The sequence below is a fragment of the Tamandua tetradactyla genome, chromosome 18, assembly GCF_023851605.1.
Source record: "Tamandua tetradactyla isolate mTamTet1 chromosome 18, mTamTet1.pri, whole genome shotgun sequence".
In the NCBI taxonomy this organism is placed as follows: Eukaryota; Metazoa; Chordata; class Mammalia; order Pilosa; family Myrmecophagidae; genus Tamandua; species Tamandua tetradactyla.
In genome coordinates, this window is record NC_135344.1 from 10,143,249 (window position 1) to 10,287,427 (window position 144,179).

At 36.7% G+C, this 144,179-nt stretch overlaps 1 long non-coding RNA gene across 1 annotated transcript; it reads left to right on the top strand.

The window, feature by feature from the left end:
• Nucleotides 1-18,193: 18,193 nt before the first annotated feature.
• On the top strand, nt 18,194-71,671 carry LOC143662515 (uncharacterized). Its single transcript, XR_013165374.1, has 3 exons — nt 18,194-18,426; nt 36,413-36,490; nt 71,561-71,671. It is a non-coding gene; the product is annotated as an uncharacterized LOC143662515 (long non-coding RNA).
• The last annotated feature ends 72,508 nt before the right edge of the window (nt 71,672-144,179 follow it).

Below are 144,179 nucleotides of genomic sequence, written 5' to 3' on the forward strand. Positions count from 1 at the left end.
ATTTACCTAACACTGATTTGCTAAAGCATACCTCCAGTGTTTAAGGAAAGAAAAGATCCAGGAAGTGCTTTGGCTTTCATAAAAAGTCTTTGTAAAATTAATTTAACACACTTGATGCATTCTTAGTATTTGAGATGTCAGGTTGAAAACAGTGGGATGTCACAATGTCTTCAAGTACAATTTCAGGCGAGATTGTGGAATATTTTTTTCTTTGGCTGGATATGTGTTGTGAATAATAACTATGGAACCCATATGCGTTAAGAAGGATCTGGCATTTTCTTTGAACACTGGGGCACTTTGATGAATTAGTTTTCTAGCTAAAAATCAAAAGGAGAAAATGATTAATGAGCAATAGAACCAATCATTGCGTTATAAAAGCTAAGAGAACGTTTTAATATTAGTATTAAGTCTATATTTAAAGAGACTGCAAAGCACGGTATAATAGAAAACCTCTCAATCATTTACATTTCTTGCTGGTTTTATTTTCAACCTGCATGTGACACCTGCTGACTGAGGTCCTAGGAAGGCTGCACAGTGTAGTGGGCTGCTCTTGACCATTGCTTCCCAGACCTCGCTGTTGAGTTCCATGCTACTAAGCTTCAGCTGTGTTCGCTCAAAACCTGGCTGTCAACTGACCTTGCCATTGTATTTTTGCAATTGAATTGCATGTCTTACATATGAGTGCAAGCGATCAATGTTTCTGTGCAAATCAAATAGAATGTACTGAGGCAATCAGTTCATGTGAACCTTCCAATAAACAGATCTCCAATTCCATGTAGAGGACACAAATGTAAATTTTCTAGTGAAAAATACAGACCAATGAATGCAGACTCTTTTTTGTTGCTGTTTCTGATTTATTCTTATTTTCAAACACCTTTATGGAAATCAGATTTACACACCATAACCTGCACATACTTAACACACGGCATTTAGTATGTTTTGACATATATATATATATATATATATATATATACACACACACACTGATGAAACCATCACCACAATCAAGACAATGGAGATATCCATACTATACCAAAGTTTCCTCCTGCTCTTGGGTAACCAGAACGGAAATCTGGAGATTTGTTTTTTTTCTATTTTTAAAAGTTTTATTTAAATGGAATCATATTGTATGTACTTTATTGTCCTGTTTCTTTCACTCAGCATCATTATTTTGAGATTCGTTCATGTTACCCTGTCTATTCATAATTCACTCCTTTTTAATGTCAAGTGTAGTCTATTGTATGGGCTTACCACGATTTGTTTATCCACTCACCTATTGGTGATTTTTAGGCTGTTTCCAGATTTGGTCACTATCAATAAAGCTGTATTGAAAATCTGTGCACAGGTCTTTGTATGGGTAGATGATCTCTTTTTTGGGGGGGAGGGGTTTATAGAGAGGTGGATTGGTTGAATCATATGGCACATGTTATGTTTAACTTTTTGAGAAATCAGCAAATTGTTTTCCAAAGAAGTTGCAGCATTTTACATTCTCACTGGCAAGTATGAATTTCATTTCCTCCACATCCTCACCAAAATATGGTGTGCTCTGCCTTTTCAATTTTGGCTATTCTTTATAGAGCTTTTAGGATCTCATGTGACCTTAGGTTGCCTTCTGCTAATGGTTAATGATACTGAGCCATGTTTTCATCTGCTTATCTGACATCCTTATATCTTTGGTTTTTTCCATTTTCCTGTGCTGAGCACAAGGGACAAAACGTAGAAAGTGTCTGCCTGGGTTGCCACCCAGAGAGGTGGGCTGCCCCCAGCCTGGGACTCTGACCCAGTTGCAGTCAAGATTCATTACAACAGAAACTAAAGTGATTCTCTACCAACAATAAACCAAACCCAAGCTGTTAAAAATAAAACACAAGCAAAACCTACATCAACAGTATGTCTTTAGACATATTTACAAGTTGGAAAAATGTGTTTTAGGTATAACACCAAAAACATTATAGGAAAAAAAAAAGGTTAAGTGAACTTCATCAAAAATAAAAATTTTTGCTCTTTAAATGACTGTTAATGGAATGAAAAGACTAACCAAAGGCTGAAAGAAATATTCGCAAACCATATACATGATAAAAACTTGTATTCATAATAAATAAAATTTGATAATAAGAAAGCAAACAACACAATTTAAAAATAGGCAAAAGATGTGTGTCAACCTCTCTCATCAGCCACCCCTGTATTTCCACAAATGCCTTATAAATGCTGAAACCACATTGTCAGAAATGGAGCCTACTGAAGGTCCCAACCACGTGTGTACCCACCTACTAAGTCTGATGCAGTTACTGTGGCTGGTGAAGGCTATAGTGCCATCAGTGAATCCAGTGCTAACCCTTGCTATGACACCTCCTACAGAAAGACCATCCAGCCACTTGGTGGCCAATTGATAGCATCAGGCCCCTCTCACACATTTGAAATTGGATTTGACATGTTACCAATACAAGTTTGCATTTCTGCCTTCAATAGCTACTTCACTATCTCAGAATGTTTGATCTTTATAACACTGCCTTTTGGCCAAAGGACCCCATTACAGTCTTCTCAGATAGGCAGCCTGTTAAAGGAGAGGAATGGCTTTGTAAAGACGCACCTGAGGCATCAGCTTGGAGAACTCCATAGTGAAGCTCACCATCCATCAGCAGAAGGAAGGTGCCCTATAGTGATGACCTTCGTAGGGACCCTGCAGACCAGCCGATGAAATACTACCGCATGGCTTCAGCAGACTGCATGTTGATGCGTCTTCCCGGATGAGGGCTGCCCAGATCCTGTCTCATGACATCAGGAGAGGTGATGAAGTTTAGCTTTCTAAGCTGCTAACTTTTATGATAATGTGTTGTGCAGCTATAACGAAAATTTAAAACACATGTCATTGACTTTGGGCTCATAAGGCAGGCGGGACAAGACTCAATGAAATAATCTGGAAGGATCTCAAGGAGATGGCTAGGGAAAAATTAAAGGAGAGTGAATAAAACATTACTGGAGGCTGGACTAAAGTGCAACTTTTTAATATAGTGCTGGAAATTTGGTAGGGTAAATAGAAAGAGTGTATTATGAACTCATGGTTTTGGCTGGGAAGATTTCCAAGCTGAATAAAGAGTCAGCCTATTTCTAGTTGCCTCTGATAAAATATGAAGAAGGGAGAATACCTAGAGGAATAATTGTATAGGTTTCATGGAGAAATTAGAGTAAATATAAAGGGGCTGGGGCTTGCTGGTTTTGAAAATGAAAGTTATCCATCCTCATTTGTTCCTGGAAAAAAAAATCCTCAAAGAAAGAAATGGCCTAGAGTATAGACCCCAAGACTGTGCTGTAAGACCCTCTGTTGAGACCTCAGAAACATCTAAAAGCACACCTAACGGGACCTCCAAGGCTTTGGTGGTGTGCCTCATAAATCCTTTTAACTACACAAGAAAAGGCTTCTGAGGACACACAGGGCATTTCTCACTGTTCCCGGTTTCTCAGCTAAGGGAAGTGAAGAGCCTGCATCAGACACAAATGTGGGTGTTTGTTGCATCTACTGCAGTAAATTATAACTTGATAATTGAATCATACACATTTTCTAAATTAATTATACCAGCTTGTGTTCAAAGGGACAGAGAAACCATAAAATGAAAACAGGCATTTGGCCCTCCAAACCTCTACAGGCAGGGAGCAGACCCAAAATTCCACTAAATTTCAAATACTGGGTATTTTTATTATGGAATACTAATAAGCAATAAGAATAACACCAGTTATTTTTATTATTATTATCATGGAGAAGGAAGTGGACTCCGAGGAAATAATGACAGGCCACAGTGACTCATTCCCAGAGGCAAGACTGGGCCCTAATCCAGGAACTGTTTACCTATGCCTGACTAGATCACATGTGATTCTGATGTGATTTTCTCCTTTATGAAAGAGAGTGCCTATTACAGTTTTCACATGCCCATCTCTACGTTGAATTTTGAGGGTCATGGGGAAGATACCTTGTCTGGTCATAGGTTTTCGAGTTGAGATGTATAATACTTGAGGAGCTCGAAGGGGCCTCATCTACACATGGAGCTGTTCAACACATCACAGTCCTAACTTCAAACTGATTCTGTATTGGGGTGAGAAGTGTTGGGCTTTGGGAGGGGCAAGGATATTTTCCCACAAGGGGGGGACTGTAAATAATCTGTGGCCCAATTACAGATAGTGGTAGATGAAAATGTTACAGATATCTTGCTTTCCTTCCTATTGAGAGGTAGGATTGTCTTGCCTTCCCTTGACTCTGGCCTTAACATCTTGTTTGACCAATAGAATATGGCAGAATTGACGCTCGGGGATTTTTAAAGTTAGGTCATAAGAAGATTTGAGTTTCTATTGGGGTCTTTTGGAAGGTTATATCTGGGAGCCCAGAGTCACCATGCAGGAAAGGTCATCTGTTGGCATTCTGGAAAGAGAATCAGCTTGTCCCAGCTTTCCAGGCAGTGCCACTGAAGTGTACAAGATATGATCAAAATCATCCTGGATCTTCCTTACCAGCCCACATGCCAGCTGGATACCCTGAAGGGCCCACGCTGATGCTGTAGGGGACATGGGGGTGGTCGTTTTTTGCATATTGCTCTAACATTGCTCTTGTAAGTTTCTCTAGGAAAGGAAACCAAATGGAATCTTGAAGAAGCTGTTCCCAGATGGAATGAACTTGCTACAAGAAGTACTTAGATCCAAAACACGATACATGCTATGTTTCATTCGATTCCATGCTGGAGCTGAAGCTGTCTTTTCTCCAGCTCCTGCAAGACACAGCTGCGTCTCTTTCTGGGACTTGTCAGTGGATGAAGACAGCTTCTTCACTCAGGTGTGGGGCCGTCACATGTCAGAACTGGTGGGTCAGGGGCCACGCAGGCCCAGGTTCTCTGCCTCAACCTGACTTGGTCTTAGAAACTGTAGAGCTGGGTTTAGGGCTAAGTGCCACTTTGACTTTAACCACGTGGTTCATTTCTGTACATATAGGGGGTGCTTGGTGATTGTGTTTGACTCGGGTTTTCAAAATATTTAGAAAATAACTTTTAACTAAACTGTATTTAATCTATATGTATACATCTTAGTTTTGTTGCTTTTACTTTTGATCAGTTCAAGAAAAACTACTGGAAAGCATCCTTGAAACTTTTATCTAAATCAGTGCCTAAAACTCAGTGGTATATTTTTATTTGTTGACACAAAATATGCAGTGTATTTTTAGAGTAACTTCTCATTCTTGTACAGTACATTCCATTTTTATGTTTTCCCCCTCTTTCCCCTAATAATTTTGTAGTGCTTACTCCTTTAATTAGGATCATTTTTCCTTATTACCATGTATTTAAAATGTGATTATCTAAGAAAAAAAGTCACTTTGACTTTCCCCCCTTAGAGACAAGACTAAGGATGACTAAGCTGCAGTGGGAATCTTCTAACTCCCCCAAATTCATCCAAGAGGTAAAAGGAGTAGAAATAATATCTATAGTATTAAAACAACCAAACAGGTCACCGTCTTCTTCTCTCACCTCTCTCTGGTTTATTCACATAGAAATAGGTGGAGGCCTAAAACATAAGCCAGATCATATCACTGTATTCCTCTCTTGCTTGATGGAGAACCCTGACAGGCCACTGCCAGGTGCCAGGTGATCTGCTCACCTGATTCCAGAGACCCCGTCTGCCTGTGGTTGGGAAACACTCAGGCACCATTTTGCCAGAGAATCTTTGTTCCAGGTGTTGCCCCACCTGCAGCCCTCTTCTCCCAGGGATCATTTGTGGAATTCTTTCACCTCCTTCTAGTTTTTTGTTTAACATCTCCTTCTCCATGAGAACTTTACTAAGCATGTGCTAACCTGCTGTCACACCTGCACTCCCAGTACTACCTGCCCTAGTCTACTTCTTTATTTCCCCCGAAACATTTATCTTATTCCAACATAATACATATTTATTAAGTTTGTTATAAATATTATGTAATATTTATATGTTATGTCCATTTATTTTTTCTGCCTTCCCCTTCCCACTAGAATGTGAGAGCCGCAAGAGCAGTGATTGCTGTTTCATTTATTGATGTAATTTAGATGTACAAGGAAGGCCTTCAACCAACATTGATTTACTGAATGCTCCACACAGGTGTTTGCACTGACATGGACATTTTACACGCTCTCCCAAGTACTGTTTAATATATGAATGCAAAAAGACCTGACTGTGGGCTCTGCAGATGCAGCAGCCATGTTTTTGCTGTTCTGGAATGAGACTAAAGTCCAGGCACAAAGGAAATGTTAAATACACATTTAATAAAGGAGAGAATCAGTTTTTAGCCCCAATTGTTTCACAGGTGAAGAATCAGGTTTTAAAAAGGCTTAAAGACTTCCCAGAACCAATCAGTTAGTAAAGGGAAAGGATAAGAAGTCCAATAGGTATATTTTTTTCATTATATAGGCACATCTTTAGTGTGAAACTGATTTAAAAATTAATCCAAATATTTAAAAATGTGACTAGTGATATAAAATTTTACTAGTTACAGAGCAGGCCTAACACATCGGTGGCAATAAACAGCTAACTTTGATGCTTTCTTTTACCATTAATAACCACTTGATAAAGGAAGGGAAAGTGCTAATATTGTATATGCATCAGCATAGTATCGGGGTCAGGTAATTTGCATAACAATTCTTCAGGTTCCCTAATGAGAGGCCATTTCTTTTGAGTTCTTCTGGAAAAATGCTAACATTTGATCTGCTGTGCATGTGCACTAATAATTCATAATGAAATACTGAAAGCAGTGCCTAACTAATATCATCTTTGGAGCACAAGGTGCCAGGAGCAAAAGAATGCAAATTAAAACCATCATTTCCTCCTTCCTACCGTTCTGTAGCCACAGGAGAAGGCAAATAATGTTACTGCCCTTTGGAGCCCAAGGACATTGTGCCTTTTTTCTTTTATTGGTGACATTCAGGGGTCAGGTCTTCCTTTTAATAACATACTATTCTGTAAGTAATTAATTTTTATTTAAATGCTGAATTTCTTTAAAATTGTAGGTACAATGTATAAGAGTACTGCAATCTAGGTCTTTTGAGGATTTTTGTTAAAAGCTTCAATATTTTGTTAAAGCTAGATTTTACATTATTCATCACTGTTTTGGGGGCAAAAACATACTGGTTTGCCATAATCCTCAATTAATTATTATCCAGAAGAATCAGGTTGACTAAACATGTGAAAAGGGTGAAACAGGGGGCAGATGTTTCACGTCTTACAGGGAATAATGTGGGTCTTCCTGATTATTTTCTTGCAAAGAAAATCACATCTCCTTTATTTTGAAAATAGGCCACTGCAAAAGGAAACTTAACTTATTTGTAGATTTTTTTTTCATCATGAAATTCCCCATAATTTAGGGTTTTTAGACTGTGGAATACAGAAATAAAGACATTCTATGTGGAACATTTTATTATAAACTTTACTTAAGGACTCACAAACAATACATACATATAAGCATCAATATTAACATCTGTGTTATAGGGATGAATTAAAGAGTGGTTCTAGAACTAAGAAAAATGGGACTGTTAAATATTAGGGATGGGGTTTATAACTGGTAAACTTTATCTGTCAATATATAAATTTAAGCTATGCTTAAAGATATTATTTTGAATAAAGAGCATATCGGGTTTTCTTTATGTGTTCACTATTATTGGCTAAACATATTTTGTAGGTTCTCAAATGTTTCAGGTAGCCACATTTCTTAAATTAGTTCTATTACGTCGTTTTGTTGGCAGGCAATAGATTTCAGTAATGCTTACATTATATAAATGCAAAGGGTCCTGGGGGAAACAATCAGATTTAGGGCCTAGGAATTAGTCAAATTTAAAAGTATGAACATAGATTTCTGCTTTAAAATCTATGGATCCCTGCTTTAGAATCCTTACACAGTCATAGCCATTGGAAACTCTTGTACAACTCTGAATACAAAGCCTCATATTTTCGGAAAGTGTCAAAATACAAATCTTACGATGAATTCATCAAAATTGTAAGGATTCATATCTGGTGGAGTCCACTGAAACTTCTTCCTTTGACTTTTATCTGGATCAATTTGGTTCTCATTGCTATGAACAGGGAAAATAATACCTTCTGCATATGAGAGAGACAAACACACACACACATATATACACATACATAATGGGAGTGAGAGAGAGAGATTGATTTGAATTTTACAAAATTCATTTATAGCCTGATTTTTTAAAATCATATTTGAAATGATACATTTTTATAGGTTTTTAATTTATAGATAAAAATAAGGATACTAATCAAAAGGATTCAAATATTGACTTCAACATCTTAAAATCAATGGATAAGGGAAAATAAAGATTGGCACATTAAATTATTTTGTTTTTGTTTTAATTGATGAGTAAACTATACCTAGTTTCTCAAAGGAGAACAAAGTTAAATTCTAAAAGAAATGTCATATACTAAGTATGGTAGAGGAAATACTGGGTGATATAATTGTCAGTTTTAATAGCTTGGTTAAATGTAAATTTATATAGTGTGTTTGTTTGTTAAGCTGCCAGTGTACAATATTCCAGAAATGGAATGTTTTTTTTTTTTTTTTTTTTTACATGGGCCAACACCAGGAATCGAACCTGGGTCTCCAGCATGGCAGGAAGAATTCTGTCACTAAGCCACCATCACATTGCCCCAGAATGGCTTTCAAAAAGGGAATTTAATAAGTGACAAGTTTACACTTCTAAAGCTGGGAAAATGTCCAACATGAGGCACTAACAAGAGGTTACCTTCACTCCAAAAAGGCTGATGCTGCTCAGAACAGCTCTGTCAGCTGAGAAGGCACATGCCCTGTGCCTGCTGATCCTCCCTCCTGGTTCTGCTGCTTCCAGCTTCTGATGCCAGTGGTTTCCTGTCTACCCATCTGTGGGCCTTCGCTCACTTTCTCTGGGACATAACTCTGGATTCTGGCTTGCTCTGCATCTCATGGGGAAGCACATGGCAATGTCTGCTGGCCTTCAAGCATTTCCAAACATCCATATCTCTGCAGGTCTGAAGCAGCCCTTCTCCAAGTGTATCAGCGTCAGCGCGGAACTCTCTCCAATGCGTTTCCTGTTTTAAAGGGCTGCAGTAAACGAATCAAGGGCCATCTGGAATGGGCGGAGTCACATTTTCATCTAATCAAAAGGTCACACCTGCAATCAGACACGCCACCTCTCCTCTGTGGAGATAATCCAATCAAAATGTTCTGCCCTGAGCTGTCGTCAGAATTAAAATAAACAGCTGCCCCCGCAAGATTAGAGGTTTTTCTGAGATACATGATAGATTCAAATTGGCACATGCAGGAATTTCTTTTGTCTATAAACGATGCAAATATGTGGATAGATTCGCGGCTCAGTGCAGGTGCTTCTATGAAGAACTAAATTAATTTATTCCACAGAAATAATCATCCAACTTGAGACAAACAGAATTTAATGTGCCAAGATATCCTTAATATATACTATCAGTTTTCTCAAAGATAATTTGATAGCATCTAAATCTTTAGAGTTAACAATTAAAACCGTTTCTGATAAGAACATGTCTTTCTGATATCCTATCTTGCTAACTAAGGACAGACTTGCACGTTTTGGAAAATAAAATAACCAGGTGGCGTGGTTGACAGAGCATTTTGAGATGTATGTTTTTGAGACAGATGCAGGGACAGCCGGGGAGGGGGTAGGGCCTCTCAGGGGCGGCCTGAGCTGCATCGGGTCTTGCGCAGGCAGGTGATGGAGTCCCCGACGCACCTCTCAGCACAGCCTGGCGGGAAGATTTAGGCCTGGAAACAGGTAAAAGCAGGTGTTAGCCGTAACGGGCCCCAGTCTAGAGCGAGCCCAGCAGTGCTCCGTGCTCATCTGCTGTGGGACACTGCTGCTTCTCCACGCCTGCCACGGGAAGTGGCAGTAAAACGGCTTTGTAAGTAAAGGCACCGACTTGGTGGAATTAATCACTGAATTCTGAAATATATACGTCAAATCTGATAGTTTTATCTTTAGCATTTTTTCAAGGCTGTAAACGCTGAGAACAGTGTTTTGCTGCAATTCTGGCTTTCTATTAATAAATTGACGGCATTAGTTTGAAGGAGGATATTTGTTTCTTTTATCTTTTGTGGACAGGATTGCATGCAACTCATAAAGTGTTTTAAAATCTTTAATATACACATTTAAAGCAAGATATACAATATTTTAAAATACAATAATGTTTTATCTATTGAGATCTTTATCTGGGAAGGCAGGAAAGCAGACCTGCCTTTGTTGATTCTGATGGTTGTGGAAACTTGGATATTTAATTTTGGGCATTAACTAAGGATCTATGTAATATTCACGTTACTCATTCCACAGTCAGCTGCTGCCCAAAATCAAAGGGCATTTAAAAATCAATAAGAGAAGCAATTCTTGCTAGGTTATTTTTCTAGCAAGAAATTTCTTCAGGTGATGGTTAAATTTCTTCAGGCAGTGGTTAAATTTCCTCAGGTGGTAATTTGGAATAAACCGAGATCAATAAATAGTGTAGTGAGCTGGCTGACAGCTATCTGTTTCTCAGGTAAAGGAATTGACTGAACATTTTGTCATGTTTTTCATGCTTTTCATGAGAAAGCTTTGGTACTTCTCTCTGCTTCCACACCCCTCCCCCATTAATTAGGGGTAGATGATTTGTGGGCTGTCACACTTTCATCCATCCACAGTGACTAAGCCAGCGGAAAAAGCTTTAAGCAGTCCTAGCCTTTAGAGAGTCCCACAGCCCACTCCCCATTGAGTGTCTGGGGGCTGTTTGCGTCAAGTGCGAGCAGAGGAGAGCGTGGCAGGTCCCCCTGGGGAGGGACATTCCACAGAAATAGATGCAGGAGGGGGCAAGACTGTGCTTTAAAAGAGGGACAGGACTGTGCTCTAAAAGCTGGTGAACCTTAGAGTGCTTGAGTTACTTAAAATAAGTCTGAAACCAAAATCACTGGCAGTACCTTGGAAAATGTAATTACCCTAATGGAAAGAAATAGATACACAGATCGAGCACTCCACTGTCCCAGAGTTGTACTTTGTTGACCATAACTCCTATCGGAGGTACCAAATCTCACAGCACACAGCTGCAAAACCTGGTGCTATCATATCTCCAGCACCACACCCTGCCTGCCCAGTTATGGGCATCCCATGAGTCTGTGTGTGTGCGTGAGTATGTGTCAGGCAATGCCTTTTGGAGTCAGATAAATCAACTTGCCCCTTCAAATTTCATATTTTGGCTGGGGGTAGGGAGTTTATCTCGTTCTGTTTATTCTGGACTCCTGGAGCCTCTAAGTGCTGAAGGATCCAGGTTTTCTCTCTGCCTGGATTTCCAGTCTGTGGACAATTAGAGAAATATCCAGAGTGGCATAGGGGCTAAAACTGGGAATGATAATTTGCATCCGTCTGAATGACTTGAAGAATCATCACTAATTGGAAGCACTTATTGCCTAAAGCTGTATAGATTGGAGAGCTGTGGCTTTGCTCCCTCTTGAAGTTTCTAAGAGAAAAAGTCCCAAAGAGACCTGCGATTCGGCCTGAATCCACCTAACCTTAGATATCTGGGGCCATTTCATACCTGAAGTTTCTGAACCGGAGGTGGGGGAAAGTGGAGGTGGGGAACCCGTAGTCAGGTTTGTTTCAGGAGACCTGGCCTGAGGGTCTCCTGGCTTATACCATGTTTTATACACTTTCAAGTCTCATGGAACTTGGAGAAGATGAACCATGTTCTGTACTGTCTTTGACATTCTGCTTTTGAATCTCTTTGTATTTTTTTCACTAATTCAGTAATTCCTTTGTCATTTCAATCAAGCATCTGTGAGAATAAATCCATTATATGGGATCTTGGCTCAAGATTGGTATGATGCTTTTCCTGCTTCTGAAGCCACCCAGCAGGTCTGTGAGCTGAACACAAACACAGATGAGGTGACCTTACAGGTAAATTGGCCACAGCGTTTCATAATAGTGCTAATAAAAGGATTACTTTGATATAATAATATTTAAATAAAGCAAGGCTTTCAACATAAGCATTTATTTAACATGATACTTCAAATGATCAGAAATGAAAACTAAAAGAAGTGTGGTTCCTCATGCTATGCCAGGATCTGAGCTGGGTGTGTGCATAAGACCCTTATGAGTTGGCACACTATTCTTCCCATTTGGGGGTGAGGAAACTCACACATCATCCTGTCCTGACCTGCCCACTGCACATGTCCACTAAAGTGGATCTGGGCTCTTTGCAGAATTCTAACCTACTCGTAGCTTATGCTCTTATCTTTCCATTTCCTGCCTCTCAGGAGGGGAACTGCATTCTAAGTGATTTCATATAAAGGGTATCAGATTCTCACTTTGGGAAATGTAAACATTTTGTGAGAAAAGGGTCATTGGGCTGAGGACAATAAGCAAACTTCTGTTTTAAACCTGCTGCACATTTCGGTATCAGAAGAAATTGAATCTGGGGGTACTGCTGATAAGGCATTTTCTTGTGCTCTCCCAGGTTCCTGTATATCCTTGAAATAATTCTTTGTCGCTAAAGATGATCCCTATAGAGCTTTTTTTTCAGACGTAAAAGCATGACAAAAAAAAACCCCACAACAACTATATGACTTTAAAAGAGGCAAATTGCAATTTTAATCAAATAATTACCTGAACGTTATCTGTGATGTTTTAGCCCTCAATTGGTTAAAACAAACAAACAAAACACACGACAATCAAAATGAAAGAAATGTACAGAAACTTGCTTTCATTATCCACCTATACCCTCTTTACGGGGTGAAAAATTGACTTCAGAGCTTCTACGAAGCACTTCTGAAATGGGAGGGGCCCTTCTTATTTATGATGTTTTTGGGAAATGCCCCTGCTACTTTTTTCCCCTTAACTCATGTGAAATCATGAGTTTCTTTAAACAGATTTCTTTGACTGCTTTTTCACAGTGGTGCCTACTTCCTACTTTCCTTCATTCAGAGATCCTTCTTAACATTTCTCCTTTCTTTGACTCTCTTCTCTCTTTAAGTGAGTGCAGGGGAACATGGAAGGGAAAGGAAACCAGGTGGTTAAGAAAGAGCAGAAAAGTTAAATAATAAATTGTTGGAAAAAGTGTTAAAATGAAATGTGATATTTCATATCTCTGATTTCCCTATGTTAGCTTGACTCTCAAGACCTTTGGAATTATTACAAAGGGATTTAAAGACATAGAATGAAAAAGAGAAGAATGAGGTTGTTCCATTTGTGAAATGTGATGTGCGGGTTTTGGGAGTCAGAGTGGGTGAGTGGCTCATCTGAAGCTTTTGGTGTTTTCTCTTTATCTGACAAACTTGTTTCCAGACTTACCTGTAACTTCAAGCTATGACATTAAGCTGTCTTTATCAACAGTCCAGGGTTTCCATAAAATATCCCAAAAGCTCAAGTGCATCGATTAGGAAGTGTCAGGAGACATTTCACACTCAGGGATTCTATGGTATTTCAATTCCATGCTCAAGGTCCACTTTATTTTTGAGTATAGAAAATCCAGCATCTTTAACAGGGCCCGATTAAGAGCTGGCCTAAGGAAATCCTAAGGAAAATAGAGAATAGTAACTTAAGGGGAAGAAAGTTATTTCCCTGGCAGTTTCCATAATTGATCATATTTTATTTAATTTTGGAAAGGATCGCTACAAGGCACAATTTTTGGTGATAGATACACAGTAAAGTGGATTTAATAAAGCTCTAGATAAAATTAATAAAATTTGTTCAGAAGTATTTCTAGATATTGCTAATCATGCTGCAAAATGAAATACAATATTATTGTTTAAATATTCTATATAGACAATAATACTTGGTAAATATGAAGGGTTTTTGACCCTTATTTTACTTTCTTCCAACTTCTCTAAATGGGCTTTTGTGTCTTTTTAATCATTTAAAGCCAGAATTACCGTTTTGAAATATTTGTTATGGAATGTAATACTCTGATACTTGGCATCATTCCCTTCTATATGGTCTACTTAGATCTTCATTCGGTGTGATAGATAAACAATATTCTTACTGTTTTGTAGAAGAAACACTTTTTTCCCCATATGATTACAGGATGTGGGTGTTATTTAAAGGTCTCTACTAGCAAAAGTATGTGGTACATTATTGTTAATATAAACCTTTATTGATTGACGTCTATTTAGCCAAAAAGAAAACAAGTCCAAGTTTTAGTCCTTCTGGTAAACTTAATTATGTTCCCAATTTAGACATGTTTTGAATTTTAGTCTGCATTCCTGAGGGCATGAAACCATTCAAGGAGCGCCGAGGATTTCAGGCAGCCAGCCTGAGAATGGTGCAGGCCATGGGGAGAAAGGCAGCCTTGTCAATACCTGGATTTTGGACCTCTTCTAGCCTCAAAACTGTGAGCCAATAAATTCCTGTTGTACGAGTCAACCGGTTGTGTGGTGTTTGTCACAGCAGCCTGGAAAACTAAGACAGTGCTCAAGTAGCTTCAAATTTTACTGTGTATGCTGAAGCAGATACAGAAAGTACCCATCAGCTAACGTTCCTATGATATAATTTAAAGTAAATAAAATGTGCGAAGTGAGTTGCCCAGTGTTTATACGTAACTCACAGTTATTAATGTTATTAGATAATAGATATAAAAATACGGTGCGCCTTGCATTTATTTGAACTGCATCATCCACTTTCTTAACACAGCTTTTGTGAGATATAATTCACATGCCATAAAACTCACCATTTTCAAGTATAAAATTTGGTTATTTTAGTCATTACCAGTAATTTCAGAATGTTTTCATCCCCCAAAAGAGACTCATATCCATTGACAGTCACGCCCAATTCCCTCCTGCCCCCCAGCTCCTGACAACCTGCATCCTCTTTGTCTCCATGAATTTGCCTATTCTGGAAACTGCATGTCAATGAATTTATACAACAGGGAATTTTCTCTGTTACTTCATTTTGCATAATGCTTTTGTTCATGGTTCATCCATGTTGAAGCGTGTATTAGTATTTCGTTACTTTTTATTACCAAATAATATTACATTGTATAGACAGACATTTTGTTTATCCATTCATCTTTGATGGTCATTTGGTTTATTTCCACCTTTCAGCTATTGCTATAAATATTTGCAAACAAATTTTTGTGTGAGCACATGTCTTCATTTATCTTGGGAATATATCTAGTTGAATCTCTGGGTCTTGAGGTAACCCTGTGTTTAACTTTTTGAGGAACTACCAAACCATTTTCCAAAGCAGCTGCACCATTTTACATTTCCAAAAGCAGTATATGATAGTTGCAATTCCTCCATATCCTCACTGACATTTGTTATTGACAGTCTTTTTGATTATAGCCATCTTAGTGAATGTGAAGTCTTATCTTAATGTGGTTTTGATTCACATTTCCCTAATGACTAATGATAGTCAGCATCTTTTCATGTGCTTACTGGCTGTTTGTATATTTTCCATGGAGGAATGTCTATTGAAATTCTTTGTTCATGTTTTAATTGGGTTATTCATGTTTTTATTGCTGAGTTGAAAGAGTTCTTTATATATTCTAGAGATAAGTTCTTTATGTGACATATGAGCTGCAAATATTTGCTCCTATTTTGTGGGTTGCAGTTCCCATTTCTTAACTGCATCCTTTGATGCACAAAAGGTTTCCATTTTAAGGAAGTATGTCATCCATTTCTGAAGAGAGGTTCTTCTTTCATAAATAACTAATGCCTGGTGTATTAATATTCATAATATAAGAACTTGGAATAAACCATTAGGACTAAAAACATCTGAAAAGGTGTGTATGAAATACTGCTGAGCTGATGCTTGTGGGGAGACCAATGGGGTAACAATTGGGAATAAGAGCACACACTATGCTAAAGAAGATAAAACAAAAATAACAGTCTAGGTGAGACAAATATTACCATAATGACATAAAAGTGTGGAAGTCATTAAATTTTATTTGGTGCACTTTATATGTAAAAAGAGTGCTGTAATAGTAAGAAAATCAGGAAATGCAAACTAATATATACACTATTTTATGCTGTATATACATAATACAAATTATTTAGATGTAAACATTGTCTTCTTTAAAGTAATTTGGTTGCTGAGTGATCCTACGTTTCTTTTGCATGCAAAATTTTCTTGTCCAAAGTTGGAACTGCAAGGAGACATTTTCCTTCCCTTTTGGCTCATATTTTTCGGATGTTGTGATGAACACTTTACTGAGATGATGCCCTTCTTTCCTTATTTGCTTTATATTATTAAGACCATTCACATCAAAAGGAATGGCCATTTTAAAAACATAGGTATATACACATATACTTGGGCTATATTATGTAGTTATAATTATAGTAGATAGATAGCCAAGTAGATGAGAGATATTGAATATATACACATGAAAATAAATATACACACATATACAATTAAAAACATTTTATTAAGTTAGATGAACAGAATATGTTATACTATAAAATATCACTGTGACTGGCCAGTCATTTTAGGTATAATCTACTATCATAGCTTCCCATAGCATCTACACATTTTACTCAAATGTGAAATATCTTATTTTTGTAAATTTCTTAAATACAGGTCAATAACACACATTTTGTGTAAATCTTATGAGGGTCTGGATTATGCTTTCTTATTCAGCAGCATTTGGCAAATTGGGGTAGCGTAAGTAACCATAAATAGTATTTCCTGATTGCCTTGGTGACCTCAAGAGCTGTTCTCTACTCCTGGTTATTGGAGATAATTTCCTAAAATCTGAACAAACAGATGTCCATTGGAGGGATCAAAAGAAACAAGGCTATTTTGAAAAGGAATCTATAAAACTGAGCCAAACAAAGAATCTCTCAGTCTCTTATGTAAGGGGGAAACTCGTTTTAATTTGAGGTTAGCTACACTCCATCTTTCTGTCTCCCCTTTCAGTTCTCAGAAGTTATTTTTATGATTTATAAATCCTTCAAGAAGGTTGCATTTTTCAATTTAAGTCCTGTGTAGGCAGGTTTCTGAAGGATTTGCTGCATTTTTAATATCTTTAATTTTCTTATCCAAAGTTGGAACTGCAAGGAGACATTTTCCTTCCGTTTTGGTTCACATTTTTAGGGTATCGTGATGAACACTTTACTGAGATGATGCCCTCCTTTCCCTTATTTGCTTCATAGTTCATGTCTGACATGTGACCTTGGATGTGACTAGGTGGGTACTGAGGGGTGAGGGCTTGTGCAGATGTTGGTGGCTCAGATAGAGACACGGCTGCACTGAGAAGGCAGACCCCACCTTCAGGCAGAGACAGCAGGCACACGTGTGGACTCTACTCTCATACAGCTGAGCTTTCCTGTTTTGAACTTCTTGATGATCTCAACTCTTTATTTTTCCATGTGGCTCTATGGTTCAATTAAGGTTTGGTGGCCAGTGATACTACAATGTGGGGGAAGTGTCTAATTATATTATATTTGAGAGAAAAACGTATCCCTTTTATCTGAGAAAAAAGGCCTCACAGTCCCTTCTTATATGAAGATGTGTCATTTGTGTCTCTGTGCTCTCTAGATTGCATGTTAGATCCCAGAATGAACAGTAATACAAATGGTGTTAGGGTTTGGCTGTTTTAACAGAAAAACAAACAAACAAAAAGACTAGGCTTTCTCTGGTTTAAATTAGAATCAAAGCTTTTTCTTTTCCTGCTGCTTAGGAACACATAAGCAGAATAGTTTTGGGTAGCAACCTTATTGATTTAAGACACTTATATGGATGCAGGATATTCTCAACTTTGGTCCTATAATCACTAAGTCTGTAAGCTGGTATTTATCCAATTTTCTTCTCATCCTCTATCACAACTTTAATTTTGCTTCTTCTCGTTTATATAGTCTGTGACCCCCTACCTCCTATTAAATTATACCTTATCCTCAGCCTTTCAAAACCCTCTGAGTTCTTTTTCTGAAATGGATATCAAATATTGCATTCCTTAAATATTCTCTCACATGCAAACAAACCTCATCCACTCCCTTTCTCCAAAAAACTTTTTGGCTTTTCTCTCTACCTGGAATGACTTACTCTAATCTTATCAATAAGAATTTCACTCAACTTCTGTAAGGCAGCTTAAGTACATATTCTTTGGAGAAGCATGGCTGTCTTGTTTGCTTGTGGCTAGCCCTGAAGTGTGGGTGCTGGTGTGCCCAGGCAGAGGTGGGGCTGGGATTCTGACCTTTGCTGTCTCAGTGGTTATTCTCAAATGCTTCCAGTGGCACACTGTGCTTAGAGTCTGGCCTCATTTTCCTCAGTTTCCCCCAATGCCTGGGCCCCACCTGCCCCCTCCCTGGCCAACCCCTGCTCTGCTCCCCAGACAGGACTGTCCCTCGGAGCTGTGCCCAGGTGCCTGCCGCTCGTCTTGCTTGGCTCTCATCAGTGTGGGGCTCTGGGCTGAGGAGGACAAGCTGCCTTGGGTTTCCTGACCAAGCCTCCATCTCAGGTAGGCATCGTGTACCTGGTCTCAGGTGTGTGGCGTCCCCAAGACACTCCAGCCTCAGCTCCAGTTCAGTGCTGGGCATAGACTCTACCCCTGCTTTCCTCCCAGTACAGCTTTTTTGTGTTTCTCTCTCCTCCACCATCTCCACTGGGTTTCCAGCTGCAACATAAGGCATCAGCTTTTACGGAGCTGACGTGTCCGTGGCCCCGGGGTGCTTCCCACTCTCAGGGCACCCTACATGCACCCCTAGCAACTTGGGGAAAACAGAGAACTTCTTTCCAGCTCCCTCTCCCTCTCCTTCTCCCAGATTTGGGTTAGCTGTTTGTGCTTAGACCTCAGCACCCTGATAGATCCCAAAAGTTAAGTTTGTAGTTTGACCAATTCTTTCTTGTCTCTGTTTCTGAGCTGAAGTCATATGTAAAGGATGGTATTTTCAATTCGGCAAAATATGCTTTGAGTCCTTTGAATGTTTATAGAAATTTCATTTTACTGATTAATATCCCATTTGTAATATATTATTCATATACCTGCTTAATATCATTTACCTGATTTTAAGACTTAACATTTCAGTTTTCTGAAGGAAGAAACTTTCTATCAAATGTCTTGGCATTTCCCCTAGATCAATTAGCATGTAATACATGCTCAGTAAACATGCACTGGATGAAAGGAATGCAAAACATAAAAAGGCAAAATAAACCAATAACCACAACAAAACCAAATCACATTTGTTACATTTAAGCATGCATACTTCTAGATGATATATTGCCATAAATGCCTTTGAAAACTGGCTATTCTTTTTAGTTTGTGTTGGTATAAAGTAGATATATTTAGAGTAATAAAACAAAGGGTGGGCTAGCATGCAAAAAGTTTAAAATTCTCATAACCAGCAATGCCAAAAATAATGCTTACGAAGTCTTAAAGGAAAATTTTCTAACTGTTGAGCTAAGTCTGTCCCTCCATCTGATATGTGAACAGAGAACCTGTATACCTGATAAATATTTAGGACGTTTGCTAAAGTTTTCTACGAAAGTGTGTATGTGCACACAAGTGAGCACAATGAATTTAAGCGTTTGCATTATTGTGATTTTACAAAGGTTTCAGAGGAGCACCTGACACAGTTCAGACTATTTCTAATGATTTACTTCTCTGGAAAGGCATGGTGATTTACGACCACTGTCAGCTGGAGAGAGTTTCTCTATGCCCATAACACAGTGAATTTGATATCATGCCCAGAAATGCCATCATTGGCAAATGCTTCTCTTCAAACACTAGAACATTATTGTGGAAATTCCCCGCAGAGCTATATTCTAAATTGTCAGAGAAAGTAGAGTGGGAATGACCAAAACAAAGAAAAAAATGTTTTTCTTACCTTTATGATGGCAAGAAGAAAGAATTTGATGGTTGGAAGATGGGTCTAGGAAAATAAAAGGGAGATGACCTTCATTTATAATTTGCATTTTTCTCTCTGTCCTCAGCTGGATTTATTTTGCACATTTGCATTCTGGATTTTCAAAGCCTCTCATTTCCCATTATCAATGCGCAGAGTTCTTGCTAGAACAGGGATTATGATTATTATTAGTTTTTTTTTTTTCAGACCAAATGCAAAAAACCTTGTCCACAAAAAGCTTGAGATCTTAAGTAGAGAGGGCTCATGGTGCAGTTGATGGCTGTTAATTAAAACACTCCTCCAATGCTGCAGTTCCGGCGCTTTTTAAAATGGACACTAAAGTTCTTAGATATGGTTTCTATCAGTGAAAAACTATATGCCATGGGGAAATGTTTCATAGTGATGTTCTGTGCCATCACTAATGGCTCTGCCTTGCAACTGTCAAATTGTGTATCATGTGCTCTAGTTTCTGTCCTCTGAAAAGCTGATACACGGTTGCATGGAGAAGAGAAGCAAAGACATTACAATGCCTTGCAATGTTCAGGTTGTCTCCACCCCTGGTTATTGCAGCTCTTCTTCATGACAACTCAGGAAAAAATTAAAGTAGTTTTGTGTAATCAAACTGCAGTCCAGTCCAGTCCAACTTAAAATTAAAATCTTACATTTAATCAAGTTTTGTCCTGTGCCCACGCAGGCCTTTTCTGTGGTTGGAGATCATGACAGAGAAAGATAATACAGGCTATGTGCAGAAGTTGAAAACGCCTCCAAAATTAAATTTCTTCAGCTGCGTTTCCTGCAGCAAGACGGTGAAGCAGGAGGCCTTGGGGCAGCCCTTGGAGAGCAAGGCCAAGGGCGACAACGAGGTGGCAGTCACCACGGGGGACAAAACTGCACCCGACGCACACCGGCCACACGCTGGGGCAGCGGGAGGGGACCGGCCAGGCCAGCGCGCCCAGGGCCCCCCGTGAGCTGCAGGGCCCACCCCCACAGGCCAGTGCTCCAAAGGGAGAGGTGACCTCGCCGACCAGGCGCGTAGAAGCCTGAAGCTTCTGCTCCCAGATCTCATACACCTTTTGGGAGACAAGACAAGCAGATCTGCGGCGTCTGGGGTGGGCGGCAGGCGCACAGGCCAAGTCCCTGCTAGATGCCCCAGTTCTTCAGCGAGCTCTTGGGGCGCCCTCCAGGCCCTGAGCCCCACGCCACCCGCAGCCGCTGCTCAGGGAGGGGCTGGTGCGGGGAAGTCGGCCTGGCCTCGGGCTCCATCCCGGGTCTATGAGTGCTGCTTTGGCCCTGCGTTCCCATCGCCTTTGTAGGGGAGACCCCCCCCGGGTCATCCTGTTCGCAGGTATGAGCCCAAGGCCACCAGGTGGTGCCGGGCGGCCACTGCGACCCCAGGAGGAGAGAGCGCCCGCGACCCCAGGCGCACCAGGGAGCAGCAGAGCCTCCCCCGAGGGCAGGCGCGACTCTCGGGGCCTTTCCACTGTCCACCTGGAGCCCTGGAGCTTGTCTTGGTCTCCCGTTAGGCTTGCAGACGGGGGCAGGGGTCTGCGTGGGGGCTTGACCACAGGTTCTGCTCCACCGACGGAGGAAAAGCAGAGAGGCTGGGCTGGGGGCCAGGTACAGGCGTTCCGGAGGGGGCGCAGCTCAGTGCGGGTGGGGGGTTTTGGGAGGACCTCAAGAAGCTGGGTCATCAAGGACACTTAAACCTGGCCTCCCTGTAGCCCAAAGGCAGGTTGGGGCTGGGGCTCGCCCCCTTTCCAACTCTTGTCTGGAATAAAACATGTTAAAGACATTCATGTAAGTCAAATATATATATATATATATATATATATATATATATATATATATATAATTTGATTCTACCAGCTCTATGGAGTCATGAGTTGTGGAAACTGGACTGAGGAGTGCATCCTCTCGTGCCTCTGGGAAGTGAGAACGCAGTGATGTGAACCTGACCTGGACTCTGTACCATAAGGTCACCAGCCTGTGGGGTAAGAGGCAATTTAGTTCAGTGGAGGTGACAGCAAACCTATAATTGTGTGTCCTTGAAATCACTCTCTTGTTATCTCCGATGTCCACTCCTCCATATCTCCCCAGTGACTTGTAAGTGCCAATTTCCCTTAATTAAATGCTTTTCCACCCTTCCTGTGTTGCCTCCTAAAGCTCCCTTCAGGTCCTGTCCTTGGCAGAATGCATCTGACAATCTAGTCTTCAGCTTCCCTCACTTTGAAGGCTGCTTATTTTCAGGAAGTCCGTTTCAAAAGATTTAAGCCCAGGGCATCCCTTTTGGCTACAGGAAATTGAGACAGGCAGTGGAGGTGAAGTTGTACACATTTTAAGCCACTCTTCTCACTAAGCTATTGCAGACTGAAAAAGCTGATCTTCTGCCTCCAGGATTCTGGTTGCAGCACCAGTGTCTGTGGTTAGGTAAGCCCTCATCCTCAGGGGACGCTGGCAGTCCCACCCGGAATTATTCTCTTGTGTTCTGCACTGATGGTTGCTCTGTCATGGGCCCAGGGAAGGGAGCTGCTAGTCTGCTCTGCAAGCAGCACTCCCAGGCACACGCATTTTTTGGAAGGAAGAGGGAGCTGAGTCCCTTCTCTGATCCTTCCTATTCCTTTCAAATGAGTCATTTAAAATATACATGTATATGCATGTATATATTTATATATATATATACCCACACATACTTACATATATATTTAATATTCTTATATGTAAATGACATTGGAAAGTGGTTGCTAAGATCTTTTGTCATTGTACTCCGAGAAAAGGAAATAAAAAACAGTTCTCACATTTAGATCTTTTAGAAAAGTCCCATCAGTGTCCTATTTTTGCACCTATACAGTTATAAATTTTGGTTATAAACATTTCGCTATGATAATGACAATATGTAGTGAAGAAGAATTAGTAAAGACAGAGAATAGCAGTATTGAACTTAAAAACATTTACCCAGTTAATAGACATCCCAGAATACTTATTTCTATATCCAGGACAGATTTGGCTAGGCAAAATTGTCAGTTGTAGATTTTTTATAGTGAAAGATGATCTCAGGGGTCTTCTGGTGCAAATTGCTCATTGTACAGAGAAGGTGAATCAAGTCCAGAAAGATGCGGCATGTTGCTTTAGTCATGCATGCACTTAGAGCAACCCTGAGAGATACGTGAGTAGAATCCTGACTCTTCAAAGTCTTTAGGTCCATGCACCAGAATGATTGTCGTAGCTCATTTATTCTTTCTTTAGCTTTTCTCTTCCTCTGTCCATTTCTTTATTCTTACTCAGGGCCAAGTGTCTACTTGACATCTGGAATTTACTTATATTCAAGAGAGTTGGAGAACATAAGCAAATACATTGAGGATAATAGATGGAAAATCCTTCACTGTTAGAGAAAAAAGTTACAAATATGAAAATGGAGGAGGCAAGAGTAAGCTGGTAGTTTCGGATTTGAGTATTGGATATTAAGGTAAACTTGTGAATTTCAATCTAGGTTTGAATTTATATCCAAATGTATGCATATAAAATTATATATATATTTATTTATATTTTTATTTACTTATATTTATGTCCATATTTATTAACACAATCTGCAGATTCTGCTTTCAAATACCATTCTGTACTGAAAAGAACCAGCAATCCTAAGTGAAATGATGTTTCCTGGGCAGGGCTGAAATAATTTCAAGATAAGTATAGAATATTTTGTGCTAGAAAGTAAGGGTAGCACTTCATAAGGAATAATCAGGACCTATCCAAAGAACACAGGAGCTAGATTTAAAGCAGCACCATGCAGTCAGTCTTAGGACAATTTGAGTATCAAAATAAATAGACAGTAATAGATTGCAACAGGGTGAGAAAAAGTGGAATCTATAAGTTCATGGTGACATAAAGGTATAAAATGAATTAATAAATAAGTGGGAGAGGACAGAGAGCTCTACCATACAGAATACCAACTAAAGTGTGTCGAAGGACTGAGAGATTTGGGAAATCACCATTTGACAACCACCATAGTAACCATAGGCTGAAGCAACGATCATCAATGATGCCAAAACTGGTTGGCAGAGATTTTATTAAGATAGGGGCAAGTTCATAATTTCAAAATATCTCCCTGAAAAATACTTATCAAACACTGACCAATGCATAAGCTCAACATCATTGTTGACCTATTGTTTACAAAGGAGAAATCTGCCAGGTCCCATTTTTTAACCATGAAACCTAACCTCTAGGGATAAATTGACATTGCGGGCCTCCTGATATGATGTATTGAGAAAAGCACATCATTGCTTCCACGGTATTATGGACAAGGGGCATAAATCACAAGGAATCATAACACAGACCCAAATGCAGGGATATCCTTCACAGTAGCTATCCTTCATGCCTCAAAAATGTCAGCTCAGAAAGGAAGAAGCACAGCTCAGAAATTGTTCCAGATGGCAGGAAACTAAAGATGCAAGACACCTAAAAGCCATGCATGATTCAGGAATGTATCCATGATCTATAAATGATGCCTTGGGGTCAAGTGGTGAAATGAAATTGAGTTCTGTGGATTAAATATAATACTGAATCAAGTTGAGCTCTGAGTCTATAAGAGCTTGTTGTTCTTAGGAAATACACACTGAAGATTTAAGAGATAAAGGGCATCACTCCTGCACAAAGCCTGAAAGATATGTGGCAGTTTTATATAGTATTTCTGCAGCTCTTATGCAAATTTAAAATTATTTAATATTGAAAACAAGAAAGAGAAAATAGACAGAGAGAGGAGATTGGCGACCCAGAGAAGAAATAACTCTGTGTCTCAGTGTGATCATTTTTGTGGTCTTCTTTTAAAATTCTAATTCTTCAGAGTCCTTTTCATTTAGGCAGCTATATTAGATCCCTGCAGAGTTCAGTTAGCACATGGAATTTCCCAGTGTTCCTAGTTAAAATATCTGTAGCCAAAAGACTAATGTCAGTACTCTTTTGCTAATATACCTGTGCAATTTTCAAAGCAGGGTTTTTATTTCACTAGAAATCCAGGAACTGTGAGAGAAGCAATATGGGAAATAAGTTTTGAATCTCTGTTATTTACACTGATCCTGTAAAACCTTTCCTTGGAACGCTTCTCTGCATAGAAGTGTGTTTGTTGAGTGGAACATTTGAGTCTGCTGGAGGATGGGTTATCCATATCGTCGAAGTTACAGCCCCATGAATGGGAGATGATCTGTTCTGGAAGAGGACAGTTTCTTTCTTAGTTTATTATCTCTTCTCATATTTTATCACAATTAGAAGAAATCACTTTGGACTCTCTACATTCTGCCTAGAATTTTCTAGCCATATCCACAAATTCACTAGATACACTTTCCATTTTCCACGTTATGCATATTCTTGGTTGCTCTTAGCTTTAGCCTCAAACAACAATTCCTAATTGTCCCCTCAGAGCCCCTCCATCTCAGGAACCATCTCTTCTTAAGCCCCTTTAAGCTTCTGAGTGTTCTCCAATCTAAAAGTTAGAGCTGTTATTGGGTTAATGTTAGGCAACAAATTCCATATACCAAAATATGTTCCAGTGATCCATTGCTGCATTGCAAATACCTCAAATCTTAGTGATTTAAAATAAGGATATTTCGGTCTATAGTGCAAACTCCTAGCTCAGGCATTTGGGCAGGGATCATGTGAGCATTTCTGCCCCAGGGAGTGTAATCAAGATATCACCTGTCGGTGTACAGTGGTGGATGGATTTGGAGGCTCCAAAATAGATAATTGGTGGTATACTCAAACGATGAAATACTATTGAACATCAAAACCAATGAGCAGCATGGATGAATCATAATAATGTACCGTTGAGAGAAGTAGACATAAAAGAAAGGACTCTATGTTTGGTTACATTTATATGAGTTTAAAGAACAAACAAAGCTATTTTATGGTAATAGAAAGCATTACCTTAGTTGCCTGTGGGGAAATGAGAATTGACTGGAAGGAAGCAAAAAGGAATTTTCTGTTTCTACATCTTGATAGAGATGTTTGTTATATGGAAATACTTTTGTCAAACATATGAAAATGCACATTTAACGAAACTGTACAAATTTATATATTTTATCTCAGTGACAAAAACTAACAATATTCCATAAGGAATTTTAAATTTATTTATATCCTAACAGTGTAACACAGCTGTATTGAAAAGTCAGAAAGGTTGTGGTGAGTATATGAATGCACAACAAGGGATTAAAACAATCAGTTGAATTAATTAACTAATTGTCCCTTATTGGAATATCATTTTAATGAGCATACTTGTAATTTTCCTTCCATATCTTTAATTGCAAACTTACTGAGGATAGAAAGTTTTATTATGGTTGCTTTATATTCCTTACCCTCTTTTTCAGTTTCTTTAATATATTTCCAGACAAAAGTTATTAAAATTTTCAGCCTCCAAATTAAATATTAATAATTACTATGTTTTGAGTTTCTAGTATTTGACATCATTTTTATAGCAGCTTTACATGTACTAACTGGTTTAACTTTTAAGGCTATCTTTTGAAGTTGCTCTTTATCATATCCCTTATTACAGAAGCTGTTCTCCAGATCTGTGAATTATCTGATTTGAGGTAAACAATAATAAATGGAAGATGAGAAAATTGAATCAGGAATGTAAGTTTAAAGCCCACGTTTTTATCCAAAATACTGCCCTAAATCTATAACTATTCCTGTCACTATCTGGAGAGCAAGGAGACAGAACAACTCTCGTGATCCATTTCCCCTCTGCTATTGAAGAGAAGCCACGGAGGGAAAAGTAAACGTGTGCTATTTGGTCACCCTGTCAACACAAGGCATGAATTTCTCGGTAAATAGGTGGTTGATATTTGCAAGGAGTCCTTATCTATGGAATGTTCTCAGCAGAATGTCCCTAGATATAGTTGCTTTATAATACATAAACTCAGAATCTTGATACATAAGGCCTGGCTGCATGGAAAATATTGTGTAAAGTGGAATAAGAAATGGAGATGTTTCATAAGCTTAACACTCCACTCTGCTGTGTGAATTTATTCTGCAAAATCTTTTTTGGACACCTCTTCCATTGCACTGCTCCAGAGACTGCATTACAAGGCAGAGAGGAAGGACATAGGGATTCATCATTAAAGTCCCAGACATCTCCCTGCTTTTCTGTCTGAGCCCCCTGATAACCGTATCCTTGAAACTATTAACAAAGTGTGGTACTGAGTAAAAATTTGTATAGCTTTAAGTCTTATTTTATAATCCTACCATTATATTAGCTCAATTACTAAGGGAACATTAGCTCTTCCTAGCCATGCATATATTTCAAAATCATTTGCTGTAAATAACATTTTCAATTGACAGATTAATATCAAGCAACATTATTCTCTAGATCAGATAAATTATACACACAAGTTTGCCTTCTTTCTGTATTCTTGCTCACATTAGCATAGAAATAAATGCCCTCCTATAATGCTATTGCTTCTTCATAGTCCTTAGAATTCTTTTAAAATCACCACATTGATTTATATTTTATTATATTTCTATTTAAATTTAAATTTCTTAGTTATCAAGATTATTTTTAAAGTTTAGGGCTATCCTTTTTCTCTCCTACATCCTCTCTGGATGAGAAATATCTTTTTTATTTCCATCCTTTAAGTGGACTTTTGAGTCATCATCAATTTCTCTCTCTGTCACACATTTTCTGGTTATCATAAAGTTTGTGTTCTCTACATTCCAAACATGCTGAGAAACCACTTCTTCTCACTCTCCCTGTATCATCCTGGGGTAAGTCTCCACAATTCTTGCTTAGAATAATGCAAAAGCTTCCTAACCGGTTTCCCAGCTTTCATACATGCTTCTCTAAAGTTTATGTTGGACACAGCACTCAGAGTAATTCTTTTAAAGTGTGAGTCAGATTTGATTCCTCCTCCACTCCAACCCTTCATTGACCCCTCCTCGTATTGAGAATGAATCTCAAAGTCTTTGCAATCCGCTAGACTGCTCTACCTGCGAGGGGGCATGTGAAGACCCCCTGTGACCTTACCTCCTGGTGTGCGTGCTTACTCTTCCTGTCTTCTTGCTCTGCTGCTTACTCTTCACTTCAGACTTGTGCCCAGCCTTCACGGCTTCACCCCAGAGGTCTTGGGCCTTCTGATGTCTCCCTCAGTGTTTTTCCCTCTCCTAACTCTAAATCCTTATGGATCACACTGGCCAACCGCTGCTCAAGTGACTCCACGTGGGACTCTTAATTGATCCTCAAAATATTGTCAAATTATGTGTAAGTGAATCTACTAGGACAATTGTGGAGAAAATGCAACCCAAACACCTAAGTCAGTCGACCCTTAACCAAAGGGTGGTAACGTCTGAGAATAAAACTATGTTAATCATAATCTGGTATCTACCAAAAAGAGACTCTTGGCTTTGAAGATTTCAATTATTTTATCGTTAATACATGTTAAACATGTTCTCCTAGTTGAAAATAAAATAGAAATTAATTTTCTTTTATAACAAGGTCAAATGACATATTCTCTAAATATTATCCCCTTTCCTTCTGTATTGACACACAGCAATCTTGCACGTCCCCGACCCCCACATTTTCCGTTTGGTTCTTGTTTGGGAACAAATACTACTAGTTTTATGTGAGTCTTACCAATAGATTCAAACTGATTTAAAAGAAATTTACTTTAAAACCAATTGACAGTATCTATATTACAATTTCTGTTTTTTTTTTTTTTTGCGGTCCTATTCCGCCAAATTTGTACTCATCAATCATACGAGGAAGCTGACTTATATTCTCCACACTACACCACTAACTGGATTACAGAGCTGAAAAACTTACTCAAAGTTTAAAATGTGATAAACATAATCAAATTGCTCGAGTCGAATTCTAACAGTGGTGAATAGATGACACTAATTACCTTTTCTTATTATGCTACAAATGTGGTTTACTCCATCTTTATTCATGAAGATATATCATGTAGCCCACTAAGGAGGCTGCAGCAGGATGTAATATTGGCTTATTTGTTTCCTTAGTTTTACTTGTTTCTTTTATCAACATCCAAGAGATGTAATTTTAAGCTGCAATGTATTTATATGCAGTAGATTTTTACCCACTTTGGAGGTTCGTTGTTACCCACTGCAGAGCCTCACAATTCCATATAAACAAGTGGTTTCAGAGCTCCAGTAAAATAATATAACTTTTTTTGTGGAGGCGTATTTTTGATTTGGAGGAAGCAAAATTGTGTTAATTCAGTTAACACAGAAGACAAATGGGACACGTGCAAGGGAAATGCATGAAGATGAGAGAGATTGTAGCATTCTTTCCAGAAATGTATGAAAATGCACTGCTTTAAAAACATATTCTACATTTTTTTATGTGAGGAAATTTCTCAGCAGTTCATCCTCACAAATAGTTTACAGAAAATAGCTAGCCAACCATGCTTAAATGCTGTGTCCTTAATAAATTACATACTTCTTTCCATTGGTCAGGCAGTTTCAGAATTAACACTTAATGGTTTCATACTCATTCTCCACGTTGAATATTCTACTAAGGAAATTTATCTGCAAAGGTTTGTGTTCCGTTGGCTTAGGTAACCAACCTCTGCTTTGTTTTCCTACTTGTAAAGTAAAATCGACATGAGTATTTCCTCCATAAAAATCACAGATATGAAAAATGAGTATCGATTAATGTTAGAATTTTGGAATTTTGAACATGTCGACAGGAAGTATATATGGAATTTAAAGAAGGGATTTAAATCAGAAGAAGAATTTGGAAGTTATCAACATACCCATGAAATGAAATCCATGAGAGTAGTTTGTGATTCTCCCGGAAAGAGTTCATGTAGGATTATGAGATGAGGACTAACTTAAAACCTAGAAAATAACTGATGCCTGTTGCACTGGTTTAATTATTAATAACATTTCCTTTCAGTTTTAAAAGGGTTCTGGTCTAGGTCCTAAATTAGGCAAGGCACCATATTTATAAGCAATGGAAATGGAATTGTATTTTCAAAGCAAGTGAAAACTTAGAAGGGTTTTAAGTAGGGGGTTCTGGATGTAATTTATATTGTAAAACCATTTGATGTTGGGTGTAAATAGACTGGAAGGAGCAAGGAATAGAAGGCTGAGAGTGGGTAAAGGGAAGGTGGCATTTGATTAAGTCAGAGAGTAGAAAGACCCAGATAGTGTCCTTTTTTTTTTTTTTTTGTATGGACAGGCTTCAGGAATCGAACCTGGGTCTCCGGCATGGAAGCGAGAACTCTGCTTCTGAGCCACCATGGCCCGCCCGATAGTGTCATTCTTAATAAGCCGGTTTCGCCTAGCAGGTGACACAGTAATTCGCTCTTGAAACCAGTGGGATATTTTCGTTATTCTCAAATTTCAATAACTTAATCAAGATATGCTTTCCAGATGGTTAGATGAAAACAATCTAATTGGTATAGTGTGTACTTTCCAATTCTACGTTCAGGTCTTCCTTTATTTTGAAGAGACTTTCCTATATATTTAAGTATGTTTCCTTTTAAGGCATTCTGTGTACTTCTTTTGGAAAATTAATATTCTATATGCAGGCTCTCTAGCATTAATGATTTCATATCTGAGGTCTTGCTTCTAATTAGTGTAATCTTTTTGTCCTTTTTTCCTGCATTAGGAAAAAATAAATTAAAGCAAACCTCCATGTGACCAGTTTAATTTTCTCCAGTTTGTTTTATATTTTTTAACACTTTAATCTGGCTATAGGTACTTTCATGTCACTACCATACATTTATTTTATTCATCAGTTCACTGAGATCTGATTTTTTTAAACCCAATTATATTTCTCCTTTCTGTTCTGTAATCATTTATTTCTTAAAACCTCTGCTTTCTGTAATTTTCTCAGAAAAGGAAGGATATTTTGACTATTTCTCAATTTGATAATATAAGAATCACTCAAAGGAATGTTCTTCATCTCATTCTCTTAAATGCTGTTTTACTTTCTATCATTTTAGAATTTATATCCAATGTTTAATATCATTAATAGGTTTTTAAAAGGTTTAATATTAATCCACACTTTGCTTCAAAACTATTTTAATAGATTTTCCTTAACTCTTTTCTGTATTTGCATTTGCAACATTTGAAACTTGATTGGTTGACAGATTGTATTACCTACCATATCATTCATCCAATTCAGGAGTATTGGGAAAATCAGAAGACATAGCCACTGCATGCGCTTTCTTAAATGTTTACAAACCCATAAAGAACTACAATGTCTGACTTAGGGACCTGATTAGATTTTCCCTCCTACTAAGGTCGAATTGGACGTTTTATTGAGAATGTTGGTATACGGAGAAAGCTCACACCTCCTGGTTCCTAGTTGGATGCAGGCATATAGTTGGTATCTGCTTGTATGTTACTGACAATGAGTCCCTAAAAATGGGTCCCATCACCCAACAAAGCAGGAAAACGTGAGCATGTCTATGGTGTTTATATTGCACTTTCAGAATTTAGTGTATCTCCTTACAGAAAAATCTATGATTTGTGTACTTCACATTCTCCTCTAGTTTACTTGGACTCTTTCTATTGAACTTATAACCCCAAATTAAGAAGCTGGTGAAGAAGAGAGGTTCCTTCAGTTCTCTCCTGACTGAGTCCTGGGGTGCCTGGGCCCTATGAGAAAGGCTGAGATTCAGAGAGTCTGGGCCTCTTTCAAATTTGAACTATAAAATGACTTTGGGGCAGTCTTACGATTTTTTGCCCTGTTGCACAAAAAATTCCAATAAGTCTCCGAAAGCGATTGATTTATGTCTTGAACATGTTCTGTCGCAAAAATATTATGGAGGTATTTTAGAATAATTTCAAAGGAAAATTTGACCAATTTTCATTAATAATTGGTCCTCAGAGTCCTTTTCTTTTGAGTGTATCTGAGGAAAAATTGAATATTAAAAAAAATAAAGAAGTATAATACCATAGGCCAAGTATATCAGTTAATATTTATTTATTATTGTCATGAAATATTATGACTTATGTGAAGAGCATTTTATACATACAGCAAGATTTTATATACATCCTTGACAGAGATGCTGAGGGAACTTCTTCCAATCCGGTTTTGTGTCGTCCCTTCCTGGGTCTTTCTGGACGGGCAGCCCCCACCCCAAGGCTGCAGGTGGCATCTCATTAGCATATGACCTATCAGGAAGTCCTGGGCCCACCCAGAATAACAAAGGACAGACCTATCACAGGAAAGTCCACAGATTCGGAGGTACCCTCTAGGAACTAAAAGTCTCTCGTCTCATTGCATGCACATCAAAAGAAAAAAACAATAATGAGAAGAAAAAAATAGAGACTTTTAAATGCAGAATAGGGCATCAAAGAATGTCTACTTGAAATAAAGAAATCAGAAAACATCTAAGTAGAAACATCTAAAGAAAAAGTAAAAGTGATTAAGAAATACAGTAAAAAGTAGGTACATATCCTGGATAAATTCCTAAAAGTGGAGTTGCTGGGTCATAGACATTTTAAGGAGATATCTTCCATCTGATCTTGCCCAATTTGCACTGACTGATTCTTCTTCAGTATGGAATGGGAGTACTGTTTTCTGTTTATTTTCATCAAACCTTCATCTTTAATTGTTTCCTTATTTGCCAAACTAAAAAATTCAAGACGTGTAATTCCATTTCTGGTATTGTTTGTTATATTCCAAAAGCATAAGCTGATTCTGCCCAAATTTCTCCTTTATACCAATTCAAGATAGCATACAATTTTGAGAAAATGTAAGCAGTTTATTAATCTACATTATATTATGTACCTTAAATAGTCTATGTGTAGACATCCCAAGGTTCATATTTGTAGAAGTAAATGGGTACACTTCAGAAATGCATTCAAGTCTAAAGCCTGCCACCTGTTACCTAATAGTGTTAAAGTGCAGAATGAGTTTATATGTTAACAAGCTGATTGTTTCTGTTGCTATTTTTACTTATTTTCATTGGTTGGGGGACTGTATGCACTATCTTATGAAGACGGTGAAAACAATGCCCAGCTAAAACTTGAGGAAACAGGGTAAACAACACAATCAACAAAATTTGTGAAAAACCTTAGCCTTAGATTAACATGGTTAGATGTTCAAAAGAAAGAGTAAAAGCAATGAAAGAAGGGAAGGAGGGAGAAGGGGAGAAAGGAAAGGATGTGAGAAAGGAGGGAGGGATGGAGGAAAGGAGGAAGGAAAAAATAAGAGGTAAGGAGAGAAAGAAGGGTCAACAAGCTATCATTTTTACTTATTGAAAATGCGGTTAGGGAGCACGATGGAAGGATGAAATGAAGAAATGTCAGAATAAAATGGTTAGAATAGGGAGGTCTTGAATACTTTTAAAAAGAGTATAATTCCATTACTGGTATTGTTTGTTATATTCCAAAAGCATAAGCTGAGTTTACAATTCTTTTTCACGAGAGTATTTAACTAATGCTATTGAGTGTAAATTGTATAGCTGGGATTATGTTAAATAGTGAGGATTTAACACTAAGCAAAACATTATCCTTGTCCTAAATCCTTACTTTATAGCATGAAAAATACATTTTAACTTATTTTAAACATGCAATTGGCATATCTATTCAGAATAATACAGAATTCTATAAGATATTTCCCTGCACACAGCACTCCTCTTCACTCCTTTTCCTGAGAAACGTTTAACAGGTGACCTTGGCAAAATAAATCCTGCTGTCTACCTAGTTTCTTCATCTACACTTCACCCCAAGATGCAATGGAAATTAGGTTTCTGCCACCACCACTGCAATGAAACTGCTTGTATGAAAGCACAATAAGGCCTAATTAAAATGAAATATACCACAATATTTGGAAACTATTTAAAAACATACATTATAAATGCAAACATATATACATACAGAAGTAATTTGTAAAAAATGATTCCTATTCACATCAAGGAAACAGAAACAATGTTTAAAACAACTTTACTGAATTACAATTAGCACACCACCAATCATAGCCATTGCATGTACGATTCAGTGCTGTCATAACTTTAATCACGTAGTACAACAATCACTGCAGAGCATCCTGGAATATTTTTAATGCTCCCATGCAATGGAATATTATTCAGCAATAGAAAGGAAGAACTGACATGCCACGTTGCCGGTGAACCTCAAAACCATTATGGAAAGTGAACGGAGAGAATGAAGGATGCAGAGACCACTAAGCTAGTATGATTCCACAATCGTTGGTTAGTAGTTGTTCTCAAACAAATGCAGGTTCCCTGCCCAGTGCACAGAACAGCCACTCTATGCCACCAGGGTTTCAGAGAGAGAGAAAGACTTGATTGCAATGCACAAAGCAGGAAATCAGATGGCCTCTCTGCCTAAATATCTGACTTGAACACTGTAAGCAGTTTAAGTTTTTAGGATTCAAAGAAGGGGAGATGAAGTTGTTAAAGTATAAACAGTTACAATTTACAAATATGGAGGAATGGAGCTAAGCTAGAACACAAGTTAACAAAAACAAGTCAATGGGCGGGCTACAGTGGCTCAGTGGCACAGTTCTTGCCTGCTATGCCGGAGACCTGGATTCGATTCCCGGTGCCTGCCCATGTGAAAACAAACAAACAAAAAATAACAAGTCAACGTTTAGTTCTGGGTTGACTCAAGTTCCTTCATTAACATCAGGGTACTGTCTTTGTAATAAGACTCTAAAAGTTGTCAAACAAGATAAAGGGATCAAGCCGGATTCTACAATTTGCAATTCAGTGGATTTCAGTAATTTCAGGTATTCTCTTTTGGCTATTCTATACTATCCTAGAAAGTAAGAAAAAGGCATCTATATAATGACACAATCATCACAATTATTTGTTAAATCTCAATTTTTCGTTTACATTTTTTGTCTTTTCAATGTATGCATTCTTTATCTGCATTATTTTATTCTTTTGTGTATACCATGGGCACAAATTTCCGTTATGCCTTTTTATTTAAATGTGTTAAAATATATATCAACACAGGTTTTTTTCTTTAACATTTTTTTCATAAGTTATTGCAATACCTTGTATAATGTTCCACAGAGGGTATAAACACCATTTCTTGAAACATTCCCCTACAATTTGACATTCAGGTTGCTGAACGGAAGTGTTCCAACCTTTTATTATTTGCTAGATATCTCTGCTATCACTCCCTGAAGTAATGACATTAGTATTCTGGATTTTCTTCTCTGGCTCTAATAGATTCCTTCCTCAGCTAATTAGTCTTCAGTCCCCATGTGTGTCATGGCCACATCTTGTGCCGTCTCGCAGCCTTCCCCTCCCTTTTGTATTATGGGCATTTAAACATGCTTCCATTCCACAGCTCGGTGAAGATGTTAGGTCTATTGGGTCAGCCTGACCCTACCCTGAACCAGGATCAGGGTTCCAGCAGCCCCAACTGCTTATCAGGGTGGAAACTCACAGTGGCAGGGCCACTTCTCCTGGTCCCCAAACAACAGCGTTTGTCTCTTCCCCTCCCTTCTGAGGCAGCATGCGGAGCTGCCATCCACCCACCTGTGCATTTCCATCCACCCACCCTGATCTGAGCAGTTTGGCCTCCCCTGGAGACTGGCCTTAATGGGATCTCTCCCCTGCTCATTTGGACCATTCATGCTGTGCCATTTGCTGAAAAGTTCTCTTGCGTCTAAGCCTGGGTTTCCACAATGCACAAAGTAGCAATTTGCTCCACAGTGTCCTCCGGTATCATTTATGAAATTTCCTGCTAGACATATTTGTTTGCTTAGCATATGTGGATAGAAAACTCAATATGACCCAAAATTAATCCACTGTTTCAAAATCTTCTCCTCTCTCCACACCATCCATGCAATATATATGCCTCCCTCACATTCCATTTTTTCCCATATCATTTCTACTCACGCCATCACTCAATGTAGGGAAAGTGGTTATCACAGACCCCTTCCCCCCACAGCAGTATGGTCAAATATTTTCTTTCTCTCTCCTTCCTACCATTCCTACAGTTAAACCTGGTGCTGAGACTTTTGTTGTTTCTTGGCTGAATGATTTCCCAGTGCACATTGACATAGTAATGCCCCATTTGTCATAAGAAATCTTCTATTTCTATGTCTAAGTGAACTGCATTGGCTTCTACCTGAGAAACCTCGATGCCTCTCTGAGTGATGACATAAGGTGTATTCATCCTCTCTCCATCAAGTTCAAGGTTCTTTTGTCTAAGCCTAGGCTGAAAAGTCTAGAGAGAGGACAGAAAATGCATTTGACAACATTTTAAAGAAATTTTAAGTGGATAATGAAGACTAAACAGTCCTGAATTGCTTGAATCTAGTTTCATTTTTATAGAAAATAAGCAAACATTGGAAACATATATTTGTTGCACAAATATAGGTTGCTCTAATTAATAGTCCTTGCTCATAGAAAGAAACTGTGGAAGTAAAAACATAACCAACATCCCATTTTCATGAAGAGCATCTGCCTGTACAAAGAGCAAATTAAGTTTCCTAAAAAGAGGGTAATTTTTATATTCATCAAAATAGTTAGACTTTACAATGTACCTATCTGTCTACTTCCTAAACACTTGTCCTAACTTAGGCACAAATAGTTGCAGATGCTTCAACATGAAAAGGAATCAATTTGTCTTTAACTCTACTTTCTTAAAACCTTTTTTTTTTAACAGAGAAGATGGACACCATTGATTTTGTGTCTGGAGCACAGTTCTTATGTGGTTTTTTCATAATGACATCTGGTTGAGCAGGTAAGGGAAAAAAACACTCAAGAGCAAAGTATACTTTAATTAACTGTGAATACTTCTCAAGGCCATCTTTAAACACTTGTACTTCATTGCAAGAGAGAGAAAAGTTAATTAATAAAAGAGTCTCTTTAGAAGAGAAATTAGTCAGAAATAATTCTTTGCTAAAATTGCAGGCATTGACTCTCTCCAGAGCGACAGGAGCTGGCTGCCTGCATCTGCTCTTCTCTCAATCTCTCCTCCCAGGACACTGCTCTGAGACTGTCCTCTCCCTTCCTGGTATGAAATAAGCAGCAACCAACAACTCCATTGAGTAAATGCCAGTGTGGATAACATTGGATACGCATGAATAACTGGATAAAATCATTCTCTGTCCCTGTGCTGTTTATTTATTGTTCAGAATTTATATCTGGGCTTATAAAGGCAGTGCATTCACCCAGTGATACAACGTTGGAGTTCAATTTCTATTTCATTAGAAGTAGAAAAAAATGGGTTTGCATTAATGGCTACCTATCTAAAACATTAATTTGTTCAACAATGGCGTTAAAATCCTGTTGGCTTTATTAATGAATTATTATCAGGAGTGATAACATTTAAAATCAAACTAAATATATTTTGCCTTAAGCAGCAAGAACAATATAAAGGATAACATCTTAGTATGTTCTGAATTAGTTTTAAATCCAGTTTCTCTTGAAGAATGGCTGATATTTCTGAAGTGGATTGCCCCCTTTTTTCTCCCTAATATTACATCCCATTAAAACATCCTTTTCAACTTGTTTCAAATATAATAATATAAAAGAAAGGACTGAAAACTGAACATGTTCACATGGGTAAATTTAGACTAAAAAGATTTTGAAGAGTTTCAAAGAAATATAAAAGCCTGCAGCAAACCTTCCATAAAAAATCTCCAGTGCACATAAATTAGTTGCAAGACAAGAAAAAAACGTGATCTCCAGAGATTAATACTTGACAAAAAACTTTAGTGAATAAGTGGTCTTCTTTTATTGTTACCATTGCTAATGATCTTTTATTGATTGGCATTATGGAAATTAATAAGAAAATTAGGAGTTCTAAAGAGAGATGAATTTTAGTTTCAACATCTAGTTTGAACTGTGAGGCACATGGTCAAGGTAGCCGAATGTCATGGATGTGACATCATGACGTAAAGAAGTAAAATTGTCGGTGGAATCACTCAATGTCTAATAGTATACTGAAGCCCTAAGTATGGTACCTGACAATGTGCCTTGATTATTCATAGTAAATCCAGGCTGGAGAGGGAGGAAAGGAGAGAAGTAAAGAAAGTCAAGCAATGGTTGATCTGCTCTAACCAATATTATCTAAAACTGGGCAAAGTTGAGTATTTATATGGGCACAGGAGAGTGAGATGGGGCCAAATGCTTGCTTACATCATGTATACGTCTGCAAGTCAAGTCCTGGTAATGAAATGTTCTAAACACGCTGATGTTCTAAATATGTCCTCTTGGGAGTTGGATGCTAAGAAAGCCTGGGATATTGAATGGGTAGGAGGTGGACACAGAACAGAGAGCCTCTGCTGGATGGAACGTTGCTGCTCAAGTCACCCAAAGACTTTTACTTCCTGATTTACCAGTCTTTATCCTACTTGATTAAATTTTCTATCTTTTTTCTTCATTGGAAATTTGTACATACGCTTCATTTTTCCTCAATGTTCCCTCACTACAACTCTCAGTGACTGACTCAAATATCACCTCTTTGAAGGATTCTGAGCACACTTCTTATAGTGCCCCACAATTATTCTCCATCACTTCCATTTGTTTTTCTGTTGCTCTGTAAACACATTTATTTCCTATTTTCAATGTTATTTGGTGGTCTAGAATATAAGTTCCATGAAAGCAGAGATTGTTTATCCTAGTCACTATTCATTCTTCAGCATGGGCAGAGTGACTGACATGTGATTCGTGCTCTATAACTTACTAATTGAAAAAGTAAAAAAAGATGATTTTTAGTCGCCAGCAGAGAATATCATATTAGCTTTATTAAAAATGCAGAGAAAACATGAAGGTAGAGAAAAATGGATCAAGCAGGCAAAAATATGAGCAGATCAAAATTGATGAAAAAAAAACACAAAACCAGAATACTCTTTCAAACAGCTTTCCCTCTAAACCTATACCTAGATAGTTTTTTGGATGAACTCTTGAAAATTTAGTGGAATTCATAACTCCAGACTGTTTATACTATTCAATAGCACTTGGGAAAAAGACAGCCTCTCAAAATATTTACAAAACAGTGCTATGCTGACAAGGATGGCACATAGAGAATATTTTACTTACAAATACTGATATGAAGTACTAAATAAAGCAATACCACATGGAATCAAATAAAACATCACATGACTAGTACACCCAAACTTAAGGACTTATTTTGCCATGATAAGTCTGGTTCAAAACAAGGACATGAACTGGATATATTTTACAATATTAATTGTTCAAATTAAGAAAAAAATATATATATATTTTTGGATTTATCGGGGCATCTCTCTGGACAAACCTACAAAATCTCATGCTTTTCTCAATGTTCCATGTACTATGGTGTTCAATTAAGCTGTCCACATAAGTTACATTATGAAATGCACTCATCAAAATATAAATTTTGTACCAATTAAACATTTTTTGCTTTAGTCTCACTCATAAATTAAAATTTTAAAATATTAATTACCATCTATTTTCAACACCCTGCAGTATTGACATTCCTTACCTCTTCTTCATGCAAAAACATTTTTAAATTTGTACATTTAGTCACTATCATTATACACTCTAGGCATTTCTAGATTATAACATTTTTACTGATGTGGTGAAAACATATCTGCCAAAATAACCAACTAAAATATGAATGAAAGAATTCTCCCTTAGCGTGATAAAAACTTGTTCAATAAAATCTAGAATGTTTAATGGTGAGGCATGAGAAACATGCTAATTACAGAATTTTAATGTAAGGGTTTTCTGAAATTGCTAACCAATGCAAGATGATACAGAAATCATATCTAAAAATGCATATTTTAAAATGAAGAAAGATCAATATAATAATATAAAAATGAAATAATTTAGGCAGTGTTCTAGTCATAAAATAAATAATTTTCTCATGTGCGGTACAAATATATCAATAGAGAAAATCCCATCCACAATAATAAATGCAATATAAATGAAAATAAACATAGCAAAACATAGGCACAACATATATAATCATGTATGCAGAGAGGAGTGAAACCATTGTATAAGTGAATAAGAATATTTTTGTTTGAATGATTAAATATGGTGTGTGTTAATTCTCTTCAAGTTAATTGGATGTCCGTGAAAACCACATTATTAAAAATGAAAGGACTATTCATTAATTTTGAAGAATAATCGTAATACTTGGGAAAGATTATATATCATAGTAGGCATCTTGGTATGCCATGTATTAAAACATTAAAAAGCTCCAATTAAGCAAAGAATCTAGTACTGAATCATTATTACATAGGTTAAGGGTATAGTTAAATGAGCAGAAAAGAAGATTTAAGAATATGTATAAATTAAATCTCTCATTAATTAATTTTACATCACGGGTAAAGCATAATTGATGCTGGAACCCCTGACTCACTTTAGTCATTGCAGCAACGACAACAAAAATAAATCCTCCAGAAACCATCAGATGGTAAAGTACGGTGATCTATTTAAAGCATGACAGAAAAAAATGTGAATACACACACGGTCATAATTTGAGAAAAGCATCTTTAAGCTTATTCAGCAACCATCAATGAAATACTAATGATACATTTCAATATTTTAAGCATAGTATTAATAATTTGAAAATTTAGGTATTAAAATGTCCCAACAAAAGTCTAGAAGATGGGCACCATCCTTGGGAAAATATTTTTAACATGTAAGGAACAGGTGGTAAATGGACTGAAAAGCAAGGAAATACTGCTAGTCAATTAAAAAGAACAGCAACAATATAAAAACAGGGCAAGCACAAGTCACAAAAGAAAATGCCCAGAGTCCAATTAAAAAAATGAAAGGCTATTAAAAGGCATTGCTCATTAAATAAATACTCAAAAAAGATGGGCATCAAATGTGGAAATCTGTGAGTAAGGTTGTGGGGAAGGAAACAGTTATTCCAGACGTGACATAACTATGAGGAGTTAGAAAAACATCCCTAAGAATGCTATGTTAGTGTTGCCATAGCCTGAACGTACAGGTGTTCAAAACTTACTGTAGAATAAAAAAGTCAATAGAACATAGGTTGCCTGATCTTGTTTATGTTACACTATGTTACTAATAAAAACACACGGTGAACTGCTTGGAGGAATGCTCAGAAAACTATCAACATCCTTTTTTCCTAGGAAATGGCATTTCAGGGCTTTGTTTTGTTTGATTTTGCATTGAAATTGCACTGATTTAATTATTTCCTCCTGGTCATTTTTCTGAACAGAATTTCTTTTTAAGTTTTCCTTTTGTGAGGAAAAACTGTTTCATTAAAAATTACAATACATTTAAAATTCTTGTATCTCAACATTGATTTTTAATTGTCTTGTGTTTTGATATTTAAAAATATACATTATGGATTGAAGATGTAACTAGTCAATCTATTGATTGGATATTGTTTCTCATTTTTTTTCTAAAACTGCTTATGCTGAATATAGAAATTTTCACACTAGATAGAATGCTCTCTTTTGCTTCTTACTCAACTTTAAGCATTTAATTATCTATGGGATATCTTGTAAATCTCAACAGTAAAATGCAAGTGAAATAATCACTGTATAAATATAGCATTTATGTGAGTAAGATAATTTTGAATATTAGCTTTCATACTTTTCCTAAACATCAAAGACAATTTTTGTTTAATAATAAAATTACCAATTATGTGCTTTCTGGGCTTTACATAAAAAACCTCACATAATCGTTACTAAAGTGATTTAGGGTAAGCATTAGCAGCCCTACTTTACCCAATTTATAAGATAGAGATTTTAACTCCTCTGACCAATGTAAGCCATGGAATTGGGGTTTGAATTCAGGGGGGTCCAACTCTATTGACAAGGGTTGCTGATGCTACATAACAATTCTACTGTGAAGATAAGGATGTCGTTATCTTATCACTTCATACTAGGGGATAAATAAGCAAAAATTCCTCTAAACTTTTAACCGCTTTGCTCCATTGAGGCACTCAAAAAAGCTGAATCAACACTCTTTCCTTTCAAAGGAGGAAGGCATGTCTTTAAATATGGGTGAGGATTTAGAAAGAAAATATACCTGAGGGTGAAAGCCTGAGTTTTGGGATCAGACAGGTGTAGATTCATATCTGACTCAATTACTTATCATCTTTCACGTTTGTGAAGGTTACTGATGAATATTTCTTCTGTCCTGCCAACCACCCCCCTCATTTTCTCTTCCTCATTAACTATAGCCCAAATGGAACAGATTCAAAAATAAAATCCCTTTAATTCCTACCATTCCAGATATGTGTGTGGTAGATAAAGTTATTGTGCCCAGGTCTTTACTCATGTACCTTTATAGCACCCTCCACTAGAGTAGAGCTTGGCCATCTGGTTTTCTCTGATCAATGCAATGTTAAGAGGTTTGACATGAGCAGAAGAGTAGATCTGAATATATGTCCTGAGAATTGGCCTGTTGCTCTTCTCTAAATGCTATGGGACATGTCCGGGAGAAATCACTGGCCCAAGTAACATGAGGGCATAGGTGGAGAAAATCTGACCTGATCCCACAGTTGGAAGCCAAGCCCAACTGAGCTCGGATAAGATCAAACAAACTCCAGTAACTTGCAGACCTCCAAGTGACACTAACAATGTTTGTGTATATACTCTACTAAGAATTTTAGGGCATTACACCATGAGAACTGACAAACATATCTGCAAGTGACACTAACAAATGTTTGTACATATAATCCACTAAGATTTTTATGGCATTACATTGTGACAACTACCTAATACATCTACTGTTGACATTTTGTTGACTATCCATTCACATATCTTGTAAGACATGTGCGCATGCAAATAAATGGATACACACATATTCAAAACTGTAATTCTTATTTTGGACATTTTTCTCATTATTTATATTTGTGAATATGTACTCGGACAATAAATTAAGGTTTCTTTATTTTTTGTCCTTTTTCATGGAAAATTTAGTATAAAGCACAGGTAATGTTCTTTATTGAGGGTACTGGTGTCTTATTTCTGCACCATTTTCACAAACGAAAATAATGTGAGATAAATAATATTGAAAAAATACTTTTTGTACTTCTACCTTAAGAAAGCTATTTAAATATTGCAAGAGAATGTGGATTGTAAAAGAAATCTGCAGAAAATGTAGTTCAGAAAGCCTCTGGACAAAAATAAGAGTTAAGCAAAACAAGTGAATTTGCAGATGGCTCATAACTTGTCACTTCACCTCTTGACATGTCAGCTCTTCCCTTTGCAAAACCGGATAAAAGGGGACTTAAGTAACTCTCTGACTTCAACTAATGGGTGTGTTGTCTTTTCTGCAGGTGCTATTTTTCAGTTACTACTAATTGATTTCTGTCTGTCATCAGGAAGAAAACATGCCAAGAAAATATACCACTCCAAAAACTTGGGGTATGAAAGCTTTCTTTGAATATTTCTAAATCTCATCAAAATCAGAGAAAGTTTGTTAATAATGTTGGAATTCAGTCACCCAATAAAAAACATTTATTTCCATACTGTGTTCAGAACACATTGAAAGATGAGAACGTGATTCAGATGGACGTAAACAAAGACATTAGCTGTAATTGACAAAACTGGACAGCAGGGTGCTGAACCTCAGAATTATTCCGGCTCTAGCCACACTGAGGGACATTTGAGGTGTCCCTTCAGAAGGAGATGATTTCTGCTTTCTGTTGCAGAGCAGTAGGCGCGAAGCTCCTGCAGACCATGGGTGGTTCATGAACCAAGAGGGAACACATATTGAGTGGCATCTAAATCAACTACTTACCGTCTTTCAACTTTGGGATTTGAGATTTAGGAAAGGAATAAGTTAACGTGCTTGTTTTAGTCTTCTAATTTTAACCAAGTTGCTCTTTCTAGTTGGAGAAGAATAGTGTGTATGTGTGGGTGTAGGTATTAAATGGGGTTTAGATCACATGTCTTCATGGAAACTGATACCAAGGGCAGGCACTTTTTCTTAAAAATTGGTGTCTTCATTCACTTTTTCAAACACATATTCCTTAAATACACATCTTTCGAGCCCTTCCTCTATGATGCCTGCTCTGAATTCATTACAAAGATGAATAAAACAGTTCCTGCCCTCAGGGATCTTAAATTTTGCATAAATGTGGACATGACAGCATAATAGATTGTGATAAGTGTTATAGTTAAGGTCAATCCAGGATGTCATAGCAGGAAAGACAAATTGCATTTCATGTACCTTTCTGTAGAGATTCATGTTCGTAGAGCGGCATCTGTGCCTACTCTCACAAATCCAAGATTTTTTATATAGCTGATTGTAAGATATAAGGGATAAATTAGACTTAGTTCATAGCTCGTCTTCTATGTCCAGAAAAGGAGTTTGCATATATCTTTAACAACATGGAGTTATATTAAATGCATCTAACCATGTAAGCATATCAAATTTGTATAAATAGAGATGTCCTTCTATTTACATGCAAATGTGTAGAATAAATTAGAGGGCAATGGACAGAAGACTGTGAGATAATATAGGAGGCTGCTGAAGGAATTCACGTAAAAATCAAAAGGATCAAACTAAGGTAGTGGCATGGGGGGGTGCAAAGAGTAGCTGTATGTACAGATGGAGTTAGCATGTTGGATTTTTATTCTACTCATCTGTTGTTTCTCCTTCTCTTTCTTCTTCTCCTTTTTTTCATGAGGCACAATCCTTCCCTGATTCCATGTAATAGACATTGGATTTGCCAATTTAAGAGCCTGCTTACTGTCACAAAGATGGCCACACAACCCATATTGTTGAGTCACTGGGAACAAACCCCTTGGCAATGATAATTAGTCGTTTGTATGAACATATTTCTTAGGTGGGACAAATCAGTGTCTTTATAAGATCCTTGAAATAGAGGAGGAAATAATAAATAACCTGAAACTTAAAGAGTACAGTGAATAAGGAGACTTTGGCTACTAAGCATTATTGCATATGGAATATTGTATAAACAGTTATAATATAAGCATACAAATATATAAGCCAATGGTACAGTAGGAAGGAAGATAATCTATTCTCTAGAGAGTAGGACTTTGCAAACATGGCACCTGTTCTAGTTTGCTAGCTGCCAGAATGCAGTATACCAGAAACGGAATGGCCTTTAAAAGGGAGAATTTAATGAGTTGCTAGTTTACAGTTCTAAGGCCGAGAAATTGTCCCAATTAAAACAAGTCTATAGAAATGTCCAGTCACAGGCATCTAGGAAAAGATACCTTGATTCAAGAAAGTCGATGAAGTTCAGGGTTTCTCTCTCAAGTGAGAAGGCATGTGGTGAACACAGTCAGGGCTTCTCTCTCAGCTAGAAGGACACATGGCAAACATGACATCATCATCTGCTAGTTTTCTCTCCTGGCTTCTGGTTTCATGAAGCTCCCTGGGAGGTGTTTTCCTTCTTCATCTCCAAAGGTCGCTGGCTGGTGGACTCTCTGCTTTGTGGTGCTGTGGCATTCTCTGCTCTCTCTGAATCTCTCATTCTCCAAAATATTTCCTCTTTTGAAGGACTCCAATAAACCAATCAAGACCCACGCAAATGGGTGGAGACATGTTGTCCCCTAATCCGGTTTAATAACCACTCTTGACTAAATCACATCATCCAGGGAGATGATCTGATTACAGTTTCAAATGTACAGTATTGAATAGGGATTATTCTACCTTTATGAAATGGGATTTATATTAAAACATGGCTTTTCTTAGGGGATATACTTCCTTTCAAACCAGCACAGCACCAAAGGCAAACAGAAAATCAAATAACGATAACAACATCGACAACTCTACTCAATTTGAGGATGTATCTTATTACTTAACATTTCAAATGCACATAGTTCTGGGGTTCAAAAAGTGTCACACCTAAACATTTAAAAATTAAACATGGAAATAGGAAAAGGAAGACAAGACAGCCCTAAGTTTATTTCCTTGAAATCTTTAACAAAAAATTCTTAAACGATAATCAGAAAAGAAGATAAAAATCCTCTTAGGAAAGTGATCAGAAGACATGATGGCTTGTTCACAAAGGAAAAAAAGCATGTTAAAGAACAAGACAAAAAAATCCAACCTCATTAAAATTAAAGAAATGCACAATAAATTTAAAAATTAATATGAAATCCTTTGCCTATGAAAATGGGAAAATAAAAATGGAAATAATGATAGCTAATAAAAATCAGGAAATAAATGAAGGTGAACATTGGTGAGAATATAAATTGGCAGAAGCATTTTGGAATAATGAATTGTTGGTGACCAACCAGGACACCATGAAAAATCTAATTTGGCATGCCTTTCCATCAATAAATCTGTTTGAAAAAGAAATAATAATGCATGTGTTAAAAATTAAAACATAGTGTTCATTATAGAGAAGTATACTTAGGCAGTAAATAAATATCAACCTAAACAGTCCACAATAAGGTTAAATTTTGTTTCTTCCATAAAATGAGATTCATTTAGTTAATTAAAAATGATATAGTGGGAGACTTCACATAGAATATTTTAAAGTAGAGCTTATATTGAAGAGACACATTTCATGAAATATTTACTTCGTGTTAGGATTCATTCTGATATATCTTTTTCAGAGCATGCCAGGACAAAGAACTCTCCACAATGCATAATTACATATATTTCACCAGGAATTTCACCATTCTTAATCACAAAAGAAAACCTAATAATGAAAGAGCTAACATATATCAACAATCATATACTTATGCAATGGCATCACTGTTGCCTAATTTGCATTCTTCATGCCAAAATATAATGAAAGGAAATTGTTTTGCCTGGGTACTAAGTTTTCAGGTAATAATTTTTCTTCATTTACTCTCTTCATGTTGAATTATATTTGGTTAGGCTATTTCAGATGGCAAGGAAAAGAGGGCTCCAGGCATTGCGTGCATATTGTAATGATACCTGGGAAGAAATGAAAACTTGGACACTTACTCTGGTGGCACAGTGGAGTATCCCAAAACTAAATGCTTCTCTGGATACAGCAGTAGCTATAATTGTCCTAGTAACCCTGATGCAATTGTAATAATGTGACTTCTGAAATCCATATTCATTACTTCTTAATGTAGAAATTTACTATTCTCATATTGTCCCTCTATGCATCTATTACTCTTGGCCCAACTGATTGCCTTTTTCAATCTTCCCTCTATCACAAGCTTTCTTCTTAAGGTCATTTCTCTTTGTGGTGCTCAGATTTTGCCCCACCCTATTACAAATAAAATATCTGTATTTTCTCCTTTAACTGAGGATACGAAGGACCTATACATAAGAAAACTACAAGAAATCGTTAAAAGAACTCATGGAAGAACTAAATAAATGGAAGGGCATACATGCTCATAGATTGGAAGACTAGATATAGTGAAAATGTCAATTCTACCCAAATTGATTTATAGATTCAATGCAATACCAATTAATACCCCAAAAGCTTGCTTTACAGAAATTGAAAAACCAATAACCAAATTTATTTGATAAAACAGGGTGCCCCAAATAGCTAAAAAGATCTTGAGAAAGAAAAATGAACTGGGAAGTCTTACATAACTTTTCTTTAAAGTATTACAAAGCTACAGTGGTCAAAACAGCATGATACTGGCAAAAAGATTGTATTAGCTAGGGTTCTCTAGAGAAACAGAATCAGTAGGAGACATTCATAGATATTAGATTTATAAAAGTGTCTCGCGTAATTGTGGGAATGTGGGAACTCTCAGAAGACACTGGCTAGGCAACTGTGGAAATGTAAGGGTCCAAGATCTCTAGGCAGGCCACAAGGTGGTAATTCCAATGAAATTCCTCAATGAACTCTCAGGAGATACTGGCTGGACAACCATGGGGATGGAAGAGTCCAAATCCATAGGGCAGGCTGTGAAGCAGGCAACTCCAATGAAGTGTCTGGATGAATTCCACAGGAGAGGCTCACTGGTTGAAACAGGAAGAGTAACTGTCTCTTCTGAATCCTCCTTAAAAGGCTTCCACTAATTAGATTAAGCATCACTCATTGCAGGAGACACTCCCCTTAGCTGATTACAAATGCAGTCAGCTGTGGATCCAGCCGACATAATCATGATTTAAGTCCATGAAGTGTCCTCATAGCAACAGACAGGCCAGTTCTTGCCCAACCAGATGACCAGGCACCACCACCTGGCCAAGTTGACATATGAACCTGACCATGACAAAGATAAATACACTGACCATTGGAATCAAATTGAGTGTTCAGAAATAGATACTCTCATCCATGTACAACTGATATTTGATAAGGCTGTCAAGTCAACCCACCTGGGACAGAGTAGCCTCTTCAATAAATGGTGTTTGGAGAACTGGATATCCATATGTAAAAGAATGAAAGAATATCCAAATCTCACACCCTATACAAAAATGAACTCAAAATAGATCAAAGATCTAGACATTAAAGCTACCAACATAAGATTTTTAAAAGAAAATATAGGGAAATATCATAAATCTTGTAATATGATGCAGTTTCCTAGACCTTACACCCAAAGCATGAAGATTGAAATAAAGAAATAGATAAATGGGATCTCCTCAAAATTTTTTGGGCATCAAAGAACTTTGCCAGGAAAGTAAAAAGGCAGCCTAAGCACTGGGAGGCAATATTTGGAAAACACATATCAGATAAAGGTTTAGTATTCAGAAGATATAAAGAGATTCTTCAGCTCAACAACAAAATGACAAAACACCCAATTAAAAATGGGGAAAATACGTGAACAGACTTCTTAGAAGAGGAAATACAAATGGCTAGAAGGCACACTTCACAGGAGAGGCTCACTGGTTGAAACAGGAAGAGTAACTGTCTCTTCTGAATCCTCCTTAAAAGGCTTCCACTAATTAGATTAAGCATCACTCATTGCAGGAGACACTCCCCTTAGCTGATTATAAATGCAGTCAGCTGTGGATCCAGCTGACATAATCATGATTTAAGTCCATGAAGTGTCCTCATAGCAACAGACAGGCCATGAGGTTGGTTGCTATTAGGGAAATACAAACCAAAACCACAATCAGATATCATCTGACAGCCACCAGAATGGCCATTATAAAAAACAAAACAAAGCAAAACAAAAAAGTACAAGTGCTGGAAAGGATTGGAGAAAGGGATACACTTATGGTTAGTAAGTAAAAATGGTACAACCACTCTGGAATGCAGTTTGGTGGTTCCTCAGGAAGATAAGTATAGGATTGCCATGTGATCCAGCAATCCCATTACTAGGTATATTTTTGGAGGAACTGAAGGCAAGGATACAAATGGACCTTTGCACACTGATGTTTATAGCAGTATTATTTACAATTGCTAAGAGATGGAAACAGCCCAAATGTCCATCAATGGATGAATAGCTAACCATGCTGTGGTATATACATATAATGGAATATTACATAGCTGTAAGACAGAATAAAGATATGAAGCATGTAACAATGTGGATGGACCTTGAGGACACTATTCTGAATGAAATTAGGCAGAAACAAAAGGACAAATGCAGTATCATCTCAGTAATATGAACTAACATTAATGAGTGTACTTTGAGTGTTTAGGTTAAGAACACAGGTTATTAGAGGTAGAAATAGAGTAGAGATTGGACATTGGTGCTGAAGGAATAAAGATTGTGCAACAGGGCTAATTGTAAAAATTCAAAAACTGATAGCCCAATACTACCTGATTGTAGCACAGTAATATTCTAAATGAAGCTGAATATGAGTACTTTTGGCAGAGAAGGGCTGGAAGCAAGTATGAAACCAGTAGGAAAGATAGAGATTAAAGGCTAAAATGACATAACTTGGAATGCCTAGAGTGGACAATTATGGTGATTAAATGTACAAATAAAAACATTTTTGCATGAGGGATAACAAATGAATATTAACATTGCAGGGTGTTGAAAATGGATGGTATACAGGAAAAAGTACAATCAGTGTAAGCTGGAGGCTTTAGTCAACAGTAACACTGTAATGTGTTTCCAATGAAAGTAACAAAGGCTTTAGCCAAAACTAAATGTCAGTAGGCAGGGGGTGTGGGGAACGAGTATGGATTCTTTGTGAAATAAAAGGAAATGTCTTCATATAAATTATGGTGGTGAAGTCATGTCTACTTACTTAGGTTGGATTGTATGATGTCTGAATAAAAGGGATTCAAAATGAACAGTGAGAAACAAGTGCTAGAGAAAATGGGGAGAAAGAGATGTACCTATTCATTGTCATTAGAGAAACTGAGAGGCCCCAGCCCCTTGGAGGGAACAGTGGTGGTTCCACAGGAGGCTAGGGGTGGGGTTGCCATAGGATCCTGTTGTTCAGTATATCCTGAAGGAACTGAATGTGGGGACACGAATGGACATTTGCACATGGGTGTTTATGATAGCAGTGTTTGTGATTCACAATGGATAAGGTGGCCTAAGAGTGCGAAGACTAAGTAATGGAGGGGGAACTGTGATGTATACATACAATGGACTACTGAGCTGCCACAAGAAGGAATGAGGTTGTGAGGCAAGCAGTTATGTGAATGTACCCTTAAGGAATGTGTGTTGAATAAAATGTCAGAAACAAAAAGACAAATATTATCATGCCTCATGAATATGGACTAACTATAATATAAAAACTCAATGAACTGAAGTTGAGAGCACGGGTTGTAAGGTTGGGGCCTATTGTAAAGGATCCTAGATTGTAAGTTCTTACAGCAGACACATCTATTCAGGAGTTGTAACTGTTATTTCTAAATTCTGAGATTCTGAGCTGTTTGTACCTAACCTGATTATTCTCAGAAACTTCGGGTATTTATGTGACACCTCAGACTCAGAGTTAGAGCTCAGAGGCTATGAAAGTCAGCAATACCTGTATGGAGCTGTGTAAAAAATTGAAAAAGGGATTAGACTTGAAAAGAAATCTGATCTGGATAGGACTAAAGTAGATCAGAATATAGGGTAAAGGATGATGTTATCATATTTTAAAACTTCAACTTCTGTGTGAGACCAAAGGGGGAGATGTTTATTTGGTGCAAAAGTTATATTTTGGGTAGTGCATTACTATGGTCAATTTAGTTGAAAACCATAAGTACATGGAATCTTGACTAGGGCATGAGATTTTGTTGATTTGTTGAGGTTAGTGTGAGGCCCTGTTATATGCAGGAGTAATTTGGGCAGTGAACAAAGAAGTATTTGCAAAGTCCTGTTGAAGTACTGGGGAGAAAGGAGGAAATATTCAGCTTCCCCTTTTAGGGAATTTCTCATATTCTTGCAAGCAGTGGGGACAACCAAATCAATAGGCTGAGCCTTCGATGTTGGGATTTGCCCCTATGAAACTTATTCCTGCCTAGAATCAGTTAAGTCTACTTAAAATTATGCCTAAGAGTCACCCTCAGAGAACCTTTTTTGTTGCTCAGATATGGCCTCTCTCTCTAAGCCAACTCGGCAGCTGAACTCACTGACCTTCTCCCTTATGAAGGACATGATTCCCAGGGATGTAAATCTCCCTCACAATGTGGGACAGAACTGTTGGGATGAGCCAGGATCTAATAGCTTGGGATTTAGAAAGCTATCTTGAACAAAAGGGGGAAGAGAGAAATGAGACAAAATAGTTTCAGTGGCTGAGAGATTTCAAACAGAGTCAAGAGGTTATCCTGGAGGTTATTATTATGTATTACATATATACATATTCCTTTTAGTTTATGGTGTATTAGAGTGACTGCAGAGAAGTTATTGAAATTGCTGAGCTGGGTTTAGGTAACCTTGATTCTTGAAAACGATTGTATAACTGTGTAGCTTTTACAATGTGACTGCGTGATTGTGCAAACCATGTGGCTGATGCTACTTTTATCAAGGATATGGACAGATGAGTAAAAGTATGGATAAAAAATAAATAATAGGGGGAATAAGGTTAAAATAAATTTGGTAGATTGAAATATTAAGGGTCAATGACATGGAGGGATAAGGGGTATGGGATGTATGAGTTTTTTCTTGTTTGTTTTGATGGAGTGATGCAAATGTTCTAAAATGATCATGGTGATGAATACACAAGTATGTGATGATATTGTGCATCATTGATTACACATTATATATGGACTGTATGTATGTGAAGATTTGTCAATAAAAATTTAAAATAAGAATGCCTGGGGCATTTCTCAGTTGATAATTCCATCTGTAGGTGGGATTGGCCCACTGTCTTCATGAGTCCATGAGTTACTATATGATCTCGCATGAGAAATATGTAAAAATAATGTAGAATCAACATCTATAAGAAAAGTAAAGGAAGGAAGAGAGTCCCCAAGTGGGGACCAAACAAGGTGCATCCTAGCATAGCTCAGGTTACTGCCACGGGACAGGAGGTGGAATCCTTGTAAGTTCTTTTATATAAAGACTTGTAGAAAGTTTGCACTCTGCTATTTGTAATACTTAAGAGTCATGTACTGACAAACAACAATATAGATGAATTTCACAGCAATAACATTGAGTCAGTTTTCATTTATATGAAATCCAAAAACAGACAAAACTCACTTGTAATGAAACAAATTGCAACAATGTCTGCCAGCAATGAGACTGAGGAACTATTCATGGAAAAGGGCATGAGGTTGCTTCCTGGGGTGCTGGAAATGTTTCCACCATCTGAATGGTGGTTCCATTGTGTGTAACTATGTAAAATTACTGAATTTTACACTTAAGATCTGTGCCTTGGTAGAATATCTCATAAAAAAAAAGAAAAAGAAGGATTGTCTTGATTTCCTTGTTCCTTATCACAAAATGTACTCATGTCTTCTTCACCAATTACTATAAGAATATGTATCTTAATATTATAATGCTGTTTAAGCTCTTCAAAATTTAATCATCATTGTACTTTTTTGCTAAATTTAGAAGGTATATTAAAGGTTTACAAAATTAAAAAATACATTATTAAGTAGAAATGGCTAAAGAAACAAAATTACTCAGAGAAAAGAAAGATTTTTTTCTTACTATATTTCTTAGTGTGTGTATGTGTGATGCTTAAGTTCTGGAGTCAACTTGACCAAATGATGATGCTCAATTGTCTGGCCAGGCAACCACTGGTCTGATCTTTGCTGCAAGGATATTCTGTGGCTGGTTGATAAACCAGAAGGCTGGTGTGTTAAATCATCAGTCCCTTGACTGCACCTGTGGGTGATTGTATCTGCAATCAACTAAGGCCAGCCTCTGATGAATGAGATCATTCAAACAGACTAGGACTTTTAAGGAAGAAGAGAGACTTCTTCATTTGTTTCTTCAGCCATTTGCCTCTCCTGTGGAGTTTGTCCAGACTCTTCATCGGAGCTGCCAGCTTCATAGCATACCCTATGGATTTAGGACTTTTCCATTCCCACAGGTGTCTGTGAGACACCTTTATAAATCTCATATTTACAGATATCTTTTTTTGGTTCTGTTTCTCTAAGGCAACCCTGATGTACCAGTTTGAAAGTATTATGTACCCCAGAAAAACCATGTTTTAATCCTGATTCGATACTGTAGGTTGGAATCTTTTTTATTAGATTATCTCAAGGGAAATGTGATTGTGGGCATGACCTTTGATTAGATGGATATGTGTGACTCCACCTATTCCAGGTGGTCCTGATTAGTTTTCTGGAATCCTTTAAAAGAGGACACATTTTGGAGAGAGTCAGAAATGACAAAAGTCTCAGAGCTGATGGGCTGAGCAGACGCTTGGAGAGCAGTTGCTTCAGAGAAAGAGACACATATGTTTGCAGACACTTGGAACCCAGCAGACATCACCATGAGATGTTAAGCAAACCAGAACCTGGAAGGAGCTAAGGGGAGCCAAGAAATGAAAGCCAGCCCCAGGGAAGCAAAGTGAGGAATCCCACAAGAATAGAGATTGAAGGCATTGGAGCCCAGGAGCAAGGGACCAGTAGATGACTACCCAGCTGATAGAGATGTTCCTGACACATCAGTCTTCCTTGAATTAAGTTTGATCATTCCCTGTATGCCTTAGTTTGGGCAATTTTATAGGCTTAGAACTTTAAACTCATGACTTACCAAGTTCCCTTTATAAAAGCTGTTCCATTTCTGGTATATTGCATTCCAGCAGCTTTCAGACTAATATGCTTGAATAATACAGATTGGTACCAAGAGTGGTTCTTAAGAAACAGAATCTAAAAAATGGGTTTTACAATTGATTTTCCACTCTGATTAGACTCAGAGGCACTATTGACACTGTTTCCAATAATCAAGATGGCACTGACAGACCACGGGGTGAGTTGGCAAGAGAGATCTGCAAACTACCACCATTAGATTCTGCTAACTGTATGCTTATATGAGGCAACGCTCTGGATGAGAATTGTTTTTTTTTTTCAAAATTACATGTATATTTTATTGCAATGCAACATTTCCTTCAAACCAAATGTTACCCAGAAGTGCAAAATATGAAACAGTTAAAAGCAGAAGTATAAATTTTTCAAAAAAAAGAAAAGGAAAACTTGGGCCAATGAAATTCCTCTGCGAATTAGTCCCTCTATCTGCAGGGCTCTGCTTCTGTGTCCCTCAAGTTGCTTTTGCTCCTTCCATTTTTTTTAAATTATTTTTAAGCATAACAACATCCAAACATGAATATTCTTACGATATGATCATTCCATTCTTGGTATATAATCAATAACTCACGATATCATCACATAGTTGTATATTAATCCCCATGATCATTTCTTAGAACATTTGCATCAATTCAGAAAAAGAAATAAAAAGAAAAAAGAAAAAAATCATACATACCATATCCCTTACCCCTCCTTCTCATTGACTGCTAGTATTTCCATGTACCCAATATATTTTAGCATTTGTTTCCCCTATTTTTTGTCTATACCCTTTGCCACTTCCTTTTATTGATCACTAGCATTTCAATCTACTAACTTTATTTTAACATTTGTTCCCCATTTTTAATCCACATGTTTTACTCATCTGTCCATACCATAGTCAAAAGGATAAAGATAAAAGGAACATAGAAAAAAGAAGCATCAGACATAAGGTTTTCACAATAACACAGTCACATCGTGAAAGCTATATCATTATACAATCATCTTCAAGAAACATGGCTACTAGAATACAGCTCTACGTTTTCAGGCACTTCCCTCCAGCCTCTCCAATATACCTTAACTAAAAAGTTGATATGTATATAATGCATAAGGATAACCTCCAGGACAACCTCTTGACTCTGTTTGAAATCTCTCAGCCATTGACACTTTATTTTGTCTCGTTTCTGTCTTTCCCTTTTTGGTTGAGAAAGTTTTCTCAGTCCCTTGATGCTGAGTCCCAGCTCATTCTACAATTTCTGTCCCACATTGCCAAGAAGGTTTACACCCCTGGGAGTCATGTCCCCTGTAGAAGGGGGGCAGTAGTGAGTTAGCTTGTCATGTTGGCTCAGAGAGAGAGAAGCTGCATCTGAGCAACAAAGAGGTTCTCTGGGGGTGATTCTTGGGCCTAATTTTAAGTAGGCTTAGTTATCCTTTGTGGGGTAAGTTTCATATGAACAAACCCCAAGACTGAGGGCTCGGCCTGTTGCTGTGGTTGTCCCCACTGCTTGTGCGGATATCAGGAATTCTCCACATAGGAAAGTTGAATTTTCCTCCTTTCTCACCATTCCCCCAAGGGAACTTTGCAAATACTTTTTATTCACTGTTCAAATCACTCTGGAATTTATCAGGGCATTACTCCAGACAAACCTACAAAATCTCATGCCCTACTCAAGGTTCCATGTACTTATGGCGTTCAATTAAACTGTCCACATAAGTTATATTAGGAAATGCACTAGTCAAAATATAAATTTTGTACCAAGTAAACATTTTTTGCTTTAGTCTCAAAACTTTAACTTATGTTAAAGTTTTAAAATATGAATTCAACACCTAGCAATATTGACATTCCTTTGTTCTTCCTCGTGCAAAAACAATTTTTAATTTGTAAATTTAGTCACTATCATTATATGCTCTAGGCATTCCTCGATTATACCATCTCAGTCTTTATCATCTATCTTTCCTTCTGATTTCATTTGTGCCCCCAGGCCTCCTCCCTCTATCATTCTCACATTCAGCTTCATTCAGTGTTCTAACATTATTGTATTACAGTTAGGTAGTATTGTGGATCCATTTCTGAATTTTTACAATTAGTTTTGTTGCACAATCTGCATCCCTTCAGCTCCAATTACCCAATATCTACCCTATTTCTATCTCCTGATGGTCTCCATTCTTACATGAAATTCTCCAAGTTCATTCCCTAATGTTAGTTCATATCAGTGAGACCATACAATATTTGCCCTTTTGTTTCTGGCTAATCTCATTCAGCATAATGTTCTCAAAGTCCATCCATTTTTTTTTACATACTTCATAACTTTATTCTGTCTTACAGCTGTATAATATTCTATCATATGTATATACCACAGCTTGTTTAGCCACTGGTCTGTTGATGGACATTTTGGCCATATCTCGGCAATTGTAAATAATGGTGCTGTAAAAATTGGTGTGCAAATGTCCATTTGTGACCTTGTCCTCATGTCCTCTGAGTAGATACCTAGCAATAGTATTGCCAGATCATATGGCAATTGTATACTTAGCTTCCCAAGGAACCGCCAAACTGCCTTTCACAGCAGTTGTATCATTTTACATTTCAACCAACAGTGGATAAGAATGCCTCTTTTTCCACATCCTCTCCAGCACTTGTCATTTTCTGTTTTATTGATAATGGCCATTCTGGTGGATGGAGATGATTTCTCATTTTGGTTTTGATTTGTATTTCTATAATAGCCAGGGAAGTTGATCTTGAGAGTGTTTTTAACACCTTTATGGAGTTTTGTGGAATTAAGAGATATAGTGATGTTGGCTGGTTGTCATTAGATATGGTAGAGACAGTGATGAGGGAAAGGGATGAGCTGAAGGCTTCAAATTTACAACTTAAGGGCTGTATGAATGATATAAATGTTTCCATGTTTTCTCTGAAAGAAAATCTTAGTTCTTATGGTCACGGACTTGAGATCTCTGAAACCAGACACAGAGCTTCACTTTGTAAATAGCAGATTGAGAATGTAAACTAAAATCTTGATCTTTTAAGGTTTCTGCTGTTAAAGTAAGAGCTTTAATTGGAAAAGAATGGGATTCTGCAATGTGGGATGGGGATATATAGCTTGATAAAGACAGTGATGGGGAGGTGGGATCCCTGTAATCTGCTAGAGCTGTAATGGATTTCCCTGAGGAAAGAGACTCCCAACCTCCAGCCTGCCTTGAGGAAATGGCTTCTCTGAATCCAGGCTGTCCAGAAAAGTCTGCCATAAAACCTCCACCTAATGAGATTAACTCTTCAGTGCCTGCTAAACCTGTAATCTCCTCCCTTGTGGAAACAACCCTTACTCCTCTGCCTGGCATAACTAATCTTATTACAGCACGTGAAATTGCAATGGAAGCCTTGAGGTAATTGACCTGAAAGACACGTCTATTTCTTTTCTTGACCCACCCCCGCCACCCCTCTTTTCTTCAAGACCTGTAAGTAGACTAAAGTCCCAACAGGCCTTGAAAGTTGAGGAAGAAAGTGTGACCATTAGGAGGTATGCTATATTGCAAAAGAACTGCATGCGATTTCCAATCTATATAGACAGAGAATAAGAGAACATGTGTGGGAATGGATATTAAGGGTGTGAGATAATGGTGGAAGGAATATAAAGTTAGATTAAGCTGAATTTATTGATATGGGCCCACTAAGCAGAGATTCTGCAATTCAATATTGTAGCTCAAGGGGTTAGAAAAGGCATTGACAGTTTGGATGGTTGGCTGAAACATGGATCAAAAGGTGGCTGACATTACCAGAGGCTGAAATGCCAGAACTGCCCTGGTAAAATGTAGATGAGGGATCCAGAGGCTTAGAGAGATGGGAATGTTAGAGTGGATTCACCATGGAAGACCTGTTCACACACCCCAGGAACGTCCAGAGGACACATCTTCCACCAGAACCTTGAGAAATAAATTTATGAAAATAGCTCCATCATCCCTAAAGAGCTCTGTAGTTAACCTTCTCTGTAGGTCAGATATTACTATGGGAACTGCTGTCACTGAGCTGGAATCATTAAACAAAATGGGGATGATTGGACCCTAAGTTGGAGGAAGCAATGTGGTGACAATCACTACAGAGAAAGTGAGCATGGTCACCATAATGGACAGCAGACACAAAGAAGCAGTCGAAATAATCTGACTTGAAGACTTGCGGTGTTGACTAGCAGATTATGGGGTACCTAGAAGTAAAATAGATGGGCAGTCTACTAAATTCTTACTTGAACTATGCAAGCAGAAGAATTCTAGGTCAAGTGAACAGAAGTCTAACTTGAATTTAAAAAACAGAGAGTCATGACCCCTTAATCAATTCCCAGACTTGAGATAGTTTATAGGCCTAGGGCCCCTTGAATGAGGGGAGGGCCAGGTACTCTTGGGGAAGGACCTTTTAACACTGCTCAAAATTTCACTATTACCCTTCCTCCCAGACTTTCCTGAGGTGACCTATGGCCTTTTACCAGGGTGACTGTGCACTGGGGAAAAGGGATTTATCATATATTTCAGGGATTATTTTTATTAGAAGTGACACTAATGCCAGGAGACCCAAACATCACTTTGGTTCAGCAGTCAGAGTAGGGGCTTATGGAAGTCAGGTGATTGGTGGAGTTTTAGCTTAAGTCTATCTCACAGTGGGTCTAGGGGGTCCCTAGTCCCATTCTCTGCTTATTTCCCCAATTCAAGAATGCATAGTTAGAATCAACATACTCAACAACTGGCAGAATCCCCAAATACATACTCTGTCTCAGAGTGAGGGCTATTATTGTAAGAAAGGTCAAGTGGAAGCCAATAGAACTTCCCCTACCTAACAAAATAGTGAATAGGAAGCAATACCATATTCCTGGAGGGATTTCAGAGATTAGTGCCACACTTAAGGACTTGAAAGATGTAGGGGTGGTGATTCCTACCACATCCCCATTCAACTTTCTTGTTTGACCTGTCCAGAAAGCAGATGGGTCTTGGAGGATGACAGTGGATTATCAAAAACTTAACCAGGTGGTGACTCCAATTGTAGCTGCTGTTCCTGCTGTGGTATCATTGTTTTAGCAAATCAATGCATTGCCTGGTACCGGGTGTGCAGCTTTTGATCTGGCAAATGCTTTTTTTCTCAATAGTTGTTAGTAAGGAACACAAGAAACAGTTTGAATTCAGCTGGTAAGACCAGCAGTATAACTTCACTGTCCTGCCTCAGGGGTATAACTCTCCAGCCCTATGTCACAGTCTTGTCTGCAGGGAATGTGATTGTTTCTCCCTCCCAAAAGACATCACACTGGTCCATTTTATTGCTGATATCACTATGATTGGACCTAGTGAGCAGGAAATAGCAATCACTGTATACTTTTTGGTAAGGCATTTGTACCACAGGGGATGGGAGATAAATCCAACAAAAATACAGGGGCCTTCCACTTTGGTAAAATTTCTAGGTGTCCAGTGATGTGAGGCATGTCAAGATATTCCTTCTTGTAGGTGTAGGATAAAGTGTTGCTTATGGCCCCTTCTATGACCAAAAAAAGAGGCACAATGCCTAGATGGCCTCTTTGGATTTTGAAGACAGCATATTCTTCATCTGGGTGTGCTTCTCTGGTCCATTTACTGAGTGACCAGAAAAGCTGCTAGCTTTGAGTGAGGACTGGAACAAGAGAAGTTTCTGCAACAGATCCAGACAGCTGTGTAAGCTGCTCTGCCACTTGGACCACATGATTCAGCAGATTCAATGGTAGTTGAAGTGTCACTGGCAAATAAGATGTTGTCTTGGCAAATAAGAAGCTGTCTGGAGGCTTTGGCAGACCCTTATAGGAAAATCACAATCGAGACCTTCAGGACTTTGGAGAAAGTCTTACCATCCACCTCACAGACGACTCTTCTTTTGAGAAATAGCTTTTAGCCTGCTACTGGGCTTTAGTAGAGACTGAGCGCTTAACCATGTGCTAACAAATTACCATGAGATTGAGTTGCTTATCATGAGCTGGGTATTGTCTGACCCATCAAGCCATAAAGTTGGGCATGCACAGCAGCACTCCATAAAATGGAAATGGTATATAAGAGATAGGGCATGAACAGGTCCTGAAGGCACAAGTACGTTACATGAGGAAGGGGCCCAAATGCCCATGGCCCCCACTCCTGGCACAGTACCTTCTCTTTCCCAGACAAGAGCTATGGACTCTTGGGGAGTTCCTTATAGTTATTTGTCTGAGGAAGAGAAAACTCAGAACTGGTGTATGGATGGTTCAGAATGACATGCAGGGACAATCTGGAAGTGACACATGCAGGAGTGCAACCCCTTTCTTGGATGTCCTTAAAAGATAGTGGTGAGGGGAATTTTCCCAGTGGGTAGAATTTTGAGCAGTGCATCCATCTGGTTGTTCATTTTGCTTGAAAGGAGAACTGACCAGAGGTACATTTGTATGCTGACTCATGGGCTGTTGCTAATGGTTTGGCTGGAGAGCCAAGGACTTAGAAGTAGCATGATTGGAAAATTGGTGACAAAGATGTTTGGGGAAGAATTATGTGGATAGACCTTTTTGAGTGGACAAAGAACATGAAAGATATTTGGGTCCAATATGAATGCTCACCAGAAGGTGACTTCAGCAGAGGAAGGTTTTAATAATCAAGGGGATAAGATGACCTGTCTCAAGGACACAAGACATTGACTTTCCTCAGCCACTCCTCCCATTGCCCAGTGGACTCATGAACACAATGGGCATGGTGGTAGGGATGGAGGTTATGTGTGGGCTCAGCAACATGGATTTCTACTCACCAAGGTCAACCTGGCTACAGCCATTGCTGAGTTCCCAATCTGCCAGTAGCAGTGACCCACATTCAATCCCTGATATGGCACTGTTTTCCAGGTGTCAGCCTGCTACCCAGTGGAAGGTTGATTACATTGGACCACTTCCATCATGGAAAGGGCAGCAATTTTTTCCAACTGGTATAGACACATACTCCCGATATGGGTTTCCCTTCCCTGCACGCAATGCTTACACAAAAAACTACCATCCATGACCTTACAGAATGCCTTATTCACTGTCATGCTATTCCACACAGCATTGCTTCTGATCAAGGAAACGACTTTGCAACAAAGGAAGTGTGGAATGGGCACATGCTCATGGAATCCTCTGGTCTTACCATGATCCCCATAATCCAGAAGCAATTGAGATGATAGATGTGTAGAATGGCCTTTTGAAGACCAATTATGGTGCCAACCAGGTGGCAATACTTTTCAGGGCAGGGACATTGTTCTCCAGGAGGCTGTGTATGCCCTGAATTAGCATCCATTGTATGGTGCTATTTCTCCCACAGCCAGGATTCATGGGTCCAGGAATCAAGGGGTGGAATGGGAGTGGTACCACTCACTATTATTCCTAGTGATCCACTAGGAAAATTTGGGTTTCTTGTCCTGGACTGTGATTGTATGGCTATTTCCTCCCTGTTTTGTTAAGAGTATGTTGCATTTGTACATAAGCAACTATCTTGTTTTCCACTTATCATAAGACATAAGTTGTATTGTTCATGTTATAGTATTTAAGATATGAAGTTTAAGAGTGAATGTCACCTAAGGACTTACACCTTATTCTGGAGAGATGCTTTGAGTTTCTGGTTGTATGCAGGGCAGTTGAATGTTGTCAGGAAAAACATATGTCAGTTACTGTGTTCTGTTTGGAAATAGTGTTTCAAGGTGATGTGTATAGCTGCCAAGTTGACAAGGTGTGGACTGTGCCCGTTAGGTTCTGGTATCAACTTGACCAAGTAATGATGCCCAATTGTCTAGTAAGGCCAGTACTGGCCTGACCATTGCTGCAAGGATATTTTGTGGCTGGTTGATAAACTGCAAGGCTGATGTATTAAATCATCAGTCAGTTGATTGTGTTTGTGGCTGATTACATCTGTGATCAATTAAGGCATGTTCCCCACCAATAAGATAATGCAATCAGTTAAAGACTTCTAAGGAAGAGGAGAGACATTTTTGCTGTTTCTTCAGCTAATGAGCCTCTCCCGTGGAATTCGTCCAGACCCTTCATCAGAGCTGCCAGCTTCATAGCCTGCCCTGTGGATTTTGTACTTTTTCATTCCCATGGTTGTATGATACACCTTTATAAATCTCATATTTACAGTTACTTCCTTTTGATTCTGTTTCTCTAAGAGATCCCTAACTAATACAGCATGTTATTTCCAAAGATCTAATCTCTTGTTATTTCCTTGAATTTATAATTTATTTTATTCCCTACATGTTCAGATACATAATTTTGATTACAAGAATATTCTTGGATTTACATAATGTATTTAAAATCTTTTAAAAATAGTTGCTGTAGCCAATTACAGGTGTATTTCACTATGAAGTGAAGTAAAGAATATGCTGAAAAAGTATTCATAGCAAAATTTTATATATTAAGCAATCTGCACAGGCAAAAACCCCAAAACTTTTTCTTTATTCCAGTAAGACTTTGTTCACCACAAATACTTTGTGCATTTTCTCCTTTTATTTGAGGTCAAAGAGTTCACATTCATTGTTACTTTTATTTTTTAACATTTGACTTTATTTTTTTTTCTATGCTTTCTCTTCCTCCTTTTGGTGCTTTTGGCCAGCTTTTCTATTGTAAAGTTTGAATAGATCTGTAGAGGGCTAGCAGAAGAGATGGCTGAGTTCTCATCACTTGTCAGATAACTCCCAGGGTGTCGCTGCTACCTAACCAACCTATTGATTGATTTCCTTTGTCCTGGAAGTCTGTGACGTATTGCTCCATTCAAGCCCTAGAGTGAAAAGCCTTTGCCTTAAAGGTGCACAGAGGTATTACAGATACCTGGCAGTAGTAGTCATGACTAAATCACCTTGCAATTTGAAATACCACTCAACAAATAGTAGTACCTCAAAGAAAAATGTTGGACAACTAGCTTATGCGAAGCACATTTTACATAACATGAATGTACTAATCCCCTCAATGCGCCAAAAACCAAGTTACTTTTCTCTTTCTTCTCCTTAATTTTTCTATATATTTTATGCCTTTAGCTTATATAATGGCCAAAAAAGAGAGAACAGCATTAATTTCCACTCTGTATGATCACTGTCTATGAAAATGATTTCTCCCAAGCAGATTTTAAATAGATCTAGTAAATTTTCCTTATTTATTGATATTAACTTCTATAATTGAATGTTTTTTTTTGTTTGTTTCTAAATAAATATCCTAAAGTTCAAGAACAAACAGAAAAATGAGTCTATCCATATATTAGGTTGGTGGCATAAACACATAGAGAAATTAATTTCTTCAAGTGACTTCACAATACATTTTCTCTGAAATTCCCTGTGGGTTTCTAAGTACAAAAGAAACAGCAAATAAATATTACATTTTAGAAGGTATTCCTAAATGTATTACTTAAAAATTGTAATTGTAGTAACATACAAGTAAGTAATTATATTAAAGTTGAGACCTAGATTTTCTGTGTAATAGAGACACTAGTATGAAATCAAAGAAGTCAAAAGAAAAAAAGGTATCCTCTTAAACTTGAAAATCAGTGATCTCGAAGACAAGAAAATGGAAATGATTCAGGCTGAGGAGCAGAGAGAAAAAAGAATGAATAAAAGTGATCAGAATTTAAGAAATCTATGGGACACCATCAAGCATACAAAATCATGCATTAAGTACCAAAAGGAGAAGAAAGAAAGGGGCATAAGGAACATTCAAAGAAATAATTTCAAAAAGCTTTCAAAATTTAAAAAGTGATGAAAATAAACATTTAAAAAGCCCAATAACCTTAAACTTGATAAATTCAGAGAGCTAAGCCAACCATTTTTAATCAAACTGTCAAATGACAAGAACAAGAATAGAGTTCTGAAAGTTACAAGAGAAGTGCAACGGGTTATAAATATGGGATCCCAATAAGATTAAGTTCCAACTTCAATCAGAAACCATGGAGGCAAGAAGATGGTGGGAAGAAATACTCGAAATGCTGAAAGAAAACAATTGCCAAGTAAACATTTTATATCCATTGAGACTGTCTTTAAACAATGAGGGAGAAGTTAAAATATTCCTACATAAACAGACTGAGGGGGCTGGTCATTACTGCACCAAAATGAAAACACATGAGGCAGTGGACTGAAGTGACCTAAGCAAATAAGGAGCTCAGGCAAAGGTAACCTGAGTAATTCCAAATGCCGGTAAAATTTATTGTATTTTTTTGGTATGACCTCTGTAATTCTATGGTCATAATATGCTACACAATAAAGGAGGGAATGTATGAAGTGATTGGCTTTCTTTTTTGAAAAACAGAAGGAATGAACACTTAGAGTATTATAAAAGGAGATGCAGATTTCTAAATTTTGAGAAATGTGTTAGATACAATATATTTTCTCAAATAATAACTTTCAGATTGTTTTAACTCAACAGTTCAAAAATGTACTATGAAAAAATATCCAGTGTACTTTAAGAATATCATGTTTGATAATATTGAAATAAATATGCAGAAGTACAATTTATGAATTGTTTTCAGGTAAATTTACATCTCCATTATTTACATATTGCAAGTTTTTCTGCTTTTTTATCCATTGCTCCTTCGAGGGCTTTTAGCTCTGGTTCTAAGCTCGGCCGTGAGATTTATTTGACCAATGGGACAGTAGCAACCATGGAGCCAAGAGAGGCTTGAAAAGTGCTTGTGCAAAGGGGCTGGTCCATCTTGCTCTTCTTTGGACCCTGCCACATTCGCAATGTAAAGAAGGCCAGCTTATCCTGTGGAATAAGGAAAGAGGCCAGACCTGTCCCAGGGGACAGCTGGCTGATCTCCAGAAGCAGAGCCACCCAGCATCCCATTAGCTGATGCTGGCACACAGCTGAGCCTCACCAAGACAAGCCAAAAATCTGCTCTGCTTAGCATAGTCCAAACTGCCAACCCACAGAACTGTGAGCAAAATACACTGCCATTTTCAGAGGCTAACTTAGCACTGGTTGGATATACAAAAAATGTTGACTAATACATTCATGGTACTTTTTTTTTTCTTTTTGGTTGTCTGTAAGCGGTATGAAACTCTGATAGAAGTACAGAACGGTTCTCTACAAAAAATATTTTGGTGACTATACAATCTCATCTATCAATCCTGGCATTGGTGGGCATTTGGATTGTTTCAGACCTTTGAATATCCTGATATGTCTTCTCACACACTTGTATTCTGCTGGTGAATTCCCAGTAATTAATTCTGGATCAGAGAATATATGTTGTTTCTAGATAATTTGAAACTGTTTCCCAAAGGTATTTTACAATGCAGTTCTACCAGGAAAGTATGAGAGTTCCTGAACCCTCTTCGCCCCCTCTTTTTAAGTTGAGCCTATCAGGTGGATAAATAGTTGTATCATATTTTGGTTTCAATCTGAATTTCACTGATGACTGTTGCATTTTGACACTTTTCCACAGGTTTATTGACCACATATATTTCCTCCTGTATGAACTGTTCTTCAACACTTTTGACTTAATTCTGCTTTTGTCTGTATTCTTATTCATTTGTTGGAATCATTTGTATACACTGAATACAAACCTTTTGTCAGCTACATGGAGTGGGGAATATCTTCTATTCTGAGTTTTGCAACCTCACTCCCTTAATCTTTTGATGAAGAGAGGATCTAAATTATACTGGATTAGCATATGCAAAATCTAGAATAATATGCATGATGTGTTAATAAATACAAATTGTGCATTGGACCAAGCTAAAACCAGTACCTAATGATCTTGTTAACTATGTATTTTTTATTTTCCTTTTATTCTTAACATCCATTGCACAAGAGTAATGAAATATATGTTCTACCTTTTCTTAAAAAAAATGTCTTTTTACTTAGCCTTTGCTTTGGGTGCACGGGTGGTTCAGTGATAGATAGAATGCTCACTTTCCATGTGGGAGACCCGGGTTGATACCCAGACCACGCACCTTGAAAACAGAAAGAAAATAAAGACTTTTTACTTATAGCCATTTAACGTACTATAGGTTTATCTTATATAAGGCATGAAGCAAATATCTACGTTCTTTGATATTTCCAGAGATATGAATGTGTTTTACCTGAATATCATGGATTGGGTACATAAAGTTCAGTAAATTGACCAATTCTAAAATGATACTGTCATGGCAACTTAGTTTTTCTCTGAACTATGAGTTTTCTTAACTGTGTTGTCATAAACATGATGCTTAGGTATTATTTAAATTAGGACTATGACATTAGGAATATGATATCCTAATACATGGATTAGGAAATTTTTCAAGCTTCATGTATTTAAAGATTCTAAAGTTGGTGAAATTTCAATAATATTCTCTTTCTTAACATTGACCTATCTTAAATTTAAGAAGAAAAATGTCTCAGAATTCAGAAAATGTAATAATAAATGTCAAAGATAACATTCTGTTATAGCATCTTCTGGAATTTTGTCAATACATTTAAATTCCATTCATTTAAACAATAATAAGGGTGAAAAAGTAATTCAAGACCAGCAAATTGTCATATCTTCCTCCAAAAAAGCAACAATGGTTATATTACAGTCTCTCTTTATATACAAAATCGAGTTAAATTAAATTTTAATAATTATTATCATTTATCTATGGCACTGTATACTTTTACAAATAAAACTAAATTTGTATAATGTGGAATACATATACTATACAATAATATATCTTTAAAATTAAATTAACAGGAAGTAAAATGGTAAAACTTGAGATATGTATATTATAATGTATTTCTATTCAACCCTGATCAAAATTTACTAATTCTTGTAATATTATTAGACCTCAAAAATATATATTATTGAGTGCCTACACTTCATTCCATTCTTCAGTTATTTGGCAATTCTTCCAAAATGATGACATATTTGTATAGATTCCCTTAATCTTTTAAACGTATTATCTTGGGCTTATTCCAAGAGTATTCCACCAATATCAGGTCCTCCTATAGCAATACAATGACATATGCCTGTAGCAATATTGCAAATTTTAAAATAATTTAAATAGCAATTTGGCTTCAGTCCTTTTCCTTATTACAGCTCTGTAATGCCGAATAACTTTTCATACGAAAGCAGGTACATCAAAGTTTATGTTTCCCTTTTGAATGAGATGATAGATAGACAACATGATAAAAAGGAAAAGTATACAAAAATAAAAACTAAAAAAAATAAATAGCCATTGAGGTGTTCAAACAAATGCAATTACTACCAAATTTCCCAATTATTTAGAAGCACCACACTCTCTGCTTCAAAATCTACAAATAGCTAAGGTAATATCATACTAATAGTTAATTTCTTTAAATTGTTTCTATATATTATCAAGCCTTCCTGGTTTATACTTTTAGATGATCATGTCACCAATTTTGCTCAGAGGCTGTGTTTACATATTTTCTTTCATTGCAAATACTTGCTCCTCTCTTTCTTAACTACAATTGAAATGAACTTTAAATTAATTTAATGATTTACTGACATGGCTAATTTTTTTTGTAATTTTTTAAAGGATTATATTTTAAGATTAGTTCATCATTATCTTACCAGTGTCTTTAATGTCATTAACAAACAATTTATTATTTCTTCTTAGGCCAAATATTTAAAAATACTGTTGCTAACATGAAATTAGAAAAAATGGTATTTTTAACTTTAAATGAATAAACATTTAAATATTCTTCAAAAACATTCTTCTACAGGCTGTATTCTCTTACCTTCCAGTTTTTCATCTTATTATATTTAGAAAAATTAGATGTTTAGTCTCCTTTTAATATGTTGGGGCATTTCAGTTTGGAGATTAGGGAAAAGCTGTTTTATATAATGATGTTCTTATTTACATTTAGCACATTCTAATAAACTTTGAGTTTGCTACTTAAATAGGCTGACATGTGGCAAATGAAATTTAATGTTGACAAATGTAGACTAATGCAAATTAACCTCAGATATGATAAGCAATAGATATAAAATTATAGGTAATTGAAGTGATGCATGAAGACCTTGAAAAAGACCTTCAAGTGTCTGGAAACTTTCAGGAACCTACTCACCTGAAATCAAACTCTCGCTCTGCAGGTTCTTGAAATGTGAGAAACTAAATGCAAAAGGCCAAATACCTCTGGCTGTACATTAAGTCATGTTTAATTGGATAACATGGTTCCACACTGGGAGCAATGACACCCTTTTCCTGATGGAGTCATACATCTTCAAAAGAGCCAACTAATTTTATATCACTGTAATGCTTTCTAAAATATTTGAATACAGAGTATAGGCATTTCTCTTTCCTACTATTAACTAAACATCCAGGGTGCAACTGTAGGGGAAAAGACCTGAAAATATTGCAAATATGTCCTGGCACGTAAGTCCAAATCGGAACTCTACCAGGGAGACAGGAACAGACAGATAATACCAATCTGTTATCCTCCTATATCTTATTTAAGCTGTTTAAGACATTTTGCTGTCTAAGCCAGATCAGAAGCTATTTTAAGTTCAGTGTGTTTGTGTGGGGATGACCATTAGATTAGAATCTGCTATCTCTGCTTTTAGGCTACAAAAGTCTTGAAGGAGCAATCAAAACCCACTGACCCATCATTAAAGAATGAAGCAGCTATTAGAAAGCCAAAATACTTTCCATTTTTCCCACATTCCTTAATCCTCACCAACAAACAAAACTGCACAGAGATTATTTTCCTTCTTCCAGGCATGTCTGTTATTTGTGCTGAAAAAAAAGATTAAGAAACCTAGTCACAGAATTTATGCATCGTGATATAAGTAAATTAACATTCTTAGTAGAAATTCTTTATTCTAAAACTAAACATTAAATTGTGCATATATTTTTATGGATAACTGCATATTATATATGGGTGTGACCATGACCATGTACTAATTACGTTTCATTGTTTGTAGGCTTATGCAACTAAAACTGTGTGCATATTCTCATATGTGCTCCCATCCTTACCACACTATTGTTTGGTAATATTAAAGAAGGTTTACACAAGAAATATTAAAACCCTGCTGGTTTCTGGAGTTGTAAGAAATTCATAAGAGTAGCAGAAATACACTTTAAAAATACAAAATTTTAAATGACTTTCAAAATGAATTTAGATGGGGGATTATTCAATAAACTCCTCAATTTCAAGCACACTCTGATTCCTGGCAAAGGTGCATTTCCAGTGGTCAAGGGCCGTGCACAGCTATATTTTATTTATAGAACCTAGTGGATAATGTGTGCCTTAGGTTACTTAAAATGTGTTTTTGGTAATGATAGCATGTTCCCATAAAATTCAAGTCTGTTAACACAAACAGAAAAATAAGCAGGTTCATCAAATACTTCGGAATTTTATATTTTACAATGTACATGTACAGAAATCTCATTTTACCTGCATAAAAAGACAAAGTAGCTAAATTAGGTTTTACTATTCTGTTTTTATAGAACACCGCAGGTGAGCATGGGGAATCCTTAATTTCAATCCAAATGCAATCACAATTTTAATAATTTTTCATATGTCTTTGTCCAGGTAATTAAGAAAAGAGAAACTGTTTAAAAGAAATTATGAGTTATGTATGTGTAAATATAGCCCAGGGGTAGAAACTATGATAAATAATAAGCAGAAATTAAAATAAATATCAGCATTTAGGTATCTGCATCATCATGGATTTACTCAAATTCTTTTATTAATCTTGTAATTAAAATTATAATTTATTTCAGTTCTCTTTTATATGCATTATTCCAGATGTGGATGTTGGTGATTTTAATATATTCATTAAATATACCTGTGAAAACCAACTCTACATTGTCCTTAGAAAGCTCAGTTCAATGAGTGTTGGATTTTTTTCCTTTGTAAAGCATTCCCTTACTTGACTTTTATGTCCATTTACAGTAGAATAATGTTCTTCCCAGCAGAGTTGAACAGAGGAATACTAATCTTTATTCATAAGACCAGTAAATTTGTTCAAAGAACACATCTGCTAAAGGCTAAAATGACTGTGAGCAAGATGAAGAGTGACTTTGTTTAGCTTTCTAGTGACAGCTATTATGAAAGGTTTAGGTCATTTATTTATTTTTGGCTGGCTGATAAAGCTTGTGGTATGGCAGGTGCAACACCAGATAAAATGTTTTCGAAGTTGGCTTTATAATTATATCCCCAAGAGGAAAAATATATACATGTATATATATATATAATTTCAGTTCTGCAGGGAAAACATTTTAAATTTTTATGCAAGTTTATGTGTGATACTATGATTTCTTTGGGGAATGTAAAAACATTCATAGTTTATATGACTGTATTAGTAATTTTTATAATAATTTTATTACCTTTGTTTTATGGTGCATTATTTTGAAAGTCATTATTTAATCTATTCAGCAAAAAATAGCAAAACTCTTTTTTGCTTCTAACCAGTCAGTGGAGACCTGAAAAGTTATGTACCATTAAAATAAGAGGGACTAATATTCAAAAGTAGATACTATGAATACTATGATAATAAACATATGAAACTATTGTCCTCAGAGAAAAAGGGGTTATTCACTGTTCAGGATACTTCATATGATCATTTATGATTTAGTCATTGAGTCCACTGGTTGTGATTTTTATGGTTTGTATACTGGAAAGACAATATATATCTTCATCAGAATATGCAAACACTTACATCCCCTCCCAAAATGTTAGAAATTGGAAGTGTGTTACTCACTATTAATTTGTGTATAATGGGCTTAAGAATGAACTTATAAAATTACACATAAAAACTAGGTATTTTTTCTAAAAGATCATGTTTTAAGTTAAAGTCCTGAAAAAGCATGATATGAAATAAGCACAAAAGTATACCCCAAGCCCTACACACATGCTGGACTATCAACTGCTGTTTATTCCCTTTACTATGGTTAATAGTAAAATATTCATCATTGTGACCAAAACACTCAAATCGTGAAGAATATTATACACCAATTAGGTAATCCCTACTCATTTGCTCTTAGTGGCAAATTTCTTTTATAAGTTTATTCTGAATATATGCTCTGGCCTTTGGTTCACAATTACTCTCTCAGTTTAAGATATAACTCCTATTTCTATATGATGATTTTTTCGTATTATTTCATCTTGAACCACAGTGAAGAAACTTCATTCTATTTCATTCTTTTTTAAAATCTTATTCAGGATTTACTTAATGAAGATAGAGAATCCAGTCTCATCATTGTGCTATACAAAATGTCTCAGTTTAGCTAAAATAAATTGTTCAAAAAGCCAGTTATATTAGAAATAAGAAAAGTATATAAAGGTCAAAATCATTACATTATTTTATCCCCTTTTTTGTTCCTTTGAAGCAATAGTAGCTTTCAAAGAGCTATTTTTAGATCATTAAAGAAAGGAGAGTGAGAAGGAAGGAAGGAAGATAGGAAAGAAACAATCCATTATATTATCTGTTACAAAGAAAAGAGAATTGAAGATGGAGTAAGCACATGTATCAGTTAATACTTCTGGAACTGTCTTTTGACATTTATAAAGCCTGTAAAAATATGATCACCATAAAAGTTATTACATGAATATGAAATGTCAAAAAATCCATGGGGGTTTGTACTCTGGCAACACAGAATTAATGATTGAGAAATTCCTCCACTGACATCAATGATAGTACCCTCCCATCTTATCAAAATTAAGTGATATCCTGCTTTAGAACTTGCCGTGCTACAGGGTAATGACACAGAGAAAGAGAGAGAGGGAGAGAACAAGAAGTTAAATATGTCCTTCCATTCTTATACTTCTAGGAAATAATTATCTATCTGTCAAAATGCCAACCTCTCTTGGGCTCTCCACAGGAGAGAATTGCTGCAACTGCCATATGTATCTGTATCCTCCTGTCTGCAAATGATTGCTATTGGCTTATTCATTCAAAAACTATTTGTTTTTTGAGCTTCTGCCTTTCCAGGCTTCAACAGTATAGCAGTAAACAAAACAAACAAAAATTCTTGCTCTCAGGAAGTTTGAGTTCCAATGCAGAAAAAGACAATGTCTTACAGGTAAGATTGGCATTCTGATCCATATGAAGAAAATAAAACACAGCAGGGTGATATGGAATTTCAAATGGGGGCTGAGATTTCAATTGGTGTGATCAGGAAGGCCACCTCATTGAATAGGTAATATCTGAGCAAAGACCGAATGGGAGGCACAGAGTATACAGATGCCTGGAAGAAGAGTGAATGAGGCAGAGAGGATTATTCTTTGAATGAATGGTTTGTGTGGAATAGCTAAGGCAGAGTAATTGGGTGAAAGCATCCATGGAAGAAAAGTAAAGGCTTGGGGGAACTCGTGAAAAACCTCAGTGCCCACTGGGCAGATTTTGACTTTTTCTCTGAGTGGAAAAAGGAGAATGTTCACACATGATCTGATTTGGAAGAGGTGTGCAAGCAGGTGACAGGAGTCAAGTGTGACTCCATGAATTTTAGCTGAGACACCAGACAGAAGGAGTCCTCAGTAATTGAGACTGGGAATGTTATAATTGAGTGACTCATTGGACTGTCAATAAACAGGTGGTAGAAGGATTTGGATACATAAGTCTCTAGTTCAGAAATTAAAGCTAGAGCTAAAATTTGGACGTATTCTGCATATTCCATTTTCAGAGGATATACTATATCCTTGGACATCAGTTACATTTGGTGACATACATAAACGTTGGTTTTTACAAGATACTTCATATACTTTTTTTCATTCCATTTTAATGTGTGGTGCTTCTACAAAAAAGCAGTATTTGATATTTATTTAAACAACAAATTGGACTTGTTGCTGCAAGGCAACTTTAGCCACTAGTGAATAATTTGTTCTCCTATAATTTGTGCCTTATTAGAATCGTAAACACAAACTAGCATTTGATATTTTAAACTCTGTCTCCTTTATTCACTGAGAATATACATTGACACTAAGGAAGGTACAAAATTTAAGAGGATGCCCATAGCAGATCTTCATAACTACATTTGCTTTTCTTTCTTTCTAGGTCCTGTATGCACAGCATTCAACCAATATAATGATGCAAAATATTTTCAGAAGAAGGAAATAAAAGCTCACTCTTAAAGGTAGTGCTTTGCTCTAGCTTCTTGCATCACATGGTTTTCATGTAGTTAATTGTTTTAAAGGGGCCCAGGATACTTCCCACGTCTCTCTACTTGGAAGACAAGAATAAAATTCATGGGAAGTTACACCTGAAATGAGCAGTCTGGGGAACGTTTGATTCATGCCTTACCGAAAGGAGGTTTTATTCTTTGCACACCTCCTCTCAAGTTTGGAGGGGTAAGATAGAGAAGTCCCCTTGGGTGTCCCTAGAGAATCAAAGGACCAGAAGGAGACTTTCTCTGCTGTTTTTCATCTAGCCCCAAAGAACTAAACTAAAAAATTAGGCCTAAAGAAGAGACAGTGTGGATGGAAATACAGAGGTTCATTCATTTTCCCAGTGGGTTTTCATGTTCTAATGCCTTAAGACTTGGCAGGAGTTTAATTTCAAATTGATCAAATACTTAGAAATATAGCATTACAGTTGTCCTCTTAATATTTACAGATAATAGGGTTCTATCAGGAAATTATTATACTTATGCTTTTTACATATTCTTCACCCAGTTGAGAGAGTAAATATGGACTAAAATCATCTTTTACTCTCATAAGATATATAAAATCAATGCCTTTCAATAATGAAACGGAGCATTACATATTAAAATGTAGTCTTTACAAATAATTAAAAATAAGAAGGCGATCTGTGAAAAAGAACCAAACATACATACTGTGTGTATAAAAAAAAACATACTGTTAGGAAAATTTTGGTATTCAAATATGCAAATGGTATTTGTATATAAATGTTACGGAATTTAAAATGCCATTTTGTACAAGTTCTGTTCTTATATTGGAGAAGTAACTTGTATCAGACTATTTATGACAAACAGCTTGAACAATAAAAGAACAGAGCACAAATTTCAGCCATTACCCACTTCAAAAGAGAGAATTTGGGATTTAAGGACTGCTAAATTAAATAAGCTAGTAAATATCCCAGGAATCCCATTAAAACTCCACAAATTCAAGATTTACTGTAAAGAATGTGATTCACAACTATGGATTTCAACATAGGACTAAAAGAACTGAAACAAATCTACTCTAAAATAGCATAGAGTCAAGTCTACATAATTTTAAGTTCACCAGGTAGTAATTCGAATGCCAGCTACACATAAGCCAAACCTTTTCAGAGAAAATGATAGAATCTAATGTCTTTGCAACCCATTATTACAAAGAACAGTATATAGCAGATGATACTGAGAAAATGAGAAATGTAAAAATGTGATATATAGTTGAAGAAAATAGTCATGATTTTAATGACCAAGGTTACCTAGTGATTAAATTAATAATAAAGATTACCGTAACGTGGAGATTAGCAGATAAGGATTTTAATATAGTGATCATAAATATATTCAAGGATTTAAAAGAAAACATGGTCAAAATAATTTAATAGATATGGAATATTAGCTGACAAAAAATGCAACCTAAACGATTACGAAGTGGAAGTTCTATAACTGAAATGTACAATGTCTGTAATAAATGATCTACTGAATCTTCACAGTAGCTTGGAGATGACAGAAGAAAGGAACAACAGCTCTAAAAACAGAAGAATAAAATCATCCAACCTGAAGTCTCTAGAGAAAAGAGGTTGGGGGAAAAACAAAATTAAAAGGATCCTCTCTGAAATGTGAGAAAACACATGGTTTCTAGCCATGTAAAAGAGAGAATAGAAGGGGAAAATATGTTAAATAATTATGGCTAAAAAATTCTGAAATTTTTTGAAATACATGAATTTACCATTTTAAAGCTCATCAAAATCCACATGGATAAATACAAAGAAAGTCAAAGCAACACATGTTGCAGCCAGATTGCTGACAAGGAAAAATGAAGAAAAATCTTGAAATCAGACAGCTAAAAAACATATTATTCAGGGAATCATTAACACAAATAACCACATTAAATGTAAATGATTTAAATACTCCTATTTAACAATATAGATTTTCAGACAGGATAAAAATCCATGTCTTAATTATAGGCTCCTGCAGGAAATACACTTAAAATTTATTTCTGGCCATAATGGAAAAAATCATTCCAGACTAATTCTTATGCTCTAAACAAGGTTAAAAGTGGGAATGACCTCTGAGACGACTGTTTTCAAGCAGTTGACAATGGGCAGTAGACTCTAAATATCTGTAAAACAGGAAACTCATGACATGGGCCCCCCAAGTGCCATTATCAGAGAGAGCTGGATTCCAAATGGCCATGTGTTTTAGGAGATGGAGATTAGATTTTGGGAAAAGTGAGGGGAGTGAAATCTGTAAGTTGGAGCCTCAGAGAAGAGGCTGTTGAACAAAGACAAGGGGTAAGAAATCTGTGTGTGGTTCCCTAGAATCCAGGGCTGAGGCTCAGTTTTACCGGTGTGATAAAAACACGTGGAATGATTCCATATAGAGCTATTCCAGGTTTATAAGTGAAGCCAATGTCTAGAAGTGCTGGCCAAAGCAGTTTCAGGAAATTTTGGTACTCTGTTCTATAAGTGTAGAGAGATTTTTTTTAACACCCAAGACAGTAGTTGAAAAAAGTAAAGAAGCCCCTTAGATGTAAGGACCATACCTACGGTTAGATGTAATATGTAGAACCACCCTAATAACTTCCAACACCAACTCTCAAAAGGATCTGCCAGGGAAGAGTTTGGAAATGAAGTCCTCCATGTTAGAAAGGTTTGGATGCACGGTGGCAATTCACAAATATGCAGATGTTCAGCCAGAATTACTAGAAAGACACATTAGATACATATTAAGTAAGCATTACATACAGAGCAGAAAAGATAGGAATGGCTGCAGAATTCTTACCTGATAATCTGCAAGCCTATTGAGACAAGAATTCACACTTTTCTTAGAAGGGCAACAGAATCCAAATAACCTACTTAGTAGCATCCACAAATAATGTGTCCAAAAAAAAAATAAAGTAAATAAAAATAGTAGAAAAAGAAGAAACAATTAAATGTATTCTATGTTAAGAATTACAATTAAATGAATTCTATAGGGAAGAAAAATGTTAGAAACTGAAACCAAGAAGGCCTAGATTTGAAAGCAGTTCAAAGAATTAATGAAAACTATGTTCAGATGAGAAACGTGGTCTTAGTAAGGAAAAAGCCAACAAATTTAAGCAGAGATATTGAGTCTAAAAATAAAACCAGAACCACATGGACAGTATGCATCATGGCCATGATGGGATAATTGGGACGGAAGAGCTTCCCACTCCAAACATCTATACAACTGGACAAAATATAAGTCCACAGTTTAAGGAACTGGATAAATATTAGTGCAGGTCTGAATTCCTGAGAGAAAGAAAAATAAGGCGACCCCTTTGACTACTCTGGATTTCTGCCTGGAGAGTCTTTCTGGATCATTGTTCCAAACAGAGCACAACAATTTTCCTAAATTGAAGAGGCAAAGACCAGGGTAGGAGCCTGCTGGAATTTGTAAAAAGCTGTAGAAATTTGTGCAAAGTCCCTCTGAGTCTGTTTGGGGAAATTTAAGCTACACAATACACATGTATAGACAGAAAATCTACAAGAATGGACAAATAACCATTCTGCTGTAAAGCTGAAGAAACTCCAGATATCACATAGGACTAGGATGCTTTGAAGCTCCAACAAGCCAGAGGGGACTAAGGTTTTATGTCTGGGCTGATTCCTATTCGCTTAACCATGACAACTTTGAGCTGCGCCACGAAGTGTCACCACTTGGCTCTTGTTACGCCAGGGTCCCAACATCCTGAAATAATTCAAAGAACCTGCTTTGATGGTAACATTTCCAATGGTTATTTCCCATGTAGGTCATTTATGGGCTACAGCTAATAGTTACCTTAAAATGCTTCAAGGATATTGAGCTTCCTGTCAAGAAAATATTTGGGAAGGGAGAATCCTTTGGATAGTCCTGTGGGACAAATTTAGAGAACGGGTAAGTGAATCTGAGATGATACATCTACTCTAGCTTCCCAATTTCCAAAAGTCTTCAAATGCCTTCCCGTACAATGGACATGCTGGCATTTTAGCTTATTTTAGTGTAGACGATTTTTGGGTTCAAGCTTCATCCAACTAAACAAACTGCCTATTATAGCTCCTCCCAGGATCTGAAGTTGTACAGTGTACCCAGCATTCCTGCTTAGTAAGTTCATTTAACACAAATTTCTTCCTGAATATATATCATTACATTCCTTTAACCCTGATCCAATAACCTTAGGATAGATTCCCCCACATTTCCCCCAGATTTCTGCCAATAGGTAAGTAAAATTATACATTTTCTGTAGTGCTTATCACACTTGCTTGGAGTGACTCCTCAGGGCTACGTTGGGCCTTCCATCTAGTTGTGAGTCTAGAAGCCATGGCAAATGGTTAGAAGAGGTAAAGGAGAAACTGCAGAGCCTTAATGCATTGGAGCCATTTGAAATTTCTTCCAGCAAGAGAAGATAACTTTCTCAGCCAAGGAAGTAATAAGGTCTCTTCTATCACAGAGCAGGTTTGGTAGCGTTTAGTTTCCAAGGCCCAGTGTGACTAGAACCTGGGATCCTCTGTCAACACAGCCCATATACATGCAAGTTGACTTCTTCCCAAAGCCATCACTTCACCATCACAGATCCTATGAAGTTGGGAACTCAATTTATGTTTAATTGTGGGATTAGACAGTACATTGGTTTTTCAGAAATCCTGGTTCTGAAGCTTCAGGGGATAATGTCTTCTTTTATTGAATACATAGAAGTCCCTGGTCACTCATCTAGATACTGAACTGGTAAATTTAAAGCTCTGAGATTATCTTCTTTCTTTCATCAACTTCTCCAACACACTTAAAACAATTCAGAAAGCATATTATATTCCTTACGTTCATTGAAGAGTTGTATGGCAGCAACTAATTTGTCATTCGAATCATTCTCTTTTTGGTCATTTAATTACATGGGTCTACAGTTTACAGCCTGAATGACATGTTCTCCCCAGTTCCCTTTATACAGGGAAACATGGTTTTTAACACTGTTTAATCTAATTAGATCAAGGAACAGTTTCCAGAAAACCCAGAACCAACTCAGAGATTCAATGTCAAGTTTACATTTCTCAATAAATTACTCCCAGCGCCAATTTGGGTTTATCACAGAAGGAGAACTGCTTCAAAGACAGAACTCATGGAATAACTAAAGGAGTAGATTTTTAGAGGCTTGGGGAGCTGCCTTTGATAAAAATTGAAATCTTTCTGCACCTCTGCTACCTTTGTAGTTGGCCTCCATAATCATCAGCTTTTCCTGTTCTTCAGCTTGCAGGAGATGTGAGGTTAGAAATATGCTGACAGGTACTGTAGATCCCCTAGCTTCAACCTTAGCCTTTAAATGATGGTTAATCCTTTCTACCTTTCAATGTCTTTCTCCAATGCAAAGGTTTCCTCCAGCAGCAGCCATCTTTCCCACATCTCTCAAATGCCTGAGACATTGCACCATGGTGGTTCCTTCAGTTGACCACCATAAAAAAAGTGGTTTTACAATTTGCACTGTTACTACATGCTCTGGGATATCAGTGGTTTACTGACCCCTAGAGATGCAATTTTCATTTGCAGTCGACCAATGAATATTCTATTTGTAGTCTGCCTTCTTGGAACACTCCAGATATGAATTGTTACAGGTCAATTTCTAAGTGAAATAGCCTGAGATGGATAATTCCAAGTTAGAAATTTATTGAGGCGTGCTCTTGGGATCAATAATTCTTGATGAATAAAGGAAACAGGATTTGATGGAGGGAGACGCAGTAAAAGAATGAAATCATACCCAGGATATAAGCTGAACCCCTTTAGATCTCTGTAACCTGATTAGCAGGTCAGAGTTGACAAAATTTGATACAAGACTGATAGCCTTTATACTCGTGCATCAACCAGTTATTGGATGTTGCCTGCTTATGGGAAGAAGGCAAGACCTTGGGAAAAGACCTAGCTGAGCACTGCCAGCTGCCTGAACTATCAGCACATTCATGAAATGAATGTTTTAGGCCTGAAAAAAGTAGGTGTATCTAGGTGGAGGCCCAATCTGTTCAGAAAACAGAGCAAGAGGAATTTCTAGCTTTATGAAGCCTGAAAATGTCATCTCAAGAAATGTAAACTACAGACCAATATCCATCATGGGAAATCCTTACCGAATATTATCAAACAAATCCAGTAGTATATAAGAAGGCTAAGTGGTGTACCATAATAATGTGAGTTTACCAGGAATGCAAGCATATTTTCACATGCAAAAATCAAACCATCACCACATTGACGAGAATAAAAAATATAAGACAATCCAAATAATTTTTTCAATACATGCCCAGAAAAAAGCACTTGCTAAAATTAAATGCTCATCATAAATAAATCTCAAAGTAAAAGAGGACTAGAAGGGAAAATCCTCCTTCTGAAAATAGCCAGTGTAAAAACAACAGCTAACATGGTATTGAAAGGTGAAATATTGAAAAATTCCCCTAAGATCAGAAGCAAATTAAGCTCGTCTTTTTTCATTTCTTCTCTTCAACAGTACATTGATGGTACAAGCCAGCACAAACAGGACAAAAAAAAAATGTTAAAGGCCTTAAGATTGGAAAAGAGAAAATAAACTGCCTTAGATCACAGATCGCATATCCTGCAAAGTAAGATATATGGCAAACATTGGCCAAATATTGGTGGATGGACTATTCAATACCTTGATGATAATGGTAGATACACATGGATATATATAGTCATGAAAACTCAGCAAATTAAAAAAAAAACTCAGTACAGTTAAGGTTTATGCATATTACCATTATTTGGTATTAGTTGACTTGAAAATAATTTATTTTTGGTCAACTCAGTTGAATATTTGAAAGAAAATTCTAATAATCCAAGTTTGCTTTAACTGGGAAATACAAACATGGGTCAACATTGGAAAAGCTATTGCTATTTTCCATAAATTAAAAAGTTGGAATTTAGAAATAAATAAAAAATATATTTTATAAAATTAAAGACATTCCTGTCTCTTAAATGTATTAAAAAACATTAATTCCACTGAATTTTTATGTAAATATGTACACATGCTTTATTTACTTTAAAAACTGTTATACGTCTTGGCAAGAACATTATCAATGTTTTTTCCCCAATGATACAATGACTTTAAAATTTCCTTTTTCCCCTTCCTTTCTCTCTCACTTTCTCCTTCTCTATAATTACTCATCCTTCACAATTTTCTTTGCATAAATAATTACCTCCATTATGTAGACCATTATGTGTCTGGTCGTCTCATTTCATTAATTCAATAATCACAAAACATCTTTAATGTTAATTAGTATGCCAGATTTATAAATTTAAAAACTGGAAAAGATTTATCAACATGATGAAAGTGGCAGAGTTGGTAAGTAGAAGAGTGTAAATGTAAACCTGTATCTTTCTTACTTCAAAGGCTGAACTCTACTCTCTAAGAGAAAGTCCTGTAAACTATTTTATATTTCTAAACTCTCATAAAAAACAATGTAAGAAAAAGAAACAAAAATATCATCAGACTATAGGAGTCATAGTGTTAAGCATTCATAGAAATATTTTTTCCTGTTAAAAGTAGTTTGTTTTAAATTTATTTTTCTATTGTAATGGTAATATCAGTCTCTTTGTTAATGCACAAAAATAGCTGTGTGTCTAGTATTGAAAGTATAGGTATACTGAGTTACCTTGCTGGTCTATCAATTTTTAGACAGATATTTAGTAATTTACAGGTAAAGCTATTTTCTTTTCAGTTTGTACATGTGATTACAATTTTCATTTGATACCTTGCTATGCTGAAATCCTTGTTTCCAAAGTAGGATGCCACTTTAGATTAAAAAATAAAACTCTCAAAACAATATAATTTAAGATATAGCCTTATAATTTATAGAATAAAGAAAACTGTAATCAAATCTAATTCTTTATGTAACTTCACACTGTGACTCTAAAAATATAGGTCACCACCTTATCTTAAAGGAGAGCATAATTCCCCTCAGAGATATTTTCTTAAATAAAAGTAGCTAGAATTCTAAGCAATTTTAGAAGGATCCCATTTAAGCTAGGATACTGTTTTGGTTTGCTAAAGCTGCCAGAATGCAGTACACCAGAAATGGATTGGCTTTTATAAAGGGGATTAATTTAGCTACAAATTTACTAAGGAAAAGCAGCTGACTTTCATCTGAGTTTCTCTGTTACATGGGAAGGCACATGGCAATGTCTACTGGTCTTTTCTCCTGGCTTCCTGGGTTCAAACAGCCTTCCCTGGGGTGTTTCCCATCTGCATTTCCAAAACATCAGGGTATGAACTCCTTCTTTCACTTCTGACTTTTAAGCCTCTAGCTAACCAAATTAAAATGTCACTCATTGCAGAAGGCAATCCCATTAGTTCAGAAGGTGTAATCAACCTTAGATGAAATTCACATACTGATGACTTAAGTCCGCTGAAACAGAATAACAGGATTCTATCACCTGGGCAAGTTGACACCTGAACTTAATTTCTGCAGCTACACAGCCATTTGCAATAGGAGTCAAGAGAATGTGATATGAATAGAATGTGGTAATTTTTATATTAGAGTAATCATGACTAATCTAAGATACCCCACTTTAAAAGTATGTATGTGCACATTTTGTATTAAAATGGAATATATCTGAACAAGTACTACCATTTTCAGGCTGACATTGTTTCCTACCCCAGTTTTTCTTATGTTTAATTTATTCATATTGCCTGGTTATTTTCTGTAAGCCAAGGAGCATTGAAGACAATTATTAGTGCTTTTCTCCTCATTTGTGTGGTGACCATGGTTTCATTTACTTTCTATCTTACCATATACAATCTTTCCAGTTTAAATGGCAGGCTAATAATATGAAAACAAAACAGTCCTTTGGTTGGTAAACTACTTTGTTTTTTTGTGGATTAGGCACTATGGGGTACTAATTAGTTTTTGGATCCTAACTGAGAAAACTGTTTATATCGAACTTATGCAGAAATACTGACCATGCAAAGTATGCAATACCTGGCTTTGTTAACAAGTAATAAAAGCAGTTGCAAGAGCTTCCACAGGGAGCCCCTTTACTCACTACGCATTTAGAACAAAATTAAAACTCGTGAGCTCCCTAAGACTCCATTAAGAAAATGAATATGTGAATAGCAGACAGAGAGAAAATACCTCCCAAACATATAACCAACACAGGATGTGAGCTAAAATATTTAAAAATTTCTACAACTCAACAATAAAAACAAAAGCTTGAACAGACACTTCTCAATGGACAGTATGGAAAAGACCAATAATCACATAAATAAAATTTGCAATATTATTGGCTATCAGGAAAATGCAATAAAAAACCACAATGAGACACCACTACACAGCTACAAGTGGGAAGAAAAAGAAAAACTACGGCAACAAATAAGTGTTGATGAGAAGATGGAAGGACTGGATTTCTGACACAATGCTGACAGAAATGTGAAATGTACAACCAGTGTGGAAAAGATTTGGGAGTGTCTTAGAAAGTTAATTGTACACCTATCCTTTGATCCAGCATATCTAACACTGACATCAAGGTTTCTAAATATCTTTCTTGCCTACAGAGGACTGAGACTCCTTGAAGAAATGGCTAATTCCAGGACTAAGAAGTAGGAAAAGTGTGATGGATTTGTCAAAAAGACATTGGCCAGCATGACGAAGAGGCTCCTATCAGCTACATCCTGACTATCCAAATATCAAATTCTGAATGAGCAATGGATTATAATCTATTGATCCCTATAAGAATGCATGATTCCCTAGTAATGTTACTGTCTAATAGAAGAGAAGGATATCTCTTCTTTAGACTAGATTGCCAATCAATCAATATAGGAGATATACAATAAGTGAATACGAATTCTAATAGGTGATAGTTTGACAAGAGTGTGCCCACAAAATATTTGTTCAGAAACCTGAGGATTGAAAAATCTTCAGAAAATGTGCTCATTGTGAAGGAGTGAGAGACGGTAGCAGAAGATCTCTGACAAAATATAGAGATGGCCTTAGGAAATAAGTTTTGTTTGAATTTTAGAGGTGGGATTAACTTACGGTTGGAGAATTAGAGGTAAAAACATGGAAACAATGAATGTAGATAATTCTACAAAGAGGAGAAGGTCCCATACATCAGAAAATGTGAGCTGGAGAGGGATTTGACACTGATAAATATGGATGTTGAAAGCACCAGAAAGCAGAATGAATTTGAAGTTTCAGAAATGATGGATAAAATAAGTAGACAAAAAATCATGTGGAGAATCAGAAAGATTAGACCCTGAATTAAGAAGATACTTGGAGAAATTGACCAACTTATTTAAGCCAATGATACGATAATAGAGAAGGTTTATGAAAAATCTTTGGAAAAGAATGATTTTGTCTAAAATAACTGCTGAAGTTTGCCTGTGCATATTTGTATGTGAACGTGTATGCGTGTGTGTATATATATCATATAGCTATATGCTCAAATTGTTTTTTTGCACGTGTTCACCACTCTTGGTAGACTGTGGGTAAAAGGAACTAGAATCCATATCTTATCACATTTGAATACTACACATCATTTTGTGCGTGTATTGTTGGAAATGCTTGTGGAAAGAATGATGATATCAGTGTGATTACTAGAGTTCCCAATCAAAAGCATTTCTAATCTCCATTATCTTTTCATGTGCCGTTATGAAAGTGTCCTTGATAATAGCAAAATCAATCTGATAGGCATCTTATAATTTAAAATGTTTTCTCAAAATATAATGTCATTAACTCAATTATTTACTATTTATGAAAATGCAGATGGACCAGGAATAAAATCTCATTTTGTAGTTTTAACATGTCTAGGAGTTAGAGCGCAGGCATTTAATAGCTGCCATTCTTTCTGCCAACCACTGTTTTCTGGACCCCGACTCTGAAATAAGCAGCTTATAGCCAAGTCACTACCTGTGCTTTCTGTTTTGTTCTGCTTTACTCTCATAAGACTGCAGGATCTGTGAGGAGACACGTTCTCTTTGAGTTCAAACTTTTGAATATATTCAGATAAATAGATAGCCTCTCTTTGGAGCCAAACATATCATTTGCATAAAAATCTGGATAGGACTAAGGGATAAGTGTCCAAAGTAAATGATAACATGTAATTTTTTACTATTGATGACTAAACATTCACAGTAGATTATTATGGCTATGCAGAAATTGTGAGCCATTGTATTACAATGACCTGTCTCACCATGGTGTGTGTGGTAGGTGTATGTATGTGTCTGTGTGTGAAATTTTTGAATTTTAGTGAACTTATTTAACCTATTACACAAAAGGTGACTTACACACCACCTCATATATGCACTGCTATGGGACATAAGTTCTGGTGGCACAATTTACTGTTACTGATAATATTTATCTTTCTTTGCTCCCTACTGTTTCAGAAGGCTTTAGCCTATCATCTATATGCATTATTAAAAAGTAGGAGCTAATTATGGTATCATAAGAACAGATGTGCGATAATAAAATACTATGACAGATCCCTTGCCAGATAATTGTGTTCTGTATATAATATAAGAACACTTTGTAAAGATGCTATAAAATACCAAGAACCTAAATTATTTTAATTGGGCTGTCCTTGGCCTGCTAGTCTTTCACAGAATTTCATATTTTGGAGGTTGTGGACTGCTAGTATAATATATCAAGATTTTAAAAATCAGTCTATTTTTCTTTATAATATATCCTTATATTATTTCAAAAGCACCACACTCCTTTTCCTTCAAAATGTTCCAAATTAAATTGCACAACAATACAACTATGCTTATAGTATAGTGAAGTAAGTAATACAAATGAATATCTGAATGTTTTTTATGGTTATTTACAGAACTTCCCATTCACTTCAGTTTTTGGTTCATTCAGTGGGCATATGAAAATTGCCTAGGTGTTTTGGAATGGACTAGTTTATTTTTCATGCAATAAATAAAAGACATTCAAAAAAGTATACATGAAATTATTATTATTCAGGTAGTAGTCCTGTTTTATGATGACTTTTTTCTTTTAAAAGCTTTTTATTTTTTTCTTTTGCATAGGCAGGAATTAATAACTTTTGATAATTATATCCTACAATGGAATCAAAATTGCTTTATCTGAAAAGATATTTAATTTATACAATCTCCAAGCTTCATCCCTAATCATGTTCTTATATACTTGCTATGATGTCTAATATTATGTTAGACAAATATATTCTCATATATATTGTAATTTTAAATTATTATTATTAAGAAAAAGTACCCTGTTGAGATCTTGATATCTAAGATTTATCATCCAGTTGTATTGCATATATATATATAGAGAGAGAGTCAAATTTTAAACCATAACTGAGAAAAATATATTGGTCTTATATATCTATTTGTTTTGTCTTTACTTAAAGTCCATATTGTAGCAATGGCCTGTATGTAAGCTCTAGAATCTCTAAAACAATTTAAGCCTTTCAAAAATCAAAGTACATGCTTTCAAAATATTAAAGAAATAATAAATATAAGCCAAGGCTAGGAATAGACAATCAACAAAAGAATACTAGAAAAGTCAAAATCCATAAAATCATTAGCTTCATCGCTATTACTTAGGAAGGTGAATACAAATAAGATGCCGTAACATATCCAATTGGCATGGTAAAATTTTAGAAAGAATGTCAATATTAAGTATCAGCCAAGATATGCAGAAAGAACAATACTTTCATCTTGCTGGATGGAATTTTAAAATTGAAAAAGCAATTGAAAAAGTTAAGTTTGCACTCTTTTGATTATGTGCATACCCTAAAACCTGGATATTTCTAGGCTTGTAAATTACAGTAGTCATTGACAAGCTGGCTGTGAGCTTGAGGAAATCCCCCGCTTGTTTTTGAAAGTAGAGTTCTATTAGCACATAGCTGCCCACCCAGCCGGTTCCTTTATGATTCTCCAGAGTGGTCCAAAGAGCAGCGTCATGGCAGCAGAGACTCTGGCTGGGAGTAATAAGACATTTATTCTCACACCCTTCAGAGAAAAGGCGACCAATCCCTGACCTGCAGGATGTCTCAAACATACATGCAAGAGAAAGGCACACAACTGTTGATTGAACCAGTGCATGTAATAGCAAATACTGCTTAAAACTGCCATCTACATGATTGGGAAAATAGCTATAGATATTGTGACATTTAAAAGGAATGTGCTAAAATTATATTCATCAACCTGGATACATGTCAAAATGGAATCTTATGTTAAAAAAGACAAGTGCAGAAATGTCTGCAAAGTATAATTTCATTTATATAAAAGTCACAGTCTATAAACCAATGCCCTATATTGCTTATGGATAAGCACACAAATTATAAAAACATCCATGCTAACAATAATACCACATTCAGGATAGTGACTACGTCTCATGAATTTGGAAATGAAATGGAGTCACAAGAGTTACAAAAAATGTTGTAATTTATGTCTAATATTTTATTTCATTAATGAATTCTACATTCTAAGTACTATATAGCAAGGCATATCATAGCCATGTTCTCTAGCATTTTACATGACAAATCTTTACTGACTGCGTGTATCACTGGATCACTGTTGACATTTTGGGGCCAAATTTATCTGGAAATTTTGTGCATTTTATACTACTGTATCTATAGTTTTAAGATAGATAAATGCTAGACAATTTTCAAAATTCATGATTTGTATTTAAACATCTACTGAGTTTTATCATTTAGAGAAGTTGATGTTTCAACTGGCCAAAAATTAGAATAAAATACTTTTGTATATTTATTTGTTCATCCCCAGTATTATAAGAATAGCAATAAGTTGTTCTATACCCTTAAATTTTGCAATATTCTTTTCTGTCTTGGTCACAATTTCAAAATGTAATTATATGAGTATTTATTTAATACAGGTATTCACTTACCACCGAGTACATTTACTGAATTTATGCCTATATGCCCACAGTGTAACATTACCTACAAAATAGTAGGTGCACAATAATTTCTTTTCAGAAAACGAATGAAAAGGTCACACTTCTGATACATAACTCACAGTTGATTCATCCGTATTCATAAACCTCTGGTGGAAGAAGTGATCCTTACCTTGATTTTCTCCCAGCACAAAGGGAATCCTTAGCATCTCACCAAATATTGCAGAGAAAGGATCATCAGCTGGAGATATAATAAGGACAACAATATATGCACTTAGTTTCCCAGTATCTTATTGAGATATGCTTCTCTCAATCAATTTTCTGAAAAATTGTATATGGAGATAAACTATTTCTGCTACCATTGGCAAGACTGCTCTTCACCATCACGTTAGTATGATCTGAAGATAAAACCTTGAGAGGTAATGCAGAATATGGTGGATGCTTCTTTAACATCTATAACTGTTTTAGACAAGGACAAGAATTCAGACAGGTTTCAATTTGCTATACCTGCCAGAATGACAGGAAACTTGTTCACTTTTACAATGGGGATTTCTTAGCTTATAAACTTACAGTTCTAAGACCATGAAAATGACCAAATTAAGGCATCAACAGGATGATACCTGGACTCTGAAGAAGGGCTGCTGGCATCTGGGACACCTCTGTCACATGGGAAGGCACATAGCAAGTGTCTGCTGGGCTTTCTTTCTTGATTTCATTACTTTCAGCTTCTGGTTTCAGTGGCCCTCTCTGTAAGTCCCCCTACTAGCTTTTCTGGGGCTTTTCCCTCTAAGCTGGCTTCTTTTTCTGTCCTTTATCTTCTCATAAATGGATTAAGATCCACCTTGAATGGGGTCACATCTCAATTGAAACAATCCAACCAAAATTCCTACCCACAACAGATCTGCATTCACAGGAATGGATTAAAAGATCATAGCCTTTTCTGGAGCACATAACCACTTCAAATCAACACACTCCACCCTCTGAACCCCCAAAAGACATGCTCTTTCCATTTGGAAAATACATTCAATCCATCACAATATCACAAAAGCCTTACGCCATTTCAGTAACAATATTAAGTACGAAGTCTCATCAAAATCAATTACAAGTGTGATCTGTTCTAACCCAAAATCCTCCTCCAGCTGTGAACCTGTGAAATTTAGAACAAGTTATCTGCTTCCAATATGCAAAGGAGGGATAGTCCTAGAGTAAATGTTCCTGTTGCCATAGGGGAGAAATTGGAAGGAAAATGGATTACCGGACCCAAATAGTTCTGAAAACCTGCAGGGCATACTTCATTAGACTTCCAGATCTGAAATTCATCCATAGAATTACACTTTATTCTGAGGGCTTATGGAAGCAGAAACCCCAACCTTTCTAAGGGCTCACACAGTGGCCGTGTTCTCTGCAAACACTGGGGTGAAGGTTCCAACGTTTCCAAGCATCAAGGAGAAAGCTTTCAGCTCCACATGCCTCAAGCATCTGGGTAGCAGCTGGACTCTGTGACATCTCTGGGGCACCAGCTCCATCCTCTTAGAACAGTGTGTGGCTTGCAGACCTTCAGCAATACCTGGTCCACCCTTTCTGAAGCCTGAAGTGGCAGCTCTCTTCCTGAACAATGGGGCAGAAGCCTGCCTTCTGCAAAGTCCACAGCAAATTCTCCCTTTTCATGTGTATGGGTGCCTCTGCCCTTCTGGCCCAAAGTGACTTGACTTCAGTTCTCAGCTTCCATGGTTTTGCCTTTGAAATTATTTTTCCCTCAATCTGTCCCTTTTCTGAAGTCCAGCTTGTCGATGGTTCTGTTCATATAGATCTTGCAAAAATTTATTTCATTTTGCATGCAGCAGACAGGCGTCCCATCCCCCAGACAATAGGACAATTCATTTCCTTTCTGGACAACTGCATTTCCAAGTCTGACTCATAGTGAAATAGTTGACTGGTTCCATATACAGTTAAATCCTCACATGGGGCAGTATTCTCGGGGATTCACTTTCTGGAAGCTCAGAATTTTCCAAACCATCAATTTCTGGATCTTTGTAGCCAAAAGTTCACTTCTCAGCTTATCTCCTTTCTCTTGCATTTTATTATAAGCTACAAGGAGAAAACAGGCTCCATTTTCCACGTTTAGTTTGTAAATCTCATCAGCTAAATATCCAAGCTTATCTTTCAAATTCTTCCTTCCATCCTAAATCAGGATTCAATTTTGCCAAATTCTTTGCCACTTTAAAACAAGTATCTCTTTTCTTCCAGTTGGCAAAGACACATTCATCATTTCTGTCTAAAGCCTGTCAGACCTACCTTAATGTCCATATTTCTACCAACACTCTCTTCAAAGCAATCCATGTTTTTTTTTTTTATCAAGGTTCTCAAAATTCTTCCTGAATCTCCTCTTTATCCACTTATACAGCATTCCAGCCATTTTGTAAACTGCAGCACCCCTCTTCTCAGTATCAAAATCTATTTTGGTTTCCTAAAGCTGCTAGAATGCAATGTAACAGAAATGGATTGGCTTTTACGATGGTGATGTATCAGTTTATAGACTCACTATTCTAAGGCTATAAAAATACCCAACTCGAAGCATCCACAAGGTGATACCCGGACTCTGAAGACAGGCTGCTGGCATCCAAGATGCCTGTGTCATCTAGGAAGGCACAAGGCCAGTGTCTGCTGTTTCTTCTTGGAGTTTGGAACTTGGTGGTGGTTCAGTGAACATTGTTGAATCAGGACTGAATGGAGTAAAGTGTCAGATAAGATGACATCGACATGCTATTGTTAGAGCTTGCTGGGAAAATGAAAAGTTCTTGACAATGGAAAGCTTGCAAAATCGAATAAGTGTTAAAAGATGTTAAAAATTATTTAGTGATTAAGGTTAACACAGTTTTCTATATTTATGAGGCAAATTCATTATCCTTCAAGAGTTGTTTAAGAACTTGGAATTATTTTGCTGATTTGGGTGATTGCGCTTAAAACAGACAGAGAATTCTATGTTTATGAATAATGTAAAATACACAAAATAAATATTTGTATAAGCATTCATATTTATACACTCTTTTATGAATATATTCATATTTGTATAAAGAGATTCTCATTAAAACATTTAAATTGAGGGAAATATCCTATATCATAATCAACATGAACAAAGTTCACTAAATAATACATGGTTTTGATTACGCTAAGAATGGTTAAAAAGCATTCGAGAGTATCATGTGTTTCATAAACATTTGAAGGTTCATAAAAATATGTGGGCATAAAATCTTCACATGAAATGTAAGTATTGTACATTGTATAGGAAATAAATTTGGTTTAGTCTGTTTTAATTTTAATTGGAAAGTATCCTTACTTGGCTAAACATTTAATTGGAGATATCCTACCACCTTGATTTTGACAATTAATGATGTCTACAGAAAGTTGATATTGTTATTCCTCCCAAAATCGAATGAAATAGATTTATGTTTTGTGTCTTTTGTATTCTACACATTCGATGAATCATATCATTGCTATTATTCACCAGTATTGTGGAAAATCTTTATAAAACAAACTTGCTTTTGAGGATGCAGATAAATAGGAGCACTCATTCATTGCTGGTGGAAACATAAAAAGTGTAGCCATTGTGGAAAACAGTTTAGTAGTTTCTTAGAAAGCTAACAATAGAATTGCCATATGACCTGGCAATCTCACTGCTAGGTATAAACCTAAAAGAACTGAAAGCAGGGACTCAAACAGATATTTGCACAAAAGATGGAAGCAACCAAGTGTCCGTCAGTCAATGAATGGATGAATAAAACATAGTGTATATGTATTTATACACACACACATATATATGATGGAATATTATTTAGCCATTAAAAGGAATGAAGTCCTGATGCATGCAACAATATGGATGAAAGCCTGAAGACATCATGTTGAGTGAAATAAGACAGACAGAAAAGGAAACATATTGTATGATCTCTCTGTTTTGAAATAATTAGAATAACAAACTCACAGAGTCAGAATCTAAACTATAGGTTACCAGGGACGGGTAATGATAGGGAATGGAAAATAAAGGCTTCAAATGTATGGGATTCCTATTTGGAACGATGGAAATGTTTTGGTAATGGCAGGTGGTGATGGCAGCACAACATTGTGAAAACAATTAACAGCACTGAAACATATATCTGAATATGATTAACAGGGTAAAGGCTAGATTGTATATATGGTAAAAGAATAAAACTTTTTAAAAAAATTGGTGAAACTACACTTCACAGTGAACCCTACGTTAAACCATGGACTTTAATTAATAGTGCAATTATAAAAATGCGCTATCACAGCAATATCAACAATTGTAACAAATTGTTTTGGGCGGGTGGTGGATAGGTGCTTTGTGCGTGCTTGTTCTCTAAACCAACAACTCCTCTAATAAAGGTAATGGGGGCAGTGAATGAGGTAAAAATATTAACGTATTGACAATTCTTTAAATATCTAACTTTGTAAGAAATTATGGTATAAGAGAAGCAGTATGGGAACTGGACTGTGAAAAGGAGGGTTTCAGTCTTCTAGTCAGAACACTGAACTTTCCTGAACTTCATTTTCTCTAAAATATACATCTATATAACATAATGACGTTCCAAAGGATGATTTTAATCAGTCTGTGTCCGTCAAAGTATACCTGTGTTTCCCTTCCCAGTTAGTCATTTTCACTACTCTACAAATGCCAGTTCCAAATGCATTAATAAGTGTTTCCTTTACCTCTCCTAAAGATCAACAGGCTCTGTGGCAGCTGCCTGGGGTGTTTGCATGTCCAAAGTGTCTCCTTCCAGGCCACTGCTGCCTGATCCAGTTCCATTTCTCTGCTCTGCTCCATTTATTGCTCACTTCTATTTCATTTTTCCTGTTACTCCACAGAGCGCCCTTCCCTGCAGCAGCCACTACTCTGCTTCAGCTGCTATGCAGCTCCCTAGCATTCCAAGATGCCTTGGCTAGGTCCCCTTGTCTCCTGTTTCACAGGTCTGAAATTTTTAAGGCTGTGTCTGTGAGCTCGTGTGTTCCAACATCCAGGCCTATAACCCCTGCTTTCTTTGACACTGGGGAAATTCATCATTGCACACTCAGCTCCCAGCACCTTGCCTAAGACCCATGCAGCACGTATGGTGGAAGAGGGGGTGGGCGTGGCACACCCAGGGGATATTGATATTGATATTTGATATTGAGACCCAAGGTCATGTTGGCAAGGAGGCCAACCATCTTTCCCTCAGCTCCTAGCCCGCTGCAGATCTTGGGACCCACAGGTGGTGGTTGGTGCTCTCTTGTTTATGCCCCTTCGCTGCTGGGTCTGAGCTTAAATGTTACCATTAAGCATGGATGATAAAGGTAATGATGATGATGAAACTGCCAGCAGAAACTTCTATTTCAGCATGTCTCAGTAGTGGGTTGCAGTTGCCATAGATGACATGCAAAAACTGTATTCAGTTATGTCTCCAGGCAGCCTGGGCCAGGGCAGGCTGTTTGCCAGCCTCATTGAACTACAAAAAAAATAGATCATGGTATCATCAATGAGTTTTTTTCCCATCCAAATATGTTAGTCATTCTTTGACATTTTTGATTGATCGGTTAAACAATGTGAAATTCTTTATTGGATTTTGTCTTGTGCTTTAGAAATGCTTCTCCTTATGTAATGTTATAAATATATTATTATGTGTATGTGGTTGGGATATGCTTAGAAATCTTAGAAGCTGGGACTGTAAGAATTATTTCAAAATTTTTAAAAATATCTCTCAGAGCATTCAGCTAACTTCATAGTTAATTTTCCATGAGTTTGTGGGAATTTGTCATTTAATGTTCTTTAGGGAAAAAACAAGTGTTAGAAAATTTGCAAAGTAAAGATAGCTTATTTGAAATACTTCATTTTATTAATTCATATCCACATGTGAATTCAGTTCTCATTGTCACCCAAACAGAAACTGAGGCATTTAACTCATTAAGCTGTGCGGCACTGACTTTCGTCATATGTCACCTGCTATTTCTAAGGTATCTTGCTCTAAATTTGAATTTTTCTCAGATTTTCAGTTTCTGTTTTATCTAAATGTTTCTCTTATTTTCTCAAATATTTCATAAAATAATTATTTTCTGTTCATGATTGAGATAAATTTATTTTTCAATTCATATTCTAATTTAATCACATGTTCATTGATCAGTCTCCATGCACTGAGCTAAGCAGATGTGCCCATGAGAACATGCAGAGAAGCTGTGCATTTTACACAGTCTGGAGCCCAACACTTAAGTCTGGTCATCTACATCAAAAGAGAAGAAGGTCCTTTGGAGAGGTAGAGTGGGAGAAGAAAATGTCCCATAACCAAATCCAGAGACTTTTTATTTTTTTAATTTAGAAGTCAGGTTGAGGATATACTAGGGAAAAAATCTGATAGTGAGCTATCAAAGGGATGCAAAGAAAATGGGTTTTAGTAACAGATGGATAAGACAATCCTTTGGAAGGCAGTCACTTCTTCAGTTACCCAGAGGTAGATATCTAGAAACAAGTCCATGGAGGCACGGAGCATGTCATTCTCAGCACACCTCCTTTGCCTTCTGTTTTAGTTTCCTATGTGCTTACGAAAATACCATGAGGTAGTCAACTTCGACAATGGGAATCCAATGTCTTATGGCTTTGAAGCTAACAGAAAGTCCAAACCAAGGTTTCATCAAGTTGATACTTTCTCCCCAAAGACCGTGGTGTTCTGGGGCTGGATGTCAATGATTCTCAGTCCTTAGCTTGTCACAGGGCAAGACACACAGAGGTGCCTCCTGGTCTCTCACTTCTCATCCAGGTTCCAATTAATGTTCAAATTTTTGCTTCCTGTGGCTTTCTTTCTCTGACTTTCATTCTGCTTATAAAGGACTCCAATAATCGTATTAAAACCCTTCCTGGGCCCCTCTTAACTGAAGTAAACTCATCAAAAGATTATAATTACAATGGGTTCATAACCATGAGGATGATGAAGTTTAAGAAAATATTTTCCTGGGGTGCATATTACTCCAAACCACCACATCCTCCTTCAGTTGTACAGAGATGTTATGATCGGCATCTATGAGGTGAATTTTCCACGTGTAATTCTGAGAAGCCTGAGGAACCCTTTACTGATGTGCCTGTCCTTTACTCCTCATAGTTTAATTCTGTAAAATCTGTAGTTATCTACTTAATAAAACACAAAGCATCATATCTCATTAAAACTTGTGCTTGCGTCTATGAATTTTATTACTTAACACTTATGAAAAGTCTTATCTGACTGTTGTATTACATTAAATAATTGGGACATATTTATAATTTTCTATTTATGTATCCAAACATCATTGATCTTTATCTAAGAGTCAATGAGTTTAGAAAATGATGCTTTAACACATTGCCTTTCCTGTAAATCAGATTTAGATTTGGAGGAGTCATTCTGTTTCTGATTTCAATTCGTGCATATTATTTGGGGATTAATGGAAACGATATTCTTTCCCAAACAAATTACTGAGAGAAAACATATTAGAATTTTATATAACCCATCTTAATAGCTCTTCACTTTGCTATTGTATAGTATTTTACAGTATCCCTGAATAATTTCCAATTGCAATTTATTCCACAAATATAAGATAATATCATTTTAATAGAAATGTGAAAAACTAGGAGGACATTATTAACAGCCTGGGAATTTTTTTGGGTTTGTGCTTCCTGCATCAGCATGATGCAGAATCCACTACCCATGAGCCAGGAGTGGCTTTCACCCAAAGCTTCGTTACTCTAGAACTCTCTTACTTCATGTAAATCAGAATTCCTGCTTACTATTCTTTTTCCTAACACTCAAGGCTTAGGTGTGCCCATTTTCCCATCGTAGCTGTAATGGAATCTTGGCTTCCCATGATAAAGCCACCACAAGCAGCATCATCTGTCCCAAGTTTGTTCTCCTCTGCTGTTAGTCCCAGACTATCCTTCACTCTAAAATCAAAGCCCCTACATAACACTCTGTTCTATGATGTATTTATATCTGATGCCATGCATCGCTTCCTTTGTCTAGCTTTCCCATTGATGTTATTGCCTGCCATCCACAAACTGCCTTCAACTTGAATGGGTGCGTAAGGTTTGGTTGTATGGAGCACGTACTCAAACCATGCCCACACCCAAATCACATGATCAGAGTTCATTTATGTCATGGATTTTTATTTAGCTTGAGAAGCAATAGTAGGGGTGTGATATCACTTAAAGAATGTTTTTGAAAAAAAAAAAATTCTCCTTACCAAGTTCACCAAGAGGTAAACTTGAATACCTCAAATTTCCCCTCCTTCCATTTACCTATGTTTGCACATCCACCAAAGAGGATGCAGCTAAACTATTTCAATTCCAATTTAAAAGGGTAGACTTAAGATAACAAAATAGATGTGTAGCATATTCAAATTAGTTTTATTTTGAATGTTTCTTAGTCTTAGTCAGGAGACTCTGGTCAGGGCACCTACCAGGAATATGTTTTGCCATGAAAATATTTTTTTTGTAAGAGAAAGTTAAAAGTCATGCCTAATACCTGAGAGTAAGTAAACAGCTGAAATGTGATGCTTATTGGGTAGGAGTTAGAACAGATGCTACAGAACAGAGAGAGGGAGAACCCACTGATTTGGGTTGAGGACAATACTGGATTGAAGAAGTGGGGACAGCAGATGCACTCAACTTTTCTTCCTGAAATTTTACCATGAGAGGAGAATGTGTGTTTGGTGAAGGAAGATGTAAGAGTCAAATGAACAGGTGAGGGTAGTTTAGTTAATAAATGGGAAATATTAAATGTTGAATTCTGTTGGGATTTGATAGCACTAAAGACTGAAAATGCAAAAGAGGTGTGTGTCCTGGGAATGCATAAGGGTTGGGGGAGACAAGTTTTTTAGTAGTCCATGCATCGAGGAGAAGAGCAAACTTACTGAAAAACTAAGCTAGGTTGCTGGATGTGGTTGAGGGGTCTGTTCAAGGTGACACCATTTGATCATTAGGAGATATTTCCCTCAGTAATACAAATAACTGCTCATGGCAATGCTTAAGAAATGTGAAGGGTTGAGTTAACCAAGGGGCTTTCCCAGGAGAATGAAGTAAAGGAGGGAGGGGTAATGAGAGGAAAGGTTGAGTTCTAGAAACATATTGAATGTAAGAGCTAGTTTGGTAGAAATCTCATAAAAGATCTTCATTTGATTAAGGAAGACCAGATGTCAGTAAAATTGCTTGTGTGGTGGCACAGCACTGCAAATGTAATTAACAACACGAATTGCATATTTGAATGTGTTTAAAATGAGGAATCTTAGGTTATATATTTGGCACTAGACTAAATTTTTTAAATCCATTGAATTGTGCAACACAAACAATGAACCCTAAGTTAAGCCATGGACTGTAGTTTACAGTCAGTTATACAAATGTGCTTTCCTTAATTGTAACGAGTGTACCATACAAATGCAAGATGTTAATAATAGACCATTGCATGAGAACACTGTATTTTATGCATGATTGTTCTTAAAATCCACAACTTGTCTAATAAAGACAAAAAACAAAACAAATAAGAAAACAAACAACAGCAAACAATTGCTTTTTTTTTTCATCTATCCCCATGTTTTATACCAATTCATCTGTTTATTTGGCCGTTACAGGAAGTTAGCAAGGAGAAGAATTTAAGTCAGATCTGACCTCTGACAGACCACGTATTACTTTACAGACTTTTTCCATCAGCATTTGTCTCCCCTTGGCTTTGTCAGTCATGGGGACAGGCTGCTGACAGCTGATAGGCTTACCTTGCCTTGAAATATCTGTTATCTTACAGTCCTTGCATATTTTACTACGGCTTGTTAAAGGAATTCATGAAGTTTTGCATTCTTCACACATTGATGATGTTGTAATATATGAGATACAGATAAAAAAACAAATAAAATACATTGGGTAGATTAGTGACAGATTAGATATTGCAGAAAAAAATAGAGAACTTAAAGACACAACAACAAAAACTACCCAAATAAAACACAGAGAGAAAATAATTGGATAAGGCATCATTGAGCTGAGGGACAACTTCAAGCTGCCTAACATACATGTAATTGGAGTCCCCAAAGGGGTGGAAGAAAAACACTTTAAGTAAAATGGAGAAACGTTTTCCAAAGGTGATGAAACTATAAACAAACTAATTCAAGAAGCTCAACAAAGTCCAGTCATAAGAACCATGAAGAAAGCTACAGCAAGTCTCAGCATAACCACATAGTTGAGACACCGGCATTAAAGGAAAGAAATATTGAAAGCAGTCAAAGGAAAAAGATATAGATATACAGCAAAAAAGTTAAGTGTGACAGCAGATTTTTTTTGTGGGAAAGAATATAAAAATGTAAGCAAGAAGACACTGTGAAATATGTTTTTTAAAAATCAACATAGAATTCTATGCCTAGCAATGATATCTTACAAAAATGAGGATGAAATGAAGACTTCTCAGGCATACAAAAGCTGAAAGAATTTTTCATGACCAAACATGCTCTATAAGAAATTTTAAAAGAAAATTTCTTGCAGATGTAAAATGATACTGGATTGGAAATCTGATTATACAATGGAAAAAAAGAGCAGCAATATAGTAATAGGAATCTTCTTCGGCTAGTGAGATTTTTGGAAATACTTTTTCTTTTGTTTATTGATAAGTTTTTGACGTTGACTCTAAACCAAATGCTGTGTTAAAAGGACTACTTTACATATAAATTATGTCTACATAATCCATACATACACAGAGGACATACATACAATACACCCAAAGGGGAGATATTAGGCATAGTGAAGGATGTTAAAAATGTAAGCTTCAGCCTTATGCCATGTATATGGGTGGGTCCACGCTCCTGGCCAAGGTTTCTTGGCTTCAGACCTGAGCTTCCATGATTCTTACTCTGCAAACTCCAATTTTTCCCTTTATGTGTCCTCCTTTGCCAAGATTGGCAGTGGTTCCATTTACACCAACAGTCTCTTCAAGCCCTCCAGGACTTCTCCATCAATCTCTTCACAGTTCCTCCAAAATCTTCTCTTTAGCTATCCAAAAAAGAGAAGCGCATCCTAGATTATTACTGAATTGAGGGATAATAAAGGCCACAGACAAAGTACTCTTGGGATTCAAATGAATTCCAGAGGAGATGTTACATTTCATAGAAAGGATTAGGAAATGCTTTGTGGAGGTGTGTTCTAGTTTGCTAGCTGCCAGAATGCAACACACCAGAGATGGATTGGCTTTTAATAAAAGGGGATTTATTTTGTTGGTTCTTCAGAGGAAGGGCAGCTAACTTTCCACTGAGGTTCTTTCTTGCGTGGAAGGCACAAGATGGTCTCTGCTAGTCTTCTCTCCAGGCCCCTGGGTTCCAACAACTTTCCCTGGGGTGACTTCTTTCTGCATCTCCAAAGGCCTGGGCTGAGTGGCTAGTGCTGAGATGAGGAATGCTGAGCTGCTAGGCTGTGCTACATTGCGTTCTCTCATTTAAGCACCAGCCAATTAAGTCAAATGTCACTCATTGCAGCAGACACACCTCCTAGCTGACTGCAGATGTAATTAGCAACAGATGAGGTTCATGTACCGTTGGCTTGTGTCCGCAGCAACAGAACTAGGTATGCTCACCTGGCCAAGTTGACAACTGAATCTAACTAACACATGTCCACCCCTTGTCAACTTGACAACTTCAAGCATCACCTTAAACAGATGCAAAAAATTCTGTTCTTGCTGTGGACCTGTGAATCTCAAAACAACTTGTCTGGTGCCAAGATGCAAAGGAGGATATTCACAGGATATAGATTGTCATTTCCATAGGGAGAAATTGGAAGAAACACAGATGTAAAACATGCAGAGCAAGTGCTGTGGAATTTCAAAGTCTGAAAGTCATTCATCATTCGGCTGTAGAAAGTGGCAGTCCCACCCCTTCCAAGGCCCTATGCAGTGGCCGGCCTCTTTCCAAATCAACCTCGGGGAACATCAAAGAGACCACCTCTGGGCTCCACTCTCTCCAGGCATCAGGGCCACCCCTGGGTTCTCTACCATTTCTGGGGCACATGCTCAACCCCTCCACATGGTGGCAGCCAGTCTCTCCCAGTCCCCCAAGGAGCGTGCTCTGCCTTCTCCAAGGCCTGAGGCTGCACAACTCTTCCACTGCAATGAGAGGGGAGATTCATCCTCGCCCTTCAGGGTAAACTCACCCTCTCCATGTATATGGGTGGGTCCACGCTCCTGGCCAAGGTTTCTTGGCTTCAGACCTGAGCTTCCATGATTCTTACTCTGCAAACTCCAATTTTTCCCTTTATGTGTCCTCCTTTGCCAAGATTGGCAGTGGTTCCATTTACACCAACAGTCTCTTCAAGCCCTCCAGGACTTCTCCATCAATCTCTTCACAGTTCCTCCAAAATCTTCTCTTTAGCTATCCAAAAACTGTTCTAACATATCTGGTATTTGCAAACCGCAGCAGCACCCCACTCCTGATACCAAATCTGTTCTAACTTGAATAGACACATACTCTGGATATGGGTTTGCTTTCCCTGCATGTAATGCTTCTGCCAAAACTACCATCCGTGGGCTTACAGAATGCCTTATCCATCGTCATGGTATTCCACATAGCATTGCTTCCGATCAAGGAACACACTTCACAGCAAATGAAGTGCGGGAATGGGCACATGCTCATGGAATTCTCTGGTCTTACCATGTTCCCCATGATGCAGAAGCAGCTGGATTGATAGGACAGTGGAATGACCTTTTGAAAACTCAATTACAGTGCCAACTAGGTGGCAATACCTTGAAAGGCTGGGGTAATGTTCTCCAGGAAGCTGTGTATGCTCTGAATCAGTGTCCGCTGTATGGTGCTGTTTCTCCCATAGCCAGGATCCATGGATCCAGGAACCAAGGGGTGGAAATGGGTGTGGTGCCACTCACTATTACCCCTAGTGATCCACTAGGAAAATTTTTGCTTCCTGTCCCTGCTACCCTGAGTTCTGCTGGTCTACAGGTTTTAGTTCCAAAATGGGGTGTGCTTCCTCCAGGAGAAACAAAAGTGATACCACTGAAGTGGAAGTTAAGATTGCCACCTGGTCACTTTGGGCTACTTATGCCTCTGGATCAACACACCAAGAAAGGGATTACATTATTGTCTGGGGTAATTGACCCTGACTATCAGAAGGAAGTAGGACTGCAACTACATAATGGAGGTAAAGAAGAGTTTTCTTGGAATATCGGAGATCCCCTGGGGCGTCTATTAGTACTACCATGCCCTGTGATTAAAATCAATGGAAAACTGCAACACCACAATCCAGGCAGGATTACTAATGGCTCTGAAACTTCAGGAATGAAGGTTTGGGTCACCCCACCAGGCAAAGACCACGGCCAGCTGAAGTGCTTGCTGAGGGGAAAGGGAACATGGAATGGGTAGTGGAAGAAGGTAGTGATAAATATGAACTTCAACCACGTGATCAGTTACAGAAACGAGGACTGTAATGCTGTTTTGTTCATGTTACACTATTTAAGTTGTAAGATATCAAGTTTAAGAACGAATGTTGCCCAAGGATTTGCACCCTATTCTGGAGAGATTTAATGTGTTTCCAGTTATATGCAGGACAGTTGAGTATTGTCAGGTAAAAGAAAAAAATGTGTGCTTATTTGTTTTCATTTGGAAATTGAGTATGGTCTAAGGTGATATATATATATATATAGGTGCCAAGTTGACAAGGGGTGGACTGTCATGGTTAGGGACAGGTGTCAACTTGGCCAAATTGTGGTACCTGATTATCTGATTGGGCAAGCGCTGGCCTGCCTGTTGCAATGAAGACATTTCATAGGATTAGGTCATGATCACGTCAGCTACATCCACAGCTGATTCCATTTGTAATCAGCCAAAGGGGAGTGTCTTCTCTAATTAGTGATGCTAAATGTAATCATGGGAAGCCTTTTAAGGAGGACTCAGAGGAGACAGGTTCCATTCCTGCTTTGGCTGGTGAGCCTCTCCTGTGGCCTCATCCAGGTCATCCATCGGAGTCATCGGCTTCGCAGCCTGCCCTGTGGATTTTGGACTCTGCGTTCCTACGGTCACGTGAGACACTTTCATAAATTTCATATTTGCAAGTGTTCCTTGTTGATTCTGTTTCTCTAGAGAACCCTAACTAGTACAAGGTGATTGCATTTGGTGAGAATCTTAAAGAATGCAAAATTTTAATGTGCAAAGATGGGATCAAGAGTAGTCTAAGCAATTGAAAGATCATGTAGTAAAGCAAAATAACAGAAGATGAAATGCATTTAAAAAACAGCCAGCAGCTGAGTAACGCTCTTGTAGAGAAATCATGTGGCATCAAATACTATATAAATATCGGTGGATATTTTGTCTATGACCTTAATTACCCAAAAGAAAAACTATAATTACATCAGTAAGTGGACAGACTTTGAATACATTACAAGTAAAAGAGGAACGTGTTGTTTGCATACCTGTGATGTGTCAGTCTGCTCCTTTGGCTTTCCCCAGAAACCATTCCTAAGACTAGGACTTGTACAGAGGAACTTTATGTTAGAGGAGATTTCAGGAGAACTGGGTGAGGGGCAGGGACATCGAGTCAGGGAGGAAGAAAAGCCACCATGATGGTGCCTTATCTCATTGTTTACTGTGGGAAAGAGAGATGCCTTTCCATTGTGATCCCTGAGATGCTGGCAGAAAGCCTCTGAGGATTGCATGGTGGTTGGGAGCCCGGAACAAGTGTCCATTGGTTCTCTTGGTGCCTGGTCCATGGCTCCAGGCTGCACTTGCTTGTGACAAAGTGTTTCATAGACGCTTTCCCTGAGACCAAGTTAAAACTTAACAATGTGTGCTTAGGTTGAAATGCTTTCTGCATGAGTCTGGGAACCCAAGGAATTGTTTATCCAGCTGTGGGTGAAAACAGGTGGACGAGATATGACACTATGCTTAGGGTTTTAGGTGCTTCATCTCATTTGATCCCTAAAATGACCTTGTCTAGTAGATAGTACTTCAACTTAGGTTAAGTACATTTGGCTCAAAAAATTAGACCATAATATGAAGCTCTCTGAGCCAGTGAATTGCAGAACTGTTGTGAATTCCAGCTTAGGTCTAAAGGTAAGGTTATATCTGAGCCAAGTAATTGCATGATTCAAACTACAATTGAGGCTAATTAACCAGTGTGTCAAGGAGAGAAGCTTAACATAGGACCTAATTCATAAGGGGAGATTTCATAAAAGGCATTATGTTATGTACCCAAAAGGTACTGGACTAAAGTTAGGGACCAAGGGTTCAACTTTATGCTTAACTATTATCTAACTGTGTAACTTTGGCTAAATTATAGCAATTATTTGTCCATCAGTTGCTCATTTGCAGTTTGCAAAGGTCATGCTTGTGTTCTGACGCCTAGCTAAGTTTCAACACTCTATGATTATGTGGTTGTAAGAATAACACTGAGAATTTAAAGCAGGAAGAAGGATGAGTGGCATTATGGAGGTGAATTTGCTGGAGTGTTAGATACATATGGAGACAAAAGTGTCACATTATGAAAATAAATCTTTATTCTTATAAAAATGTATTTCCGGTCTCACTGAGTGAGAAATTCCAAACCAATACATCATATTTTCCAATTTAAAATTAGAAATAAACTTATAGATAAGGTGTTATTTTTAACCCATTTTATAGATAAGACTTGAAAATTAAGTAAATTGCTCATGTTCACCCAGTTAATAAGCGAGAAGATATATAGAAAAATCTCATATAATAATGTACTCAGTACTGGCTTACTGTTCTATAGTCAATAGCCTGATCTTTGACAGAAATGGATTCGGGGCAGGAGTAGGAACTTCTTTTTTTTTTTTTTTATAACACATTAGAGTTCTAATGATAGGGAATAAGAAGTTATGGTTTGAACTGTTTAGATCTAGATGGCATGTAGTAGCAGAGTATATGATTGTTACTATACGTTCTGTTAAAACAAAGCCCGACAACTAAAATCAGGTATTAGGAGTTAATATATTGGTCACCCTTGAAAGGGTGTTTGGTTGAGCTTCTGGAGTACTGCCACCTTCTGTTTAGCCATCTGAGGTTTGATTATAGAGGTTGTTCAGTTTATGAAAGGCACTGAAATATACAGTTAGAATTTCTGCAATCATATATATATATATATATATATATACGTGTAACTTTAAATGATAGCATATATATATATATATGCTATCATTTAAAGTTTAAAAATATTTGCTTGTTAAGAAAGAATTGTCTGAGGGCTTGTACTTCCAGTAAGATGGAATAGATATATTTTTTCCCTATACTCCCACTAAATACAACTAAAAGCCCTGGACATTGCAGAGAGTAGAGAGAGGAAAGCAGTCCATCTAGGTATCTTGGAACAAAGGAAGAATGCAATGGTGAGTTTCCTGGGTTTTCTTTTTTCCTTATTTATTCCAAACTTGGAGCTGAAGAACCTCATGAAAACTAAAGAAATCATTTTTATTGAATCTATGCATCAAATAGGAAATCTCAGGAAAAAGAAAAAAATGCATCGAACTAAATAAAAATAGAAATACACTATATTGGAATTTGAGTACATTTGGCTCAAAAAAAGTAAGCCATAAGCGCTCTGTGAGCGCTCTGACAGCAGTGCTGTCAGGAAAATGTATAGCATTAAATACCTGCATTAGAAAAGGGGGAAAGTTTCATATCAACAAACTAAGCTCACACCTCAAGCACCTAGAAAATCACTCTTTCTGACAAATGCCATCTTATTGACAAAGTCAATATGCTTCTTTTTGTCTTGATCTTTCAAAGGCATTGAACAGTATGTTTACTGTTTGAAAATACCCTCATCTTGTGTTTATGAGATAGCAAGTAATCAGATTTCCTCGATCTCTGGCTTTTCATCTTTAATCTCCTTTTTGGATTTTTTTTTTCCTTGCACTCCTTATATGAAAAATCATGCAGAGCTTTGTATTTACTCTTCTCTCTTTCATTCCACATATTACCTTAGTGAGAACTTCCCAAACCTTCCTGGTTGAACATGCATACTGATGACTTCCAAATATCTACATTTAACCCAAAAATTGGTTTCTAAGATCCAGAGATATTTTTTCATTTGCAACCTGGAAAACATCACCTGGGGTGTCTCATCAGCATCTCAAACTCGGCATTCAAAAAACTAAAGTATCTTGTTTCTTGAAAAGAGATAAGCGCATTAGCATTAGTTGTGGGGAGGCTCTGGGATGGTGACATGTACATTGGAGTGTCTCCACTGTCTTTGACATTTCTCTATAAATACTCCCATCCCAACCCTTGGCATTTGGTTTAGTTTTTTTTGTTCTGATTTGTTTTTTGTCACTTTTTTTTTTGGCATGGGTAGGCTCCGGGAATTGAACCCAGGTCTCTGGCTGATTTGCTTTTGATACTTAGACATGCGCAATGCCACATGTTGTAAATTCTTTGGATGCAACCATCATTTATTTGAATGCACATTATTGATGCATTGTAGAGTAGATACAAAGTGCCTAATTTCTGAACAAATATAGTAATAGAGAAGTGATCTAAGTTGTACAGCCTTTTACTCTGAGTACACATCTGCCACTGAAAATACCCTAAATTCTCAACATTACCTGTTTGATTCCTGCCTTGGTGCTCACCATTTCCCCTGCTTAAAATCTCTTTCTACCCCTGTGAGTAGGTTCTTTGACTTCACTAAAAAAAATGTCTCAAGACTAATTACAATTATCTGCATATAATGCTCCAGAACAGTCATTGGTGTCCTTCTAGCTCAAAACCTGATCAATTTATGAAAGGGCTGTCATTAAAAAGAAAAATAAATGGAACTTTAAACTCTCATTCTTCAGATTTGGTTGACAGACCTGTTCATAAACACACCACTATTTTGCCCAGTTAATAATATAACAATGAAAATATACTTTAAGGATTGAAATGATTCTAATTCAATCTTGATCTAATCAGTATATTATTCTAATCTGCTGGTATGCAAACACTGTCATTCAGATTATTGGGCTTTTCCTGATACAAAATTTAATGCTTAGTACCTTTTCCTTTTTATTTTGTACATGTATACCATCGAAGTATTTTGTTTCATTCCTAGCCATGCCTATATAAAAGGGTGAGAAAGTAAAATATTTATGGCAGAACATGGAGTAACATTTCACCTCCCTGACCTTTCTCTGGGTCCTATGTTTTACGGGACTAGCAGAGATTTACATTTACAAGCTTTGTTTTCACCTCCAACTCAGTTTTGTTAAAGGCCTAAGTTATTTGCAAAGGCAATTTCCTAGTGAGTGTTTACCTCCAGTAAAATGCTACTTGCAGAGTAACATTTCCTATGAAATAAGTCTACTTTGAGGACTACAGGAAGAAATCGATATGAAGCAAAATCAGTAAAGTTAATGTTGCCTCTCTCTGGGATGTTATTTTAATCCATTTCTCCTTTATAACTTACAGTTACAATTACAGGACTTAAACATTTTATGCATTTAACATATCAGAGTTATGGGATAATTTATGTACCTGATAGGTTAATGAATCTCTTGTCACAAAAGTTATCTCTTATGATAATATTTATTCTAAAGCTATCTTTGATGATGATGGGAGCATATTCCATCTATTACCCACCCCGTGATTGTGAATATTATTGCCATTTTCCTTGAACACACTGTTCTGACAATCAAAGGACAGCACTATTAGTTGCAGCAGTGCTGAGCCTCTGGTTTTAGGAAGAAAAACTATTCCAGGTTATGAGAAAATAAATTTATTTTATGCACCTTAAAAGAAAATAGGTCTGAAAAAATCAATCTACAGCTATGAAAGCGTGCATGCTAATGATATCTGTTTGTCTGTTTCATGGAAAGAGAAGAAATAGTGGAACCTATACAAGATAAATGGGACTTTTATAAGTACAGAGTATCTACTTCAGATCAAATTTTATGAAACATTCAAACCCGTATGTTCTAAATTCACATAAAATAAAGATGGTTTCTGCATATACTTCTCTGATCTTCTATTCGCCACTCTCCAAACCCACCTTAATGAAAACAAGATGCCCTTGGCACCTTACTCCCTGGATGTTCTCCCCTTAGGTTCATTTCGGTTAAATCCATCCTTCATGCCAATGCCAGAATTTAACCATTCTAAAATACAACCGCACTTGCCGCTTCCTTTTTTGAACCTTTAAGTGGAGTTTCATCATTTAGCAGCTGGACTACAAATTGCTCATGCATGTGTATACAAAACTCTTCATGCTATGAAGCCAACTTGCTCTTTCCGAGGCAAATTGGCAATGACAAACCTGGACCATGGAATGAAATTCCCAGCCTCAGAATCCCAGTTCTTCCATTGTCAAGATTGGAAAACTCTTTAACTCCCTCTGATCCAGTCTTGTCATCTGCACTGTGGGTATAATAACAGTACCTGCTTCATAGGAATGCTGGGAGAATAAATGGGAAATTTCCCTCAGGATTGCTCAGTGATGTGTTATCAGTTTCACTGACTCTCCTGTGTGTTAGAAGCTCGCTGGATTCCCAACTCTGCCTTTTCAAACTGTAAACTTGCCCTCATGTACACATTTCTGCAAGCTATTCTCTCTGCCTTAAACATCCTTCCAGACTTTAAAGCCCATCTCAAATGTGAACTTTTCATAAAGGCTTTCCTCATCAAATCCGCAGGAGTAAGATAATTTTATTCTTTAGTGTCTCTCATATAATTAAAGTTCTATGATTGTACATATCATCTTCTTCAGTCAATTGCAAATATGTGGGTTTCTTTTATTTTTCAGCTGTTCTGAAAATCTCTTGAGGTCTGAGTTGGCATTCTACTTCTATCTGTCTGCTGTGAGGCATCGAACACAGAACCTGACACCACTGAGGGACTAGATGAGCACGTTCTAATCTCCACGCTGGTTGTTCTGGAGAATTGTGAAGAAAGTGCATGAGGAGTGGAAACAAGCTCTCCCAGTCATTTACACGTCCAAACAACAGGCAATTCTCCCAACTCATCTCTATCTTCCTTAGCTTCCTGCTTAAATATCCAGTTGTCACTGCAGTTTACATCTAAATAACCATAAAGAAAAATGCTATTCTTTTGAAATTTTAGTGAAAGAAAAATGTAAAGGTAACTCAAGCATCTGGAATTCTCTTTGAGGTTAAATTTGGCAATAACTTCTTTTTTAATGAAGAGTTCATAATTGACAAGTCATCCTAAGAGTATGTTCAAGACTCAGTGGTCGTATGAGGTACTAGTTGATGTATAAGGTCCATGTGTCATGGCCTAAAATAAAATGATGTCAATATATATACCTTAAGCAAATTTGGGCAGAATAAATCTCTTAAAAATTTGATGATAGTTAACCCCCAGGTCTTTTCATTGGTGTCTCCTCCCCAAAACAATTGTTCAAACAAATAAAGAACCATGCATCAGAGTACGTTCTTTGGAACAATTAAGTAGTTCTGATTCTGGCAGACCCACTGCATTATGTTATCATAGTGTTTCTCAAACAAACAAACAAACAAAAATACATCTGCCTGTAATCTTTCTGCTGAATATAAATCAAGAACATACCTTCCCTGGTTATTTTAACCATATATAATGTCATGTTCCTAATATCATTAGTATTTTTATGCCGTGGTAAAGAGCAGACTTTATTCTGCTAAATATTAAAGTGTGTTCATAACTGTAATGCATTTTCAGGAAGCCCTAGGTTTTTCTGTTCTGCTTTTCAAAATTTATATACTTAATACATTTCTATTCATTTGTACGAGATACAGTTATCTCAAGCACAAATGTAAGTGACAGCAAGAACAATTAGAAAATGTTACATATGCTTGATTGTTCTTTCAGTTATTTCTCAAGTATTTATGTTAAATACCTACATCGGTGAGGCAAAGTAATAAAGATTATTGTACAAGAGTGTCTTATTAGTGGAAAATTAACCAACAAGTTAGAAAATTAAATAAATACATTTGCTGTTATGATTGAAGGTAGTAAGGGAAATGGAATAATTTTCCAAGTAAATAAAATGAACCTGGCATACAGCATCTTTCCCTTTAGCACTGAAAATAGTGTGCATGAAGATTAAAATAAGAATAGAAATAGCAAAGCTGACAAAATGCTAGTGTTCTAAATATTTTTTTATTTTAGGGAATAATGAACCTAAATATGTTCTTTTAATGTCTTAGAAGTTCTGAGAAATATATGTTTCCTTTTAAAACCATATGTAGATTTTGCTTAGCGCATTCTGTTCTTTATCTTAGAAAAAGAGACTCTCCTATCTTTACATCGAATGACAAATTGGGATGGTTTCACCCAGTGGAATTTCTACAATGCAACAAACAAATCTGAGCATAAGGTTTACACTCCCCCAACAAGCAATGAAGTCGGCAAGGAGAGGTATTCCCAGATGGTTTGTTACAAGATGCTTCTCTACCAGTCACAGTAATTATTTTGCAAGTCGAGAAAACATATTGACAACTTGTAGCAAGCCTGCTGTACAAGTCTCAAGGAAATCTTGTGCTCTATGGGAAAGAGTGTAAATAATTACATATAACAAATCCCAATCCTGAATGCAAACATTAGATTATTCATTAAAGTATAAGAAACGATTCAAATATTTATCCTCTACCATGTGGAGAGAGAACATAACTGTGTTTTTGAGAATTCTAGTGTTTGTATTCATATTAGATACAAAATTGTTGGGTGCCTGTAAGTTATTTAATCTCTCAGGGCGTTTTAACAACTATCTTGCTATGGTAAATATATAAATAGTTATATAGTATTAATTCCATGTGGCTGCTGTATTAGTTTCATAGAGTTTCCGTAACAAATACTCACTCACTCGGTGGCTTAAATCAACAGAAATTTGTATTTTACAGTCTGGAGGCCAAATTTCTGAAGTCAAGGTGTCTTCAGGCTGTGCTCGCTGTACAGGTTCTGGGGGAGACTCTATTTCTGGCATCTGCTGGTGGTTACTGGCTTCCTGGATTCATGGCCCCATCATTCCAATCTCTGCCTCCCTTTACACAGGACCTTCTCTCCTGGGTGCTGAACCTCCCTCTGCCACCCTCTGATAAAGACAGTTGTCTTTGGATTTAGGTCCCACACAAAAAGATCCAAGATAAGCAGCTCCTCTCAAAATAATTTGCTTCATCATGTTGTTTGCCACATATATTACTATTTACCCTACCATCTAAAGTGATGCTAACAGATTTGGGTGATTAGGGCATCCACATAATGTTGGGGTGAGGGTCAGCATTCAGTCCATGGCAGGGATATTAGTTCTTGCTCACCAAATACAATCTAGAAAGTGGAAATGTAATGATACAGTGTTTGTAAAAATGCTCTCAGCTCTTCTGATGAAGTTGCTTTAAGGACACATTCCTTTCAAATTAGAAGCAAACCTGCAAACAGAACATTCCTCGGGATTCCACTAAATTAGGGTAATATTCTGGAAATCTGACAAAACTAAAAACAGGTGACTCTTTTGTCCATCTCATCCCAGCAGTGGAGTTCCAGAATATTTATAACTTATCAGTGTATTTAAAATAAAAAGACTGAGGTGTTCTTTTCTTGTTTTCTTCCCCTATTTCAGCTGCCAGGTTTAGAGGTTTTTGCTGGTTTTCTTCATTTAATGCAGAAATTGATCCTAAAGGAAAAATCATCAATGTACATATTGGTAGCAGTGAAACATATTCAAGATTGCCCCCAAGAGTGTCCTTGAGATGCACTAATATTACTGTACTTTGGTGCAGTGTGTGGTCAGTCTTGGAACTTGAAGACTAGTCTTACCTTTAGCACACAAATTAAGGTGTCTGTAGAAACAGACTGGCCCATTCTGAAAATCCATGTGTATAATTTGAATCTTTCCAAATATTCTGGAATTGTTTTTAAAAATTTCTGTTGTAAAATACGAACAGCTATGGCTGCTTCTATCAGAAGACACTCAATATATGCATTTAACTACATAGAATCAAATAGGATGGCAGTCAGGGAATACAGTGAGAAAGGCATACGAGTAGACAGATGTGTTTTATAAAAATAGAAATGTTCCCAGATAGTTATCTGCAATGTTTCTAGTTATTACATAGTAGTCAGGGCACTGGATACTTAAGAGGATGGGGTTTTAAATAAAGCAAAACTTGAGAATAAGTGTAGGCTGAATATTCATGAAGACAATGCATTCATGTTCTGTACTCTTTACAAGAATGACTACTATTGAAAAATGGAAAATTGGAAGCAATCTAAGTATTGATCAATTGATGGCTGGATAAATAAAATGTGGTATACACACACAGTGGAATATTATTTATCCATAAAAAAGGAATTAAGTCATGATACATGCAACAGCATGAAAGAACCGTGACGTCATCATGTTGAGTGAAATAATCCAGGCACAATAGGGTGAATATTGTATGATCTCACTGAAATGAAATAACTGGAATGAGCAAGTTCATGGAGTAAGAAACTAGGATATAGATTACCAGAGGCTTGGGGTAGAGGCGTGAAATGGGGAATTAACGCTTGATTGGTATAGACTTCCTGTTTGTGGATGTCAGCACCAATGAGTTGTGCATATTTATGTGGCTAAAACAGGAAACTTCAGGTTGTATCTATATTTAAAAACCAGGACTATATCATGCAAACATTGAACCCTAGTGCAAATTTTGGTTTATGATTAATAGTATATTTGTAACAATAGTTTCATCAATTGTAATAAACTGACAATAATGCAAAGTGTTAATAATAGAAAAACTTTATGCTTGAAAGAGTGTTTTGGTTTGTTAAAGCTGCTAGAATGCAATATATCAGAAATGGAACAGCTTTTATAAGGAGAATTTATTAAGCTACAAGTTTATAGCTCTAAGGCCATAAACATGCACAAACCAAGGCATCTAGAGAAAGATGTCTTGACTCAAGAAAGGGCCAATGATGTTCGGGGTTTCTCTGTCAGCTGGGAAGGCAGGTGGAGATTGCTAGCTTTCTCTCTGGGCTTATCCTGTCAAACAGTTTCCTCATTTTTTTTCTGCATCTCCAAAGGTCTCTCTCTATGTCAGCTCTGAAGTTTTTCCCATTATGGCGCCTTCTCAAAGGGCTCCAGTAAATGACCCACCTTGAATAGGTAGAGACACATCTCCATGGAAACTACCAATCAAAAGGTCTTACCCACAATTGAAAGGGGGCCCATCACTAACAATTTAATAAAAAATATCCTACCCAACAATACTGAATCAGAATTTTAAAAAACTTGGCTTTTCTAGGGTAAACAACAATTTCAATCCAGAATAGGGGCATATGGGGATGTTGTATTTTCTGCATGATTTTTCTGTAAACCTACAATTTCTTCAATATAAACATGAATTTAAAACATGAATTTGAAACATCGTATCTTTACCTTAAATATATTTTCCAACTTTCACTTTCTCTTATTTCTTGAGACTCTAAAATAAATACTTATCTATTGAGCTATAGTCTACTCATGTAAAATGCCTTCTCAAGTAATATAGAAAATTATTGTTTACTGTTGTTTAATATTGTCATAAAATTCAGAAATAATATGCTGCTTAGTGAGTATGAACATTAAGAGAATACAGCACCTTTTCACTCTATTGCAATAATTTCTGATAAATGCTTTTTGTAACACTTGAAATGTCATCTCATTTTTCACAATGTAAAATAATTCCTTTTTGAAAGTAACTTTTTAAAAAATTTCTAGTGAAACCTGTATTTCAATTTTATTAAAAAGCATTGTCTTCTGTGTAAATGAATACTATATGCAAAAACTTATTGAGTCCATTAATAAGGCTCAGTTCTTTGTAGAAAACCATAAAATTAGTAATAGTGAGGTTTTATATCTTCCTTTTCATTGCTTGCAATTTTTTTTCTTGTCTTATTGCATTGCTAGGAACATGATGCAAAGTGAACTATAAATTATGAGAGACAGCACCCCTTTCTGAATCAAATTTAAAAGGAATGCATCCTGAGTTCCACCATAAGTATGAAATTATTGCAAATTTTGTTGGAAAGGATAATTATCAATAAAGTGGCTTTAAATATACATGAACAAATTCTTTTGTGTACATGAGTTTTATTCTTCTTTGGATAGGAGTAAAATTACCATAATCAATTATGGATATATGCTTAACTCTACAAGAATGTAGCAAAATATTTTCCAAAGTGGTCATAGCACTTATATTACCAACAGTAATGTAAGATCGTTATACATCTATATATTCAATATATATGTGATTTTAAAATTAGATGTCTGTTAAAATACCTCCACACTCTCTTTTTTCATTTGGTTGTTGTCTTATTACTAGGTTCTATGTACATTCAGATAAAAGTCCTTTGTCAGATATAAATATTTAATATATTTACACCAAGATGTTACTTTTACTTTGTATTTTCTTAATGGGGTCTTTCAAGCAGCATAATTTTTAAAAATTGAACACATTTATCAAATTTTTATTTTGTGTGTGTATGCACAAGTATCAAAGACATACTTGTCTGCCTAAAGTTAATGAATATTTTTCTTCTAAGGTTTCTTTGAGAAGTTTTATAATTTTTACTTTTAAGGTTAAGCTTAGGAAATATGTGAAATTTTGTGTGTGTGTGTGTGTGTGTGTGTGTGTGTAATGAGGTAAGATTAGAGGTCCGTTTTCCACAATATCGATATGCTCTTGTTCTAGAATTATTTGTTAAACAGACTAGTGTGTCCCACAGAATTACATTGGTACCATTGTCAAAAATCATGTAACCTTATATTCTGGAGTTTACTACTTTGTTCCAATGATCTGTCTGCCTACCTTAATGAATATACTACACTATCTTGGTTTATGTAACTTTATATTAAGTAGATAATCCTTATTTTTATGAGTTTTTTTCAAAGTTATTTGGGGTCATTTAAGTATTTCACAGAATACATGAAGCAAAATCAGATAATGTTTAAAGGAAAAATGAAAATTAAATAGCAGTAGCTGGAGATTTCAATATCCTGCTCTCAATAAATGGCAACAAAAATAGAAAAGGCTTATAAAAACACCATCACCTAGATACTTTAAAACATACTCAGTTGAAAACAGTAAGGTGCATAAGGACAAATATCGTATGATGTCATTTGATTAATTTGTTTAGAATTAGGAAATTCATGGAGATAAAAAGTAGATTCGAATTTACCAGTGGGTGGGAAGAAGGGAGGGAAGAGATCATGTGCTCTGTGGGTATACAGTGTTTATAAGTAAAAATTAATAAAAAACCACTATCACCAAATTGGGTGTAATTGCCATCTATAGAGCTTTTCAACCAGCAACTACACAACATGCCTCCTTCTCAATGCGCATGGGCCGTTCTTCAGGAGAAACCCTATGGTAGGTCATCAAACAAGCATCAATAATTTAAATGGTTGAAGTTATACAACTTAGTTATCCAAACACAAAGGAATTACATTAGAAATCAACAAATTAAATAAACGTGGGAAAAGCTGCAATCTTTTAAAAATAAAGAATGCACACGTATTCACTGAGAGGGGCAGCCACTTGGAGGGCAGCGTGATGGTTCCACGGGAGACTAGGGGTGGGGTTGCTATATGATCCTGAAACCCCATTGCTCATAATATACCTGGAGGAACTGGGAGTGGGGACACAACTGGGCATTTGCATACTGCTATTTAGGGTGGCAGTTTTGCAAGGGATGGAAGTAGCCTAAGGGTACAAGGACTGAGGAATGGAAAGGGAACTATGGTGTGTGTCTACATACATGCTGGAAGAAGGGAGGAAGTTGCGAGACACGCAACTAGGTGAATGAAACTTGAGGACAGTACGTTGAATGAAATGTCAAAAACAAAAAGACAAATATTATTCTGCCTCACTTATATGGTCTAACTGCATTATCCAAACTTGGAGAATTAAGGGCAAGAGCATGGACAATCAGATTGGAGTCTATTAAAGGGTCCTAGATTGTGAGCTCTTACACCAGGCACATCCATTCCGGAGTTGTAACTGTTACTTCTAAATTCTGAGATATTAAGCTCTTTTTGTATAACCAGGTCATTCCCTGAAACTTTAGGTACTTATTTGACACCTCAGACTCCGAGTTAGGGCTCTTAAGCTATGAGTATTTGCATTACCCTATACAGCAACTGACGCCAGAAGAGACTGCCGCGTGCATGGCTGGGTGACCAAAAGTCGGGGACCAAGGATGGCCAGCAGCCAGCCTCAGAGCCCTGTACTCTTCTGGGAAAAAGCATCACCTTGCTGATGCCTTGATTTGGGACTTCTAGCCTCAAAACCACCAGCCATAAATTCCCATTGTTAAGCCAACCTATTGCATGATATTTGTTTTGGCAACTAGGAAACAAGAGCGGATAATGAGAAAACAAATGATAATATAAATAATGCAATTGTATCAAACTTGTACTCCCTATAGGAGTCGGTATGTTTTCACTTTGATGCAAAGAGGCAGTTTAGAATGACAAATGGGGCTCACAATCAGGGCAGGATTAACAGCTCTGAGCTTCCTGGCTGCTGGCTCTTAGGAAAAACCCTTCCTCTCACTTTCTTCAGGGTAAAATGCTGAGCTGGAATGAAATGACCTGCCTGGAACCTCCAAGCATGACAGGCTTGTCTGTGTGGCAGTGAAGTGGTTTCCTTAAAATGAAGTTACCTGTCTCATGAGCCAACCACAATTCTCCACAGATCCAGCACCAAGGTAAAGATTATTCTACCGTAGGAATGCAATTTTAAAAATCATTTTAAATTTCCTGTTTTTCTCTCTGAGTTTGTTAGGACGAAGGTGATTTAGGAATTAATCACAAGATGCTGGAGTCTGGGAAAGGACTTATTTTATTAGAAAGAACATGATTCACAAAGCAATTTCTATAAAATGACTTTTTTTTTCAGGTTGGAGAGAAAAAAAAAAAGGAAATAGAAAAAGAGAGAATTTCCCTAGATCTTTAAAACTCATAATGAAAGAGAGTCCTCGTAATCATTTTCAGCCTGAGAACCAGCAGGCTGCTGCTCCAGGTCCTGAGGTCAAAGAAAACACTGAGCAAAGAGACCTAGATTTGTGCTTGTCCTTTCTCCTGATTTTATGCATTTTCCCTATTCCCCATGTGCGATCTCCTTTTGTGGTGCACCCCTTTTGACTTTAGAGCTGGGGAGTAAAGTAGGGAAGTCCTCCACATTTAGTTTTAAAATTTTCTTTAACTCTTTCATGGATGAATTTTGAATTTCTCCAATGAAGCTAAGACTTTCAGTTCTCCTAGGTCACACCGCCAGTGTCTTCCCGTCCCAGCTTCCTTCCACCAGCTTTCCTCTCTATGGTCCTGTTTGGATTGCTGACTCAGGAAGAGTTGCTATGGAGTACAACAGCCATGCAATCCAGCCAGGTGTTGCCTCTAGGATATTTTTCAGGTGAGTCAATTATTAATCTCTCTTTGGATGACCTATTTCCTATATGGTTCTCAAAATGCAAGGTTCATTTTTTTTCCCAACATGGTATTTAGTAATGAAAGAAGGCAAATAGTAAGAAGGGTAAAAACTTTGCCAATGGCAATATCAGAGGAAAAATTCAGCCTCCTTGATTATTCATAATTCTTACGTGTAATATTTGACATTCTAAATGCTTTATTTGATTTCAAGTAATTTTTGTTACTTCTTGATAGCATGAGGTATTGTTTGCCTATTGATCTTAAAGAATCATGAAAGTTGCATACTGTGTTTGCAGTTTTGGCTTTAATTTTCTTGACACCTCCACTTTGAAAACCAAATGATCGGATGGATGGTGTAGCCTTATTATCACAGTCTGGGTTCATATTAAAATTAGGAACAATTAAACATTTTTTACTTCCTGGTACCTAGGTTACATCACATATAACTTTCTTCAAGTTTTCCTTCACATTTTAACTTGTCATTATCTCAACGATAGTCACCAGAGCCCACAGCTTAAAAGGATGGACTCTGAGCTCTTTTTGCCATAGAACTGTTGTTTTACCTTAAGCAACTAGTTCAATTTGTTAATGCCTCTATTTCCTTCTATGAAAAGAAAAAAATTAATATAAGTACCTGCCTCAAAGGGTTGCTGTGATGGGTAAGTAAACTAATCAAATAAAGCCTCACCAGGATTCACTGTGTGGCCCGATGTTGGGAGACTATTAGGGAAGTGATAGCAGGGCTTGTGCAGCCACCTGTCCATAAGACCTGTGGGTCCACCTGAGCTGGTCCCAGGCTGACATGCCCTCTGGAAGCCTCTGTGTCCTGTGCCTGTCTGGGACTTCTAGCGACCCTAGTTCCTGCCCAACACAGCTCCCTTCCATCACCTCACCCCCATGCCTTACCTGTGCACTCCTCTTCCATCCCATCACCCCCATGCCATACCTGTGGCGCTCCACTTCTACCCCCTCACCCCCATGCCTTACCTGTGCACTCCTTTTCCACCCCCTCACCCCCATGCCTTACCTGCGCTCTCCTCTTCCACCCCCTCACCCCCATGCCTTACCTGTGCACTCCTTTTCTACCCCCTCACCCCCATGCCTTACCTGTGCACTCCTCTTCTACCCCCTCACCCCATGCCTTACCTGTGTGCTCCTCTTTGATGATTAGAACCTTCACCTGGTACTTTTGATGCAGCAGGAGAAAGACAAGGGGTTTGCATGGGGACAGTTCTCAGATTAAAGATAGAAGCTAATCACCTATCGCATCATATCCACCTATGCTTTACCCTGGTGTTTTACTGTCTATCTATCAAGAGATTAGAAAGCCAGATCCAGTGGGAGCATTGCACAAGGTGAGCTGTTATCATTGGTGACATCATCGTCCCATTGTCTGTGTTTTTCCTGCAGGATTCCCAAGCACGCGGCATCCCAAAGCGATCTATTCCTTCTTCTGAGCTCCCTAATACATATTTTATGTTACGTCATAAAACTTCCCTAGTTTTAAATAGTTACTAAATTATCCATTCCATGCTTTAAAGGATAAGATCAGTGAGAATTTGAATATTGTGGCCTTCTAGATCCTGTTGCCAAATAAATGCTGGCAATGCATGTATTTTAAAAGTCATTCCTGTAAGAAGCTGGGACTTAGAGAGAGGTAGTAATTTTAACCTAATGGGATCCCGCTACCACTCCATGGTGTCCGGCCTCCTTTTGAAGATGTCCTGGGTTGTGCGGACCCACAAGAACTGTCTTCCATCTGCAAAATCCTGATGTGCTGATCAGGGCTCTCCAGGGAAGCAGAGCTGATAGGATATAAATGCAGATATTAAGAGAGTTATTATAGGAATTGACTCACACAATAGTGGGGGTTGACAAGTACAAATGCCATAGGGCAGGCCACCCTAAGTTGGGAACCCTGATGAAGATTTTAATGAATTCCCCAAGAGAAGCTGGCTGGCTGAAGTAAGGATAGAAGTTCTCCCTTTTGATGGCTGGAAATTCATCAGTTCTTCATTTAAGGCCTTCAACTGATTGGATGAGTCTCTTGTCATTACTGAAAGCAGTCTCCTTTGCTAATTGTAGATGCAATCAGCCATAGATGCAACCGGTTGACTAATGATTTAAATCCATAAAATCCCCTCACAGTAACAACCATGCCAGTGCTTGTTTGACCAAACAACTGGACAACATAACCATGCCAAATTGTATCTGGACAGAAAGTCTTTCTATAAAAACTGGCCTTATTAAAAGTCTAAGGAAACACTGAAGAGTTCCACTTTTGCAAAGACAGAACGAAAAAATTTATTTCATATTTTCTTATTGAGAACTGAGGGAAAGGAGAGGATAAACTGCCACAAAATGTCTGAGGACTTCAATATATACACATTTCTTCTGAGGAAGCAGCCTTGGTTCCCCCAAGGAGATATTGTAACTTCCTCTTCATAAAATCCTGAATTTCTACCCTCCTAAGATGTCAGCTTATTATTGATTTCTGTGAAGGAAATAGAATAGTGGACTTCTATGTCTGTAAATAAAATGCAAACATGAAAATATTTTATTTTGAGATGATTAGGCTTCTTATGATTAACTTCACAGTAAATGATAAAGGTTTCAAATAAGCCCCTCCAGAAATATGTACATTGCCAGAATTGTGCTGAAAATCATGAGGGCTAAATATACAAAACACAGCTGCCTTAAAAATTTTAGAAACTGTATTGAAATAAAATATAAATGTGAATGCATATAAAAGGGATTCCTTATTTTCCATAGTATAATAAGAATGAGTGCCTTCAAAACAAAAATAAAATAAAATAAAATAAAAATCCTGAATATGATGAACAAGTGTTTTCATTTACTTGAATAACATAGAGTGACTATTTAAAAAGGAATATATATATATATATATGAGTTGCCATAGCTCAATTAAATATTACTTCAATTTTTAGCTAACTGTACTTCATAATTCCATGTTTTCCTTTACACATTGGATCAGCTCCAAGCTTCACAAATAAAATGTATATTTTCACATATTCTTCCTATTTAACTTTAGGTAGAACTCAGTTAAAATGAGGCATTATTAAGGCTCAGACTGTTAGAGCTCCATTATTTTTAATCATCAAAAACTTTCTTCCATAATTTCATTAGCATGTAAATAGCCCAGTGCTGTCTATAAGACTTGATCAAAACTGGAAAGATTTTCCTAAGATTTCATGATGCTGGTAAGCCAGTATTTTCAGGAAAAATAATCAAAGGTCAGTTTACTGTGGTGACGATTAAGAGAATAGCAATATCTGGATTCACTGACTCTAACCTTTGCCGTATGCCATGAAGTGTATGAGCTGAGAGGGCCAACGTTACCTCTGACCACTTTCAGAGGAGTCTATGAAATGTGCATTTTAGTTAATTGCATAATTTCCTAATAATTTTATGGATTCCAAAACCAATAATGTAGCTCCAAGAAATTTATTTCTTTGATTTTAGTATTTAATTCTTTATCTGAGCATGGAATTGTAGGTTGAAAACTGATTGTTGCCAGGATTTTAAAAATGTGGTTCCATTGTCTTCTCACTTCCATGATGTAACACAGGAATCTGAAGGCTCTGATTATCTGTTGTGTGGTTGTGCATCATTATTCCTTTCTATTTCTAGCAAAATTATTTGTTTTTAAATTAACCTACCTCTAAAGGTGCTTCAATTGCTCATATCATTATATGTGGTGTTACACAATGACATGAATAGTTAGCAAAACACAAACAGCGTATGCAAAAATATTAAGAAGTTATTTTCATTTCACATTCAAAAAATTAGACATTGTTTCTTAATCAATAGTAAGTTAAAATAATAATTGGCAAATATATAGAATTAGAGGACTCTTTCATATTAAGTAATCTGTGGAAAACATTGTACAAATTAGCAACAAATTCAATTACTGTGGTAGTCAGAACTTAAGGAAATTTTTAATGGAATATTTATTGTTTGACATTTATCTGCTTTATTATAGTCAAATCTATTCTACAGAGTAACTTACATTTACTAACATTTAGTAGTTTTGATTTTAGAAATAGTAAAGTTTCTGTTTACCAAATAATATTGTCACTTAGGAGAAATGTGTCAGCAAGGCCTATTTTGACAGAATTTTCTGAGTGCTTGTATATTCTTAGCAATATTTTTGGGTGGAAAAATACATTTGGCAAAAATGAAAGACAAATTCAGACGTTAGAGCAGTTTTGACATATTAATTATGATTGTGCATGAAAGTCTATTTTAAATTTAATGTTTCTTAATCTTATCATCTACTAATTTACAAAACCCAAATACCTGTTTTCTTAATATTTTGTCCCATAAAGAAGATGGTGCTTTGTTAGGTCAATTCATTTTTATATCCATTAAATGCTATTTTAAACTTTAAATGAAATTAGCATAATCAAATTCATAAGCCAGGATATTATTGTTTCTATACAGAGAACAAATAGAGAGCAAAAAGTAGAGAGAAAGCAAGTGAGAAAGAATGTTTTTTTAACTTCATTCTTGTGAAATAAAAAATATTTGTATAGAGTTTTAAATGTTATTTCACTTACTGAAGGTCACAATTTGGCCAGAAAATAATAATTTTCTATATTCTCATCTGTTTTAGTTGTCCTTCTGTTTCTGGAGCATTTCTCAATGAAAAGTAGCTTGAAAGATACCAAAAAGAACTAATCATGATATTTTAAAAATCAAGCAAAATTATTTTTGCTATTTCGATGAGATTTTACTAAAGGAAATGGCAATTTCATACAATCATTTATGACATTTCTTCCCGACAGGTTTGCTATAACAAGACTCTGCCTGGAGAAGTGACTGTCCCATAAAGAGGCAACCGAGAAATACAGGCTCAACCTTAATCCTCTCCATACTCAAAATGTACAATCTGAAGACACTTTTTGTTGTGGTATATTTGTTAGTCTTATAAATTTCCCCTGCCTCAAGACAATGCAGCTGTTGTTCAGATTTACATTTGCCTATAGAATGGCAGGTGACAGGAAAACGATTATCACTAAAACAAAACGTGTACAATCCTAAATGGCATGGACAGTTATCATGATGTAGTGCCTCACTCAAAAATGTAACTCCATTTAACTATATTTTAATGTGGATTTTCAAAAAAAGTATAACTAAAAAAAAATACCGAATAAACTGCAAGCTTTGCCACCAGGCTTCCTTAGGCTATTTTAAATTGCCTAACACCTCATCATCACTCGCTCAGTTCTGGACAGCAGGGACACAGAAGGTCACTTTTTTGAAGCTGTAATAAATAACAAGTTCAAAATGCTGATACCAAAATTTGTGTCATGTTTAAAAACAGCAAGGAATAAAAAATGTTGCAGGCAAGTTTTTTCCCCCTCTCTTCCCTTTTGGTGGGTTAGAAATTGAATTTGCTTCATAATCTTTGGGAAAATCCATTCTGTGTAAATGAAATATACTCTAATATTCTGCTTAGGTAGTAAAGTTAGCTAGGATATTCAAAATAAAAGAGTTTGCTCTCTTCTTAAGAATGTTGGCTCTCCTCAAAACGTTCTAATCAAATTTTAAAACTTTTTAGATAAAACATGGGACCCTGAGTTTATCATAAAATTTATAGTCATTACAAGCTTACTTAACATGACACCCTCTGTTTTCCTGAATGCCTTTGCTTTGAAAATAACTTGGAAAGACATTCCTGAAATCATTAAATATAATTGACACCACTGGATTAAATGAAATGCCCTGTTTCTTTGACTGTGTTATGGCGTTCATGTCCCACTGATGGTTAAGTGCTTGTTCTTCAACATAAGCTAAAAATTCACCCCAGACCCATATCAAAGCTGGATACTCATGATTAATCTTTGTAAAGAAATTCTATGGTAATGCTGGTTCTCAATGGCCCTTAAATTTTCATTTTTTTTTTTTTTTAGGAGATTGTTAGACAGTACTAAGAAGCCCATTTTATACTGGGCAAGGCATTGAACTTCTTAAGTTGAAACTCAAACTCTAGTCTCTATACTGTCCCATTCATCTGTGAAATACTGGATAGAGAATGTGCTGACAATGGTTGTGTCACACGCCCAGGTCAAGTGGCTTTGCTGATCTCCCTGTGCTGATTGCCACAAAGTATGCTAATGGGAAGAATTAGGAAAAGGCCACTCTAACTTGTGTCTCACCTCTTTAGTATTTGGAGAAATGGGAGACCTTTACTTTTAAGGCAGTCGTTAAGCCTCTAACTCAGCACGTTGGCATTTGAAGCAGAATTCAAGTGTAACTCTGCAAGGCGGCATCTGGCACGTGTACACGCAATTTCCTAACGTCAGTTCCATGGTAACACGGAGGCCAAATCCATCCCTTTGAATCTGAGATCGAAGTGTTTGATCAGCCGTCCCTTGCTTTTCCCTTTTGCAGAGGAAAGACCTAGGGCAGTTAATTGAGGTGAAGTGACATCTCGTCTTCTGCGTGTCGCAGGTGCATCATCATGCGGTATGTAGGGCAGAGAGGAAAACTGAACTGCAGCAGGGGAGCCAGCGTTGAATGACAGGGAAGAGAGTAAATTAAGAGGAAGCAGGAATCCAGTGCTGCTGAGATATTAATAAGGCCAAATGAGCATCTTAGTCTGGAGCCAGGATTCATGCGGTCTGAATTTTATTGAAATAATTGTAAAACAGAGGATTAGCATAACAATCCAAAAATACATTTTTAAAGGAAATTGCTATAATTAAAATATGCAAAGAAAAGAGGAGGGGAAGAATTGAGTGAGGGGATCCTGTTATATTTGCCTTCCATAAAAGTAGTTTTTAAAATAACTCATAAATATCTGGGGTTTCCTGTATCTCATGACATTTCACAAACTGAGCTAAATCCTAATACTTATTCAAGTGCTTTGAATTTTTATAGCTTCCTTTTAGCCATGTTATTTTCATATCATTTTAAGCATTTAGATATGTATATATTCCTAGCTATATGCACATATTCCTATAGCAATTCAGTTTAAGTACAATTCACACTATGTCTCTGACCAAAAGGTGCACTTATCAAAAAGAGAGCACCGTTTTCCAAGCAGTTAAAATGCACAATGGTACTAACCCTACAAAGGAACAAAGGCTTGCAGTTGAGTTCTATGAGAATCCAGGACCAAGTCACTGGTGTGTTTAGAACAGACCCAGCTAAAAATCCTAGAAGAAAGTGCACATAGGAGGCTTCGAAATGATATTAGGAGGAAATAGCAAAAGCCAGCAGAAAACAGGACAAATGCAGACATCACTGAAAATGTCCACAAGATAAGTCAGCACAGTGTTGTGTCTGGTCATATCATCTTTGAAAATGCTTCCAGAAAAATTATGTCTCCTTTGATTCAGGCATTCTACATTTTCCTCTACCATGGACCTTTCAAGCATGCCCAGGGCCGTGACAGCACATCTGGTGGGATTTTAGAGCAGGTATGCCACATTCATATTTGCATGAAGACCCAGGAAGGAATTTCCTAGGGCAAGAGGATGTAGTACAACTTTTCCTAAATCGATGGGTCACTATCAAAGAGAACCACTGGTTTTGAGAAGAACAGAATGCATATAGGATACTAGTGTACAGCTCTCACCCCTGCTTCTGCAAAGGAATTTGTCACAGATCTTTTTTGTACCCTCTTTAAGAAATCTGTTATCTACCAGGTTTATAAAGTTATTTCTTTTGTTATCCTCTAGAAAAGGCTATAAGCTCTGCATGGATTGTTTTATGGTTGTGAATATATGTGCACATAGTGTGAAGTAGAGTCATAAACCTTCTTTTACATAATAATTTTGTCCAGATTTTGTATATTCTCCCTGATTTTTGTCTTTCAATTTTCTGAGTAAGAAAAATTTCCCATTTTGATTGTGATTTTTTTCTATCTCTCTGTTTAATTCTGCCACATTTACTTGATACTATTTAACATTATGCATTAAGAGCAATGATAAATAATATTTTTTTAAATTTTTGGTGATGTGATTGACTCATTTTTATTGAAGAAAAGCAATCTTTCATGTCTAACACTGGTTTTTCTCCCCTTAATTTCCATTAAGCCTAATATTAGTGAAGGTTCACCACCTTTCTTTTCTTTAGTACATTCATACATATCTTTTATTATCATTTTACTTCCAAAATTATTTGGTCTTTGTCTACGTTTAAGGTTTTTCTCTTGTAAGCACTCTGTATTTAACTTGTGTTGTTTTGCTCATTTAGACATTTGTCTTTTAATGGAAATATTTAGCCCACTTATATTTAATAGAATTATAGAAATATTTGAACACATGCATAGTAACTTACTACTTTTTTTCTATGTTTTCCATGATATATGTCACATTAACTTTCTAGTCTTCTATTGAATTAATAAAATATTAATTTTTATGCAATTTTCCCAATTTCCTCTAACAAAGTAGTGTTGATAGAATCAAGCAGGGAGCTTATCTAAATCTCCAGTTCAAAAGGAGGTGCTCTGATTGTCCCAGAGGGGTGAGTGTCAGTGAGGCTGAGCAATCTTCCATCTCCCATTTGGTAGGAGCAGGTGGTGCTCTGATTCCCTTGTCTGGGTAGTGTTAGCAGATTCAAGCAGTGAGCTAAGCATTTGCCTTCATTTGGCATCAAAGATACCGAATGAAGAAGTGAAAATGGAGCAGTTGGTACTGTAGTTTTACCCACCCCATGTGTCAGTGGGGCACAGTGGGAAGCAGAGGCACCATGCCAACCCAACAGCAATGAGGCAGAAGAAGGTGGTAGGATGCCGGGATATTTGGTATACTGTTCTGCCTTTTTCCACCCTTGGCTCTATAAGTCCAAAGGGAAGGCATGTATTCATTCTCCCTAGCCCTATAGCAACACGGCCATGTGAGACAGCCCTCTGCTTCTCCCTTACCTGGTGTCAGTATAGGCCAGCAGGGAGCTGAGCTTACATCTTTACTCTGAAGTTACCAGGCAGTGTGAGTCAGTGCCCCACTTTTGCCTGGAAGGTGTTGAGGCTGAAGTTGGATGTACACACATTCATTTACAATGAGAGAGCTTGAGTCAGCCATCTAGCTTTGCAGGGGAGTTAGTAGTAGTGCCTGGTGGGAAACTGAACATAACTGAACATAAACTCCCACCTGGCCCTCCTGCTACAGCTCTGTGGGAAAACCATCTCCTAAAATACAATGTTTAACTAGAATTCTCTGTCTATAGTACTCAAAATGTCCAGGATGCAACAAAGTCACTCATCATAATAAGAACCAGGAATATCAGTACTCGAGTAAATAAAAAAATCTAGGGATGCTGTTTTAGTTTATAAAAGCAGCCAGAATATATACCAGATGCAGAATGGCTTTTTAAAAAGGGGAATTTGTTAAGTTGCAATTTTATAGTTCTAAGGCTGTAAAAATATTCAAATTAAGGCAAGGCTATAAAAATGCCCAAAATAAGGCATCCAGGGAAAGATACCCTGGCTCAAGCGGCCAAGGGGTTTGGGGTTTCTCTCTCAGCTGGAAAGGCACATGGCGACATCTGCTAGCGTTTTCTCCTGGCTTCTCATTTCATAAGGATTCTCTGGGGGCGATTTCCTTCGACATCTACAAAGGTCTCTGGCTATGTGGGCTCTGTAGGCTCTAAAGCTTTTTCCAAAATGGTTCCCTTCTAAAAGGCTCCATTAAGCAACTCCACCTTGAATGGGTAGAGACATATCCCTATGGAAACCATCTAATCAAAAGTTACCACCCAGGGTGGGTCACGGTGGCTCAGCAGGCAGAGTTCTTGCTTGCCATACTGGAGACGATACAAAAAAATATATATTACCACCCAAAAGGACATGATTTTTCTGGGGTATATAATACCTTCAAACTGGCATAGATGCCAACACCAAAGTGAAGAAGATATTATTCATGTGGACTATAAACCAGCCATGAGAAAAATCCTTCAACAGACAACTATACATTTTCTTGAAATAAATGAAAATGGAAAAGTTCATCAAATAAACAGAAGTTAAATAAAACAAAAAAATGGAAATTATGTAACTGAAGTGTGACAAATGAAATTTTAAGTAAAATCACTAGATGGGTTCATTAGTAGATTGGAGAGAATTGAAAAATTGCATAAAAATACATATTTCATTAATTCAAGAGAATTTACCAATATTATCAGCAAAGAGAAAATGGAAATAAAAATAAACATAGTTTAGATGTAGGGAAAATAACAAATGACCTTGGGTTCATATCACTAAAGTCTCAGGAGAGGGGAGAGAGAGTAGGATGGAAAAGGGATTTAAAGAAATAATGGCTAAAACTTTAAGACACAGACATACATGTCCAAGAACCGGAATGAACCCCAAATAGGATAAATTCAAAAAAAATACATACATGTATACTATAATTAAACTTTTGACAACTAAACAATGAATACAATCTTGAAAACCTGTCAAAATTAAATGACAAACTATTTATATGGGAGAACCAATGTCAACTGGCAGCAGCATTCTTCTCAACTGAAACTATGTAGGGGAGAAGCAATTGTAAGGTCTGGTAATCATGAATTTTTTTCATCCGGCAAAAACGTTACTCAAAGATGAGGAGGAAATAAGGTCATTCTCAGACATATGAATGTTAAGGTGATTTCTTGTAAATGAATCTACTGTGATCTCAAAATTAACAGTTGTTTTTTTTTTTAATGGAATGATGGCCACACATTGAGCCAAATAGACATGTACACTTTGGCATCAAAGTAGAAATGCTGTTAACAAAAATATATTCAGTCAATAAAAAAAGAAGGCAAAATCATTAGAACTGCTCAATAGTAAATATTGTTTCAAAGCTGAACTGTGATGAGAGTTCTGCTGAAACTTAAAATCGTAAATTGTAAAATAAGGCCTAAATTTGAATGAAACCTATTTTTGAATGTAGGAAAACTGCATGTATCCTTATGTAAGTGTTAATGTATTTATTTTGTTTTTTGAAGTATCCCAAACATTCTTGATAGACCACTATGTTTTTTTTCTGAACTCTGGAAAGCATTTCTAATATTGAGAGATATTCACTATGGGAGAATATTCATGTTAAAAGCTAACAATAATCCAGCAATCTATATGAATACATACTTGGTTTATTGGCTTTTAAAAAATTCTTCTTACTATATTATTCCGCCATAGTTAAAAATAAAACTAATTTCATGAGTATTGAAAACTATACACAGCATATATCAGTATACCATTAATTGCCTTTAATAGCTGTTCTATTTTTAGATTGGAAGTTAAACTTGCATGAATGGAGTTTGTATTTTTGCAAGTGTGCAAGTAAACATTGGTATTAATCACTTTCTTTTTTACGAGTGTATTATGATTACTCTCTGCATAACTTAGAATCTGCTAAACTGATACATTTAAACTTCACATAGATAATAGGACTAACTGAAGCAATCCCAGCACATTCCACACTGCTTCAGTTTGTTCTTTCAAAATGCTTGTGTGATTGCTTTATCCCTCCGTACTTGTCCCTTTTCCATGGCCCATACGGTATCTCTTTGAACGCTCTATTATTATCTGTGTCTGTTCTAGCAACTGCAAAGAGATTCATTGCATTTCCAATAGAAGCTTTGCTCAAGGCTCCCTAATTGCCACCACATATTGCCATGTTAAGATATTAATGCAGAAAATAAAGTTATTGGAAAACTGTTAGAGGCTTTTAGAATTTGAATGGTGTATTGGTATACCATAAAGGAGGGTATATGAATAGTGCATAAAAGATTAATTGCTTATAACTGTGTAGAGTCAGGAACATAAGTTCTTAATTTGTAGGAAGTTACCACGAATTCACAGTGGAACTATGATAGGGAATCAGTTCTGCAAGAAAAGTCCTATAATTTGACAAGATGTTACAAGGAAATACTTAAATTCATCTGCTAATTTTTGTTTGTCATCTATGGTATTTCCTGTGCTACTTTAAGTATTTTATGTACACATATATGCTTTTTTTTGCTCTTTGATATTCACTACAAGAAATGATGTGTTGCCAAGACTTTTCTAGGCGTAAAATAGAATTTCATACTTATAAACGTTATCAATTTTTAGTGAACATTTTGAATTATTTCTGAACTTCAAAAGGGCAAAAATGTTATCGGGTTTCTACTACTACTTCAATGATAAAGAAGAGAATAATGCCATTTCCATGAAATACAAAGGAAATAGTGAAAGAATAATTTACATTTTAAGATTTGATTACTCGAGAATTTGATAAATCGATCTTGTTTCCAAAAAGCAGGTACTGAATGTTAAATGTTTTGTAAAACACAAAATATTCATTTAATGACTATGATTTAATTTCTGTTTTGCAATGAACATAGCATAAAATTTCTAGATTAGGGAATAATGCTACACAACAAAGTTCCTGGATGTGATAATTTCCGTGAAAATATTAGACAATGCATTTTACTCGGAAATATAACTTGGAAATATGATGGAGGCATTTTTACCAAAAGGATATTTATATTATAAGTTTTAATGGGACTGTCAATACAACTATCAATACCATTTTATAGTTGAGGTAAATGTATCTGTAACCCAAAATTAAAATATGCCAAAAAGAAATACCCTATACCTTAGAGAACTAATACCATAGCTTGTATACCGTGAATATTTTTTGTATCAGTTTTTTTTCCTCATGGGCAGGCACCGGGAATTGAACCCGGGTCTCTGGCATGGCAGGCAAGAATTCTGCCACTGACCCACCATTGCACCTCCCCGTGAGTACTTTTTGAACATGTTTTGATATTGCTTTTCAAAATTTCAGAATACCTGATGAAAATGTTATAACAACAACAATAACAAAAACCAAATCATTGACTGTCAGCACTAAAAAATGTTAAGTACTTTTACACAAGAAGCAAATATTTCTATTTCATTTCACTTAAAAAATGCATTGTATTTTTTGCAGCCAGATTTTCATAGCAATTTTTTTTGCATCAGACTTTGTGTAGCAATAGAAATTCTCATATAGTAAGGCAGAATAAAATTTATACTCATAAAAAGTTGCAATATTTAAATGTAGTGTTTACTGTAAATCTAGACCAATCAACTACCCCATGCAAGTTAAATTTAGGATTCTACCTTGTAATTCCTTAAAATGAAGGAATTACTTTAATACAATTTGTTATTGGACCCTCACTTCTATCATCCACCTGTCCAAAACTTATTCAAATGAATATTTTCCATTTATCATAGAATTTACTAAGTAGGTGGTATATTCAAATAAAATCTCCCTGTGTTTTTGCTATGATGTTAAGTCTATTTAATAAAAAGAGAAATAAACATTGAAATAAGATCTAGAAAAATAAAAATATTTAATCCATCACACCCTTTCCTTGTTAGTAATGTGACAAAATGAACCCATCACATTCTGTTAGAGATTTGCTTTGAAAAAATGTGAATATAGTCTCTATTTAATTTAAGCGAAATCAAAAGTGTAATCACCTAATTTAGAACGTACTATGCCATGGGCTTTCTAGTTATGAATATAAGTGTTGGCTAATGAGATATATTTTTCAGGCCATCTCTGTCTTGTGACATGTACATTTATTCTAGCTGAACACATGCTGGCAAATTATGAGAAGGACAAAAATATAGGGAATGCAGGTGCCTGGCTCTGTGAAGAGTCACAGCTGGCTCAGCCTTTCTGGGAAAGCTAGATAGCATAATGCTACTTTTCATAGGGTTGAAGGTGGCAGCTCCAGGTGTTTTGATAATGTAAACTAAGTGTCCCCACCTGCTGAATATGGATATATTCTCTCAGCTATTTCACTTGAAATATTTTAGGATAAGGATGAGGAACAGATTTGTTATTCTCTGCCTTGGGGTGGGGGGAACCTACAATAAATACCATGAAACTAACTTTACTGTCCCAGATATGCACCTGAGCTACCATCTGATAACATTTCCAAATGACGTGGCAAGAATTACAAACTATGTCAGACACTATTAGTGAGGATATGAACAAAATCAAAGTATATTTATCTGGGTCCAAAAACAACAGGAGCCTCAAACAAAAATGATCTCTTTGTTAATAGCTGGTAGAATATTAGCACCTGAAAAAAAAAAAAAGTGGATTCCTAAGACAAGTTAGCTGATACAACTTCAATTTATGAGCACCCAAAATGCCCAAGTCAGTTTCTAAAAATGTAAAATTCATTAGAAATAGAGAATTCTAATATTTTCTACCCAGAACTCAGTCCTCTCGGCTTCTTCAAATGTTTGCTGCTGTCACCCTAGCTTGTAACAGTAAAATCAGATTGGCTGTAATTTTATTTGTTTTTCTCCAAGAAATGCACCATTATCTATCTCAATATCTCCAGGGCCATGTGTAAAGAAAACAGGGAGCTGGTGTTAACCTCATGCTTCTCCCATCATTTCCGTCTTGGATTTCTTGTTTCCACTGATTTTTACATCTCTATTATGCTTCCTAATAATGCTGGGCTGTACTTCAGAGACCTTCTCATCCTAAAGTACCACCTAGAAACCACATATATAAAGCTTATTTTTCCTGACTCAGAAGACAATGAAGGGTGTGGGTACATTGCAGCCCTAGGTATTTATAAAAGCATTAATTCTGCTTGTTCTTAAAATTCCTGGGCTATTCTTGTTCAACTTTTAAAATGCTGTCATTTCTCCTGTCACTTTGTATAGTTGCCCCTTTTCTTATCATCACATTGCCCTTTAGGCAGACCAAAGATTATCTTAAGTAATTATGCACAGCATTCCAGGTTTTTCTTCCACATTCCTAGGACATTAAATCATGAACTGAGCAACTCCACTGCACAAACAAAAAGGCTAATAAACTGTTGGTTGGAAAAAATAACTCCTTAAGATATTTGGTTGATAGCCTTCTTTCCAACCCAGTATATTTAAGATCTTGACACAGGGTAATGTTCTGTTGAGGTAATGGAAAGAAACCTAGTGAGAGGAAAGAAAAGGTATGTGTGTGTTGGGGGGGGGGGGGGGGCTAAGGGTAGGAAGCAAGTAGAAAAAGGAAGCAATGAAAATAATTCAGATAGCTGAAATTAACATATTTTGTGAAATTTTAGAGCTCTCAAAATTCCTCCTTTTACTTATACCAACTTTAATCCCTACAGAGTGTACAGATGCCACCATCCCCCTTTTTTTCACTGTTCTCCACTTAATTACATATATTTGCTAATGCCTGCCCAGGAAGTCTTGGGCTCGACATCTATTCACTATTCCCCAGAGTATTTGTTACCCATGCTCATGTGGCTGTAGTCAGTGGAAATAGTGCAGGGAGTTTTAAATCTGTTACTCTGTCTATTCTACTTGGCACTCATCTTTGCATGGCAGGAATTTACAAGACTGGAGAATGGCAACATTGTTCATGCTCGGGGGTGACCTTCGTTAATCAAATAAATTCATAAATATTGAGAGTGTCTATTACAGTCACTTTCAAATCTGGGTTCCTCAAATGAAAGAGTGAACGAAACACTCCAAACCCCTGTCCTCCTGGAGGCTATACTGCAAAGGGACAGATAGGTATAAATCAGATAACAAGGACAAAAATATTTTGTTAGAAGATAAATTCTAAACATTAAAAACAAAAGACAGAAGAGAAGTGGAGTGTAATTAGAAGGAGTGCCGTCAAGGAAGGCCTCATGCAAAGTGAAATTTTAATAAAGAACTGAAGGAGGCAATGGAGAGCAGAGCAGGCAGAGAAGAGAACAAAACAAGGTTCCAACGTGCTGTGTAGAAAATGGCAAGACGGCCAATGAGGCTGGAGTGGAGGGAGCAAGACCTGGAGTAAAAGGGGATAAGAGAGGTGAAGGACGAAGCATTTCATGTAGAGCCTCTGAAGTTTTATGATACCTTCCTTTTATTAAATGAGCGGGCTTTTACCTCTTGCAGGGGATAGAACTGCGCACCCCAGTTTGGGCATGTTTTTGGTGGGTCCGTATTCTGGTAGGTGTGGACCCATTGTAAGCAGGGTTTCTTCAAAGTTACTACAGTTAAGGTGTGACCCAGATGAATCAGGGTGGCCTTTAACCTGGGTCATAGGAGTCTTTATAGGTAGAGTGGAAGTCATATGGGGAGAGAAACCATGGGGGGCAGCCTCTAGAAGCCAGAGGAGGAAGGAGAAGAGGACTCCATGTGCATTGCTGTGTGATGGAAAAGTCAAGGAACCTCGAAGGTAGCCGGCCAGCCTGGTGATACCAACTATGGGAGGAAGTACACCTTCTAGCCTTCATGAAACCATGACCCAATAATTCCTGTTGCTAAGCCAACCCACTGCATGGTACTTGTTTCAGCAGCTAGGAGCTGGCACCTCCATGGAGGGCAAGGGCAGAAGGAGGCAGATCACATAGAAGGTTACTTAAATTACAGGTATTTGGTAACAGTGATTTTGTTCAGCATGGCAACAATGGATGGGTATAAGTGGTCATAGAATTAGGTTCTGGATATATCCTGGAATAAAACTGAGAAGATTTAGGGATGAATGATGAGTGTGGTGTTAAAGAAATGCTCAAGGGCTGCATTAACAGCATCTAGGTATGTGTGCATTTGTATTTGCCTGAACAACTGCAAAAATGGAGATGCCATTTATTGAAGTGGGGAAATTTTCTGAGAAGGAAGTTTGGAAAGGAAGCGGGAGAAATATCAGAAGTGCAGCACTGGATCTGTTCAATCTGAGATGCTTATTATACATGCAAGTGAAGATGTTGACCTGGAAGGCAGGGATTAGTTCTAGGCTTAAGACATAGATGCATATTTAAGGGCAGGAGTTTGAAAGCCAAGGGAGTAAATATAAACCTAAAAGGAAGTAGTCTATGGTTCTGTGGAATTAGCAGCAGTTGGAGCAACTGATACTTTCCATGACCTCTCAGTCATTGCCACTAGGATAGCTGAGGTCCACCAAAAGTTTTGACATAGGTAACATTTTCTGTAAAGGTTTCTCACAACTCCAAAGTCTTTATAATCCTTGTGTATACTACGCCACTTCACTGTCTACTGATGATATAAATGGGTCAAGACTAAGAATTCTCTTATCTTACTTCTGTATATCTAACTCTGTTTTCTTCATTGTCATTTCTCAGAATTCCTTAAAGATGTACTTATTTATTATACTCTTATATCCTCTGGTGTCAAAATTAAAGATAACATATTTTTGATTTCTAAAATAGTAAGGATTTTCTAAATAGAAAAGAAAATAGTACGGATTTTCTAAATAGAAAAGAAAAGGGAAAAATACAGAGATTATTGATAAATTTGAGAATCCATATTTTTTAGCACATACATATAACACTGAACTTTATCAAGCAAAAATGGGAATGCCGTATGTTATTCATAAAATTTTAATTGTAAAAATAATTTTGGGTATCATTTTGATATAAATTCATCCAAACATTATGAATTATTGATTCAATTATTGGTCTGTAGGCAGCTGTATAGTTAATTAATATATTCTTCTCTTTTATTTTTTGCATCTAAAAGTATCTCAAAATGAGCACACATTATATTCAAAATAAAATTCTTGCCTAATCTTTGAAATATGATCCTTGAATATATCTTCAACCATTAAATATTGAGCATCTTTTGATTGCCTGACTTTCTTTTATGGAGTTTGAATGAATAAGTTGTATTTTCTGCCATGTAGAATCTCACATCCTAATAGGGGAAATAAGTAGAATAATACTTTTAATATTTGAAGGAAAGATGAAAATGGCAATATGGAAAACCTCTATTGTAGCCAAGGGAGGAAGCAATTCTCCGATTTCCTTTTGTTTCCCTCTTTTCCTCTATCACTCTCTGCTCCAGCCACAATCACCTTCTCTTGCTGCTTTTTGAATCAAAGTAAATTACATCTCAGGTATTTATACTTTCTTCTCTTTCTCAAATGCTTTGCCTTCTGCTGGTCTTTATTCTAATTATTATTTTCACATTCAGGTCTCATCTCATAACAAATACTTATTTATTAAGTCAATCACACTCATTTCAATTATCACCACTTTTCCCTGAGTCTTCCATCTTTTCATTATGCTTTATTTAAGAAAAGCTTTAAAAAAAGCTTAAACGGGACTAACCTTGGTATGAACACTGAGAGTTACATTATGTGCTGTCTTTATAAACTTTGGGTCTAATGATCTATAGGCCAATAGAGCCACTTTTGTTTATATTTTCAAGCTAAACTATTTTAATCATGAAATGTGGTCTGCTGAATAGATTTTCTTATTTACTTAGTCTTCCTGATAATGAAGGAAAAGGTACTTTTCAAATATAACATGAAAGTAAACCTTTAAAAGAATAACGTATTTTTAAAATTTTTAATCAAGGTAAAATTACGCCAAAGTTAAAGAGACAGAGCATTTGATTTTGAATTCTTCCCCAATTATTTCTTCAGATTGCATTCAGCACAAATGCATTTAAATCAATGTAATAAATACATGCTTTTACCTGGATTTGTCCATTGGAGTAACATAACCTTAACTCTAATAAGCAGCAAAGGTAGAGTTCGCCCAATCCAAGATATCTTTCCAACAATGTTCTTGGAGCATTTAGTATGAGGCTTTATTAAAAACAAAATGATTGCCTGAACACCAGTACCCCTTACTGTGTGACGAGAAATAGAATAGCTTGATAAATTTATCTCTGGATGATGAATTTTATTCATATTTTCTCCAAATGCTGTGAAAATCTTCAGTGTATCTAAACTCTGACCTTATTAGTCTCCCCAGTGGCATCATCTACTGCATCTATCAGATGTCAACTCAAAGCAGGTTCAACTCCACTGGAAACACGTGGAAGGGGCACAGTAAAGCTTATCTTCAACACAGAGTTTGTCTGTGAATTTTATGTTCAAATGCCTAATTGTGACTCGTCTCTCCCATATGAATGTCCAGTCACTTCACATTCACTATGTTGAAAATGGAGCTTAATATTATACCCAAAAGTTATTGTTTATTGTGTCTGCTGTCTCTGTTGTAGTTGCTATTTCTGTCTACTTGGATTCCTGAGTTGAAAGCCAAGTGCCATGCTTGACTTTTTCTTTATCCCTTTATCCTTCTAAATTTTCTTTTGATTTTATCACTTATGTTCCATCATCCTAGTACTTTCTACTCCCTGTAGTCAATGCCTTTACTTATGCCATCATCATTTATTTTCTGGAAGATCATAATCTTCTGCCAACCTCCTGGCCTCATTATGGCCCTGCCTATCCGTTCTGTATCCTAGTCTCCAATGATGGCCCCACGGTGACCCACACCCTGGTATGGTCCCCTTCCTACCTGCTCTTGTTTGACTTGTATAATCAATAGGATGTGCTAGGCGTGACTCACTGAGACTCCTGAGTCTAGGTGGCAAGAATCCTAAGGGTTTCCAACTTGGCCTCTTAGAATAGTAACCCTGGGAGAAGCCAAGTACCATAAAGAAAGGGAACACTACTATGAGACTGCCATTCAGTGAGAATGTATACACTCGCCAGAAGGGGTGCCCATCTGCTGGGGGAGTCATGGACACACTCAGCCACCATCTCCCAGCCTCCCCTACACTCCTTTTCTTGATTAATGGTGTCCAGATGTTTCAATATGTTTGCATTCTGCCATCCAGGGAAGACGTTAGTTCTAATGAATGGCCTGACCATGTCTTGAAGTCGAAACCAGAAGAAAGAGTTCCAGGTACTGGCCAGGGCAGGAACTCTATGCAAAAGTTGCTTGATATAGTCTTTCTGCTCTGTGGCAGGGCCCGCTCTCTGGGGTATATAAATACTCAGCCCTCAGGCAGCACAGTGTCCCTCTTCTCCAAAGCAAAGCAGGGCATGCAGAGCTGCCATCCACCGGTCCTGACCCCAGCAGTTGGCCTTCTCAGGGGATCAGCCATAATAGGATCTCTTCCCCTGTTCTTTAAAATAAAAAATATAGCAGTCATTTGCTACAAGTCTTTGTTGCACCTGAGCCTGTGGTCCTATCTCACGCTGTAGCCACCCACTCCACATCATCACCCTCCCAATCATTTTATTTAACATGGAGCAAATGTCAATACTGAAACCTTCCTGGACATCGAGATCAGTCAAGCCTTCATCTGACCGCAACCCCATCTGCCTCTTGATGGAAATGTCCGGTGGAGACTCCAAGCCAGAACTGCTCACTAGAGCCCATTCAACCCATTCAGCTGTGGGAGAGAAATAACACATTTTTATAAGCAACTAAGTTTTTCAGTGATTTGTTATTTAAAATTAGAAAATGGAATGAATTATAAATTTTAATCAAAATGTGATGGTTATTCTCTTCCTTAAAATAATATTCTGTCTTTCACTTTTCTCTGGCTCATAGTTTCTCCTGGGATTGCTGTTTATGTTTACGTACCTCCCGACTCTGCACACAATCTTTGTTGGTCCTTTCTTCTATGTTATGACTTACTCTATCCCTTATTTCTGGAATAACTGGAGGTAAAGTAAACAAGGAAATGGAGGACTTGAAAGCATCATACTAGACATAATAGATACGTATAGAACACACCACCCAAATGCAGTAAAATTCACACTATATTCTACACTGGAGAAAGTCTCCAGTATACACTACCTACTAGGACAAACAACAAGCACCAACACATTTGAAATGATTGACATCATTCAAACTGTGTCTTTTCAACCACAGTGTAATGAAACTAGACATAAACCAGAAGAAAATTTGTAATATTCTCAAATACGTGGAAATTAAACAACACATTCCTAAACAACCAATAGATTAAGGAAGAAACCACAGAGGAAATTACAAAATACTTTCAGATGAATTAAAAAGTAAACTAAATATCCTAAAACATATATATTGCAGTAGAAGAAACACTTAAAAGGAAATTTATTTCTCTAAAATGCTTATATTAAAAAGTAAGGAAGCTCAAAAATCAATAGTCTTAACTTCCACCTTGAGACATTAGAGAAAGATGACAAAATTAAGCCCAAAATAAGCAGAAGGGCATAAATAATAAATATTAGAGTGAAACTATATGAAATGAAAAATAGAAAACAATAGAGAAAGTCGACAAAACCAAATGAAAATCTGTATAAAGATTAACAAAATTAGAAAATGACTAGCCAGAATGGCCAAGAAGAAAAGAGGACTTAGATTATTAAAATCAGAAATTAAACAGATCATCACCTTCCTAGGTCACTTTGGGTCACACCCAGCACATCCTAAAATCATCACTTCTGACTTCACCAAATCAAAAAACAGATGGCAAAGGAATATTATGAACAACTATATGGAAACAAATTAGATAAGTGTCATGGTTAGGGACAGGTGTCAACTTGGCCAAGTTGTGGTACCTGTTCATCTGATTGGGCAAGCGCTGGCCTGTCTGTTGCAATGAGGACATTTCATAGGATTAGGTCATGATCACGTCAGCTACATCCACAGCTGATTCCATTTGTAATCAGCCAAAGGGTAGTGTCTTCTGCAATTAGTGATGCTAAATCCAATCATGGGAAGCCTTTTAAGGAGGACTCAGAGGAGACAGGTTCCATTCCTGCTTTGGCTGGTGAGCCTCTCCTGTGGAGTTCATCCAGGCCATCCATTGGAGTCATCGGCTTCGCCGCCTGCCCTGTGGATTTTGGACTCTGCGTTCCTACGGTCACGTGAGACACTTTCATAAATTTCATATTTGCAAGTGTTCCCTGTTGGTTCTGTTTCTCTAGAGAACCCTAACTAATACAATAAGTTTTATGAAATGGAAAAATGCAAAAAAAGCACACAAACTACCCAAGTCACTCAAGAAGAAATAGATAAACTATCCACCTATAATAAGCAAAGTGATTGGATTAATGATAATACTAATAATAATAGTAAAGCCATCCTTAAAACCCAATAGCAGAGGCTTCAATGGAAAGTTTGCTAAACATTTAAAGACAAATTACCTTAAATCCCAAGACTATGTGATGGTTGGCGTGGTCACCCCGGTGTTTGGGAAGAGCGTGGATGCTGCACAAGCATTTGGAAAGGGTGGGGCTGCCTGGGGGGGGAACATCAATCCACAGATGACTCTCAGAACTTGAAATCTAATGGAGTATGTCTTGCAGTGTTTTGGAATTGTTTGGGAACCATGACCCTTGTTTTCCTTCTAATTTCTCCCAATAGGAATGGAAATGTATATCCTATACCTGTCCCTCCTATATTGGAAGCAAATAACTTATTCTCTAAGTTTCACAGGTCTACAGAAAGAGGGGAATTGTACCCCAGGATAGACCATAGTTATAACTTAATTTTTTTAAATGAGATTTTGTACTCTTTGTTACTCAATCAGAATGGGTCTTAATTCGATTACTAGAGACCTTTTTAAGAGAATGAAATTCAGACAAAGAGAAAATGTCAGAAGCAAGAAGCTGAAAACAATGGAACCCAGAAAAGAATAGAAAGTCTAAGAGGCCTCCATGTGCCATGTGACAAGCTAAGGACCAAGGCTCCCCAGCAGTTAGTCTTCAAGAAGAAGCATCACATTGATGATGCCTTGATTTGGACATTTTCTCCCTCTCAAACTGTAAGCTAATAAATTCCCATGGTTTAAAGCCAACCCATGTTATGGTATCTGCTTTCAGCAGCCTAGGAAACGAAAACAGATTACATCTAAATATCAATCAGTGTTACGCACCATTATAAAATAGAATAAAGGACAAAAACTACACGGTCACCTCAATAAATGCAGAAAAAGCATTTCAGAAAATCCATCTCTCATTATGATTAAAAAAAAAAACACTCTAGAAACTAGGAATAGAAATAGAACTTCACCTACATGATAAAGGACGACCAGGAAAAAGCCACAGCAAAAATAATATTTAATGGAGGAAAACTTCATGTGTTTTTCCTTAAGATCAGAAGTAAGAAGAAGATGCCCACTCTTGCCACTTCTTTTTAATGTTATTTTTGAAATTCTAGCAAGGGCAATAGAACAAGAAGAAGAAATAAAAGACATCCAGATTTAAAGGTAGAAGGAATACAGTTGATTTTGAAATGCCATGACTTTGTACATAGAAAATTCCAGAATATCACTAAAAAAAGTCATTATTTAGAAATAATAAACAAGATCAGCAATGTTATAGGTTATATCAATATACAAATATTAAATGCATTTCTATACCTTAGAAATGTACATTCCACAAATGAAATTAAATAATTCTATTTATATACCATCAAAAAGACCTTTTGAAAAATATTTAAGAATAACTTTAATGAAAGAAATGCAAGCCACACACTGGAAAACACAAAATATTGTTGAATTAAATTACCAATATTTCTGGGAAAGAACATATATTCCTACTTCTCTTCTGATATATTTATTGTTTTAACTTTCACATTCAGGTCTATAATCCATCTGTAATTGTATTTAAGGTGTGAGATAGGAGCCAAGTTTTATTTATTTTTCCATAAACAAAAGGGATTGAACTAGCATCGTTCTTTTTTTAAAGACCACATATTCTCCCACATAGAATAGTATCACTGTCATAAATCAGCTCCATATATTAATTTCTATAGCTTTATAATATTTTATGAGTTCTATCTCATTTTTCTTTTACAGTATAGTCTAAATTTTAAAAAAATTTAGCTGTGTATTTACCCTGCTAGAATATTTTGTGTATTTACTGATTTATTATTTTGTTTGTTTGTTTGAGTGATTGATTTAGTTAGTTAATTATTACCGGCTAGTCAGTTTTTTATCTTTTAGTTCCTGAGAATGTGTGTTTATACAGCACAGAAAAGCAATCGAGCATTATGGTTAAGCATATGGAGTCTTGGAGAAAACTAGCTGATTTTGAAGCCTAGTTTGTCTTTTCTTAGATATACAATCTTGAGCAATTTGCTCATCCTTATGTTTTAGTTTCCTAGGATGCTTAAAGTAATACCATGAAAGCGGTCTGGCTCAAGCAATGGAAATTTACGTATGATTAAATTCTGGAAAAATGTTAAAATCAAAACATCTTTAAGGCAATGCTTTCTTCCTGAAGACTGTTCAAGGTCTTTGGCCCTCTGCCCACAGCAAGGCACAGCGCAGCATTTGCTGGTCTCTCCCTTCTCTTTCAGGTTTTGATTACAGCTTCTTGCTTCTGGAGCTTTCTCTGTCTGAATTTCATTTTCCTATAAAGACTCCAATAAGTGTATTTAGAACCCTTCTGATTTGTGTGGGTCACAGTTTAACTGAAGTAGCCTCATCAAAATTCCTACTTACAATGGGTTCTCACCCATAGGGTTGGATTAGATTTAAGAACATTTTTTTCTGGGAGTACATACAGCTTCAAACCACGGAATTTTCCTAGGATTCAATGTTTTCCATCTATGAAAGAGGGTCAATAATAAAACATCTCATAAACTTGCAGTGTATGAGTCAATCCGTGTAAAGTTCTTACATCAGTGCCTGATACATAATAAGCACTCAGTAGATATTGGCTATCGATCATCATGTATCATCATTGTCATAACCATCTCTTTGATGTGTGTTCCAACTTATTTTAGTAAAATTATACCTCCTCTCATTTAGTGTGAGAGATTGCCTTACTCAAACTATTCAACAGTTTGGTTTGGATGTAGTGCTTGCAACTAATGCTCCAGTTGTCAATCCATATTGGTCTAAGTTATAATCTGTATTCCATCTTCTTGGCCTCTCTAAATAGTTCAGAAAAAGACAGTTGAAACAAAGAGTCAGATATAATGCAACTTCTGAGGGCACAAGAAGTGTTTTCCCCACTAGATATGAAGCTGGGGTTATGCTAAATATATCTGTTGCAGTCATTTTAGCACCAAATATAGGTTCAGAGTAAATTCAACACACATCGGTAAGTGAAAAGAAAACTGAGAAGAGGAGAAATAATATTTCTTCATCCTGTATTTCAAAGCCCAATGTACCTACGTCACAAAGCCTCCCTACTCTTGAAACTTTCTCTTACGTGACTTGAAAAGTTATCCTTCTGATTAGTGGTTTTGGGTACTTTCCTGTCACTTTTATTCAAAAGACTCAAAACAATAACAACCGTTGCTATAATTCACAGTTACAAAAGAACCAAATAGTATCAGAAAGGAATTCCCACAAGTGAATGAAAAGTTGAAAGGAAATTACAAACCAACAACAACCAAAACACTTGTAACCACCAGGGTTTCAGTGCCCCAAAGTTTTAACTACTTTATTTGCCCTCATAGCATTCAAAAACAACAACACCAAGGCAGTAGGAAAATAAAATATGTTTGAATACTTGCTTTGTATTATTCCAAAGACTTAAATTTGAATCTTTACAATTTTGGACAGTGAATCTAGATACTTTTTTTTTTAATAACTGCAATGTCTTGTTTCTTTGTGTAAAAGTGAGATAAGAATATCAACCTACAAAGTTGACATAATGACTAAATGATGTATTAAATGCTGATTAATATATGTTGTGTAAAGTACAAAATAAATTTTAATTATTGTTACAACTACTATTACCACTATTACTAATAATTGTTATTATTTGAAATACTGAAAGAACAGCTTTTTCTTATTTACAAATTCTGTTTGAATCTTATATCTATGGATTTATTTATTTTTAATGTCGCAAATTATGACAGAAAAGCTAGTGTAGTTTAGTAGAAAGCATCATCATCAATGGTCTATTCGTAGCTCTACTGCCAATTCTAAGTGCCTCATAGGGAAGTATCTTCTGCTTTTGGCTGCAGTTTCCTCAGCTGTGATGCAAGTATTTAAGTGAGATTGGATCCAGTGTTGGCAAGAGTAAAATATATTTCTTTTCCCCTAGGGACAGGATTGTGATCACCATGCAATGATCTTGAAATACTGATAAATAAGTAAAGATGAAAAACGTAGAAGCATTTTTTAAACCCAGTGATTGAAGGAGATTTGTGCTGTGAGTTCTGGACTCAATCTGGAGAAAATCTCTGAATTTAGATTTAGCCTGATTTTCCAAGAATTATCAGAATACTGCCATGAAAGCTCATTTTCCTGAAGTAATTTTACCTGTGCTAGGATGTTAGTCACAGTGGCTTAGCTGAAATATGACTAAGATGTTATTTTGTAGCCAGCAGATAAGTTTGAGGCATTCCATAAATTTGAATTCTTCCACAGTTTGACTCTCTAATCGGGGTTTTGTTGCAGCTGCTGTTCCTATTTGTTATTGCACCCAGCAGTTAATTATAAATGATGTTAAAACATTCAGGCATTCTGATTGCTATTTTGGCTAAATATTACCTGTCTTATAAATCTAAGTAATTGGTGTCATGCGGACTCAAATAGGATCTAAAACAGATGGTTGCACTAAAACATACATACATGGAATAGAGGAGAAGAGCAAGAAAGATGAACTTTATGCTAAAATGCTTACCTTTCCGCTTAGTAGAGGCCACGTGAATTGGGGCATTTGGGGATTTGGGGGGTGTCTCTTTTACTGTGTCATCAATTTCATTGATTTAAATTAGTACCACTCACTTCTTGTAAATTTTCCAGAAGTTAAAACTGTAAACATCACACTATTCTTTTAAAACCACAGGAAGACTGTAACTGAACTATTTTTAAAAAAGCACTTTTAATTAAAATAGAATATAGATCTTTTGACAAATATATTGAAGTGAAATTTGGATTAATTGAGAGGCTCGTGGATGCTGATGGACAGTTGTCCAGATGACCGGACCTTGTACCTTTTGAGGGGGCTGGTGAAAAGGCTTCTGCAAAGCCCAGCTAGCAGTGTCTCTATACTTCAACTCAGAAGACAACTGGGTGTGCATGGAGAATGTGGGAAAAGTAGTAAATTTCTCTAATGTTTAATTTACACAGCACACTGCAATCACTAAGAAACTTACCTTTTTTCACCTTTCCTTCATTATTAGTTTATATTTCTAGATTTCCTGCTACATTAGGAAAACAAAGCAAGACAAAAATAGAAACTCCAGGCTGAGGTTTTTAATCATGATGGAGGAAAAAGGGAAACTCACTGGCTCTGTAGCTACTGAGCCAAATTTAGTAAAGTAAAATAACCAAGCATAGGTCCAGCAATAACCTGGAATTATAGGTATCACTATGACTCATGCTGGGCACTGGTACCGGTAGAGTGCATATTAGAAAGGAATGCAGGTGGGTGCACGGGTGATTCAGTGGCAGAAGGCTCGCTTTTCATGCAAGAGACTCGGGTTCGATTCCCAGAAAATGCACCACCACCCCCCAAAAAAAACAAAGGACTGCAGGACGTGAAAGAAGAAGAGGCTCGATAGGTACGGTCGGCAGACTTTGGAAGAAAGCATTTGAAACTGAAGGTGCTAACGGCTGCAGTGTGAAGTAAAGGCTCCCTCACCAGACTCTCTCACAAAGATACACAGTCAAAACACAGGTAAATTTTATCTGAGTAGATTCAGAAGTGCCTGGTTTTATTGTTATTACTATTTTTACGCGAGCAGACACCAGGAATCGAACCCAGGTCTCCAGCATGGCAGGTAAGAATTCTGCTACTGAGTCACTGTCACACTGCCCGGAAGTGTCCGGTTTTAAAGAGGAAAAATGATTTGAAAAGTCATGGACACTACAAAAAAAGGAGGAAAACATACCAAGAAGAAGGGGTGCAATAGATACGACTCAGAAGGTTTATTCAAGTAAACAGGGTTATTTTCAGGTAAACATTGTTTTATACTCTCAATATTATATTTTTAAAAATTGTTAAAGGTTTTTAAGTGCAATTTTATTGAGATATAGTCTCACACCATATAATCTTTCTGAAGTATACAATCAGTGGCTCACTGTATCATAACAGGGTTGTGCATTCATCACAGATTATTTTCATTGCTCCAAAAAAATTTTTTTTTAAAGGTTGGTTGATTTGGAGCTAAAACATATTGCCAAAAATAGTCTTTATTTTCATGAAAATTTTTCTATATACTCTTAAAAATTAAATATTGGTTCATTTAAAATGAATGAATGAATTAATTATCAAACTAAAATTGTGTGATTACTGTACCCAGACTCTTGAAATTGAATGGATAATGTTTGTGACTAAGAAACAAATGGAAATCCTCTATAAATTGGGGTTGTGAGGAAATAAGAGGTAATGTATTTCAGAAGCATAACACAGGTTGTGACTAGCATATAAATATGCTGATAAATATACCTGCCATTACTTTTATTGCATTATTATTATCATTTGTGTTACTATATATTATAAGATCAATATAAGTATCATTATTAAGTAATTACCATATATCTCACACTAATATATGTTTTATATATTTATTCATTATTACCCATAACTTTATTTTTATATTCAATTATTATATGTTTATTATTTTTAGACATGTATTATTACATATGTTATATACATGTACATGATGATAATAAGTATTCAACTTCTTTTTATGAACTTCCTTGCTATAATTCTTTCTTATTTTTTGGAATCCGACTTCCATCACTTCAAGAATATGCTTACATGTTTAATTCAACTATGGTACTCCCTATTTGCTTTTGTCTGTACCTCTTCAATTCTGATTAGACGCACATTAAATCTTTTCCTTTATCTTCCAGGTCTCTTATGTTTGTTTGTTTTTGAAATGTTATCTTTTTTATTTGTGAATTTCTTTGCTTCTTGTGTTGGCTTGAAGCTGTTAAGAACCCCAGAAAAGGCCACTTTCTTTCAATCCGTCCCTGTGGGTACAGACTTATTGTGGGTGGGACCTTCCGGTTTGGTTATTTCAACCAAAATATGACCCACCCCATTTAAGGTGGGACTTAATCCGTTTACTGGAGTCCTTTATGAGAGGATAAAAGGCAGAAAAAGCTGAGAGAGCTTAGAGAGAAAAGTCCCAGAAGCACTGAGCGAGGACCTACAGAGTTGGCCACTGGAATGAGAGCTGAAGGCAACGAAACCTGGCACCAAAGGACCAGCAGCAGTCGGTCGGTTGCCCTCCCACGTGACAGAGGAGTCCTGGACGCCAGCAGCCTTTCCTCAGAGCCCACGTGTCATCCAGTTGATGCCTTAATTTGGACATTTTCATGGCTTAGAACTATAAATTGTAAGTTAATAAATCCTCATTGTAAAAGTCAACCCATTTCTGGTATATTGCATTGTGACAGCTTTAGTAAACCCAAACACCTCTGTCTTTAAATTCACTAATTCTCCACTCAACTTTCCTAATGTCATTTATCCATTGAATTATACATTTGAA